We start from the raw sequence: 135087 nt of genomic DNA on the forward strand, positions 1-135087 counted from the left end.
GAATTCTGGGAGTTGAAGCCCACCCCCCTTAAAGCATGCTGGCTGGAGAATTCTGGGAGTTGAAGCCCACCCCCCTTAAAGCATGCTGGCTGGGGAATTCTGGGAGTTGAAGCCCAGCCCTCCTTAAAGCATGCTGGCTGGGGAATTCTGGGAGTTGAAGCCCACCTCCCTTAAAGCATGCTGGCCGGGGGATTCTGGGAGTTGAAGCCCACCCCCCTTAAAGCATGCTGGCTGGAGAATTCTGGGAGTTGAAGCCCACTTCCCTTAAAGCATGCTGGCTGGGGAATTGAGGGTAGAACAAGAAGCAATGGGTGGAAACTAATCAAGGAGAGAAGCAACTTAGAACTAAGGAGAAATTTCCTGACAGTTAGAACAATTAATAGTGGAACGACATCCCTGCAGAAGTTGTGAATGCTCCAACACTGGAAGTTGTTAAGAAAATGTTGGATAACCATTTGTCTGAAATGGTGTAGAGTTTCCTGCCTGGGCAGGGGGTTGGACTAGAAGACCTCCAAGGTCCCTTCCAACTCTGATATTATTATTATTATTATTATTATTATTATTATTATTATTATTATTATTATTATTATTATTATTCTGGGACTTGAAGCCCACCCCCCTCAAAGCATGCTGGCTGGGGAATTCTTGGACTTGAAGCCCACCCCCCTTATTAAAGCGGCCAAGGTTGAGAAACACAGCATCACAGCATGACTTCCAGACTAGAAAAGACGCCTGTCTCTTTAAGCGAGCTCGATTGCTCTGGGATCTATTAGTTAACCCCCTAAGCCAGGAAATCCTTAACAGGACTACATTTCCCAGATGCCTCGGGGGCATGGCCATGGGTGGGTTGGGGTGGGAGGAAACTATTGCTCTGGAGCCTCCTAGCAAAAAGACCCATTTGGCGTGGGCTGCCTCGTTTTTTGCACCATGCCTCGTGCAGGAAAAGGCACCACGGGAGCCCTGTTTAAGTTTGCAAAATTAAATATGTATCTTTAATTTTGCAAAATTAAAGATATATATATATATATCTTTAATTTTGCAATCCCTATTGCAACATAGGGATTGCTCAAGCAGGGTTACCGCCTCCCTCTCCCAATCATCAGGCAACCCATCCATGTGGCCGGTTGCACATGACTGGGCTGGCAAGGCATGCTCAAGCATGGGCACAGCCTGGCACAGTGGGCACGCTGCCCTCGCCAGGTTGCGCCTCTGACTTTCACCCGGATTTGCGCCGCGTGCATCAGATTGCTGGTCCCCAAAGCCAGGTACTTGTGGATTCAAGGTTGGCCGGTGGAGACGCGTGTTTTTTTGCCGGCTTGCATGGGGTGTGTAGGAGCGTGGCAGGCTCTCCAACGTTGCTGGGGAGAAGGTTGGCTTTTGATGCTTGTGTAATGATTTTTATTTATTTATTTATTTGTTACAACAGTATATAGAATAGAATTTTATTGGCCAAGTGTGATTGGACACATAAGGAATTTGTCTTGGTGCATCTGCTCTCAGTGTACATAAAAGAAAAGATACGTTCATCAAGGTACAACATTTACAACACAATTGAATAGAATAGAATAGAATAGAATAGAATAGAATTTTTTATTGGCCAAGTGTGATTGGACACACAAGGAATTTGTCTTGGTGCATAAGCTCTCAGTGTACATAAAAGAAAAGATACGTTCATCAAGGTACAACATTTACAACACAATTGATGATCAATATATCAATATAAATCATAAGGATTGCCAGCAACAAGTTATATAAGCGTAAGTATATCCTTTCCGTAAATATCCTTCCTGTAAAAGACTACTTCAGCTTCAATCGCAATATTACAAGAGCAAAAAATAGATTCAAGCTTAATTTCAACCGCTTCAAACTTGATTGCAGAAAATATGACTTCTGTAACAGAGTTGTTAATGCTTGGAACTCATTACCTGACTCCATAGTCTCTACTCAAAATCCCAAAATCTTCAACCAAAAACCCTCTACTATTGACCTCACCCCATTCCTAAGAGGACTATAAGGGGCGTGCATAAGAGCACAAAAGTGCCTACTGTTCCTGTCCTATTGTTTCCTTTCATTATATCAAATTAACTTAGCTGTTGCATACTTTTACTTATATATATATATATTTCTTTTATGATGTGTTGTTTTTTTTATATCGATGTTTGTGTATACTGTTGTGACAAAATGAAATTAAAGTATAAAATAACTATACGAATTTGGATACAATCAAAGGAACGGTAGGCACGTATATTTTCTTTGGATTTTGCTGCATTTTTCTCCAAGAACTCGAAAGAGGCTTCAGTAGCAGCCAAAATTGTGGGAACTGTTTGGGAAAAGTGTATTTTTTGGAGGTTTGATGGCTAATAAACACCGCTTTTGTTTTTTTGTTTTTGGAGTTTTAAAATAATCCTATTCCACTTCTGGAATGGCCTGGGAATAGCCCAAACCTTCACCCAATGGAAGATCTATGGAATTGACTAAAGCAGCGGTCACCAACTGGTGGTCCACAAGAAAATTTGGTGGTCCACAGAAAGATTATTTGCATTTTTTATATTGCACTAAATACTATTTATCTTTTAAAAAAATTCATATTAGTGGTCCGCGGGATTTAAAATTATGAATTTGTTGGTCCCTGAGGTCTGAAAGGTTGGTGACTCCTGGACTAAAGAATCTACTTAGTCAGAAGCGACCCAGCAATAAAACCCAGTTCGTAGAAGCAATCAATCAATCTTGGTTTCACATTAGAACAGCTGCAGAACTTAAAAGACTTGGTTCACTCCATGGGAAGACATTGTAAGGCTGTAATTCATGCTAAAGGTGACCCAACTAAGCATTAACTGACATGGTGATCATTTTTGTATATCTTGTTTTTTCTACATGTTTCATTTTTCTTCTTTATGCTGTAACTGCTATTCTAATAGCAAATCATTCATAAAAGTGATTGCATTACATTCTTGATTAAATTATCTTTCCATTGATATGTAATTTTATGGTAAAAGGTAAAGGTTCCCCTCGCACATATGTGCTAGTCGTTCCCGACTCTAGGGGGCGGTGCTCATCTCCGTTTCAAAGTCGAAGAGCCAGCGCTGTCCGAAGACGTCTCTGTGGTCATGTGGCTGGCATGACTCAATGCCAAAGGTGCACGGAACGCTGTTACTTTCTTATTTTACGGTACTACTCCAAAAAAAAAAAAAAAAGTGATGTTATTAGCCATCAAGCCTCAAAAATACACTTTTCCCAAAAGGTTCCCACAATTTTGGCCACTACTGTAGGAGGTGAGCTGAGGTTCCTGCCATCATTCTGCTAAACAACCAATCTCCACAATACTGTTACAACTATTTAGTAAGGCTGTATTACTATTCTTCTTCTCATCTTTCCTATTACCTATCTCCTTCTCTACTTATGACTATAACTTTGTTTTTGTTTTTTTGTTTTTTTTTAATTGCATTTATATCCCGCCCTTCTCCGAAGACTCAGGGCGACTTACACAGTGTTAAGCAATAGTCTTCATCCATTTTGTATATTATATACAAAGTCAACTTTATTGCCCCCAACAATCTGGGTCCTCATTTTACCTACCTTATAAAGGATGGAAGGCTGAGTCAACCTTGGGCCTGGTGGGACTTGAACTTGCAGTAATTGCAAGCAGCTGTGTTAATAACAGACAGACTTAGTCTGCTGAGCCACCAGAGGCCCTTTGTTGCTTTGTAGCTGTATGATTTATATTGGTTTATTTAGTTTCCTAGTACGATTTATGACTATCAGTGTTGTATCTTATGACTATGATGAATGTATTTTTATGATGACTATGATCATGATTGATCACTTACAACTTTTATGTACTGTGAGAACTTATGCACCGAAGACAAATTCCTTGTGCATCCAATCACACTTGGCCAATAAAGTATTCTATTATCTATTCCTAGACAATTATTCTTGGTAGAACTATGGCTTAATTTTGGAAATTGTCAAATCGTAAAGTGGTGAAAAGGACTTTGGAGGTCTTCTAGTCCAACCCTTGCCCAAGGCACTAGTCCTCAGTACTTTTTTATTTTATTTAAAAAAAATACTGCTTCCTAGGAGTATGGTAAGCTGATTGAAGTCCTGCATGCTTTTCTCGATGCAAGTTAAACTGTGTTTTCTTTTCTGCAGCTCCCTCTTTGAGAGTCACAGTCAGCTTGTGTAAAATGGTTTATCCGTTTCAATAATAATAATAATAATAATAATAATAATAATAATAATAATAATAATAATAATAATAATAATAATAATAATATAATTTTTATACCGCCCTTCTCCCGAAGGACTCAGGGCGGTTAACAACCAGATAAAATAACAATAACATACAATACAATAAAACCAAAATTAAAAAACTTATTCAATTTAGGCAATAATTTAAAATACAATACATAAAATAAAACCCAATTTAAAATCCCATTTAAAATCCTATTAAATCCCATTTTTATGCCGGTCCTGCGCGAAAAAATAAATACGTCTTCAATAGAATTTTTTAACAATTTTATTGAGTGATAGAATATTATAAGCTACAAAATACAAAAGTAAATAGAAAAGCAGTAGGGAGGAAGAGGGGGAAGAGAAGTGAGGAAGGATAAGAAAAAAAAATGAAAGAAAAAGAAGCATTGACTTCCGACTCTCTCTGTTCCAATAAAATATGGCCTTAATATCAAATCACGACTTTTTGCTTTTTCTATAATAATATGGTGGCGCAGTGGTTAGAGTGCAGTACTGCAGGCTGCTTCTGCTGACTGCTGGCTGCCTGCAATTTGGCAGTTCGAATCTCAGCAGTTCTCAAGGTTGACTCAGCCTTCCGTCCTTCCGAGGCGGGTAAAAATGAGGAGCCAGATTGTTGGGGGGCAAGAGGCTGACTCTAAATCGCTTAGAGAGGGCTGGAAAGCCCTGTGAAGCGGTATATAAGTCTATAACTGGTTCGGTTCTGCAACCCAACAAGAAAAACACAGACTTCAGAGGATAATTAGAACTGCAGAAAAAATAATTGCTACCAACCTGCCTTCCATTGAGGACCTGTATACTGCACGAATCAAGAAGAGGGCCGTGAAAATATTTACAGACTCCTCGCATCCAGGACATAAACTGTTTCAACTCCTACCCTCAAAACGACGCTATAGAGCACTGCACACCAGAACAACTAGACACAAGAACAGTTTTTTCCCGAAGGCCATCACTCTGCTAAACAAATAATTCCATCAACACTGTCAGACTATTTACTGAATCTGCACTACTATTAATCTTCTCATAGTTCCCATCACCAATCTCTTTCCATTTATGACTGTATGACTATAACTTGTTGCTGGCAATCCTTATGATTTATATTGATATATTGACCATCAATTGTGTTGTAAATGTTTTACCTTGATGAACTTATCTTTTCTTTTATGTACCCTGAGAGCATATGCACCAAGACAAATTCCTTGTGTGTCCAATCACACTTGGCCAATAAAAAATTCTATTCTATTCTATTCTATTCTATTCTATTCTATTCTATTCTATTCTATTCTATTCTATTCTATTCTAAGTGCTAGTGCTAAGTGGGAAGGGAGGGAGGGAGGAAGGAAGGAAGGAAGGAAGAGCTGTGGTGGTGCAGTGGTGAGACGGTAGTATTTCAGGTTAATTCTGCCAACTGCCAGGAGTTCAATCCCAACAGCCTTCCATCCTTCTGAGGTCAGTAAAATGAGGACCCAGATTGTTGGGGGCAAGAGGCTGACTCTGAAAACAGCTTAGAGAAGGCTGTAAAAGTACTATGAAGGGGGGTATATAAGTCTTAAGTGCTCTTGCTATATACTTCTGTGTAATAAAATAAGAGTAATAATAGAAAACATGGAATAATTGAATAATGAAAGATTTCAGCTTTATATAAATATGTATCACTATTAGAAATATATAAGTTGGATTGAAAGTAATAATTATGACTAATGCTATTTGTCTTATTTGCATTAGAATATAATAAAACGAGTAATCGTAAGAGAAAACATGTAATAATTGAATGAGGATAGATTGCAGCTTTATATAAATATGTATCACTATTGGAAATATAAGTTGGATTGAAAGTAATAATTATGACTAATGCTATTTGTCTTATTTGCATTAGAATATAATAAAACGAGTAATCATAAGAGAAAACATGGAATATTTGAAAGGATAGATTGCAGCTTTATATAAATATGTATCACTATTAGAAATATAAGTTGGATTGAAAGTAATAATTATGACTAATACTATTTGTCTTATTTTTTATTTATTTATTTTATTTATTTTTCACATTTATATACCGCTCTATCTCCCTAGGGACTCAGGGCGGTTCACAGGCACATAAAAATACATATAAATACGAACTAAAATAACAAATAAAAAACTTATTCCACATAGCCGAATTGTTAAAAACAATATAAATAATAAAACCCATTTAAAACCAGTAAATTTAAAATCTAATCCAGTCCTGCGCAGATGAATAAGTGTGTTTTAAGCTCGCGACGGAAGGTTCGGAGGTCCGGAAGTTGACGAAGTCCTGGAGGGAGTTCGTTCCAGAGGGTGGGAGCCCCCACAGAGAAGGCCCTTCCCCTGGGTGTCGCCAGACGGCACTGCCTAGCTGACGGCACCCTGAGGAGTCCCTCTCTGTGAGAGCGCACGGGTCGGTGACAGGTATTCGGTAGCAGTAGGCGGTCCCGTAAATAGCCCGGCCCTATGCCATGGAGCGCTTTAAAGATTGTTACCAAAATCTTTTTTTTATATAAAAAGTTTTTATTGGTCAAAAAAGATTTATGCAAATACATATCAGGTATGGTAATTTTTCATTTTTCTTATACATGATAAGAATTTTACTCAAAATTTTAAACACATACAACAGCCATATGGCAAGCAGGTGATACGAAGTAGCTAAGTTTCAATCTTACATCCGCCCCATGGTCTATAACCTCCCCTTCTTCAATTCCTGGGTCATCTAAATCCAGGAGGGCTTTGTGTTCCTCCACGTAGGCCGCAGCCTCCGCAATTGTACTAATTTTTTTCGTAATGCCCTCCCGGAAAATCATCAATCCCTCTGGCATCAGCCATCTGAAGCCCACTCCCTTCTGGTACAATTTGCTTGATAAAAAGTAATATTTCTTTCTCATTTCACGTACCTGTCTGGGAATCTGCCTCAGAATGGCTATCTCCCTGCCCCTATAAGTCAGTGCCCCACTCCTATGTTTTCTAAGAATTTAATTTAAGCGCTTTAAAGGTGGTCACCAAAATCTTGAAGCGCACCCGGAAGGCCACAGGTAGCCAGTGCAGTCTGCGCAGGATAGGTGTCACAGAGCCAGGGCTCCCTCTATCACCAGCGCGCCGCATTCTGGACTAACTGAAGCCTCGGATGCCCCTCAAGGGAGCCCCATGTGAAACATTGCAGTAATCCAGGCGAGACTCACGAGGCGTGGTGACCGTGCATAAGGCATCCCGGTCTAGAAAGGCGCAACTGGCGCACCAAGCGAACCTGGTGGAAAGCTCTCCTGGAGGCGGCCGTCAAATGATCTTCAAAAGACAGCCGTTCATCCAGGAGGGCGCCCAGGTTCGCACCCTCTCCATCGGGCCAATGACTCGCCCCAACAGTCAGCCGTGGACTCAGCTGACTGTACCGGGATGCCGGCATCCACAGCCACTCTGTCTTGGAGGATTGAGCTTGAGCCTGTTTCTCCCCATCCAGACCCGTCGGCTTCCAAACACGGGACAGCACTTGATAGCTTCATTGGGGTGGCCCGGTGTGGAAAATACAGCTGGGTGTCATCAGCGTACAGCTGGTACCTCACACGAAGCCACTGATGATCTCACCCAGCGGCTTCATATAGATGTTGAACAGAAGGCGAGAGAATCGACCCTGCGGCACCACAAGTGAGGCGCCTTGGGGTGACCTCTGCCCCCTGTCAACACCGTCTGCGACGGTCGGAGAGATAGGAGGAGAACCACCGATGAGCGGTGCCTCCACTCCCAATCCCTCCAACCGGCGCAGCAGGATACCATGGTCGATGGTATCAAAAGCCGCTGAGAGGTCTAATAGGACCAGGGCAGAGGAACAACCCCTATCCCTGGCCCTCCAGAGATCATCCACCAACGCGACCAAAGCCGTCTCAGTGCTGTAACCGGGCCGGAAACCGGACTGGAGCAGGTCTAGATAGACAGTTTCATCCAGGTGCAGAAACTGATATGCCACCATACTCTCTACAACCTTCGCCGCGAGCGGGTTGGAGACGACGATAATTACCTAAAACAGCGGGTCAGGAAGGCTTCTTGAGGAGGGCCTCACCACCGCCTCTTTCAAGGCGGCGGAAGACTCCCTCCAACAAGGAAGCACTCGTAATCGCCTGGAGCCAGCCTCGTGTCACCTCCTGGTGGCCAGCACCAACCAGGAGGGCACGGGTCCAATAAACACGTGGTGGCATTCAACCTACCCAACAACCTGTCCATGTCCTCGGAGCCACAGGGTCAAACTCATCCCAGACAATATCACCAAGACCACCCTCAGGCGCCCCATCTGAATCGCCGCAATTTTGGTCCAGACCGTCCGAGCTGAGCGATTTTATCGTATAGATAACCGTTAAACTCCTCAGCACGTCCCTGCAGCGGGTCATCCCGCTCCCCTGGTGAAGGAGGCGGGTCACCCAGGCAGGGCGGCTGGGCGGTTATCTGCCGGCGCAATGAGGGAGGAGGCGTAGCAATGCCTCGCTTCCCTCAGTGCCACTAGGTAGGTCTAGTATAGGACCTAACTAGTGTCCGATCAGCCTCTGAGCGGCTAGACCTCCAGGAGCTCTCTAGGCGTCTTCTCCGGCGTTTCATCCCCTCAGCTCCTCGGAGAACCAAGGGCGGTTGGGATCTGCGCGGGTCAGAGGCCGCAGAGGCATGACACGGTCTAAAGCCCCAGCCGCAGCCCGTTCCCAGGCTGCGGCTAGTTCCTCTGCCGTGCCGTGAGCCAGACCCTCAGGAAGTGGCCCAAGCTCCGTCCGGAACCTCTCCGGGTCCATCAGGCGCCTGGGGCGGAACCAACGTAGTGGTTCCGTCTCCCTGCGGTGTTGAGTAGCGGTCAGAAAGTCCAGGCGAAGGAGAGAGTGATCTGACCATGACAAAGGTTCTGTGACTACATCTCTCAAGTCCAGATCCTTCAACCACTGACCAGAGATAAAAATAAGGTCCAGTGTGCCTCCCCCGATGTGAGTGGGGCCATCCACTACTTGAGTCAGGTCCAAGGCCGTCATGGAAGCCATGAACTCCCGAGCCACTGTTGATGACGAGCCGGTAGATGGCAAGTTAAAGTCCCCCATGACTAAAAGTCTGGGGGTCTCCACTGCCACCCCGGCAAGCACCTCCAGGAGCTCGGGCAGGGCGGCTGTCACGCAGCAAGGAGCCAGGTACGTGACCAGCAAGCCCATCTGACACCTATGACCCCATCTCACAAAGAGGGATTCACACCCGGCAATCTGAGGTACAGTGGTCTCCCTCGGCTCTAGACTCTCTTTAATAACAACCGCCACCCCCCCACCCCTACCCTATTCTAATTTGTATTAGAATATAATAAAACGAGTAATCATAAGAGAAAACATGGAATATTTGAAAGGATAGATTGCAGCTTTATATAAATATGTATCACTATTAGAAATATAAGTTGGATTGAAAGTAATAATTACCACTAATGCTATTAATCTTACTTGTATTAGAAGATAATAAATTAAGTAATAAGAGAAAACATGGAATAATTGAATAATGAAAGATTGCAGCTTTATATAAATATGTATTACTATTAGAAATATATAAGTTGGATTGAAAGTAATAATTACGAATAATGCTATTTGTCTTATTTTAGAATATAATAAAACGAGTGCGATCATAAGAGAAAACATGGAATAATTGAATGAGGATAGATCGCAACTTTATATAAATATGTATTATTATTAGAAATATATAAGTTGGATTGAAAGTAATAACTACGACTAATGCTGTTAATCTTATTTGCATTAGAATGTGTGAAACCCAGGTGCCACATAAAACCATACACCCTAGAGATTCTTCTCGGAGGACATTAACACTTTCTGAATTTCTTCTCGACAGGTGGGAAGAGGAGAAACGAGACGATGGGGTCAAATGGCATAAGTTACACCACAAAGGACCCTACTTTGCTCCACCCTACGAGCCTCTGCCAAACTCCGTCAAGTTCTACTACAATGGTAGGTGGTCTTCTCTGGATTTGCATCCAAGGTGGAGTCGCAAAGGTACTTTTTCAGGAAGCGCCTTTGGGACAATCATGACCTGGATGACTGAGAATCTCTACAGCAGAGGTCTTCAAACTTGGCAGCTTTAAGACTTGTGGACGTCAACTCCCAGTATTCTCCAGCCAGCTATGCTGGGAGTTGACGTCCACAAGTCTTAAAGCTGCCAAGTTTGAAGACCTCTGCTCTACAGAGATCCAAGGTGGAGGAGAAGCTTGGTGTGGTGGCATCTCTTGAGCTTCTAGGTGGGTGGAGAGAAGAGCTGGCCCTTACTGGGATGGAAGGATAGCCATGACCCCCACCTGATCACTGCATGGTCACCCCCTCCTGTTGCAGGCAGGCCTATGAAACTCAGCCGGGCCACCGAGGAAGTGGCGACGTTTTTCGCCAAGATGCTGGATCACGATTTTGCACGCAAGAAGATTTTCCGGGACAACTTTTTCTGTGACTGGTTGCAGGTATCCACCGGGAGTGGGGTGAGGGCTATTTGGGAGATTATTATAGGGGAAGTGCCCCTCCCTCCCTTCCAAAAGCAGAATGATGGAAAGGTGGAAGTGACCGGTAGGAAGATGAGATTGCTTAGGACAGAGTGTCCAAACTTGGCAACTTTAAGATTTGTGGACTTCAATGCCCAGAATTCAACTTTAAAGACTTGTGGACTTCAACTCCCAGAATTCCCCAGGCAGCCAACTGGGGAATTCTGGGAATTGGAAGTCCACAAGTCTTAAATTTGCGAAGTTTGGACACCCCTGGGATAGGAAATCCCTCTTGGTAATTCTGTCTTTTATATCTGCTTCTTCAAGTGATTATACTGGCTAGGGGATTCTGGGCATTGAAGCCCACACTTCTCAAAGTAGTGATGCTGGCTAGGCCAATTCTGGGAATGAAAGTCCATACTTCTTAAAGTAAGGCATGCTGTCTGTGGAATTCTGGGAATTGAAGTCCACATTGCTTAAAGTAGCTATGTTGCAGAGGGAATTCTGGGAATTGAAGTCCACATTGCTTAAAGTAGCTATGTTGCAGAGGGAATTCTGGGAATTGAAGTCTCCACACTTGAAGTTGCCCTGCCTGCTGGAGGATTCTGGGAATTGAAATCCATACTTCTTAAAATAAGCCATGCTATCTGGGGACTTCTGGGAGTTGAAGTCCACATTGCTTAAAGAAGCCATGTTCCACGGGGAATTCTGGGAATTGAAGTCTGTACTTTTTTTTTTAATTTGCATTTATATCCCGCCCTTCTCCGAAGACTCAGGGCGGCTTACACTATGTTAGCAATAGTCTTCATTCTATTTGTATATTTATATACAAAGTCAACTTATTGCCCCCAACAATCTGGGTCCTCATTTTACCGACCTTATAAAGGATGGAAGGCTGAGTCAACCTTGGGCCTGGTGGGACTTGAACCTGCAGTAATTGCAAGCAGCTGCTGTTAATAACAGACTGTCTTACCAGTCTGAGCCACAGAGCCCTACTTAAACTTGACCTGCCTGCTGGAGGATTCTGGGAGATGCAGTACATACTTCTTATGTTGCCAAGATTGAGAAATTATGGTTTAGAACAGAGGTCACCAACCTTGGCAACTTTAAGCCTGGAGGACTTCAACTCCCAGAATTCCCCAGCCAGCTTTGCTGGCTGCGGAATTCTGGGAGTTGGAAGTCCTCCAGGCTTAAAGTTGCCAAGGTTGGCGACCCCTGGTTTAGAAGGTACCTTATTGAGGACAACTTGTTTTCTAAGTCATGTACAACTTTAGCACTTTAGATGGCCTCCTCCTTCTCCTGCGTAGGTCATGACTCCTCAGGAAAGGAAGAAAATCAAAGACCTGAAGAGGTGCGATTTCAGCGACATCCATAACTATTTTCTGGAAAAGCAAGAAGCCCAGAAGGCTTTGTCCAAGGAAGCGAAACAGGTACAGACACGATTGACGTTGGTACAACCTGAGGTAACGGTAACCGGGTTGGAAGGGACCTTGGAGGTCATCTAGTCCAACCGCCCCCCCTGCTCACGCAAGGAGACCGGTACTAGGGATTCGAACCGCTTCTTCACTCCTTGTTGGAACTCTGAAGGAAGTCTAGTTTTGATTCTGCTCTCTATTTTATGTGCAAGTAGATGTTTATATGCAACAGTCAAAGAGTAAACAACAGCCTAATCAAGGAATCACGAAAGAAACCGCAGTGTGACAGGGCAAGCCACAAGTATAGGAACAGAGGAACAAGTATAGGAACAGAGAATTAAACTCACTCCCTTCTAACACTGATGATGTTACCTAGTTGGGTAATGAAATATCTGCAAGGGAGCACAAAGAGCCCCACATTCCTCCTCCTCCTCCTCCTCCATAGACCACATTCCCTGTAACACTGATGATGTTTCCTAGTTGGATTATAACAGATTAACAGAGTTGGAAGGGACCTTGTAGGTCATCTAGTCCAACCCCAATCATGAAACGCCTACAAGAAAACAACCAAGCTCTGAGAGCCAACAAGGACCCCATAATTCTCCTCTTCCTCATTGTCCTCCGCCGCCACCACCAGGAAGGGCATCCGGCCAGTCAACACTTAGCTCCATTCAGTTGCCCAGACTCGACCCCGCAAGGGATTATGGGGTTGTTAAAAGAGGATGATGAGTGATTCACTTAACAGTTGAGGCAAGCAAGGTTCTAAAATGGAGCAAACTCATTTAACCAACGTTTCACTTGGTTGTAAGTCGAGGACTGTCTGTAATGGCTTGTTTTTGTCCATCCTTTTGATAGAGGCTGAAAGAGGAGGCAGAAAGGATCCAAGAGGAATATGGTTACTGCGTAATTGACGGGCATCGGGAGAAGATCGGGAACTTCAAGACCGAGCCTCCGGGTTTATTCCGGGGCCGTGGGGATCACCCCAAAATGGGGATGCTGAAGAAGAGGATAATGCCAGAAGACGTCATCATCAATTGTAGCAAGTGAGTCTGGGATCGGGTCCATGGCAGCGTTTCTGAGCCTTGGCAAATTTTAGGATGGGTGGACTTCAACTCCCAGAATTCCCCAGGAAGCGTGCTTTAAGATTGACAGCGGACTTCATGTTCTCCCCTCCTCTCCCCTCCTTATTTAAAAATTCTGTTCTGGTTCTGTTTTGTTAATTGAAAGAGGGCCAGTTTGCTGCAGTAGTGAAAACACCAGACTAGGAGACGGTGAGTTCTAGTCCTGCCTTAGGCCTGGAAGCTGGCTGGGTGACTTGGCCAATCTCTAGAAGACTATGAGTCCTAGTCCTGTCTTAAATTTGAAAGCTGGCTGGGTGACTTTGAATCAATCACCAGGAAACAGTGAGTTCTAGTCCAAACTTTAGGCATGGAAGCTGGCTGGGTGACTTTGAGTCAATCACCAGGAGACAGTGAGTTCTAGTCCAAACTTTAGGCATGGAAGCTGGCTGGGTGACTTTGAGTCAATCACCAGGAGACAGTGAGTTCTAGTCCAAATTTTAGGTATGGAAGCCGGCTGGGTGACTTTGGACCAATCATTAGGGGACAGTAAATTTTAGTTCTGCCTTAGGTATGAACTCAGTCCAATTACTAGAAGATGGTGAGTTCTAGTACTGCTTTAGGTATGAAAGCCAACTGGGTAACTTTGGTCAAATCACCAGGAGACGGTGAGTTCTAGTCCTGCCTTAAGCATGAAAGCCAGCTGGGTGACCTTGGGCCAATTGATAGGAGATGGTGAGTTCTAGTCCAACTTTAGGCATGGAATCTGGCAGACTTTGGCCAGTCATCAGAAGATGATGAATTCTAGTCCTGCCTAAATCATGGAAGCCAGCTGGGTGACTTTAGGCCAATCACTAGGAGACAGTAAGTTTTAGTTCTGCCTTAGGTACGAACTTGGTCCAATCACCAGGAGACAGTGAATTCTAGTACTGCTTTAGGCATGAAAGCCAACTGGGTGACTTTGGACCAATCATTAGGAGACAGTAAGTTTTAGTTCTGCCTTAGGTACGAACTTGGTCCAATCACCAGGAGACAGTGAATTCTAGTACTGCTTTAGGCATGAAAGCCAACTGGGTGACCTTGGGCCAATCGATAGGAGATGGTGAGTTCTAGTCCAACCTTAGGCATGGAATCTGGCTGACTGGCCAGTCACCAGGAGATGATGAGTTCTAGTCCTGCCTAAATCATGGAAGCCAACTGAGTGACTTGAGGCCGATCACCAGGAAACGGTGAGTTCTAGTCCTGCCTTAGGCACGAAAGCCAGCTGGGTGACCCAATTCCTAGCGTGGAGCGTGGAGAGATTTTTTATGGAAGAGGGTCTCTACCATGCTTGAACAGTTCTCTTGCTCTCCTGCTTACTGTTTATTTATTTAATAATAATAATAATAATAATATTTTAATTTGTATACCGCCCTTCTCCCGAAGGACTCAGGGCGGTGAACAGGCAGATAAAATACAAATACACACAATAATTAAAAACATCCCTTAAAAAACTAATTTAAATGCCCAAATGTTAAAATAACATACTCCCCCATAAAATCACAAAACTTTAAAAACCCATCAAATAAAGATAAAAATCAGGCTAGTCCAGCCATACGAAATAAATAAGTTTTAAGTTCGCGGCGAAAGGTCCTAAGATCAGGTAATTGTCGAAGTCCGAGGGGAAGTTCGTTTATTTATTTTTATTTATTTATTAAATTTTTATACCGCCCTTCTCCTGAAGGACTCAGGGCGGTGTACAGCCAAAGATAAAAAGTTGATATACATAAAATTTAAAACCAAGATTTAAAACTAAGCAAATTACAAAAAGGCCAATATTAAAATTTTAAAAATTTAAAAAACCCTAAGACAATAAAAACCCAATTTAAAATTAATAACACTATTAAGCCAATCCCGCTTGAATAAATAGGTGTGTTTTCCGCTCACGGTGAAAGGTCTGAAGATCAGGTACTTGACGTAAGCCAGGGGGAAGTTCATTCCAGAGCGTCGGGGCTCCGACAGAGAAGGCCCTGCTCCTGGGGGCCGCCAGCCGACATTGTTTGGCGGACGGCACCCTGAGAAGACCCTCTCCGTGGGAACGTACGGGTCGGTGGGAGGCATAAGGTAACAGCAGGCGGTCTCGTAAGTACCCGGGTCCCAAGCCATGGAGCGCTTTAAAGGTGGTGTTTAAATTTTTAACCCCCCCCCCGTGTTCCCCGCCCCCCTTTTTCCTTCTCCTTGCCAGAGATTCAAAGGCCCCCCGGCCTCCGCGTGGTCACAGGTGGAAGGAAGTCAGGTGTGACAACACGGTTACCTGGTTAGCATCCTGGACAGAGAACATTCAGGGCTCCATCAAATATATCATGTTGAACCCGAGTTCCAAGTTGAAGGTGAGACCCGTCTTTTTTTTTTACATTTATATCCCGCCCTTCTCCGAAGACTCAGGGCGGCTTACAGTGTGTAAGGCAATAGTCTCATTCTATTTGTATATTTATATACAAAGTCAACTTATTGCCCCCCCAACAATCTGGGTCCTCATTTTACCTACCTTATAAAGGATGGAAGGCTGAGTCAACCTTGGGCCTGGTGGGACTAGAACCTGCCGTAATTGCAGGCTTTGTGTTCTTAATAACAGGCTGTTACCAGCCTGCGCTATTCACCGGCCCCTTAGCTACCTTTGGAGTTGGTTACTCAATGCCAGTTGCCTATTAGGTACACGTAGACCTCGACTTACAACAGTTCACTTAGTGGCCCTTTGAAGTTACGAAAGTACTGAAAAAAAAGTGACTTATGACCGTTTTTCACACTTAACGACCGCTGCACCCGTCCCCATGGTCACGTGATCAAAATTCGGACCCCTTGGCAATTGACTCATATTTATGACGGTCAGGGACCTTCCGACGGGAAACCGGATTCGCTGAACAGCCGTGTTCTTAACTTCTGCTGTGATTCGCTTAACAACGGTGGTGGCAGGAAAGGTTGTAAAATGGGGCAGGGCTCACTTCGCAACCGTCTTGCTTAACGACAGAAATTTGCGGGGGCTTCTCCATTGACTTGGCTTGTTAGACGGTCGCAAAAGGGGATCTCGTGACCTCCCCAGGACGCTGCAAACGTCATAAATTTGAGTCGGTTGCCTAAGTGTCCCAATTTTGATCACTTGATCGTGGAAATGCTGCAACGGTGGTTAAGTATGAAATCGGTCATAATTCACTTTGTTTTCCAGTGCCGTGGTCACTGAATGGTCTCTCAATGAATGGTTGTAAGTTAAGGACAGACATGAAAAGGGGAGGGGCTTTAGTCATGCAAGTGAGGGCATCATCTCTCTCTCTCTCCCTCTCTCTGTCTCTCTTTCTGTCTTTCTTTCTCTCCCTGTCTTTTTCTCTTTCTCTCTATGCCCCCCTCTGTCTCTCTTGCTCTTCCTCTCCGTCTCTCCCCCTTTCTATCACTGTTTCTTCCTCTCCTTCTCCCCTCTCTCTCTCTGCCCCTCTCTTTCTCTCTCTCTTTCTGTCTCTCTCTCTCTCTCCCTCTCTCTCTCTTTCTCTCCTTCTTCTTTCTCTTTCTGTCTTCCTCTTTCTCTTCTCTTCTCTTTTCTCTCTCTCTCCTTCTCCCTTTCTTTCTCTCCCCCTTTCTATCTGTTTCTCCCTCCCTCCCTCCCTCTCTCTTTCTCTCTCTCTTTCTGTCTCTCTCCCTTTCTATCGCTGTTTTTCCCGCTCCCTCTCCTCCTCCCTCTCTCTCTGCCCCTCTCTTTCTCTCTCTCCCTCTTCTTTCTCTTTCTGTCTTCCTCTTTCTCTTCTCTTTTCTCTCTCTCTCCCTCTCCCTCTCTTTCTCTCCCTTTCTGTCTGTTTCTGTCTCCTCCCTCTTTCTCTCTCTTTCTGTCTCTCTCCCTCTTTCTCTCCTTTTTTCTCTTTCTGTCTCTCTCCCTCTTTCTCTCTCTCTTTTTTCTTTCTCCCTCCCTCTTTCTCTTCCCCTTTCTGTCTGTTTCTGTCTCCCTCTTCCCTCCCTCTCTCTCTCTCTCACACACGCACACAAGCCTTTTCAAAACCGCTAGCTTCACAACCGTCCTCTTTTTCTTGCAGGGAGAAAAAGACTGGCAAAAATACGAAGTGGCTCGTCGCTTGAAGAAGGTGGTTCACCGGATCCGACATCGGTACCGGGCAGACTGGAAATCCAAGGAGCTGAAGAAGCGGCAGATATCCGTGGCACTCTATTTCATCGATCAGGTAAGGATAAGGGCATTTCAGCACCGAGTTTATCGCTGCCGAAACGTTTGGCCTCCTTCCTTGCATCTCTTCCCAAAGATCACGTGGGGCGGACTTGAAACCCACCAAAGAGAATATTTGTCACTCAGGTTTGAACGGCAGGGACCTTGGTCCTCTCCGAGTTCAGTTGTTTTCTTGTAGACGTTTCATGACCCAGCTAGGGTACCTCTTCAGTGCTAGAAAGGAGAGTGGTTTGTGGGAAGGAGGAGGAGGAGGATTGTGGGGGTCATTAGAGCTAGGATGTTGGGTAATGAAATATCTGCAAGAAAACATCCAAGTGCGGATACTACCAAGGACCTCCTCCTCCTCCCCCTTTCTCCTCCTTCTTTCTCTTCCTCCTTCTTCCCCTTCTTCCTCATTCCACCAACCACATTCCTTTCTAGCATTCTTTTCATTTTTTTTTAGAGCAAATTTTTTTATTTTCCATAACAATTCCCACAATTTGACCAGTGTACAATACAATCACTTATCCAACAATCGATCCTATACTCAAATTATACTCCATCAGGGCTGCTCGACCGCCACTCCCTCCCTTAATCCTTTCTACCCTTCTCATCCTTCTTCGACTTTCCCCACCATCCTTCTCCTCGCTTTCCTACTTCCCTCCTCTTTCCCACTTCTCACTACCATCCTTTCTAACCCTCTATCTTCTCCTTCTTCTCCTCCTATCCTTTCTTCTCCTCCTTCTTTCCTACCTACCTACCTGCCTACCTACTTTCTTCCTTCTTTACTCCTCTTTCCTTACCCTTTCCTTCGGGAGTGGTTGCGAGCAGTCCCGACTTTACACCATTCAACTTGTTTAATTCTACCATTATTCCTGTACAATGGCAACCAATCAATTTATAATCTTCCCTTCCCCCCCATTTCCCCGAGACTTCCCAGAACAGAATACAGGGTATTGTAACTAACAAACATAATCTAAAATATAACATAAAACATATTCCATTTCACACCATCACACTATCAATTCCCTTCTTTCTTAAACTAATACATAGCAATTCCTAACTTCACTCAAAAACTAATTGATATTTTTTAATCTGATACTTATTTTGAATATAATCAATCCACTTTCTCCATTCCAAAATATATTTTTCTTGTGTACAGTCTTTCAAGTAGGCAGAAATTTTTGCCATTTCTGCTAAATTTGATACTTTACTAATCCATTCTCCAATTGTAGGTAAGTCTTCTTTCTTCCAATATTGTGCAATCAATAGTCTTGCAGCAGTTATTAAATTCAAAATCAGTTTTGTCTCTATAACAGTGCAATCTGGAATTATTCCTAATAAAAAAAACTGTGGAACAAACTTGATCTTCTTTTTCAAAATGTTCTGCATAATCCACCATATTTTAATCCAAAAGGCTTTAACTTTTTTACCATATATGATAGTAGGTAGCATCACAATCACATCTCCAACATTTTGCTTTCACATTTGGATACATACATGAAAGTTTTTTAGGATCTAAATGCCATCTATAAAACATTTTATAAAAATTTTCTCTTAAATTTTGTGCTTGCGTAAATTTAACATTCCTCACCCAAATTTTTTCCCATGTTTCTAACATTATAGGTTGTTGAAAATTTTGTGCCCATTTTACCATACAATCTTTAACCAACTCCATTTCTGAATCAATTTCAACCAATACATTATATAATCTCTTTATATGCTGTTGACCTTGATCTTTTATTTGTTTTACAATAAAATAAATTCATTTCTAGCATTGATGATGTTACCTAGTTTATCTTTTCAAAAGATAAAACATGGTCTACCCAAATATGAGAGGGCACATACTGCTTCCCTTTCACCTTTCAGCCCCAGTCCAGGAGCCCTCACAGGCAGTCGCTTTCACAACAAACTATTTTGTGTTAAATTTACTGACAAAGAAATAAAGGGAGTCTAGTATAGATCTATTTCAAGCTATTTAGCTCTCATCAGCTAGCTGTACCCTTCTGGGATTCGAACCTGGGCTTGCTTGCATATTAGGCAGATGTATTAACCTCTAAGCCACAGGTTCTCCTCACTTTGTCAGCTGTACCAGGGGAAAGATTAAGTGGGGCTTTTTTCCCCCTATCAAAGCAACCTGGTCTACCCAAATGTGGGACAGAGCATACTGCTTCCCTTTCGCCTTTCAGCCCCAGTCCAGGAGCCCTCACGGGCAGTCGCTTTCACGACAAACTATTTTGTGTTAAATTTACTGACAAAAAAATAAAAGGAGACTAGTATAGATCTGTTTCAGGCTATTTAGTTCTCATCAGCTAGCCATACCCTCCTGGGGTTTGAATCCCAGAAGGGTACGGCTAGCTGGTGAGAGCTAAATAGCTTGAAATGACCCTCTGGCTGCTCTCGTGGTGTGGAGACAATAACTTGGTCCTTAACACCAATAAGACCAAGGAGCTCATAGTGGACTACAGCAGGAACAGATCAGACATCCAGCCCTTGCTTATCAATGGAGACCAAGTGGACCAAGTGGCCAGTTTTTTAAGTTTCTGGGTGGTTGTCATAAAAGAGGACCTGACCTGGGGCATTCATATTGCAGCTCTGGTCAAAAGGGCCCAGCAGAGATTATACTATCTCAGACTTCTCGGGAAACAACAGTTGAATGCAAAACTGCTGGTGACCTTCTACCGCTGGACCATAGAGAGTATTTTAACTTACTGCACCTGTGTCTGGTTTGCCAATTGCACAGTGGCAGATGGGACAGCACTCCAGAGGGTCAACGTCATTGCCCAGAGGATCATTGGTTGCCCTCTCCCCTTTTTGGAAGAGCTTGATAGCTTCCGCTGCCTTACGAAAGTTCAAAACATTCTTAAAGATCCATCTTATCCTGGATCTCACCTTTTTTTTTGAACTTTTACCACCTGGCAGACGGTACAGGACAATAAAAACAAGGACAAATAGGCTGAAAAACAGCTTCTATCCCAGGGCAACAACCATATTGAATTCTACTGTATTTGTTGTTGTTAGTTGCGAAGTCATGTCCGACCCATCGCGACCCCATGGACAACATTCCTCAAGGCCTTCCTGTCCTCTACCATCCTCTGGAGTCCATTTAAACTCACGCCCACTGCTTCAGTGACTCCATCCAGCCACCTCGTTCTCTGTCGTCCCTTTCTTCTTTTGCCCCCCATCATTCCCAGCATTCGGCTCTTCTCCAGGGAGTCCTTCTTTCTCATTAGGTGGCCAAAGTATTTGAGTTTCATCTTCTGTATAGTGTAATATTAATGCAATATCAGAGGTTTTTAATTCAATCGCATAACATGTGAAGGATGTGTGTTTTTGTTTTTATTTTTTTTAATGTATAAATATACTGTCAGGCCTGGAAACCATACTAGACTTTAGGGTTCCAAACTCTGCCACATTTTTCCCCTGAGGGGAAGAAGGGGGGTTGAGGGGTATGGTAACATTCTTCAAGTGGTCAAGGTTGGATGGGGTTCACATCTGCAGGAGGAGTGGCGAGAAGATATTCGAATGAACTGGGAGAACGTGGGACCATGTGACCAGCAAAGGGGTCAGGGGGGTGGGACTCTTGGGGTTTGTATAACTGGGAAAAGAATCCGGAAGTTCAGTTTTGGAATTTCACTCATCGTGTGCCAGTTTCCTCATGCTAGTAAAGAACTCTGAAAGACAATGGCTTCTGGGTTTTTTTTATGCAGAAGAGGTTTTTCTGGAACCTTGACATATACACTGGAGATGGCATTTAATTTCGTTGTGCGAGGTGCAATGACAATAAAGTAAAGATCACCCTTCTTTGTCTCCTTCCAGCTGGCCCTGAGGGCAGGGAACGAGAAGGAGGAAGCGGAGACGGCCGACACAGTGGGCTGTTGCTCTTTGCGAGTAGAACACATCGCTCTGCACGCACGGCAGGGAGGCAAGGAGAACGTGGTGGAGTTTGACTTCCTGGGCAAGGACTGCATCCGTTACTACAACAAGGTGTCCGTGGAGAAGCAGGTGAGTCAGGAGGTGGCTTGATTCAGCTGGGCACTTCCAAAGAGCATAGCCCTGAGAGCTTAGGCTGACCTTTGCCAGTCTGGGATCCGGTTGTCGTGTCCCACTCCTCCGCTGACGGCCGGGTCAGGGAAATCCGAATCAGGTGTGCCTCTGCAGCTCTGCCAAAGTCCTAGCAAAGTTCTCAAGGCAGGCAGGAGACCAGAAAGTGACTTCAGCAAGATATGTTAGACTTTGCCTGACTCAGAGAATGCCAGAAAGCAGATCCTTTATATAGGCCATGGGGTGTGGCTCCATGACTCAGCACTTATCCAGGCCTGCCCCTCCCTCCCTTCTGTTGCCGCCGCCTATCAATTCTCCTGAAGTGAGGTCACTCCAGTCTGCAGCTGTTGGTAATTGACCTTCCTCAGGCTCACATGCTGTGGGGGAGGGGGAGGGGTCTAGTTGCTCCGTTTGCCTGGGCATGGAGCCAGAGCTGGGGGCTGGAGGCACTTCTTCCTCCTCAGCCTGTCTGGGCATGGAGCCAGGCCTGGGGCCGGGAGGTGCTTCCTCCTCCTCAGCCTGTCTGGGCATGGAGCCAGGGCTGGGGGCTGGAGGCACTTCTTCCTCCTCGGCCTGTCTGGGCATGGAGCCAGGGCTGGGGCCGGGAGGCATGCTAGGACATTCCTCAGTGTTCGGAAGCAGATAAGATGGGCCCGGCTGCGGGGAAAGCGGACGAGGCACAACACCGGTAGTGTGGAAATTGTAGTTCGGAAGCACCTGGAAGAACCCCGTTCTCTGGGAAAATTGCCAGCAGGATCAGTGGAAGGACTTGCCTTCAGAAGTTTTGGGTGCTCCATCATTGGAGGCTTTTTTAAAAAGGGATAGGACAGCCACTTATCTGGAACGGTGTAGGGCGGGTGTCAGCAACCTGTGGCTCCAGAGTTGCATGTGGCTCTTTGGGCCCTCTTCTGTGGCTCCCTGTCAGGTGATCCTACCACTGGCTGGCCTCGCCCTCCCCTCCCAGTCACTCCTCACCTGACCTGAGAAGGTAAGGCTGATGACGGGGGATTTATTTATTTATAATTTAATTTCTATACCGCCCTTCTCCCGAAGGACTCAGGGTGGTTTACAGCCACATTTAAAACACACAATACCACCAACAAGTTTAAAACAGAATTTAAAAACAAATATCTAAAAAGCCGAATAAACTAAAATGGTCAAAGACCGACATAAAACCCAATTAAAATTACGATTAAAATTACACTTAGGCTAGTCCCGCACGATGAAATAATAAAGTCTTAAGTTCCCGTTTGAAGATCCAGAGGTCAGGTAGTTGGCGTAACCCCGGAGGCAGCTCATTCCAAAGGTCCGGAGCCGCCACAGAGAAGGCTCTTCCCCCTGGGGGCCACCAACCGACATTGTTTGGTCGACGGCACCCTGAGCAGGCCCACCCTGTGGGAGCGCACGGGTCGTTGGGAGGCTATCGGTGGCAGAAGGCGGTCTCGTAAATAGCCCGGTCCTAAGCCATGGATGGAGAATCAACCACGGTAGAGACAGAGAGATGCAGAGAGAGAAGGAGGGAGGGAGGGGGAAGAGAGAGATGTCAAAAAGGTTTTGTGGTTCCCAGTGTTTTTTAACAACCGGTTCTCTGCCTTAATGACCGGCTGGGTAGGCGTGGCTAGGGGAGGTTGAGTGACATCGAGTTGGCCACGTCCACCCAGGTTTCGTGGCTCCCGGTGTTTTCTGTGGAAAATGGGTCCAAATGGCTCTTTGAGTGTTTGAGGTTGCGGACCCCTGGTGTAAGGGTCTCCTGCTTGAGCAGGGAGTTTGACTAGAAGACCTCCAAGGCTCCTTCCAGCTCTGTTATTCTGTTTTCACTTAGAAAACAGAAGGTCAGTTCTGGGCTCCTTGGTAGAAGTTCTGAATTATCTGTCTTGGAGAAGGACAGGGATGTCAAAATCTTTTCTCCATGTGTCTCCTCAGTAAGCATGGAGAAGAAGACGGTGACAAGGTTTGGGCAGAATTAAGTAGAAGACAATCTTGATGTTGGCTCTGCTGCCTGTCCCAGTTTCGATTACGGAAACTAGGATGGTTCCTTGCTGTACAGTCAACCAGGGTCTCCCTCTGTTGTGTCTCGTCCGATCTCACCACAGCCGGGGCCTTCTTATCTGCTTCCGAACACGGAGGAATGTCCTAGTATGCCTCCCGGCCCCAGCCCTGGCTCCATGCCCGGACAGGCTGAAGAGGAGGAAGTATCTCCAGCCCCCAGCTCTGGCTCCATGCCCAGGCAAACGGAGCAACTAGACCCCTCCCCCTCCTCCACAGCATGTGAGCCTGAGGGAGGTCAATTGCCAACAGCTGCAGACTGGAGTGACCCTCGCGTCAGAAGACTTGATAGGCGGAGGCAACAGAAGGAAGGGAGGGGCAGGCCTGGATAAGTGCTGAGTCATGGAGCCACACCCCATGGCCTATATAAAGGACCTGCTTTCTGGCATTCTCTGAGTCAGGCAAAGTCTAAACATATCTTGCTGAAATCACTTTCTGGTCTCCTGCCTGCCCTGAGGACTTTGCTAGGACTTTGGCAGAGCTGCAGAGGCAACTGATCTGAGGTTCCTGACACCAGTTCATAGAATTGAACACATAATTTCAAAAGAAACTTTCCCACCACCCAAATTCTTGTACTTTGCAATGGCAACACAACAGAGGTATTCGGAATCTGTTGCATACCAGGACTGACCTGGATAGTTCGTTCAAAACATTGCAAAAACCTTCTTCTCTTGTAAAGCCTTCAAAGCCCAGAGTAGATTAGAGAAAGATGTAGTTGCCTGAAGACATTTGATGCCATCACCTGGACTACTGTATTGCATTGTATTATGACATTCTATTTATTTGGAATTGTACATAACTTAGAGCAGTGATGGCGAAACTTTTCGGCACCGACAGTCCAAACTGGAATGTAAGTGCATGTGCGCCAGAGCGCTGGAGACCTGAAAACCAGGTGGCCAGCGCATGCATGTAACAAATAACAGGTGGCTGGTGTGAGCATACGCACAGGCCAGCCGATCTGCGGGTTTCCGGCGCTCTGTGCATGCGAAGACCAGCTGGCCGGCGCGCATGCGCACGCCGTAAACCAAAAGAGAAGCTGGCAACGGTGTGCGTTCCCACAGGGCTCTGTGTACCACAGATTTGCCAGCTCGAGAATCCAAATAAAACTCCCCTTTCATTCTGTTTCCGAAAAATCTTACCGTTTATTGAGTATACGCCATGGTAATGTCGAAGCAAAACTAACTCTGAGGTTCCCAGACACCAGTTCATAGAATTGAACAATAATTTCCCCAGCCCAACCCCACAACCTCTCACGTCATCCATGGAAACAAGTTGTTATGGGAACTGTCTGCTTCAACTCGACGCCTGGTAAGATGTCCTTGAAAAGGTTTCAGGCTCTCACGGTCTTCGGCGGAATTGTGGGGGTTTCATTTCTCCAATATAACCTGTTCTAAAGCAAAACTTTCCCCCCCTTACTCTAATGGCAAGTTGAAAAGAGGAGGCATGTAGCTGCCAAAGTTTCATACCTGACATGTTGACCCCCGCCCCCCCCCGAAAGAGGAATGGATCTGGAAATATGCATATAGAAATGGATTAGGATTTTAATTACCTGCCCTGTTTCCCCGAAAATAAGACCCAACCAGAAAATAAGTCCTAGCATGATTTTTCAGGATGCTCGTAATATAAGCCCTACCCCCAAAATAAGCCCCGGTTAAGATTATCAACCTGATGGGTGCATTTAGTATCGTATTTCTCCCAAAAGAAGACCTAACCAGAAAATAAGCCCTAATGTGTCTTTTGGAGCAAAAATTTAATATAAGACTTATATTATTTATTTTATTATTTCTTATTTTCGGAGAAACACGGTAATCTTCCCCCCCCCATCACCTGTGTTGTTCAGTGTATCCAGAATGGAATTTCTTTATCATCTTAGCTTCTCTAACATTGTTCGTAGCTACCCATTGTGCCTCCGCAAGGGGGTATCCTTTCCACCTTACTCGATATTGCAGCTTTCCTCTACAATATCTAGAATCCAAAGTTGAAGATCTCTTCTCCAGAGGACACATGCCTGTTTTTTATGGGGCCTCCATCAAGATGGAACTGATCCGCAATTTTCTGAATTCACTGTTGCAACATCTGCCCTTGGTTTGACTTCCAGCCAGGTGGCCTCCAACAGCTGATGATCTTGGATCTCCTTCCCTCTTACCCCAAGTCTCTCTCTCAGATCTTGGCAGGCCCTGATGCTTTGTCCACAGTGGTGTTTAAATGCTGTGAATTCTTTGAGGGCCTTACTGTGAGATCTGTCTTTGCTCCAGGTGTTCAAGAACTTGCAGCTGTTCATGGAGGAGAAAGAACCTGGAGACAACCTCTTCGATAAGCTTTCTGTAAGTGCACGTTGACTTGTCAAGAGTTTTTTTCCAGCACATCCGACCAGCACACTAAACGAACTTTCAGCAGGATTCAAATTTTACATATAAGAAACTTCTTTATATACAATGTTCAGCATGCAAAATCGGGAAGACAGAAGCAATATTCATTAGAAGGAAGTCATTACAGAGTAGAGAGATACAGAGGCAAATATATTGTACAGAGGCTCCCATTACAGAGGCCAAAACCAATTCTTATATACAGTTCAGCAAGCCTAAGCCACGCTCAGACTCCAAACTGTCTCTTACGGCCCCATGCAAAGCAATACTATGTTTCAGTTTCCAAACAGTCCCCATTGGCTGACCTGTTGCCTATTCCAGTCTATGAATATTCACACTTTGACATAATTGAATTTTGTACTGCGGACTGTCTTCCTTATTTTCCTACTGAGAGTACATTTGTATTCTCCCACTTCATTAGGTTTGGGGGAGGGAGGGGAAGGGGATGGAGGCCCATCACTGAATCCAGGATATGATGATGTGAAATTATTTGATGACTCAGTTTGCTTAAGCAAGTGAGGATCTAACTCGGAGTCACAAAGGTGTGTTTTTTTCCCCAAGAAGCAACTGGACTTCCTTGTTTTTTTCTTTGAAGACGTTTCGCTGTTGATCCAAGAAGCTTCTTCAGCTCTGACTGGATGGTGGAGACTGGAGAATAATGGGGATGTAGCGTATATAGTTTGCCGTTCTGCCGTGGAAGAAGATAAAGATTAAACATAATTATGTAGAATAGGTGTTGTTTTTTTTTAATATCTTCCGTTTGCATTTCAATTCAAAGTCTCATGATCTCCTAGTCCAAGGGTCCGTGAAAATGCAAGTAGAAAAAAATAGGAACCACCTTTGGTGGGAAGGTAACAGCTTTCCGTGCGCCTTTGGCGTTGAGTCATGCCGGCCACATGACCACGGAGATGTCTTTGGACAGTGCTGGCTCTTCGGCTTTGAAACGGAGATGAGCACCGCCCCCTAGAGTCGGGAACGACTAGCACATATTTATTTATTTATTTATTTTTTCGATTTTTATACCGCCCTTCTCCCGAAGGACTCAGGGCGGTATACAGCCAAGTAAAAATACAGTATATACAGATTAAAAGAAATTAAAAGAAAACATATTATATTGTGGCCGAAAATTTAAAACAGTTTAAAATCTTAAAATATAAATAACCCCAATAAAAATTTTAATCCAGTCCCGCTTGAATGAATAGGTGCGTTTTCAGCTCACGGCGAAAAGTCCGAAGATCAGGTACTTGACGTAAACCAGGGGGAAGTTCATTCCAAAGCGTAGGAGCTCCAACAGAGAAGGCCCTTCCCCTGGGGGCCGCCAACCGATATTGCTTGGCGGACGGCACCCTGAGAAGACCCTCTCTGTGTGAGCGTACGGGTCGGTGGGTTGTGCGAGGGTAACCTTTACCTTTTTTAAGACTTCTGGACTTAACTCCTAGAATTCCCCAGCCAGCCATCCCAAGTCTTAATGTTGCCAAGTTTGGAGACCCCCTGTCCTAGTCCATATGGCAGAAGTAGCTTTCATTACCACCACAAAATTCTTTAATAAGCTTTCTCTTGGATTAAAAATGATGGGAAGAGGATTAATGCCAATCCTACAGTTACCTTTTAGGGAGAAAGGAATTATTTTTGAGTTGCACGAAAAATAGGGGTATTCCTGAGTTAAATTCCTACCTGTGCCTTCCTGAAATTGAAACCTCTTACCTGGGCCACTATTTTTTCCTGCTCCTCTTCTCTAACTTTACTCCCCACTTGCCTTTCCAGACAACAACGCTGAACAAACATCTCCAGGATCTGATGGATGGGTTGACAGCAAAGGTCTTCCGGACTTACAATGCGTCCATCACGCTGCAGGAACAGCTCGAAGCACTGACCAATGGTAAATCAAATGGACGCACCACCGTTTAAGCTGTTCGGCTTTGGGGCCTCTGTTAACGCTAGCAGAATTTTTCAGCGCCTTTGGAGAACTTTTTTTTTTTATATAAATAATTTTTATTTCCATTTTCCAACATCATATTTATGTACAAACTATTATCCATCATTAATCCTTAATTTTTATTTATTGCTGATTCAGGCCTGCCCGACTGCCACTTCCTTTCTTCACAACCTCCCTCTACCCTCTACTACTTTCCCAACCTTCATCTCCTTCACTTTACTACTTCCTCTCCTCCTTCTCCACTCCTCCCTTCTTCCACCCTATTTAACCTTCTTATTCCCCTCCTCCTTCTCTACTCTTTCCTACCTACTTTCTTCCCTCCTTCTACTCCTCTCTCCTTTTCTTTCTGAAATGGCAGTCGAGCATCCCCAATATCATTTTAAATTTTAATTTCATATCTTCAAAAATTACTGTACATTAATAATCAATCCATGTATCATTTCCCCCCCTTTCCCCCCTCCCCCCCCAGACTTCCCAGAGCAAATACCGGGTATTATGACCAACAATCACAAGCTAAAGTATACAAAATATACATAACCTCCCACCTTTAAAAATTTAAAACTTTAGATCCCCTCACAATAAAAATAAAGAGATAGGAAAGAATAATAAAAAGAAAAAAAGAAAAGAAACAATACCAACTTCACATATTACTACTTCTTACAGTCCATTTTTAAAATTAATCCACCTTCTCAAATTCAATTTCCCCCCCCCACTTGTATATTCCTTCAAATTTCATAAATCCATCCATCCATTTCTCAAATTACAGTCCATCTTCTCGAACTCAAATTTTCATCACTTATATATTTCTTCAATTGCCATAACATTTAATGTCTGTTCTTCTTACAGTCCATTTTAAAAATTCTTACAGTCAATTTTAAAAATGCCTTTGGAGAACTTTTGATGGGACAAATTTTGGGGATGGGGCAGATAAATGGATTCACATTCCAAGTGGTAACGAGATGGCTCAGTGGTTTAATGATGCTGGAGATTACTGCGTGGCGGGGTGAACTCCCGTCACTCAACTTCAGCTTCTCTCCACCTAGCACATGGATGGCTAACTTTTTTGCCATTGTGTGCCGGGGTGTGTGTGTGTGTGTGTGTGGTGCGCATACGCGTGCCCGCATCCATAATTCTATGCGCCCCTGACTCCCCCACTCCTGGCACGGGATGACGTTTTTTGCTGTCTCCAGCCTCCAGAGACTCCTAGAAGGGCTCTGGAGGCTGGAGACAGCAAAAAAGTCACTTCCTGTCCAACCAGAAGTTGGCAAAAGGGCAGTTTCTGGCCTCTGGAGGGCCTGGTGAGGGGGGGGAAGGCTGTTTTCGCCCTCCCAAGACTCATAGAGAGGCTCTGGAGCCAGGTGAGAGAGAAAAATGGGCCTTCCCCACCACCCTCCAGGCCCTCCGGAGGCAGGAAACAGCGTGTTTCCCTACTTCTGGTGGGCTCGAAAAATCAGCTGACTGATATGGCATGTGTGCAGTAGGTTCCCCATCATGGACCTAGCAGTCCGAGAGCATGTTCTATGCGAGTAGAGAAATAGGTGCCACTTGGGTGGGAAGATGAGTTGGTGCTCTGTGCAGGCAGGCAGATTTCTGCCAGCTTTGAACCTTCCCGGTTGCGACATCCATTTTTGAGGTGGCTCCGGTGGAGGGAGGTGGCCTGGGTTAATGTTATGGGAAGAGCCACTTGTCTTTCTGGTGCGAAGCCAGGTTGCCCACCAGCGGTGCACTAAGGGAAGTAGACTTGTAGAAATTGCAGCTACATCCTAGTCAGTTCATTGGCACTTGGTCTTCTGATGCTAAGAGGAAGGGAATTGGCTTGTCCTTTCAATTGGGTAAGTAAGTGTGAGGGGGGGAGAGCTTTAAAAAATAGTTAATTGGGTTTTTTTTAAGGAGTTTTATTTTTTTTTTAGATATAGCAATTTAAAGTTAAGGAAGTTTTAAATTTAGCTGCTTTTATCTAAAAATTTAAATAAAATATAATAAAATAAAATATTTGTGCAGCTTTCTGGGATTTGGTGTGTTTCTGTAGTGTTTCACTCTAACTACACAAACACACGAAATGTCACAAAGCTGTATGTGGCATATTGTGTGTGTGTGTGTGTGAGTCAGTTGTGTTGTGTGGTGCGTGTGTAAAGTGTGAAAGTTGGTTTTTGAGCTTTTTGTGGCTGTGTGAGGTTCTTGCTTGTTGCAGGGGCCATTTTGGGTGAAGTGCAGCTGCTTTTACATTATGTGTGCGTCAGTTGTGTTGTGTTATGTTGTGTTGTGTGTGTGTAAAGTGTGAAAGTTGGTTTTTGAGCTTTTTCTTTTTACATTTATATCCCGCCCTTCTCCGAAGACTCAGGGCGGATTACACTATGTTAAGCAATAGTCTTCATCCATTTGTATATTATATACAAAGTCAACTTATTGCCCCCAACAATCTGGGTCCTCATTTTACCTACCTTATAAAGGATGGAAGGCTGAGTCAACCTTGGGCCTGGTGGGGCTTGAACCTGCAGTAATTGCAGGCAGCTGCTGTTAATAACAGACTGTATTAGCAGTCTGAGCCACAGAGGCCCCTCTGAGCCACAGAGGCATTGACCACTCTGTTGCTGAAGTCATATTTTCTGCAATCAAGTTTGGAGTGGTTTACCTTGAGTTTTTATCTATTATTTGCTCGTGTATTGTTATGGGTTTTTTTTTGGTTTTTTTTACATTTATATCCCGCCCTTCTCCGAAGACTCAGGGCGGCTTACAGTGTGTAAGGCAATAGTCTCATTCTATTTGTATATTTACAAAGTCAACTTATTGCCCCCCCCCCAACAATCTGGGTCCTCATTTTACCTACCTTATAAAGGATGGAAGGCTGAGTCAACCTTGGGCCTGGTGGGACTTGAACCTGCAGTAATTGCAGGCAGCTGTGTTTTAATAACAGACTGTTATTATTATTTTTGTGGCTGTGTGAGGTTCCTGCTTGCTGCAGGGGCCGTTTTGAGTGAAGTGCAGCTGCTTTTACATTGTGTGTGAGTCAGTTGTGTGTAAAGTGTGAAAGTTGGTTTTTGGTACCTCTTATTGTTTTGTGTACTTAGTTTATTATTTTTATTATTTATTGTTATTGGCCACGGTCACCTGACTACCAAGCCACACCCACCAATTAAGCTACGCCCACAGAACCAGTAGGGAAAATTTTTAGATTTCACCCCTGGTCTAGGGCTTCCTGCTTAAGCTAGTTGTGGCACTATAAGATCTCCAAGGTCCCTTCAACTCTGTTATTCTGATGATCTTGAGCCCTTGAGCTAATTTCCCACATATTGTACCCACAGAGAAGGACAGTCTGGCTGCTAAGCTCCTCTCCTACAACCGAGCCAACCGAGCAGTGGCCGTTTTGTGCAACCATCAGCGGGCGACTCCAAAGACCTACGAGAAGTCCATGAAGAACCTCCAGGCAAAGGTGAGGCAGTAATAAAAGAGGGGATGGAGAGACACATGCATTTTGCTGGAGACTTCTAGGTGGTTATGTCGTGTCCCACTCCTCCTCTGACGGCCGGGTCGGGGAAGTCCGTATCAAGCGTGCCTCTGCAGCTCTGCCAAAGTCCTATCAGAGTCCTCAGGACAAGCAGGAATCCAAAGTGTGACTTCAGCAATCCAGATTAGACTTTGCCTGACTCAGAGAATGCCAGAAAGCAGATCCTTTATATAGGCCATGGGGTGTGGCTCCATGATTCAGCACTTATCCAGGCCTGCCCCTCCCTTCCTTTTGCTGACGTCGCCTCTCCATTCTCCGGAAGCGTGGATCTCTCCAGCCTCCAGCTGTTGGTAATACCAGCTCATGACTGGCTTCATATTCCTCAGGCTCAAATGCTGTGGGGGAGGGGTTTAGTTGCTCCGTTTGCCTGGGCATGGTGCCAGGACTAGGGGCTGAAGGCATGTCAGGCCCTTCATCTTGCTCGGCCTGTCCGGGCATGGTGCCAGGACTGGGGGCTGGAGGCATGCCAGGACATTCGTCTTGCTTGGCTGTACACCGCTCTGAGTCCTTCGGGAGAAGGGCGGTATAAAAATCTAATAAAATAAATAAAAAATAAAAAAATTGCTCAGACTGTCAGGGCATGGTGCCAGGACTGGGGGCTGGAGGCATGCCAGGACATTCTCCTGTACTATCAGTGTCTGGCAGGAGATGAGAAGGACCCGGCTGCGGAGTGGGGGGCGAGCGAGGCACAACAGGTTAATTTGTGGCCGGTGTTAAGAAAGAAAAGATTTCTTGCGGTTTTCTTTGCTACTTTATAATCGCCGGCAACCTGTGGTGTTGGGATTGTCGTCCTCTCCTCTTCCTCCTTCTCCTCCTCCCTGCAAACTTCTAGCAGAGGATGTTGGAGCTGATCAAGTGTCGGACAGCAGGAATGAGGAGAAGACAAGCTAGACAGCAGGAAGGAAGGAAGGGGCCACCTTGATTTCCTGCATAGAATTTTCTTGAATCTGAAGGTTAGAAGGATTTTTTTAAATTATTATTATTTATTAGATTCCTATACCGCCCTTCTCCCGAAGGACTCAGGGCAGTGTACAGCCAGAATAAAAACACAAACAATATACTGTTAAGAACAAAATTAAAAAACTTATTATACAGTTGGCCGAAACTTTAAAACCTTTAAAAATCTAAAAACCCGATTAAAATTCATATAAAATTTAGAAATATAAAATTTAGAATTTAAAATATAACAAAACTTAGGCCAGCCCCGCGTGAATAAATAAATACGTTTTCAATTCGCGGCGAAAGGTCCGAAGGTCAGGTATTTGGCGTAAACCAGGGGGAAGTTCGTTCCAGAGGGTAGGAGCCCCCACAGAGAAGGATCTTCCCCTGGGGGCCGCCAGCCGACATAGTTTGGCGGACGGCACCCTGAGAAGTCCCTCTCTGTGTGAGCGTACGGGTCGGTGGGAGGCATGTGGTAACAGTAGGCGGTCCCGTAAGTACCCAGGTCCCAAGCCATGGAGCGCTTTAAAGGTGGTAACCAAAACCTTAAAGTGCACCCGAAAGACCACAGGCAGCCAGTGCAGTCTGCGCAGGAGTGGTGTTACATGGGAGCTCCACTCTATCACACTCTATCACCCGTGCAGCTGCATTCTGGACTAACTGAAGCCTCTGGATGCTCTTCATGGAGATCTTCTAATCCAGACATCTGCCTGGGCAGGAATCTTCACACCATCTTACACAATCTTTGCTCGAAAAATACAGACGGTCAAATTCTGGTCCCAGTTGTGGTCATAGGTCAAGGACTACCTGTGCCAGGAATGGAGACCTCACTTCTCCATCAGGCAGACCACTCCAATGATTTATAGCTATCGAGGCCAGGAAATTCCTTACTTTGAGTTCAAAACTCCCTCTGAGATATTGCAACTCACCGGTTCTTCTCCTGCCCTTGGGCATTAGGAGATGAGTGGGGTCCTTGGTGCTTCCTGAGCTTGTTTGGTTTTCCTGCAGACGTTTCCAAACTAAGTAACATTATCAATGCTAGAGTGGGTTTGCAGGGAGGAGGAGGGGGAGAGGAGGAGGAGGAGGACTGTGAGGTCCTCGGTGCTCTCTGAGCTTGGTTGTTTTCTTGCAGATGTTTCATTATCAAACTAGGTAACATTGTCAGTGCTAGAGTAGGTTTGCAGGGAAAGGGACGAGGAGGGGAGGAGGAGGAGGAGGAGGAGGACTGTGAGGTCCTCGGTGCTCTCTGAGCTTGGTTGTTCTCTTGCAGACGTTTCATTACCAAACTAGGTAACATCATCAGTGCTAGAAGGGAGGGAGGTTTGTGGAGTGGAGGACGATGACAACAAGGACGACAACTTGGTGTCCTTGATACTCTCTTGAGTTTGGTTCTTTGCTTGCGGATGCTTCATTTACCCAACTAGGGAACATCATCAGTGCTACGAACATCCTCATTAACCCTGATGATGTTCCCTAGCTGGGTCATGAAACGTCTGCAAGAAAAACCAGAGAGCACCAAGGACGCCGCCATTCAACCCTGAGCTACCGAGAGTTGGATTGTCTCTTCTGTTGATTATTAGGAGAATAAATCCTCACACTCTTCCCTGGAGTAGCCTTTCAAGTTTTAGGAAGACTGTTCACAAGTCTCTGCGTAGATTTTGCTTTTGGTGTAAAAGGTACCTGGTTCAGTGGTGAAATTCTGCTGGTTCTGTTTGGCTTCGGCGCACTGATAGCGGCAGCAGCGCAAGGCTCTGCCCACCCACCCAGACGTTGTTACTTCCTGGTTTTAACCAGGAAGTGACCTGTTTTTTTAACTTCTGTGCATGCGCAGAAGGCTTTGCGCATGTACAGAGGGTCAAAAATAGGACCTGACGATGGTGCGTGCACGCACTTCCGAAACGGTAGGGAAGGTAAGTAGATTTCACCCCTGACCTGGTTTCTTGAAGTTTCATAGCCTCTCATCATCTGTGTTGCACTTCTCTGCACTCTTTCCATTTTCCGATGAAGCTGTTGTGACCCAGGCCCAAGTAGGTAGTAGGAAACCCAGTCTGGGAAAACAAACAAACAAACTTTATTCGAACAGCTGAGAATTACTTCATTCCCAGCGTAGTCCAAACTCAATTAAAGCAAATTCCTCCCAACACAAATTCCTCAGTCCTATCACCAGCCTTGGTCCAATTCGGCAAACTGCCAAAGGCCTTTCTTGGCAAACGTTCAGAAGACACCGATACAAAATAAATGCAAGAAGACAAAGCTATATCAACGTTGTTTTCCGGCAAAGATCCCAAACGCCGTTGCTGGTCTTTTAAGCCTTATGGGAGGGGCCAATCATCCCTTGGCCTTACTCCTGAGTTGTCCTCTCTGCTTGAGCTGCTCTTGCCTTCTGGCAGCTCTTCCCATGCGTGCATTACGAACAGGCTCCTCCTGTTCCTCTGCCTCACTACTATCAGTCTCTGGAGGCTCTGGAGTCTGCACATCACTCCCCGATGGCCCTGGCCCCACCTCAGCCTCATCGCTGTCCGACTCCATTGCCACCACAACAGAAGCCTTCATCTTTGGAGACTTCTCTTTGCTTGCACAGGAGTGGAGGGCTCCGTCTTGACTTACTCATCTTGTGTTTCCAGATAGACGCCAGAAAGGACCAGCTGGCTGATGCAAAAGTGGGGCTGAGAAAAGCCAGGGCGGAACACAAATGCAAGAAGGAGGCCAAATCAAGAGCGTGAGTGAAAATCTTGGTTCTTTTTAGCCCGGGGTCTTTAATCTCAGCGAAGGCCGTCTCTCTTTATTCTCATTGAAAGTCAGGTAAGATATACGTCCATGTCAGCTGGTTCGGTCTAATGGTCAAAGCACCAGGCTAGAAACCAGGAGACGGTGAGTTCTAGTCCTGCCTTAGGCATGAAAGACGACTGGGTGACTTTGGACCAATCATCAGAAGACAGTGAATTCTAGTTTCACCTTAGGCATAAAAGCCAACTTGGTGACTTTGTGCCGATCACCAGGAGGCAGTGAGTTCTAGTCCTGCCTTAGGCATGAAAGCAGCTGGGTGACTTTGGACCAATCATCAGAAGACAGTGAATTCTAGTTTCACCTTAGGCATAAAAGCCAACTTGGTGACTTTGTGCTGATCACCAGGAGGCAGTGAGTTCTAGTCCCTCCTTAGGCACAAAAGCTGGCTGTGTGATTTTTTTGGCCAGTCACCAGGAGACTGTGAGTTCTAGTCCTGCCTTAGGCATAAAAGCTGGCTTGGTGACTTTGTGTCAATCACCAGGAGGCAGTGAGTTCTAGTCCTGCCTTAGGCAAGAAAGCCAGCTGGGTGACTTTGGACCAATCACCAGGAGATGGTGAGTTCTAGTCCTGTCTTAGGTATGAAAGCAGCTGGATGACTTTGGACCAATCATCAGGAGGCAGTGAATTCTAGTTTCACCTTAGGCATAAAAGCCAACTTGGTGACTTTGTGCTGATCACTAGGAGGCAGTGAGTTCTAGTCCTGCCTTAGGCATGAAAGTAGCTGGGTGACTTTGGACCAATCACCAGGAGGCAGTGAGTTCTAGTCCCTCCTTAGGCACAAAAGCTGGCTGTGTGATTTTTTTGGCCAGTCACCAGGAGACTGTGAGTTCTAGTCCTGCTTTAGGCATAAAAGCTGGCTTGGTGACTTTGTGCTAGTCACCAGGAGGCAGTAAGTTCTAGTCCTGCCTTAGGCATGAAAGCCAGCTGGGTGACTTGCCAATTACCAGGAGACGGTGAGCTCTTGTTCCACCCAAGACGTAAAATCTGGCTGCATAACTTTGAGCCAGTCACTCTCTCTTAGCTCATATAGTCCAACTCGGGCAATAAGTCAATTCTGATCACAACCATAAGTGGATCAATACTGATTGATCCGACAAAAAGCAAACACTGCAATTGTGGGAGGAAAGGGTAGAGGAAAAAATAGATGTATATATATGCATGTATTTGCGGGAATGCTGACTTGGAGCCTCAAAGTATTAAAACAGTGGGAGTCAACCTGGTTCCTCCCGCCCACTAGTGGGCATTCCAGTTTTCATGGTGGGCGGTAGGGGTTTTGTCCGATACTGAAGCACTTTCCTTTTTTTTTAATTTAATTGACTTTTTAAAAAATTTTCATAGCATTATTTAAAAACATTTTCATTAGGTTTTCATGAAATTCCCCGCGACAATTTAAATTTCTGAAAATATGCTGTTTGTATCACCCGCGCATAAGTTTAGTTCACGTTACGTAAGTGAAACTAAATGGCGCTATCGTGCGACCGCAAACAAAAGAGCCTCGTCCCAGAATAGCTCGCGCATCTCCCCCCCACACACACCACCCAGCTGTAACAGACAAGCAGAGCGTGTAGCCGGCGCTCCCCCCCAACCCCCGATCCACGAGAGAGGCGTGCGCAGACGACGATACATGGCGCATTACTGTGGAACCGGTGGGCGGTTAGAAAATTCTACTACTAACAGAGATACAAAAGTGGGCGGTAGGTATAAAAAGGCCGACTACCCCTGTATTAAAATATAATTATAAAATAATTCCCCATGTTGGCTGTGGAATTCCGGAGCTTGAAGCCCATCCACTTTGAAGTGGTCAAGGCTGAGAAACACTTTCATAGGCGACGTCTCTGTTTTTGAAACAGTGCCGTAGAAAAGAAAAAGAAACTGGTGAAGAAGATCGAAGAACAGCTGGCGAAGCTGAAATTCCAGGCCACCGACAAAGAGGAAAACAAGCAGATCGCTCTGGGCACCTCGAAGTTGAATTACCTGGACCCCCGCATCACTGTGGCCTGGTGGGTGAAGGGCAGCTAGATGGGGGTTTTCGAGCAAAGCTGGCTGAGGGACTCTGGGAGTTGAAGTCCACAAGTCTTAAAGGGACCAAGGTTGGAGACCCCTGTTTAGAGGGAGGGTGAAGGACAGGAAGTTGTAGGAGAAGGATCTGAGGGCAGAGTCAAGATAGGATTTAGGCTGGAATCCCTGCGTAGTCACAAAGTCCAACCTCCCTTGAATTCCATTGTACCAGGCTAGGTAACCTCATCAAAGCAGTAGATATAGTTTCAGTCTCCTGCAGTGATGACGTTGGCTGGTCTACTAACGAAACACCTCAACAAAAACAATGAAGTTTGAAGAACATCAAAAATAGGAATAGACTTATATAGCTCTTCACAGTGCTTTTACATCCCTCTCTAAGCGGTTTACAGAGTCACCCCAACAATCTGGGTTCTCATTTTACCGACCTTGGAAGGATGAGTCAACCTTGAGCCGGTTAGAATTGAATTCTTGGCAATGAGCAGAGTTAGCCTGTAATACTACATTCTCACCACTACGCCTTCCTTCCTTCCTTCCTCCCTCCCTCCCTCCCTCGCACTAAGACTTAAATACCACTTCACAGGGCTTTATGGCCCTCTAAGTGGTTTACAGAGTCAGCCTCTTGCCCCCAACAATTTTGGCCCTCATGTTCCCTACCTCGGAAGAATGGAAGGCTGAGTCAACCTTGAGCCTGGTGGGATTTGAACTGGCAAATTGCCGGCAGTTAGCAGAAGGAGCCTGCAGTGCTGCACTCTAACCACTGCGCCACCAAGAAGTTCAACCATAAGCTTCATATACTCTCAACTTTGGGGGGGCTGCAGTTGATATTATCTAACACATTTTGATAAGACGCAGCTATCTGCTAGAGAGAGTTAGCTACCGTAATATTTCTTGGTTACTATATAATCCAGGTATGTCAAACTCAAGGCCCGGGGGCTGGATCTGGCCTACGAAGCGTTTAGATCTGGCCTGGAGGGCTGTCCTGGAAACGGCAAAGGACCAGCCCGCGATGCCTCTGCCAGTGAAAATGGAAGCCGTCGCAGCCAAAAACGGCGCATGCAAGGCCACAGGCAGCTCTCCTGAGCTTTGTTTTCACTGGCAGAGGATTGCAGGTGGTCGTTGCAGCCAAAAACGGAGCTTGGGAGCCCATTTTCACTGGCAGAGCACTCAGGCCACCACAGGCAACCCCCAACATGAGTGATACAGTGGTGAAATCCAATTTTTTTTTTACTACCGGTTCTGTGGGCATGGCTTGGTGTGCTTGGTGGATGTGGCAGAGGTAGGATACTGCAAAATCTCCTTTCGTACCCCACTTCAGGGGAAGGATACTGCAAAACCCCCATTCCCTCCCCACTCTTGGGGGAAGGATATTGCAAAATCTTTATTCCCACCCCACTCTGGGGCAAGCCAGAGGTGGTATTTGCCGGTTCTCCGAACTACTCAGAATTTTCGCTGCCGGTTCTCTGAACTGCTCAAAATTTCTGCTACCGGTTCTCCAGAACCTGTAAGAACCTGCTGGATTTCACGGCGTCTCCCTCCCGAGGTCAAACACAACCCTGATGCAGCCTTCAATGAAATCGAGTTTGACACCCCTGATATAACCTAAGAAATGGTGGGACAATTGCAAAAGATTTGTGGGATTTGGTCTATCTACGTAGGAGAATGAATGGCAGCATCCAGGGGTGGAGTCAAAAGAGGAATCGGCCTAGAATCCCCATGTAGCCACGAACAAAATCCAACCTCCCTTGGATTCAGTCAAACCTTATCTAAATCCTAGCCATCCTGACTGAACTGGAGTCTTGCTTAAAATAGAAATGCCCGTCTTGCACTTCTATTTTAAGATTTATTTAATTTAATTAATTAATTTATTTATTTACGATCCCGTTAATGATCCTTTAATTGCCTCCTCCAGTTCTGCTTTGATGCTGATGTGTGTCCTTCCTTCTCTTCCTGCATTCCTTGACTCTAGGTGCAAACGGTTTGACGTGCCCATCGAGAAGGTTTACAACAAAACTCAGCGCGAGAAGTTTGCGTGGGCCATTGCGATGGCGGATGAAGATTTTGTATTCTAAAGGGATCTAGGCTACTCCCGGCTTGTTGTGGGTCACTCGTTGGCATGTATTGTGTGCCTTTGCTAGCACGGAGGGCCGTTTTGCAGACATAAAATACATACCTAAAGGAGAATGGAGAGCCTGTGGTTTCTCTTTTTGCGTAAATTTGTTCTGTTTTATTTGTTGATGAGTAGTATTGGTTCTCCATCCTGGTCTGGAGAGGATGCTGGACTGCTCAGAAGAAGAATAGTTCTGGAACAGGATCGGGCAGCGTTCTCTTGGCCTTCTCTTCTAGGTTTCTCAGGGATGGTCGTAGTATGAGGAGATCCAACCGTCTTGAACTAAATCCATCAGTTTCTTTCTCCAAGACTTTTAGGAAAAGCTACTTCTGAATGGAAAGTTAGGTTGGATAATATTGTGTTGCAAAACTCAACTTCTTGAGTTCTTGTTCAATGCTGTTCTGCGGAGGCCAAGTTCTTGATGCCCTTGAGATATGGTGGACCACCAACGCAAAAGACAGGAGCTAAAGATCCTTGGAACAATTTGTTATATCTAGAGGATCTCTAGTTCAGGGAAAGATGTGTCACTATCATGTTCCCTTGACCCATTCAACGTTGTCTTCTAATACTTTGAGGAGATACATGGGACCAAGGAAAGAAAAGAGACTTTCATATGCCATTTGGTGCATTTTCTAACTTTTCTCCTTCTTGGGTGCTCCTCACCACCTTTATTCCTCACCCTTTAGTGAGGAATCTCAAACATTAGCTAGAACCAGTCGAGTGCCTTCCTTTGGGAGAGAAGACACAGAGGAAGATCCCTTCATCCTTGGCTGTGGGCATCGTGAAGAAGTGCCTTCAAAAATCTGGATCAGAAGAAATGGGTAACTCAAGACTGTTCCTACACACGGTTTTGGCACCCTCATTAATGAGAAGTTAAATTTGTCACCGAGTATTTGTCGTAGTAATTGTGCAAAGTTATCCCAGCCAAGAAAGAGCTGCAGATGTTACCGCGAAGAAAGTCTTGGCGGTAAACATCTACAATTCATAGCCAGTTTATGATGGTTTGGTTTGGTCAACGGTCTGGCAAATGCTAGACTTCAAAACCAATGAGGGACTCAACGTCTACACCAAGGGTTAGACAAACTTTTATCCCAGCATGGCTCAGGAATTCTGGGAGTTGAAGTCCACAGATTGTAAAGGGGCAATAGTTGCTCACCCGTAGTCTAGACCAGCGGTCTCCAACCTTGGCAACTTTAAGCCCGGCGGACTTCAACTCCCAGAATTCTCCAACCAGCCGGTTGGAGAATTCTGGGAGTTGAAGTCCGCCAGGCTTAAAGTTGCCAAGGTTGGAGACCCCTGGTCTAGACTGCCAACATATTGAGTGATTAATTCCAGAGTGTCTTTCTGGAGCCATTAGTAGGTGGAAGAACATCAATTCCTTGCAGAATTAATATTCTGGTTCATTTAATGAGTGCAAGTTGCTAATCTTCCCACAAAAAATGATGACGGTGGTAATTCTAGGCTTAAAATGTTTGTTTCAATGCCACAGACTAACCATTCATCGGTTTTACTTGTGGACACACACATATTTCAATTCTATTTCCTTAAACAATTAAACAATGCACTACCAGACACTAGTTTCATCCCAAAACCCCCAAAACTTTAACTTAAGACTGTCTACTGTTGACCTCACCCCATTCCTAAGAGGTCTGTAAGGGGCGTGCATAAGCGCACCAGCGTGCCTACCGTCCCTGTCCTAATGTTCCCTTTAATTATATTCATTTTATGTATTCAATTCATGCTTACCGTATATACTCGAGTATAAGCCGACCCGAATATAAGCCGAGGTACCTAATTTTACCACAAAAAACTGGGAAAAACTATTGACTCGAGTATAAGCCTAGGGTGGGAAATGAGGCAGCTACTGGTCAATGTAAAAAATAAAGATAGAGCCAAGTAAAATAACATGAATATTTATTTGAATATTTATTTTTATACTTGATACTTAAATCTTGTTTGTTTGGATAATGCTTGCAGCTGCCTTCCAAAAGTAGGAAGAGGCTTCTATTAATTAAATACAGTTAATATACTCACCTGCTGTATTATAAATAGATTTCACCTTTTGTCATAGTAAAATAGAGTTTGGTGGCAACTTCTTCAGTAGTTTTTGAAAGCTTTCAGATACAAACAAATGTCTCCCAATGCAATGTACTTTATGTCTTGTAAGGAATTTAGACTTTGTACCTACCTACCAGGCATAATTCCTACGAGATATAATAAAAATAGTCGGTTTGGTCTAAAGGGTACCATGCTAGAAAGCCAGAGACCATGAGTTCTGACCTTGGGCTAATCATACTCCTTCAGCTCCGCTTTCACCGTTCGGCTGGACTGGGACCGGCTTGGCTCGGGTCCGCGCGGCGGGGCGGGGGAGCCGCCAGCCTTCTCGGCTGAGGGAGGGAGGGTTTCCCCGACATGCCGAGCGCCGCTCCGCTTTCACCGTTCGGCTGGACTGGGACCGGCTTGGCTCGGGTCCGCAGTAACTCCCGCCAGGCTGTGCCGCGAGGAAACCATTTAAAAGCCCAGCTTCTGAAGCACGGAGGGAGAAGAAAGAAAGCCCTGGCGGTGCAGTGAGAGGGCGGGGCGGGGGAGCCGCCAGCCTTCTCGGCCGACGCTTTCACCGTTCGGCTGGACTGGGACCGGCTTGGCTCGGGTCCGCGCGGCGGGGCGGGGGAGCCGCCAGCCTTCTCGGCTGAGGGAGGGAGGGTTTCCCCGACATGCCGGGCGCCGCTCCGCTTTCACCGTTCGGCTGGACTGGGACCGGCTTGGCTCGGGTGCGCGCAACTGCTCAGCCTTGGGCAAATCCGCGGACGATCTCGCCGCCTCTTTGGCGTCTCCTGTGCGGGGTTCCAAGTACATCGAGACTCGAGTATAAGCCGAGGTACCTAATTTTACCACAAAAACTGGGAAAACTATTGACTCGAGTATATACGGTATATATATTATCTAATAAGTACTCGACAAATTAAATAAATAGTTAAATAAAAATAAATTCAGCCCTTGAGGTTGGTGCCATTGGTGATGAAAAGTATTCTTAGATCTAACCATTTCTAGAGTCGCCTTCAGTTCCTTCAAAACATTCAAAAACACTTATTGGATGTTTTTCTGAGAACAAGGTAATTGGCGTTCATTAAAGTAATATTTGTTTTGTAAGAAATGGGCTGATAATAAAAATGGAAAGAATTCGCTCCAGAATCAATTTGCTTACTTGGTAAAGCGTAAAGGGGAAAAAAAATCAATTTTTTCTAGTTCAGTGGCCATCTAAGCCATTATAGGAATGAATGCTGCTGATTTTTTTTTTTTATTTGCATTTATATCCCGCCCTTCTCCAAAGACTCAGGGCGGCTTACACTATGTCAAGCAATAGTCTTCATCCATTTGTATATTATATACAAAATTGGGGATGATGGGCACTTGTATCCAAGACAGAAGGGGAGTCATTTTGGGAATATCATATTTAAGAGTTTAAGCCAGGGGTCGGTCTGCAAACTTGGCTCTTTTAAGACTTGTGGACTTCAACTCCCAGAGGAACTCTGGGAGTTGAAGTCCACAAGTCTTAAAAGAGCCAAGTTTGCAGACCTCTGGCTTAAACTGACAGCCAGCTTTGTTTGGGATTTTGGCTGAATGCACCAGAGTCCAGTAAAGGAAGCGGCTAAGAGGTTTGCTTATTAAAATAAAACTTTGCACCGTTCAATATTTGAATATCTTATTTCTATCACTTTGTGAAACAAGCAGCGTGGAAATGTTTCAGACCACGGAATTTGCACTTTTACCCATAGACCTAATATGTCAGAATATTTTCATACGAAATTGCCACTGCAGTAATTTCATCATCATGTGTATTGATTTCTGTTCTTTATACAACGGGAATAACAAAAAAAGAGATTGATTTCTGTTCTAATATACATCATGCGTTCTAGGTTGAAAGAAAGATGTAACACAATACTGTTTTTTGCTCCTGTTTTCCCAGAAACTCTGTTCAGTTGGTTTTACTCGATCCCAATTCTAGGGCCTTTATTTTTTAAAAAAAAATTATTTTGGTTTTTAAAGAAGTGTACACTGTCCCTGGTCAGTTTTTAAAGACTGTGTCTTTCTTTTGGCTTGTTCAACAGAGGATCTATCTATAAATGTATTTTCTGAGATCAATCGCAGGACAAAGAGTTTTTCCTTGGATTACCCCATTTTTCTAATTTTTTTTTGCAACCAATTAAAATGGTGTTTGAAAAGATATGTGTGGTTTCTTAGTTTTTTTATTATTATTATTATTATTATTATTATTATTATTATTATTATTATTATTATTATTATTATTATTATTATTATTATTATTATTTAAATTTTTATACCGCCTTCTCCAAAGACTCAGGACGGCTTACACTATGTCAAGCAATAGTCTTCATCCATTTGTATATTATATACAAAATTGGGGATGATGGGCACTTGTATCCAAGACAGAAGGGGAGTCATTTTGGGAATATCATATTTAAGAGTTTAAGCCAGGGTGGTTCAAACTTGGCTCTTTTAAGACTTGTGGACTTCAACTCCCAGAGGAACTCTGGGAGTTAAAGTCCACAAGTCTTAAAAGAGCCAAGTTTGCAGACCTCTAGCTTAAACTGACAGCCAGCTTTGTTTGGGATTTTGGTTGAATGCACCAGAGTCCAGTAAAGGAAGCAGCTAAGAGGTTTGCTTATTAAAATAAAACTTTGCACCGTTTAATATTTGAATATCTTATTTCTATCACTTTGTGAAACAAGCAGTGTGGAAATGTTTCAGACCACGGAATTTGCACTTTTACCCATAGAACTAATATGTCAGAATATTTTCATACGAAATTGCCACCACAATAATTTCATCATCATGTGTATTGATTTCTGTTCTTTATACAACGGGAATAACAAAAAAAGAGATTGATTTCTGTTCTAATATACATCATGCGTTCTAGGTTGAAGAAAGATGTAACACAATACTGTTTTTTGCTCCTGTTTTCCCAGAAACTCTGTTCAGTTGGTTTTACTCGATCCCAATTCTAGGGCCTTTATTTTTTTAAAAAAAATTATTTTGGTTTTTAAAGAAGTGTACACTGTCCCTGGTCAGTTTTTAAAGACTGTGTCTTTCTTTTGGCTTGTTCAACAGAGGATCTATCTATAAATGTATTTTCTGAGATCAATCGCAAGACAAAGAGTTTTTCCTTGGATTACCCCATTTTTCTAATTTTTTTTTGCAACCAATTAAAATGGTGTTTGAAAAGATATGTGTGGTTTCTTAGTTTTTTTATTATTATTATTATTATTATTATTATTATTATTATTATTATTATTATTATTATTATTATTATTATTATTATTATTTAAATTTTTATACCGCCCTTCTCCCGAAGGACTCAGGGCAGTTTACAGCCATAATAAAACAACAGCAATATACACATAAAACCATAGTTTAAAAAACTTATTATACAAATGGCCGAATTAAAACATTTAGAATAAAACCCCAAATTTTAAAATGTTAAAACATTAAAACTAATTAAAATCCTATTAAAATCCTATGCCAGTCCTGCGCGAACAAACAAATAGGTCTTCAGCTCTCGGCGGAAAGTCCGAAGGTCTGGCAGTTGCCGAAGTCCAGGGGGAAGTTCGTTCCAAAGGGTGGGAGCCCCCACAGAGAAGGCCCTCCCCCTGGGGGCCACTAGCCGACACTGCTTGGCGGACGGCACCCTAAGGAATCCCTCTCTGTGCGAGCGTACAGGTCGGTGGGAGGCATTCGGTAACAGCAGGCGGTCCCGTAAGTACCCTGGCCCTAAGCCATGGAGCACTTTAAAGGTAGTCACCAACACCTTGAATTGCACCCGAAAGGCCACAGGTAGCCAGTGCAGACTGCGCAGGAGAGGTGTTACATGGGAGCAACGTGTGGCTCCCACTATCACCCGCGCAGCTGCATTCTGAACCAACTGGAGCCTCCGGGTGCTCTTCAAGGGGAGCCCGATGTAGAGAGCATTACAGTAGTCCAAGCGAGAGATAACCAGAGCATGAGTGACCGTGCATAAGGTAACCCGGTCGAGGAAGGGGCGCAACTGGCGAACCAGGCGAACCTGGTAAAAAGCCCTCCTGGCGACGGTCGTCAAATGTTTCTCCTTGATGTGATGCAGCCTCTCACCACAGGAGGGCGTGTGTCTTCGCAGCGTCTTGAGGTTGTTCGGTAGCATTCACGGAGAAAGGTGCACAGGTCAAAAGCAACCAGGTGTTAGTCACCTGGTTGTGTGAACTTGCCCAATATGACGGCAAGAATGCAAGAAAAGGGAAGGAAGGAAGGAAAAATGGTGAGAGAGAAGGAAAGGGAAGGAACAAGAGGAAGAAAGGAAGAGGGAGGGAGGAAGGAAGGATAAATGGTGAGGGTGAAAGGAAGAGGAGAAGGGACAATAGGAAGAGGGAGGGAGGGTGGAAGGAGGGAAGAAGCAGCAAAAGAAGGAAGGAAGGATGAGGGAGGTCTGGAATTTAAGGGAAAGAAAAGGAAGGGAGGAAAGGGAAGGAAAGAAGAAAAAGGAGGAAGGGAGGGAGGTCTGGCGTTTGAGAGGAAGGAAGGAAAATGGGAAGAAGGGTGGACTGAAGGGAGGAAGGAAAGAAGATGGGAAGGAAGGAAGAATATGGTGAGGGAGGAAAGAAAGAAGGATAAATATGAGGGAAGGGAAGGGACAACAAGAAGAAAGGGAGAGGGAGGGAGAATGGAAGCAAAAGAAAGAAGGAAGGGTGAGGGAGGTCTGGAATTTAAGAGAAAGAAAAGGGAAGGGAAGGGAAGGAAGGAGAGGGAAGGGGGGAAGTTGAGCTTAAGGAAGGGAGGAGGGAGAAGGAAAGGGAAGGAAAGAAGGATAAATGGTGAGAGGGAAGGAAAGGGAAGGAACAAGAAAGGAAGAGGGAGAGAGGAAGGAAGGAACAGGAAGGGTAAAAGGAAGAGAAGAGAAGGGAAGGAACAATAGGAAGAGGGAGGGAGGGAGGAAGAAAGGAAGGAAGGAGGGAAGTCTGGAATTTAAGGGGGGAAAACTGAAGGAAGGGAAGGAGGGAGGGAGGTCTGGAGTTTGAGCAGAAGGAAGGAAAATAGGAAGGGTGGAAGGAAGGGAGGAAGATGGGAGGGAATGATGAAGATGGTGAGGGAGGGAGGGAGGAAGATGGTGAGGGAGGCAAGGATAAATGTGAGGAAAGGAAAGGGAAGGAACGACAGGAAAAAGGGAGGGCGAAAGGAAGCAAAAGAGGGAAGAAAGGGTGAGGGAGGTCTGGAATTTAGGAGAAAGGAAGAGAAGAAAGGGAAGGAAGGAAAGGGAAGAGAGGGATGGAAGTTGCGCTTAAGAGGAAGGGCGGGAGAGAGGGGAAGGAAGGAAGGAAGAAGGAAGGAAAGTGAAAGTGAAAGGAGGAAGGAAGGAACAAAGGAAGGGAAAAGAAGAAAGAAAACTACACAAGCAACCAAGTAGGGGGTATATAATGTTAAGAAAAGTACCAACTCTTGATTTAGAACCATTCATTTCGTGACTGAAGTTACAACATTCCACACACTAAACAACCATCCCAGCAATTCCACAGTCGCACAATCAGCCTTCAGTTGCTTGGCAACCAGCGTGTATTTCTGGCAGAGTAATTTTGGTGATGGTAAGGTCATTCCCACGATTTCACATTCTGGAAGAGGCCTGCCCAAAATGCCAAGGAGTAGAAATTCCACTCCGACGGCAATGCTCTCCAGAATGAGTTCGGAACGGGCTGTCATTCTTAATTGTATGGTTGATTTAATCTTCTCAGATTAATCGTTACTACTTCTTCCTCCCATGTCACTGTGCAATTACAAGGACGGGATGAATTGCATCCTTCCAGGGTGTGAGCTGCTCCTTATCCGGAGGGAATGTGGTTCTACCAACTCAATCCAATTTGAACCTTTTCCGGCCCTCTGTAGATTCTCCACCTTCACCCTGACCCCATTGGACATCTCTCCCATGAGATTCTTCTCAAAAAACCAACTGTTGACCTCACCCCATTCCTAAGAATTATCTGTAAGGGGCGTGGATAAGGGACCGCCTACTGCGTGGATAAGGGACCGCCTACTGCCACCTATAGCCTCCCATCGGCCTGTGCTCTCCCCTAGGGAGGGCCTCCTCAGAGTGCCGTCAGCCAAGCAATGTAGACTGGCGGCCCCCAGGCGGAGGGCCTTCTCTGTGGGGGCTCCTGCCCTTTGGAACGAGTTGCCTCCTGGGTTGCGCCAACTCCTGACCTCCGGTCTTTTAAACGCGAGCTCGAGACTTTTTTATTTCACCGTGCGGGGCTAGCCTGATGAAAAATTTTAAGTTGGGGGTTTTATGGTGGTTTTGTATTAGTTTTATCTTTATTGGGCCATTTTATAATCAGTTTTTTAATTATGTTTTTAACTCTTGTTTTGTGTATGTTTTTATTGGCTGTAAACTGTCCTGAGTCCTTTGGGAGAAGGGCGGTATAAAAGTTTAATAAATAAATAAATAAATAAATAAACAAACAAACAAACAAACAAACAAATAAATAAATAAATAAATAAATAAATAAATAAATAAGAGCACCAGCGTGCCTACCATCCCTGTCCTAATGTTCCCTTTAATTGTATTCATTTTATGTATTCAATTCATGCTTATACTTATATATATTATCTAATACGTACCCAACAAATAAAATAAATAAGTAAAAATAAATAAAATAAACAGTCCTGGGCCGCATCAACAAAGGGATAGAATCAAGATCTGTCTTACATATTGGGAAAAAGAATCAGAACACAAAATGCAAGCTGAGTGGACATGACCTTGTAGATGACCCTCACTCTGTCAAGGACCTTGGAGTACTCATATCAAATGATCTAAGTGCCAAAGCCCACTGTAACAACATCGCCAAAAAGGCATTAAGTTGTAAACCTAATCTTGTGTAGCTTCGGTAATATTAGACTATTAACCAGAGCAGCGGTCACCAACCGGTGGTTCGCGGTGGCCAACTGCTGGTCCTTGAGAAAATTTTGGTGGTCCGTGGAGAAATCTTAGTATTTTTGCCCGTGCACCCTGGTGGAGGGGCTGCAGCGCAAGCAGGCCGAAACAGCGATTGCGATGGCTGGAAGCTGTGGGAGCGAAGCATTACTTGCACTTGTGCAGCATCAGCATTCCGCCTTGATATATTTGCCTAGCCGGTAGTGCAAAGCAGCCCTCGTCTCCTGCCGCTTGAGACTCGGAGCGGTAAAGGGTGTCTGGTCTGGGGAGCAGCCGGATTTTGCTCTCTATTGCGGATGTCAGATCGGCCCCCTGCAAGCTCTCATCTCTTGAGGAGCGCTCGTTGAAGTGGCGTGGGAAACTTTGGCTGGGCAGCAAAGCTGGCTGAGGAACTCTGGGAGTTGAAGTCCACAAGTCTTAAAGGGACCAAGGTTGGAGACCCCTGGTATATAAGACACAGCAACATTTCCACCCTCTTTTACGGGGGAAAATATGTCTTATACTCCAAAAAGTCCTGCATCATGAATAGCATCACGTTGACAGGAACGTGAGCGCCTCTGATCCAGGTGTCTTGCAAATCCAGTGATCTTCAGGTGATCTTCAGCTAGCCAATGACTTTCCCTAGGTAGAGAAGTGACAAGGTAAAGAGGAGGAGCTTTTGATGGTGGAGAAAGTGTTAGCGAGATGTTTTACCACACCTATTTTCTGGAGGCAACCAATCGATCTTCTCATTTGTACCTCCCAAAGGGGACGGCAAGACGAGATGACTCGCCCACAGATTCACAATGTTCACAAATGTTCCAGTTCTTTTGGATAAGTCCACCGCTTCATCAGGTTCTCCAAAGTTCACTCGAGGGTGTCAAGGAAGAAGGAGAACCTCCGACCATGAAGACCTACCTTGTCATTCTTGGTCTGCTGTTTCTGCTTAAAAATGAAGGTAAGCCTGCAATACTAACTAGACCAACACAACTGATTGCCAAAGTTAGCTTCAGGCACTGATAAAGTTACCCAACTCTATTTTTGATCTGTTCATTGACCTGAAGTATTATGTGTTGGGAGAGGTAGAACATTTCAAGAGTTCCAGTTCTATCAGTTGTTCAGTTACGAAGTCATATCCAACTCTTTGCGACTGCATGAAGCATAGCACACCAGGACCTGGTGTTCTCCATTGTTTCTCAGAGTTTGCTCAAAATTCACATTCCTTGTGTTGATGACACTATCTAACCATCTCCTCCTCTGCCATCTCCCTACTCCTTTGGCCTTCCATCTTTCCCGACATCAGGGTCTTCTCCAAGGAGTCCTCTCTTCCCATTTGGTGGCCAAAGCTTCAGTTTCTGTCCTTCCAAGGAACAGCCAGGGTTGGTTGGTTTCTTTTAGGATCGATTGATGGGGCCTCCTTGCAGTCCAAGTTGAAGACTCTCAAGAATCTTCTCAAACGCTAAAACCATATAATTGGAGGAAGCCGTTTATAGGAAAGCAAAGTTCACCCTCAAAGAATCTAAAATTCTCAAAAACTTTGACAGAGATAAAAAGCTTTATTGAGTATTATGATTAAAAGTATGAGAGCTAATGCAAAGTAAAAGAAGGTAAAAATAATACAGAAAAAAACAACAATATTTGCAAAGAAAGAAAGTGGTTTTATATAAAACAATATTTTCCCTGTTTGTCAGAAAAATGACTTTTATGTTTTTAGAGGCTATATTACCACTGTGAGCTTAGCCTGAATCTGCTGCTTGGCTCACCAGTTGACTGCAAAAAGCTTGATTCTTATAGTCTACTTTTAAGGAGTAGCTGTCTGGAGTACATATGGGCAATCCCATGATATCTCCTTTCTATGTGATTTCAGCGGTCAGGATCCACTCTCTGGCTGCTGATCTCTGCTGTAATGCCATTCTTGCACCTACAGGAACATGTAGCTCACCATGTCCTCACCAGAAGTCACAAACTGTAAAGTAAAAGAGGTAAAGATTTGTCCTGTCCAACTCTAGACATGGTGCTTATCTCTGTTTCTTGACCAAAGAAGACAGTTGTCCAAATCAATTTCTGTGGTCGTGTGGCCAGCATGACCGAAAGGCACAGAACGCTGTTACTTTCCCACCAAAGTGGTACCTATTTATCTACTCGCAGTTGCATGCTTTCAAACTGCTAGGTGGGCAGGAGCTGAGGCAAGTAACGGGAGCTCACCCCGTTTCACAGCACTCGGGTCTCAAACACAGCCTATCGTTTTCCAACTGGCAAGCTCGGCATCCTTAACTGCTGATCCTCCTTTAAAATACAATAACAATATAAATTGTTGATTTTGATCCTAGACCAGCAAGCAAAAGCTGAAAAGGTTCAAGGTAAGGATATTATACTCAGTTGGGGATTCAGAGGCCAAACCATATCTAGGAATGTTGGGGAAGGATATTTTCCAGACGTCGCTTTCCAGAGCTGAAATGCTCTTTCCTTGTTCCCTTCCTTCCTTCTGCAGTTTCCCCGCTGATCTGCTTCATGTGTGAGAACCAGCCCACCAACCTGCAGTGTCTCCATTTCGGAGAATGCAGTAAGGAAGAAGTGTTCTGTGTGACCGCCGTGGCCTCATATGAATTTGGTACGCTTCAGGCAGCTGGTTGCTGACCAGTTGGGGTGAAAATAATCTGGGCACCAGTTGTTTGGCATCAGTAGGGTTGCCCTACCCCAAAGACAGGGCAGCTGCAGAGAGAGAGAGCGGGGGAGGGAGGGAGGGAGGGAGAGAAACAGAGAGAAAAACAGAGAGAGAGAGAGAGAGAGAGTGAGAGAAACAGAGAGAATGTTCTATGTTGAGCATCAGTAGAATAAACAAGATAACCAATAGAATAACAGAGTTGGAAGGGACCTTGGAGGTCTTCTAGTCCAACTCCCTATCTAGCAGGAGATCCTATACCATTTCAGACAAGTGGATATCTAATCTCTTCTTGAAAACCTCCAGGGATGGAGCACCAACAACTTCTGGTGGCAAGCTGTGCCATCGATTGATGGTTCTCACTGTTAGGAAGTTTCTCCTTAATTCCAGATTGTTTCTCTCCTTGATTAGTTTCCATCCGTTGCTTCTTGTCCCACCTTCAGGTGCTTTGGAGAATAAGCTGACCTCCTCTTCTCTATGACAGCCCCTCAAATATTGGAAGACTTCTGTCATGTCACCCCCTAGTCCTTCTTTTCATTCAACTAGATATACCCAATTCCTGGAACCGTTCTTCTTATGTTTTGGCCTCCAGTTCCTTAATCATCTCTCTTGCTCTTCTCTGCACTGGACCACACAATTCAACTTGAAGCTGCAAATATTCTCGTGTAAAAGGGATATTGCTGCTTTCCATCTCACATTTTCAAGAGGCCAAGGAATAAAACTTGGGGGGTGGGGGGGGTGGGAGAGCATGAAAGGAGTATGATGGCCTGGTTAATTTAGAGAGGGTGTGTACAGGGGTGGGCTGCTGGGGGTTCGCTGGGGTTCAGGAGAACCTCTAGCTAAGATTCTGCGCAGTTCGGAAAGCCCCCAAATCCCACTCCTGGCTGGCCCTGCCTCCACCCTGCCCCTCCCCTCCCACGCGGCCGTTTTGGATGCAGGTAAATGCAGGGTGTGTTGGAGGCTTGGGGAGGGCAAAAAACTAACGGAAGTTCAGGAAGGCCGGAAACGGGCCTGTTTCTAGCTTCCAGAGGGCCTCCGGAGCCTGGGGAGGCCGTTTTTGCCTTCTGTTGTGTCTGCGCCCCCCAAGCCAGGCCCCCTGCCAGAAAGTGACTCAGAAAGTGAGGGGGAAGGGCCATCAGGACTTACCTTGGGAGCACCGGCTTCCCTGGCTCAGCTCCAGGAGCCAGAGGCAGGCCAGGTGGAGGAGATAACGAGGCCTCCGTCCCCTGACTCTTCCCCCCCAGGCCACGCCTCCAGACCCAGCTGATGGCAATCAGGCCTGGCTGGACCCTAGGTTTCGTAGGCAGGAGAGGCGGGAGCAACAGAAGCAAGGGTGGGGCAGGCCTAGGAAGTGCTGAGTCATGGAGCCACACCCCACAGGATATAAAAGCAGCGAGGGCTGCTATACCCCTTCATGGCAAGCAAATCAACTGCTTAACTAAGAGCTGAAGTACTGTTTGTTGACTCATCGGCGTCAAGGGTGATAACAGAGACACTTGGCAGACGCTCGCTAGTTTGCTGCCAGAGCTGATAGTGCCGGGTAATTAAGTCATCGCTCGGACGGAGGCGAGGGGGGACAGAACACTCTCCCAGAGGCTCGAGGAAAGCCTCTGGAGCCCGGGAAGAGCAAAAATGCCCCCCCCGTGGTTCAGGAGGCTGAATAGGCCACGCCCACCATGGCCACGCCCACCATGGCCACGCCCACCATGGCCACGCCCACCATGGCCACGCCCACCCAACAACCGGACAGAGAACCCCTTGCTAAAATTTTTGAAGCCCATCCCTGGATGTGCATCTAAATCATCTGCAAGAATCATGTTTTTCTTAGGCCTGAGTGAGGGCTTCAGAAATCACAGATAATTCCTTGTGTAAGTTTAATTAAACAACCCACTGATGGGCAGAGACCTTAATGCTCCAGGCTAATGTTCTTATGGCTTTATCCAACCAGTTTGGATAATGCAGCCTTTGGCTCAAGGGGTGTGGCTCAGTTGTGACGTTGTGACGCATCTTTTCACAATGTTTACACAGCTGTTATCCAAAGTTCAACAGCGTTGGAAGGAACCATATTAATGTATAATATAATATAATATAACAACAGAGTTGGAAGGGACCTTGGAGGCCTTCTAGTCCAACCCCCCGCCCAGGCAGGAAACCCTACACCATCTCAGTCAGATGGTTATCCAACATTTTCTTAAAAATTTCCAGTGTTGGAGCATTCACAACTTCTGCAGGCAAGTCGTTCCACTGATTAATTGTTCTGACTGTTAGGAAATTTCTCCTTAGTTCTAAGTTGCTTCTTTCTTTGATCAGTTTCCACCCATTGCTTCTTGTTCTACCCTCAGGTGCTTTGGAGAATGGCTGGACTCCCTCTTCTTTGTGGCAGCCCCTGAGATATTGGAACACTGCTATCATGTCTCCCCTAGTCGTTCTCGTCTAGGAACTTTTGCAGAATATAGAATAACAGAGTTGGAAGGGACCCTGGAGGTCTTCTAGTCCAACCCCCTGCCCAGGCAGGAAACCCTACACCATCTCAGTCAGATGGTTATCCAACATTTTCTTAAAAATTTCCAGTGTTGGAGCATTCACAACTTCTGCAGGCAAGTCGTTCCACTGATTAATTGTTCTAACTGTCAGGAAATTTCTCCTTAGTTCTAAGTTGCATCTCTCCTTGATTAGTTTCCACCCATTGCTTCTTGTTCTACCCTCAGGTGCTTTGGAGAATAGCTTGACTCCCTCTTCTTCGTGGCAGCCCCTGAGATATTGGAATACTGCTATCATGTCTCCCTAGTCGTTCTCGTCTAGGAACTTTTGCAGAATATAGAATAACAGAGTTGGAGGGGACCTGGGAGGCCTCCTACCCCACCCCCCCGCCCAGGCAGGAAACCCTACACCATCTCAGTCAGATGGTTATCCAACATTTTCTTAAAAATTTCCAGTGTTGGAGCATTCACAACTTCTGCAGGCAAGTCGTTCCACTGATTAATTGTTCTGACTGTTAGGAAATTTCTCCTTAGTTCTAAGTTGCTTCTTTCTTTGATCAGTTTCCACCCATTGCTTCTTGTTCTACCCTCAGGTGCTTTGGAGAATGGCTGGACTCCCTCTTCTTTGTGGCAGCCCCTGAGATATTGGAACACTGCTATCATGTCTCCCCTAGTCGTTCTCGTCTAGGAACTTTTGCAGAATATAGAATAACAGAGTTGGAAGGGACCCTGGAGGTCTTCTAGTCCAACCCCCTGCCCAGGCAGGAAACCCTACACCATCTCAGTCAGATGGTTATCCAACATTTTCTTAAAAATTTCCAGTGTTGGAACATTCACAACTTCTGCAGGGAAGTCATTCCACTTATTAATTGTTCTAACTGTCAGGAAATTTCTCCTTAGTTCTAAGTTGCATCTCTCCTTGATTAGTTTCCACCCATTGCTTCTTGTTCTACCCTCAGGTGCTTTGGAGAATAGCTTGACTCCCTCTTCTTTGGGGCAACCCCTGAGATATTGGAAGATGCTATCATGTCTCCCCTGGTCCTTCTTTTCCTTAAACTAGACATACCCAGTTCCTGCAACCGTTCTTCATATGTTTTAGCCTCCAGTCCCCTAATCATCTTTGTTGCTCTTCTCTGCACTCTTTCTAGAGTCTCAACATCTTTTTTACATCGTGGCGACCAAAACTGGATGCAATATTCCAAGTGTGGCCTTACCAAGGCATTATAAAGTGGCACTAACACTTCACGTGATCTTGATTCCATCCCTCTGTTTATGCAGCCCAGAACTGTGTTGGCTTTTTTGGCAGCTGCTGCACACGGCTGGCTCATATCTATCTATCTAAGATATTGATCTTACGTCCGACCCAAGATAAAAATCCCAGGCCACGTTGGACAAATAGATGCTCAACCTCTACAGACTTATGACCAAAATTTCTGCTGCTAAGCAAGACAGTCGTGAAAAGTGAATTTTGCCCCATTCTACGATCTTTCTTGCCGCAGTTGTTAAGTGAATCACTGCAGTTCAGTTAGTAACATGGTTGTTAAGTGAATCTGGCTTCCCCATTGGCTTTTTCTTGTCGGGCGCAAAACGGACGCTGCAACCGCCATAAATATGAGTCCATTGCCAACCCTCTGAATTTTGATCATGTGACCACAGGTAGTGTTGCAATGGTCGTAAGTGTGAAAAGCAGTCATAAGTCACTTCTTTCAGTGGCCTTGTAACTTCAAACAGTCAATAAACGAACTGTTGTAAGTCTAAAACTACTAGCGTATAAAATTCTCCAGTGATAGGATAGCAATGGCTTCAGGAGATTTTCACTTATGAATAGCTTTCATGGGCAGGAAATTCCTCCTTATTTTGAGTTTAGATCTCTTTCTATAAGGATTCCCATACTGGTTCTTCTCCTACAGCCAGGGACTCTAGAGAATATATCTACACCCTGTTCCCTGGTGTATTCAAGTATTAAAAGACTTCTGTCTTCTCTTCTTTAAATTAAAAAAACCCCAGTTATTTCCCCTGTTCTTATAATATATAACAACAGAGTTGGAAGGGACCCTGGAGGCCTTCTAGTCCAACCCCCTGCCCAGGCAGGAAACCCTACACCATCTCAGTCAGATGGTTATCCAACATTTTCTTAAAAATTTCCAGTGTTGGAGCATTCACAACTTCTGAAGGCAAGTCGTTCCACTGATTAATAGTTCTAACTGTCAGGAAATTTCTCCTTAGTTCTAAGTTGCTTCTCTCCTTGGTTAGTTTCCACCCATTGCTTCTTGTCCTGCCTTCAGGTGCTTTGGAGAAGAGCCCGACTCCCTCTTCTTTGTGGCAACTCCTGAGATATTGGAATACTGCTATCATGTCTCCCCTAGTCCTTCTTTTCATTAAACTAGACATACCGAGTTCCTGCAACCGTTCTTCATATGTTTTAGCCTCCAGTCCCCTAATCATCTTTGTTGCTCTTCTCTGAACTCTTTCTAGAGTCTCAACATCTTTTTTACATCGTGGCGACCAAAACTGAATGCAGTATTCCAAGTGTGGCCTTACCAAGGCATTATAAAGTGGAATATTAGATTCACCTTTCTTATTGTTAAGTTCCAAGGACTGGACCAGTAATAGGTTTCAATTTAGTTTGCTACCGGTTCGCTTGTGTGCACTCGCGCTCGTGTGTAATACTTCTACGCATGTCTGGGCAGGTGGCTAAAGCCTCCTGCCGTCTGTCAGAAATGGCGTAGGGTCTCCTGCTTGGGTAGTGGGATTGGACTAGATGATCTCCAAGGTCTATCATGTCTCCCCTAGTCCTTCTTTTTATTAAACTAGACATACCCAGTTCCTGCAACCATTCTTCATAGGTTTTAGCCTCCAATCCCCTAATCCTCTTTGTTGCTCTTCTCTGCACTCTTTCTAGAGTCTCAACATCTTCATCTCAACATCTTCATAGAATAGTTGGGTTCTTCTAAACCCTTCACCAGCTAGTCCTCCCCTGACCCTCTCTTCTTTGTGGCAGCCCCTCAAATATGGGAAGATCCAATGAAAAGAAGGATTAGGGGTGACATGATAGCGGTCTTCCCATATTTGAGGGGCTGCCACAAAGAAGGAGGAGTCAACTTATTCTCCAAAGCAATTGAAGGAAGAACAAGAAGCAACGGATGGAAACTAATCAAGGAGAGGAGCAACTTGGAATTAAGGAGAAACTTCCTAACTGTCAGAACAGTTAACCAGTGGAACAACTTGTCTCCAGAAGTTGTGGCTGCCTCAACAATGGAGGTTTTTAAGAAGAGATTGGACAACTCTTTGTCCAAAATGGTACAGGGTTTCCTGCTTGAGCAGGGAGTTAGACTAGAAGACTTCCAAGATCCCTTCTAACTTCGTTATTGTCTTCAAATTGGGTGGAATTTCTGTCAACGAACTCAATCCTCAATCCTTGTAGTCCCGTTGATGCATTATTACTCAAAATATATCAACTTACCACACTTTCAGCTCCTTCCTTGTGTCCTTCAGGCATGATGACCTTCAAAAAGAGAATCACCAAGAGATGCTCAGCCTTTTGTCCAGATCTTCAGATGGAGTTGGGCTTTGCTTCATTTGGGACCTCTTGTTGCCAACAATCCTGGTGTAATATTTGGGGATCTCTAGGGGAGAGGAATGCCACTCAGTGATGGGAATGGCCAACCATTGACCTGACCAGATCTTCTGATGTCAGAACTTGAAGAAGAGTAAGAAGTTACAAGAGCAAATAATAGATTCAAACTTAATGTTAACCGCTTCAATCTTGATTGCAGAAAATATGACTTTTGTAACAGAGTTGTTAATGCCTGGAATAAACTACCTGACTCTGTGGTCTCTTCTCAAACTCCCAAAAGCTTTAACCAAAAACTGTCTACTATTGACCTCACCCCATTCCTAAGAGGACTATAAGGGGCGTGCATAAGAGCACAAAAGTACCTACCGTTCCTGTTCTATTGTTTCCTTTTATTATATATACGCTTATGTGTTGTATAGTTGTTTCATGCTTATGCTTGTATATACTGTTGTGACAAAATAAAATAAAGTAAAATAAAAAAAGTTACCAAAGAAGGACAGCAGCTTCTTGGCTTTCATCTCTTCGCAGGGGTTCCAGGAGAGGGATGCAGGGGGAAGAGATGGAGACAAATGTTAGCCACTTCTCCAGAACATCTCTAGAACGAATCCCATCTCCTCATTTGGCAACTTGTGTTTTTATAAATAGGCAAATGTTATGAGATTTACCGAGTAGCAAAATCCTTTGCCTGACAGATCTACTTTTCTATCTCTGGTACTTTGTGATATGCCCATTTCCAAAATGGTCTACCATAGCTTCTCCACACAAAGAAGCTCTGAAATTTAGAGTCTCAAGTCAAAAATCTCAGCTAGCTCAGCCACAGTTGTGTCAGACGCCATGAGACGAAACAAGCCAACTTGGTTTTCCTTCCGATAGTGACTTCGTTTCTTAGGTCTTGTTGTGACTTGTCCTCCCTCCTTTCCTCAGTCAGGCCCCTCCCGTCTCCACCCGGGCCTGTTATCAGACTCCAAGTCTGATAATGAAGATGAACGGCCTGTCATGCCTCCAGCCCCATGCCCGGAGAGGATTCCAGGAATGAACAAACAAACCCGATAAACTTCACTCATATGGCATGTGTTCCTTTGGCTCAGCAGTCAGAGGAAGCCAGCCATGGATCGGAATTGCTCGGGACTACTCCTTCTGACCCCTCCCTTTCTCAAACAGCAGAAGACAATTCAAAGTGGGAGGATCCTCGCTTCCGGAGATCTGAGAGGTGACACCAGCAGAAGGAAGGGAGGGGCAGGCCTGGATAAATGCTGAGTCATGGAGCCACACCCCACAGCCTATATAAAGGACCTGCTTTTGGCATTCCAACATTGAGTCAAGCAAAGTCTTATCTAGTTTGCTGATATCGGACTCTATCGCTGAAGTCACAACTTGGACTCCTGCCTGCCCTGATAAACCTCGAAGGAATTTGGCAAGCTGCAGAGGCTTCGTTGCCACGTTTGATATGGACTTCCTTGACCCGGTCGTCGGCGGTGGAGGGGGACACGACAGGTCTACTACAACCGGGTCTCAGTAAAGTCGAGGTCTCTCTGTACAAAGTCAGCGCTGAGAGCTTCTGCCTCTCAGCCCCTTTTAAACATCCCGCGCTGCTCATGCCCCGCCCCATGGCTGAACTGCTCCATTGATTGGACGCACAGCCGGTCTCTCCCTCCTCGTCTGAGAGTCCCAGCTGCCACGTCATCTGCTAAATCCCGGAACTAAAGCAGCTCTTCCTAACTCCCAGCCCTCATCTCCCTCTATCCTGGCCACCAGTATGTTGATTCCTTTCCCATGCTTGCCAAATGCAAGTCCTCGATATGTCATCCCTTTGGATTAGGGGCTGTTCTCATGATCCGTACCCCTGTAGCATCATGTGTCGAGCCGGAGTTGGGCTCGACAAAAAATCATCTACTGTGGTTTCTCCCACTCAAAGAAATTCTGAAATTTAGGACCTCACATCAAAGATGGTCTACCATTTTACTTTTTAAATTTTATTTATTTTGTCGAGTACATATTAGATAATATATATAAGCATGAATTGAATACATAAAATGAATACAATTAAAGGGAACATTAGGACAGGGACGGTAGGCACACTGGTGCTCTTATGCACGCCCCTTACAGACCTCTTAGGAATGGGGTGAGGTCAACAGTAGACAGTGTAAGGTTAAAGTTTTTGGAGTTTGGGGATGAGACCACAGAGTCTGGTAGTGCATTCCAGGCATTAACAACTCTGTTACTGAAGTCATATTTTCTGCAATCAAGTTTGGAGCGGTTCACTTTAAGTTTGCATCTATTGTGTGCTCGTGTATTGTTGTGGTTGAAGCTGAAGTAGTCATTGACAGGTAGGACATTGTAGCAGATGATTTTATGAGCTATGCTTAGGTCATACCGAAGGCGGCGTAGTTCTAAATTTTCTAAACCCAGAATTTCAAGTTTGGTGGCATAAGGTATTTTGTTGCGAGCAGAGGAGTGGAGGACTCTTCTCGTGAAATATCTCTGGACTCTCTCAATTATATTAATGTCCGATATGCAGTGCAAGTTCCAAACAGACGAGCTGTATTTGAGAATTGGTCTAGCAAATGTTTTGTATGCTCTGGTTAGTAGTGTGATATTACTGGAGAAGAAGCTACGCAAGATTAGGTTTACAACTCTTAATGCCTTTTTGGTGATGTTGTTACAGTGGGCTTTGGCACTTAGATCATTTGATATGAGTACTCCAAGGTCCATTGCTTCTCCCACTTGAAGTTATGAAATTTAGGGCATCAAAAATGATCTATGGTAGCTTCTCCTACTCATTGAAGCTCTGAAATTTAGGGTCTCCAGTAAAAAAGGATCTACCTCAGCCTTTCCCACTCAAAAAATCTGAAATTTGGGGTCTCACATCCAAAATTATACACAATTGCTTCTCCCACTCAAAGGAAGTCTGAAATGTAGGGTCTCAAGTCAAAAATGGTCTACCATAGCTACTGTCATTCAAAGGATGAAATTTAGAGACTTATGTCAAAAATGATCTCGGATAACTTCTCCCATTCAAAGAACCTCTCAATTTTTTTAGTGAAAAGTTGCATTTTGTACAGTTAATATGGTTATATTACTATATTCTCACTGGAAAGTCTTTGGATGAAATCTAGATATAGCCTTGACTTGCATATGGTTATCTATAGTTTATCAAGAAGAATGTTTAGGTTTTCAAAATGCACAGATCCAGGAATGAATGGTGTGGATGGAATTTGCATTACACCACGTTAGACTATAATTATATTTAATAGACTATATTAAAGGCCTGGTGACTAACACATAGGAAGAACTGTTGCAGATTTGGGTTTGACTACTCTAGAAAAAAGAAGGACTAGGGGAGACATGATAGCAGTGTTCCAATATTTGAGGGGCTGCCACAAAGAAGAGTGTGGTAAACTTATTTTCCAAAGCACGAAAAGGCAGGACAATGGATGGAATCTAATGAAGATGAGAACCAACCTGGAATTAAGGAGAAACTTCCTAACAGTGAGGACAATTAAGCAGTGGAACAGCTTGCCACCAGAAGTTGTGGGTGCTTCATCACCAAAGGACATTTTAAGAAGAGATTGGACAACCATCAATCTGAAATGGTATATGATTTGCTGCTTGAGAAAGGGGCTGGACTAGAAGACCTCCAAGGTCCCTTCCATCTATTCTGATTCTAAATGGCTGGCTGGTTTGCACCTAGGGCAATGTGTGAACAACACCATTGGGTCTGAATTAACTCCAGGTCCAAGCTGTGGAGTTATTTATTATTATTTATTTATTTATTAATCAAACTTTCATACCGCACCATCTCCCGCAGGACTCAGGGCGGTTCACAGCCATGTTAAAATACAACAATATAATAAATAACAATATAAAACCAAATTAAAACTAAATATTTTAATGGCCAAATCACTAAAACGGTAGAAACCGATTAAAAACCCATTTAAAATTTAACTAAAATATTTCTTAGGCTAGTCCAGCTCGCTGAAATAAAAAAAGTCTTCAGTTCACGTCTGAAGGCCCGGAGGTCGGGGAGTTGTCATAACCCCGAAGGAAGCTCGTTCCACAGGGCCGGTGCTGCCACAGAAAAGGCCCTCCCCCTGGGGGTCGCCAACCTGCATTGTTTGGTCGAGGGCACCCTGAGGAGGCCCGCTCTGTGGGAGCGCACAGGTCGTTGGGAGGCTATCGGTGGCAGAAGGTGGTCTCATAGATATCCCAGTCCTAAGCCATGGAGCGCTTTAAAGGTGGTGACCAAAACCTTGAATTGCACCCGGAAGGTCACCGGCAGCCAGTGTAGGCCGCGCAGGATGGGTGTTATGTGGGAGCAGCGCGGTGCTCCCTCTATCACCCGCGCGGCCGCATTCTGGACTAGCTGGAGCCTCCTGGTGCTCTTCAAGGGGAGCCCCATGTAGAGAGCATTGCAATAGTCCAGGCAAGAAGTGACGAGGGCATGAGTGACCGTGCGTAAGGCGTCCCGGTCAAGGAAGGGGCGCAACTGGCGGATCAGGTGAACCTGATAAAATGCTCCCCTGGCGACGGCTGTCAAATGTTCCTCTAAGGACAGCCGATCGTCCAGGAGAACGCCTAAGTTGCGCACTCCTCCCTTGGGGGTCAGTACTTCCACCCCAACAGTCAGCGATGGTGTAAGCTGACTGTACCCGGACGCCGGAACCCAAAGCCACTCTGTCTTGGAAGGGTTGAGTCGGAGCCTGTTCCTCCCCAGGTTTCTCAACCTTGACAACCGTAAGAGGTCTGGATGAGCCAACGATGTGCAGTGGCAGCCAAAAAAAGCCAATGTAATTCTAAATTGCAGAAGGATTAAAAGAAAAATAGAATCAAGATCAAAGGCGGTACTAATACCACTCTATAAAGCCTTAGTAAGGCCACGCCTAGAATACTGCATCCAGTTTTGGTCACCACACTATAAAAAAGATGTGGAGACTGTAGAAAAAATGCATAGAAGAGCAACCAGGATGATTAGGGAACTGGAGGATCAAACATATGAAGAATGGTTGCAGGAACTGGGCATGGTTAGTCTAGTGAAGAGAAGGACCAGGGGAGACATGATAGCATCTTCCAATATTTGAAGGGCTGCCACAGAGAGGAGGGGGTCAAGCTATTTTCCAAGGCACTTGAAGGCCAGACAAGGAATTATGGATGGAAACTGACCAACGAGAGATTCAACCTGGAAATAAGGAGGAATTTTCTGACAGTGAGAACAGCCAACCGATGGAACAGAAGTTGCCTTTAGAAGTTGTGGGAGCTTCATCCCTGGAAGCTTTCAAGAAGAGGCTGGACTGTCATTTGCCAGAAATGGTATAGGGTCTCCTGCTTGGGTGGGTGGGGGGTTTGGACTAGATGACCTCCAAAGTGTCTGTTAATCTGTAGAAATGTTCCTTTAAGAAGTTTAAATACTTCCTGAAGAACTTCCGCCTAAGACATCAATACAATTGAATGTGTCCAGAAATATTTTACAAGAAGAGTTCTCCACTCCTCTGAATACAACAAAATACCTTATGCCACCAGACTTGAAATCTTGGGTTTAGAAAACTTGGAACTCCGCCGCCTTCAACAGGACCTGAGTTTAACTCATAGAATCATCTATTGCAATGTCCTTCCTGTTGAAGACTACTTCAGCTTCAATCGCAACAATACAAGAGCAAACAATAGATTTAAACTTAATGTTAACCGCTTCAATCTTGATTGCAGAAAATATGACTTTTGTAACAGAGTTGTTAATGCTTGGAACACACTACCTGACTCTGTGGTCTCCTCTCCAACTCCTAAAAGTTTAACCAAAAACCCTCTACTATTGACCTCACCCCATTCCTAAGAGGACTATAAGGGGCGTGCATAAGAGCACAAACGTGCCTACCGTTCCTGTCCTATTGTTTTCTTTCATTATATCCAATTAATATAGTTATTGCACACTTATGCTTATATATATATGCTTATATATTATATAGTTACTTTCATGCTTATGCTTATATATACTGTTGTGGCAAAATAAATAAATAAATAAATAAATAAGTTGAGGTTTCAAATGCTGGCAACTGTCAGGTCACAAGCAACCACTAGGTGGGGTTTTGGAATAAGGAGCTTTGATCCTCTTGCACAATTGAATGCAAATTAGATGTGCAACCAAAATGATCGATGTGACAGGCTGGACCTGTTGGTACTTAGTAATTCACCTCTTTCTGAACACCTGATCATTTCTAGAATACGGCTCGCCTGTTTGGAGCCCTCACCACATCTCTGACATCAATACAATTGAACGTGTCCAGAAATATTTTACAAGAAGAGTTCTCCATTCCTCTGAAAACAACAAGATATCTTATCCCACCAGACTCGAAATCCTAGGCTTAGAAAACTTGGAACTCCGTCGCCTTCGACAAGACCTAAGCTTAACTCACAGAATCATCTATTGTAATGTCCTTCCTGTCAAAGACTACTTCAACTTTAATTGCAATAATACTAGAGCAACTAATAGATTTAAACTTAATGTCAACCGCTTTAATCTAGATTGCAGAAAATATGACTTCTGCAACAGAATCATCAGTGCTTGGAATACTTTACCTGACTCTGTGGTCTCTTCCCATAATCCTAAAAGCTTTAACCAAAAACTTTCTACTATTGACCTCACCCCATTCCTAAGAGGACCATAAGGGGCGTGCATAAGTGCACAAACGTGCCTACCGTTCCTGTCCTATTGTTTTTCTTTTCTTCTTTCTATATATATGCTTATACCTCCTTATATTTACCCATATATATTTATATACTATATAATCTTTTGTATGACATATTGTTGTGACAAAATATTTATTTTTATTTTATTTATTTACATTTATATCCTGCCCTTCTCCGAAGACTCAGGGCGGCTTACAATGTATAAGGCAATAGTCTCATTCTATTTGTATATTTACAAAGTCAACTTATTGCCCCCCGCAACAATCTGGGTCCTCATTTTACCTACCTTATAAAGGATGGAAGGCTGAGTCAACCTTGGGCCGGGCTTGAACCTGCAGTAATTGCAGGCTACTGTGTTCTAATAACAGGCTTTACCAGCCTGAGCTATTATGGCCCTAATTATTTATTTTATTTATAAAATAAATAAATAAATAAATAAATAAATAAATAAATAAATAAATAAATAAATAAAAAAAAACATTTTGGCCTTCTGAGCATACTCTGTGCTCCTTCTTAGCTCAACATATGCAACCTGGAGCCGTTTCCAGACCGTCCTTGACTTACAACTTGTTCCTTTAGCGACCGTTCAAAGTTACAAGATCAGAGAAAAGAGTGACCATTTTTATGACCGTTTTCCACACTTACGACTGTTGCAACATCCCCCGTGGTGATGTGACCCAAATTCAGACGCTTGGCTACCGACTCATGTTTATGACGGGTGCAGTGTCCCCTTTAGCGACCTTCTGACAAGCAAAGTCTAGGGGGAAGCCAGATTCACACTCAACAACGGTGTTACTACCTGAACAACTGGAATGATTCACTTAGCAACGGTGGCAAGAAAGGTCGTAAAATAGGGCAAAACTCACTTAACAAATGTCTGGAGAGCCATCTGTCAGAAATGGTGTAGGGTCTCCTGCTTGAGCAGGGGGTTGGACTAGATGACCTTCAAGGTCCTTTCCGGCTCTGTCGTTCTGTCTATGTCTCACTTAGCGACAGAAATTTGGGGCTCAATTGTGGTCGTAAATCGAGGAATACCTGTATTCAAGTATGGGCTAATCCTTGTCTTATGACCAGAACCGAGCCCAAAATTTTTGTTGCTAAGCGAGTCAGTGGTTAAAAGGAGCGGCGCCTTGTTTTACAACCTTCCTTGCCAACGTCGTTAAGTGAATCGCTGCAGTTGATAAGGTAGTAACTTGGTTGTTAAGTGAATCTGGCTTCCCCCTTGATTTTGCTCGTCAGAAGGTCGCAAAGGGGATCCCACGACCCCTTTGGGACACGGCCGCTGTCATAAATGCGAGTCAGTTGGTCACATGACCATGGGGATGCTGCAACAGTCGTAAGTGTGGAAAATGGTCATAAGTCACTTTTTCAGGGCTGTTGTATCTACAAATGGTCCCTGAATGAACGGTTGTAATTCAAGGACATCCTGTATTGTTCAAAAGGTTTCTTCTCTGCGTTGTTGACACCCCCCCTCTTTTAATTCATTGATGGAAATCAGATATAAAACACTCTTTCTAGGGTTGTATAATCCTGTTTTTTAATTGGACGTGGTGGCTCAGGGGCTAGGACGTTGAGCTTGTCGATTGAAAGGTTGGCAGTTCAGCCGTTCGAATCCCGAGTGCTGCCGTGTAACGGGGTGAGCTCCCGTTACTTGTCCCAGCTTCTGCCAACCTAGCAGTTCGAAAGCAGGTAAAAAATGCAAGTAGAAAAAATAGGGGCCACCTTTGGTGGGAAGGGAACAGCATTCCGTGCGCCTTTGGCATTGAGTCATGCCGGCCACATGACCATGGAGACGTCTTCGGACAGCGCTGGCTCTTCGGCTTTGAAACGGAGATGAGCACCGCCCCCTAGAGTCAGGAACAACTAGCACGTATGTGCGAGGGGAACCTTTTCCTTTATCTTTATACCTATTAATATAATATATAATAATATATAATATAATATAATAATATAACAACAGAGTTGGAAGGGACCTTGGAGGCCTTCTAGTCCAACCCCCTGCCCAGGCAGGAAACCCTACACCATCTCAGTCAGATGGTTATCCAACATTTTCTTAAAAAATTCCAGTGTTGGAGCATTCACAACTTCTGCAGGTAAGTCGTTCCACTTATTGATTGTTCTAACTGTCAGGAAATTTCTCCTTAGTTCTAAGTTGCTTCTCTCCTTGATCAGTTTCCACCCATTGCTTCTTGTTCTACCCTCAGGTGCTTTGGAGAATAGCTTGACTCCCTCTTCTTTGTGGCAGCCCCTGAGATATTGGAAGACTGCTATCATGTCTCCCCTAGTCCTTCTTTTTATTAAATTAGGCATACCGAGTTCCTGCAACCGTTCTTCATATGTTTTAGCCTCCAGTCCCCTCATCATCTTGGTTGCTCTTCTCTGCACTCTTTCTAGAGTCTCAGCATCTTTTTTACATCGTGGCGACCAAAACTGGATGCAGTATTCCAAGTGTGGCCTTACCAAGGCATTATAAAGTGGAATATTAGATTCACCTTTCTTATTGTTAAGTTCCAAGGACTGGACCAGTAATAGGTTTCAATTTAGTTTGCTACCGGTTCGCTTGTGTGCACTCGCGCTCGTGTGTAACACTTTTACGCATGTCCGGGCAGGTGGGTAGAGCCTCCTGCCGTCTGTCAGAAATGGCGTAGGGTCTCCTGCTTGGGTAGTGGGATTGGACTAGATGATCTCCAAGGTCCCTTCCAACTCTGTTATTCTGTTACTTAATGTTGACTCAGCCTTCCATCCATCCAAGGTCAGTAAATGCAGTCATGTGACTTTGTAAGCAACCTGGTGAAATGTGTTGTGCAAACTAGAAAGTGTGAAGTTAAATAAGGACGCTTTAAGACAACTGTGACTCATCTCCTCCTCCGCCAAAGTGTTCAGGATTATGGGTTTAGATGTTATAATGTCATTAGGATGATGGGGGTAGATGAAATAACCTCATTTGGTTCCAAAACTGCCAGTTAGGAGGTCAGCCCTATGATTTTATTTCTTTTCTTTTGTGGATTTACAGAACTGTGATAGAATTCAGGGGTAGGAAGGTCTTCTGGCCCAACTCCCCTGCCAAAAGCAGGAATTCTCAGACCACCACAAACAAATAACTTTCTGATCGTTGCTTGAGGATCTACAATGTTGAAGCTACCACAATCTCCAGAGGATAAGAACACAGTGATAGAAGCGAATATTTGAAACTCCGGGTTCAAATGAGGGGCGTTTGGTTGTTTTCTTGCAGAAGGTGCTCATCTCCGTTTCAAAGCCGAAGAGCCAGTGCTGTCCGAAGACGTCTCCGTGGTCATGTGGCCGGCATGACTCAACGCCAAAGGCACATGGAACGCTGTTACCTTCCCACCAAAGGTGGTCCCTATTTTTCTACTTGCATTTTTTAATGTGCTTTCGAACTGCTAGGTTGGCAGAAGGTGGGACAAGTCATGGGAGCTCACCCCGTTATGCGGCGCTAGGGATTCGAACCGCTGAACTGCAGACCTTTCAATCGACAAGCTCAGGGTCTTAGCCACTGAGCCAAAGAGGCTATTAGGGAATTTATTTATTTATTTATTAGATTTTTATACCGCCCTTCTCCCGAAGGACTCAGGGCGGTGTACAGCCAAAGATAAAAAGTTGATATACATACAATTTAAAACCAAGATTTAAAACTAAGCAAATTACAAAAAGGCCAATATTAAAATTTAAAAATTTAAAAAACCCTAAGACAATAAAAACCCAATTTAAAATTAATAAAACTATTATGTCAGTCCCGCTTGAATAAATAGGTGTGTTTTTAGCTCACGGCAAAAGGTCCGAAGATCAGGCACTTGGCGTAGGCCAGGGGGAAGTTCATTCCATAGCGTCGGGGCTCCAACAGAGAAGGCCCTGCCCCTGGGGGCCGCCAGCCGACATTGTTTGGCGGACGGCACCCTGAGAAGACCCTCTCTGTGGGAGCGTACGGGTCGGTGGGAGGCATAAGGTAACAGCAGGCGGTCTCGTAAGTACCCGGGTCCCAAGCCATGGAGCGCTTTAAAGGCGGTAACCAAAATCTTGAAGCGCACCCAAAAGACCACAGGAAGCCAGTGCAAACTGCGTAGTAGTGATGTTACATGGGAGCCACGAGTGGCTCCCATTACTACTCGCGCAGCCGCATTCTGGACTAACTGCAGTCTCGGGTGCACCTCAAGGGCAGCCCCATGTAGAGAGCATTGCAATAATCCAACTGAGACGTAACCAGAGCGTGAGTGACCGTGCATAAGGCATCCCGGTCAAGGAAGGGACGCAACTGGCAAACCAAGCGAACTTGGTAAAAGGAATGGTTACTACTCAGTAGCTAATAAAGAACCCTAACCCACCAACACTGATAGGACAAGCCATCAGAAAATAAGTTGAGAGCAAACCACAGTCCTAGCACTAATGATGTTTCCTAGTTGGGTGATGAAATGTTTGCAAGAAAACCATCGAGCTCAGAGAACACCAAGGACCCTATAGTCCTCCTCCTCCTCCTCCTCCTCCTCCTCCTCCTCCTCCTCCTCCTCCTCCTCCTCCTCCTCCTCTCCATAAACCCCTCTTTTTTCTAACATCCTGATGATGTTACCTAGTTGGGTAATAAAACGTTTGCAACAAAACCACTAACCGCAGACAGCACCAAGGACCTCCACCACCACCTCCTCCTCCTCCTCCTCCTCCTCCTCCCTCTCCTCCTCCTCCTCCTCCTCCTCCTCCTCCTCCTAATATCTTGATGATATTACCTCACCCCATCCCTAAGAGGTCCGTAAGGGGTGTGCATAAGAGCACCCGCGTGCCTACCGTCCCTGTCCTTTGTTCCTTTTTTTACTTACTCTTTACTTATGATTGATAAATAAATAAATATAAAATAAAATAAAATAAAATAAAATAAATAGTTGGGTAATGAAACCTCTGCAAAAAACCCCCACCAAGCTCAGAAAGCACAAAGGAACCTTCATAGGAACATAGGTTAATCCAATATACTTTAGGAACATTTTACCTACAACGCAACTATTAAGTGTTGCTTGCTTGTCAGCTCCCGCCTGGCTAAGTAGATTCGCAACAAATACTTCTGGAAAAACTTGAATGTTGACTTCCCATACCTGTTCCCAGATGCCTGAGTTCCCCAGCTCATTAACACTGTTTTCCGGTACTGCAGGAATGTGAGACTCAACCTGCCAACTTCACGAGAACTTGAACGTTGAAACTTCACCTTCACTTCATGGCAAAAAAAGGCAATTGTAAAGGAAAACAGCTAAACTCTGAACTTTCTATTACTTGGCACTTTTTTTTTCTTATTTAAAATATTGAAGATTCTTTGTTATGTTCTGCCATGGTTTGTTCGTAGTAATTATCGGCTTAAAATTTCTTTAGCCCCGTCAACCTAGGTGTTCTAAATCAGGTCAAAGCGTCACGTCATGCAGTACAGGTAGTCCTTGACTTACGACCATGACGGAGCTCACACTTGATGTCGCTGAGTGAGAAATTTGTTCTGGGAGGTTTGTGCCATTTCGTGATTTTTCTTGACAAAGTTGTTAAGTAAATCGCTGCGGTTGTTAAATGAAGAACATGGTCGTTCGGTGAATCTGCTTTCCCCGTTGATTTTGCTGGTCAGACGGTCGCAAAAGGGGATCACATGACCGCTGGACACTGTGACTATCATAAATAGGGATGAGCAGGGGGGTTGGACTAGAAGATCTCCAAGGTCCCTTCCAACTCTGTTATTCTGTTCTGTTCTGTTCTGTTCTGTTCTGTTCTGTTCTGTTCCGTTCCGTTCCGTTCTATTCTATTCTATTCTATTCTATTCTATTCTATTCTATTCTATTCTATTCTATTCTATTCCATTCCATTCCATTCCATTCCATTCCGCTCCGCTCCACTCTGTTCCGTTCCGTTCCATTCTATTTCATATTCTATTCTATTCTATTCTATTCTATTCTATTCTATTCTATTCCATTCTATTCCATTCCATTCCATTCCACTCCGCTCCTCTCCACTCCGTTCCGTTCCGTTCCGTTCCGTTCCGTTCCGTTCCGTTCCATTCCATTCTATTCTATTCTATTCTATTCTATTCTATTCTATTCTGTTCTGTTCTGTTCTGTTCTGTTCTGTTCTATTCTATTCTATTCCATTCCATTCCGCTCCGCTCCGCTCCGCTCCACTCTGTTCCGTTCCGTTCCATTCTATTTCATATTCTATTCTATTCTATTCTATTCTATTCTATTCTATTCTATTCTATTCTATTCTATTCCATTCCATTCCATTCCGCTCCGCTCCACTCTGTTCCGTTCCGTTCCATTCTATTTCATATTCTATTCTATTCTATTCTATTCTATTCTATTCTATTCTATTCTATTCTATTCTATTCCATTCCATTCCATTCCATTCCGCTCCGCTCCACTCTGTTCCGTTCCGTTCCATTCTATTCTATTCTATTCTATTCTATTCTATTCTATTCTATTCTATTCTATTCTATTCTATTCTATTCTATTCCATTCCATTCCGCTCCGCTCCACTCTGTTCCGTTCCGTTCCGTTCCGTTCCATTCCATTCTATTCTATTCTATTCTATTCTATTCTATTCTATTCTATTCTATTCTATTCTATTCTATTCTATTCTATTCCATTCCATTCCATTCCGCTCCGCTCCACTCTGTTCCGTTCCGTTCCATTCTATTTCATATTCTATTCTATTCTATTCTATTCTATTCTATTCCATTCTATTCCATTCCATTCCATTCCACTCCGCTCCGCTCCACTCTGTTCCGTTCCGTTCCGTTCTATTCTATTCTATTCTATTCTATTCTATTCTGTTCTGTTCTGTTCTGTTCTGTTCTGTTCTGTTCTGTTCTGTTCTGTTCTGTTCTGTTCTGTTCTATTCTATTCTATTCCATTCCATTCTGCTCCGCTCCGCTCCGCTCTGTTCCGTTCCGTTCCATTCTATTTCATATTCCAGTGATTCTATTCTATTCTATTCTATTCTATTCTATTCTGTTCCGTTCTGTTCTGTTCTGTTCCGTTCCATTCCATTCCATTCTATTCCATTCTGTTCTGTTCCATTCTATTCATATTCTATTCTCTATTCTATTCATATTCTATTCTATTCTATTCTATTCTATTCTATTCTATTCTATTCTATTCTATTCTATTCTATAATAATAATAATAATAATAATAATAATAATAATAATAATAATAATAATAATAATAATAATAATAATAATAATAATAATTTAATTTTATACCGCCCTTCTCCCGAAGGACTCAGGGTGGTTCACAGCCAGATAAAACCAACAATAAATAGATACAATACAGTTAAAACCAGTATTAAATTTGGCCCATAATTAAAATACATTAAAACCATAAAAACCCCGTTAAAATTAATAATAATCGTAATAATTATAATAGTCATAATAATTATTATGCCAGTCCTGCGCGGAAAAATAAATACGTCTTCAGCTCGCAGCGAAAGGTCCGGAGGTCAGGAGGTTGTCGGAGTCCAGGGGGAAGCTCATTCCAGAGGGTGGGAGCCCCCACAGAGAAGGCCCTCCCCCTGGGGGCCACCAGCCGACATTGTTTGGCTGACGGCACCCTGAGGAGGCCCTCCCTATGGGAGCGCACAGGTTGATGGGAGACTATAGGTGGCAGCAGGCGGTCCCGTAGATAACCCGGTACTAAGCCATGGAGCGCTTTAAAGGTGGTAACCAACACCTTGAAGTGCACCCGGAAGACCACAGGCAGCCAGTGCAGCTTGCGCAGGAGAGGTGTTATATGGGAGCCACGAGTGGCTCCCTCTATCACCTGCGCAGCCGCATTCTGGACCAACTGGAGCCTCCAGGTGCTCTTCAAGGGGAGCCCCATGTAGAGAGCATTGCAGTAGTCCAGGTGAGAAGTGACGAGGGCATGAGTGACTGTGCATAAGGCATCCCGGTCTAGAAAGGGGCGCAACTGGCGAATCAGGCGTACCTGATAAAAAGCCCTCCTGGAGACGGTCGTCAGGTGTTCTTCAAAAGACAACCGCCCATCCAGGTTCTATTCTATTCTATTCTATTCTATTCTATTCTATTCTATTCTATTCTATTCTATTCTATTCTATTCTATTCTATTCCATTCCACTCCACTCCGTTCCGTTCCATTCCATACCACTCCACTCCACTCCATTCCACTCCATTCTATTCCATTCTATTTCATATTCTATTCTATTCTATTCTATTCTATTCTATTCTATTCTATTCTATTCTATTCTATTCTATTCTATTCTATTCTATTCTATTCTCTTCTCTGAGGAATTTGAGGAGTTGAAGCCTACAAGTCTTACAGTTCCCAAGTTTGAAGACCCCACCTCTAGAGCTCTATTTCTCAACCATACCAACTTTGAGATATGTGACCTTGCTGGCTAGGGAATTCTGGGAGTCAAAGTCCACATATCTTAAAGTTGTACGGTCGAGAAACATTGCCTCTAGAGCATGGGCATCATACTTGCCGTGTGTCCCCTTGGTGTCATGTGATGTTTCACGACGTTTTCCCCATTCGCGGAGTTGCGGTGGGCGTGGCCTGTGGGTGGTGCATCCGACCAATGGGCTGCCAGTTTGATTCCCCCACCCCGCTCCAGAGGTAACATGAGTTTTTAAGATCAAGAGCCCTTGATAGATGAATTCTTGATGATTGAATCCAAGAGCATTGGTCCTGAGTGAAAACGTTTGACTACAATTCCCATCATGCCTAGCTAAGTGAGATCCTGCGGATGGACAAAGAAATGGTTGAATCATTGGTTCTGTTCAATATTCATCACCATGCTTGGTGATGTAGAGCATCGTGAAGCCATCTTTATACTTGCCATTTGGTCTTGCGTTTCTTGTTTTTCTCTGATCTCCGTTAGTTTTCTTCTGATTTCTGAGGCATTGTGGCTTTTTTCCTATCCAACACATTTCCTGTTCGGTGAATTAAAGCACTTTTTGATCACTGTTCAGACACATCCTGATGGCTTCTGTCAACTTGACTTGACCCAAAGGTGTGTTTTTTTCCCCTCAAAAGGCAATTGGACTTTTTTGGGTGTTTTCAGTTCTAACTCAGTTTCTTGTATGAGAAGCAAAATTGTTTTCAAAGAAAACACCAAGACAGTCCCTTCCCAAACTCTGGTCACTAGCCACAGTCTTCCCTATCTTCAAAAAAGGAGACCCCAGCCTAGATGAAAATTGCAGACCAATCTCTCTATGCTGCGTCACCTGCAAAGTAATGGAATCTATCATCAACCAATCCATGACATGCCACCTAGAAACAAACAACCTACTCTCTAATAAACAATTTGGTTTCAGAAAAAAATTATCATGTAACTTACAACTTCTGCACTGCAAAAATATATGGACTACAAATCTTGATCAGGGCAAAGCAATAGATGCAATCTACATAGACTTCTGCAAAGCTTTTGACTCAGTAGTACATGATAAACTTCTCTTAAAACTAAAATCCTACAGCATCTCTGGACCCCTCCACAATTGGATAACTGCTTTCCTGTCAAACAGACAAGTGGTCAAAATTGGCAATGCTCTATCAAATAATGCTCTATCAAAGTAAGGTTCTACATTTAGGCAAAAAAACCAAAATGCACCGGTACCGTATATGTGGCACCTTGCTCAATAGTAGTACCTGTGAGAGGGATCTTGGAGTCCTAGTGGACAACCATTTAGATATGAGCCAGCAGTGTGCAGCTGCTGCTAAAAAAGCCAACACAGTTCTGGGCTGCATAAACAGAGGGATAGAATCAAGATCACGTGAAGTGTTAGTGCCACTTTATAATGCCTTGGTAAGGCCACACTTGGAATATTGCATCCAGTTTTGGTCGCCACGATGTAAAAAAGATGTTGAGACTCTAGAAAGAGTGCAGAGAAGAGCAACCAAGATGATTAGGGGTCTGGAGGCTAAAACATATGAAGAACGGTTGCAGGAACTGGGTATGTCTAGTTTAATGAAAAGAAGGACTAGGGGAGACATGATAGCAGTGTTCCAATATCTCAGGGGTTGCCCCAAAGAAGAGGGAGTCGGGCTGTTCTCCAAAGCACCTGAGGGTAGAACAAGAAGCAATGGGTGGAAACTGATCAAGGAAAGAAGCAACTTAGAACTAAGGAGAAATTTCCTGACAGTTAGAACAATTAATCAGTGGAACGACTTGCCTTCAGAAGTTGTGAATGTTCCAACACTGGAAATTTTTAAGAAAATGTTGGATAACCATCTGACTGAGATGGTGTAGGGTTTCCTGCCTGGGCAGGGGGTTGGACTAGAAGGCCTCCAAGGTCCCTTCCAACTCTGTTGTTATATATTATATATTATAAATCCTGTCCCTGTTAAAAGTGGCATTCCTCAAGGCAGCGTTCTTTGACCAACACTCTTCATATTATACATTAATGATCTCTGTGACCATATTACAAGTAATTGTGTTCTCTTTGCTGATGATGTCAAACTATTTAACACCACCAACAATACAGCTACCCTTCAAATAGACCTTGACTTTGTATCTGAATGGTCTAAAACTTGGCAACTCGAAATCTCAACCAGCAAATGCTCAGTCTTACATATTGGGAAAAAGAACCCAAACACTAAGTACAAGCTTGATGGACATTACCTTACAGATGACCCCCACCCTGTTAAAGACCTTGGAGTTTTCATATCAAATGATCTAAGTGCCAAAGCCCATTGCAACTACATAGCAAAAAAGGCTCTAAGAGTTGTAAACCTAATTTTGCGTAGCTTCTTTTCCAAAAACACTACACTACTAACCAGAGCATACAAAACATTTGCTAGACCTATTCTTGAATACAGCTCACCTGTCTGGAACCCATACCACATCTCTGACATTAATACAATTGATCGTGTCCAGAAATATTTTACAAGAAGAGTTCTCCACTCCTCTGAAAACAACAAAATACCTTATACCACCAGACTTGAAATCCTAGGCTTAGAAAACTTAGAACTCCGCCGACTCCGACAAGACCTGTGTTTAACACATAGAATCATCTATTGCAATATCCTTCCTGTTAAAGACTACTTCAGCTTCAATCGCAATAATACAAGAGCAACCAATAGATTCAAACTTAATGTTAACCGCTTCAACCTTGATTGCAGAAAATATGACTTTTGTAACAGAGTTGTTAACGCTTGGAACACACTACCTGACTCTGTGGTCTCTTCTCAAACTCCCAAAAGCTTTAATCAAAAACTGTCTACTATTGACCTCACCCCATTCCTAAGAAGACTATAAGGGGCGTGCATAAGAGCACAAACGTGCCTACCGTTCCTGTCCTATTGTTTCCTTTATATCAAATTAATATAGTTATTGCATACTTTTGCTCATATATATGCTTATATGATGTTGTTTTATGTTGATGCTTGTGTATACTGTTGTGACAAAATTAAATAAATAAATAAATAATAATAATAATAATAATAATAATAATAATAATAATAATAAAAAAACAAAAAAACAGTCCAGTCGTCTTTGGAATGAAACACTTTTGGGACAACCATGACTTGGGTGATGGAGAATCTCCCTAGAGACTTCATGAAGTGTTAGTACCACTTTATAAAGCCTTAGTAAGACCACACCTAGAATACAGCATCCAGATTTGGCCACCACATTACACACACAAAAAAAAGATGTTGAGACTTTGGAAAAAATGCAAAGAATAGAATAGAATAGAATAGAATAGAATAGAATTTTTTTTATTGGCCAAGTGTGATTGGACACACAAGGAATTTGTCTTGGTGCATATGCTCTCTGTGTACATAAAAGAAAAGATACGTTCATCAAGAATCATAGGGTACAACACAGAATAGAATAGAATAGAATAGAATAGAATAGAATAGAATAGAATAGAATAGAATAGAATAGAATAGAATAGAATAGAATTCTTTATTGGCCAAGTGTGATTGGACACAGAAAGAATTTGTCTTGGTGCATATGCTCTCAGTGGAAGGGCCTTCTCTGTGGGGGCTCCCACTCTCTGGAACGAGCTTCCCCCGGGTTTACGTCAAATACCTGACCTTCGGACATTCCGTCGCGAACTGAAGACCCATCTTTTTATTCGCGCGGGGCTGGCTTAATTGGATTTTATAAGGGAATTTTATCAATTTTAAATGGGATTTTAATTGGCGATGATTTTTAATATCAGGCTAATTTTGAATAAGTTTTTTAAGGGTATTTATATTGTGTATATTTGTATTGTTGGTTTTATTTCGCCTGTACACCGCCCTGAGTCCTTCGGGAGAAGGGCGGTATAAAAATCAAATTAAATAAATAAATAAAATAAATAAATAAATAAGTGCACATAAAAGAAAAGATACGTTCATCAAGAATCATAGGGTACAACACAGAATAGAATAGAATAGAATAGAATAGAATAGAATAGAATTCTTTATTGGCCAAGTGTGATTGGACACACAAGAAATTTGTCTTGGTGCATATGCTCTTGGTGTACATAAAAGAAAAGATACGTTCATCAAGAATCATAGGGTACAACACAGAATAGAATAGAATAGAATAGAATAGAATAGAATAGAATAGAATAGAATAGAATTCTTTATTGGCCAAGTGTGATTGGACACACAAGGAATTTGTCTTGGTGCATATGCTCTCGGTGTACATAAAAGAAAAGATACGTTCATCAAGGTACAGTGAAGTGCAACAAAGATGATTAAAGGCCTGGAGACAAAAACATATGAAGAACGGCTGCAGGAACTGGGTTTGGTTAATCTACAGAAAACAAGGACTAGGGGTGACATGATAGCCTCTTCCAATATTTGAGGGACTGTCACAGAGAAGCAGGGGGGTCTACCTATGCTCCAAAGCACCTGAAGGCAGGACAAGAAACAATGGATGGAAACTAATCGAGAAGAGAAGCAACCCGGAATTCAGGAGAAAGTTCCTAACTGTGATCAAGTGAGGTACTAATACCACTCTATAAAGCCTTAGTAAGACCACGCCTAGAGTACTGCATTCAGTTTTGGTCACCACACTATAAAAAAGATGTTGAGACTCTAGAAAAAGTGCAGAGAAGAGCAACCAGGATGATTAGGGGACTGGAGACTAAAACATATGACGAACGGTTGCAGAAACTGGGCCTGGCTAGTCTAGTGAAGAGAAGGACCAGGGGAGACAGGATAGCATCTTCCAATATTTGAGGGGCTGTCACAGAGAGGAAGGGGTCAAGCTATTCTCCAAAGCACCTGAATGCCAGACAAGGAATAACAGATGGAAACTGACCAAGGAGACATTCAACCTAGTTATAAGGAGAAATTTTCTGACAGTGAGAACAATCAACCCATGGAACAGAAGTTGCCTTCAGAAGTTGTGGGAGCTTCATCCCTGGAAGCTTTCAAGAAGAGATTGGACTACCATTTCTCAGAAATGGTGTAGGTGGGGTCCCCTGATTGGGTGTGAGGGGGGGATTGGACTAGATGACCTGCAAGGTCCCTTTCAACTCTGTTAATCTGATAACAATTAACCAGAGGAACTGCTTGCCGCCAGAAGTTGTGAGTGCTCCCTCACTGGAGGTTTTTAAGAAGAGACTGGACAACCATCTGTCTGAAATGGTATATGATCTACTGCTTGAGCAGGGGGCTGGGCTAGAAGACCTCCAAGGTCCCTTCCATCTGTATTCTGATTGATTGACTTGACTTGAGTTTTGTTCTATGGCCACGTGACAGATACCGTAATGATGAGGTTTTTCCACAGACACACCCTTTTTAGACATCTCTCTTGGTTGTGTCCTCTACCTATTTTTAGTTTCCTTTTCGCACCCACTTAAATATATTTTCGCAACATAGAAACCTTGATAGAGCCAAACAACTAATGCTACGCATAGCTTCCCAGGGAGTTTCCACAGTTTCAGATTCTTTGTATGACACAATACTCAGGAAGATATGGGTTCTCCAAGTGCTAATCTTGCACAACCTTTTCCACAGTGAAGGGAGGGCCTGGCCTATCAATCTACTATCAAGCTACGAAGGGACTATTGCAGGTGGATTGATGGAGTAAGGTCAAGCAGAGCTAGTCCATCAGAAGTAGACTTAGAATAACTTTATTGCCACTTTGAATGCACACCAATCGGCATACATTAAAATGAAATTTCATTGCATACAGCAGGGATCCTCAAACTACGGCCCACGGCCCGGATATGGCCTGCCGACGCAATGTATCCTGCTCACGCAGTGGTGGAATTAAGCCCCGACCCTCACCTCCCAGCCACTCCTTGAATGGCTGGCTTTTCCTGCCACCCTCATCACCCCTCTTCCTGTTGTGTCTCGCCCGCTTTCACCGCAGCCGGGGCCTTCTTATCTGCTTCCGAACGCTGAGGAATGTCCTAGTATGCCTCCCGGCCCCAGCCCTGGCTCCATGCTCAGGCTGAGGAGGAAGAAGTACCTCCAGTCCCCAGCTCTGGCTCCATGCCCAGGCAAACGGAGCAACTAGACCCCTCCCCCTCCCCCACAGCATGTGAGCCTGAGGAAGGTCAATTGCCAACAGCTGCAGACTGGAGTGACCCTCGCTTCAGGAGAATTGATAGGCGGCGGCAACAGAAGGAAGGGAGGGGCAGGCCTGGATAAGTGCTGAGTCATGGAGCCACACCCCATGGCCTATATAAAGGATCTGCTTTCTGGCATTCTCTGAGTCAGGCAAAGTCTAACATATCTTGCTGAAGTCACTTTCTGGTCTCCTGCCTGCCTTGAGAACTTTGCTAGGACTTTGGCAGAGCTGCAGAGGCCTGATTCGGATTTCCCTGACCCGGTCATTAGTGGAGGAGTGGGACACGACACTTCCAGTCATCAGCCTTATATATATTGCAGAATCTAGCTGCACTTCTGTGTATTTCTGCTCATCACTGCTGGCGGGTAGGTGGGGGAGGGCAAGTTGGCAGAGGGGTGATACCGGCGGTGGATGGACTGAAGCACGTGGGGGGAGGGGAGCGGAGTGTGTGGGAGGTCACAGCATCGGAGCTCTTCCTGGCTGTTTCCCAAAGCCGGCCTGGTTTATGAGGGGACTATGTAGGAGATTGCAACATCGGAGCTCTTCCCGGGTTTTTCCTGAAGCCGGCCTGGCCTAGGAGGGGAGTTTGTGGGTGATTGCCGGCCAGATTAGCCCAGAAGTGGCACATGCCCCCGGTTTTCGGCTGGATGCAGGGCCCAAGGTGGAGTGTAGGACCGGAAGCCAGCAAGCGGACCGTTTCCGGCCTCCAGAGGGCCTCTGAGCGGGGGAAGGCTGTTTTTACCCTCCCCAGCCTCCTAGAAAGGCTCTGGAGCCTGGGGAGAGCTAAAAACAGGCCTTCCCCACCCTCCTGGAGGCCCATTGGAGGCCAGAAACAGCCTTTTTCCTGACTTCCGGTGGGCCCAGAAGGCCTGAAAATCAACTGGCTGGAGGGCGCATGTGCGCTGGAGCTGAGCTCGTGTGCCCACTGATATGGGTCCATGTGCCACCTGTGGCACGCGTGCCATATGTTCGCCATCACGGCCATATACCATTTTAGACAAATGGTTGTCCAATCACTTTTTAAAAACTTCCAGAATCGGAGCAGCCGCAACCTCTGGAGGCAAGTGGTGGGATTCAAATAATTTAAGAACCGGTTCTCTGCCTTAATGACCCGCTGGGTGAGTGTGTCCATAGTGAGCATGGCCGGGGTGTGTAACAGGCAGCACTCGGCCTCTTTCACACCCCTGGGAGCAAAAATGGGCTGCAGGGAGTGGACGCACTGGCCCCCCCATGCTCCATTTTGGGCCTAGTAGGTCTCCCTGCAGACTCCTGGGAACAAAAATGGGGCACTTGGGGACTCCTGGAAGGGGCGGGGCATGGAGGGGTGGGGCCAGCCAGCAATTTAACAACCGGTTCTCCCAAAACAGCCCGAACCGGCTGAATCCCACCACTGGACATGACTGAATGGATAATATCGAGTTTACCATATTCTCACCTCTTCTAAGAAAAACATCTGGAACTTACTTGGCACCCAAGAGGCATCTGTGAATATAAAACAAGACTGAGGCTTACAGCTTCCCGTTAGAAAAAGAAAGGAGTTCTTTTTAAGTGTAAAAAAAAATTCGAAGAGGTATTTGTAAGTGCAACAATGACCACGCAAACATGATGACCAGGGTCAGAGGTGGGTTTTGGGTAGCTATAGGTGTATCCTTAAAATCATCGGTCAAATTCTTCATGTATATGACAAGTCACAACTCCTTAACGAACAATTTTACACATGGTTTGCACTAGGGGTGAAATCTAAAAATGTTCCCTACCGGTTCTGTGGGCGTGGCTTAATTGGTGGGCGTGGCTTGGTGGTCAGGTGACTGAATGAGCATGGTCAATAATAATAAATAATAAAAACAATAAAGTATACAAAACTTGGGAGGCCCCGGTCTACCATCTTTAAAAATAGAGGCCCTGGTCTACCAATTTCTTTTTACTGAGAGTGCGGCAGTCATTTAAGGCCGTTTGCAGCTATATCACCACTGAGAGCTTCAGGGACAGAGAAGAGGAACAGCGAGGTGTAGGCAGTGGGTGGGGGGCAGGGATTTTTGCTACTGGTTCGCCGAACTACCTGCCCCCCTCGCTACCGGATCGCGCGATCCGGTCCGAACCGGGAGCATTTCACCCCTCGTTTGCACACTGTAAATGCATTAACGTTGTACATTAGAACAGGGGTCTCCAACCTTGGCCACTTTAAGTCTTGTGGACTTCAACTCCCAGAATTCCCCAGCCAGCATGGGAGTTGAAGTCCACAAGTCTTAAAGTGGCCAAAGTTGGAGACCTCTGCATTAGAACACCTTGATGTTCTGGGCCAAACAGTTTCAGTGAAAAGGATTAAAAAAATCTACTGGGAACAATGGACGAAGAAGTCAAAATTAGCTGGTTCTTACAAGGAGCTTTGCCAAAGTCTGAATTTCAGCTGAGGAAGTTGATTTGGGTCAAATCATAAACGCAGAAGTGTGGGATAAGCTGAAATCATCACTAGTTATCCACAAAGACGAGCTAATTGCTAAGTTAACTTCATTCCACTCTAGATAAAGCCAAACCAGAAAATTGCTCACAGGAAGGAGAAATAATAAAGCTGAAATCTGTGATTTAAAGCTGAAATCAAAGCCACCTCTGGAAGTTATGGGTGCTCCAATGCTCCATCATGGGAAGTTTTCAAGAAGAGACTGGACAACCATTTAGACCAGGATGGTATAAGGATCTCTTGCAACACCTGATTGACTTGGCCTTGTTGGAAGCAATATCCATCTGGTTCAGTTCCAAGCAGGGAGAAAGGCACTGGAGCCAAAATTAAAGTGATCAGATTTCAGCGATGGCAAAGCGGGACACCATTGACCGGGAGCGGGGAGGGGCTGCGCATGCGCGCTGAGTCTTGCCACCTGCCTGAAGGAGGAGGACCGGCTGCTGCTTCTTCGCTCTTCCAGGCAGGCTCGGCTCTCCTCTCGGCTCTTCCAGGCAGGCTCGGCTCTCCTCTCGGCTCTTCTCTTCCTCTCGGGTGAAGACAAGCGGCGTCTCTCCTCCCTCTCGCGCCCCCTTCTGTGCCACTCCCCCTTCTGCGCCTCCTCCTCTTGCGTTGCCGCCTCCCATTTCCAGAATGGGAGTGAAACAAAAAAAAAAATTGGGACTTTTTGGAATTGCCGCGGGACGCAGAACAAATTATTAAAAAGCGGGACTGTCCCACCAAAAGCGGGACGTCTGGTCACTATAGCCAAAATGGAGGCTGGAGGCTGATTGGAAAAAGGGTCCATTTATTGATGAAGCAGGTGAGTGAGGGGTATTTATACCTTCTCTTGGGCTTTGCACTTGAGCTTCCTGTTCCTGTGCAGGAACACACATTCTATTGGCTGTTGTAGGAGTCATAGCTGACTCTATAGGCTGTCTGAACTAAGTTTAGTTGAGGTTTCTGAGGGTCCTTAGGAAATTTTGCAATATTATGAGTTGTGCTGTTAGATGGTAGTGGGTTAATCCTATTATATCCTGAAGGGTCAAGTCTTAATCCCATCGCCCTGAAGCTGAAGGTCTTTTGTTTTGTAGATAGGCTGGCCCAGTCTCTCTTAATGGGCACAAAATATCTGCTGGGGGGCAGGGAGCTGGGGTTCTGAGTTTCTCCCTTAAGATTTTTTATTTCACTTTTAGGGGAACTATAATATTCTGCCTTTTTAATATCTCCTATAATATTCCACGCTTCTAAGGGAGGGTTGGGTGCTAACTTTCTTACAGCCTGGTCAATATGACCGTGTGAAGCAGTGGTGGGATTCAAATTTTTTTTACTACCGGTTCTGTGGGTGTGGCTTGGTGCGCATGGCATGGCTTGGTGGGCATGGCAGGGGAAGGATACTGTAAAATCTCCATTTCCTCCCGATCAGCTGGGACTCGGGAGGCAGAGAATAGATGGGGGCAGGGCCAGTCAGAGGTGGTATTTACCGGTTCTCCGAACTACTCAAAATTTCCGCTACCGGTTCTCCAGAACTGGTCAGAACCTGCTGAAACCCACCTCTGGTTTGAAGTTACAAGCAGTGACTTACGGCTGCTGTTCAAACCTACGATCCCTACTCAGTAGTCTTGGGGAAGGACGCTTCTATTGTTGGGTTTCTTCTGGTCATTTTCAGTTGCTTCTGACTCTTTGAAATGCAGTGAATACATTTCACCAGGACTGTCTGTCTGTAAATGAACTGAGAAATCGTTGTTTTTTGTTCTCATTTTTCTGAGTTCTTGTTATATTGCTTCTTGTAGCCATCCAGACTCATGGATGGCCTTTAATTTCTCCAAGCGTTAGGGTCTTCTCAAAGGACTATTGCCTTCCACCATGTGTCCAAAAGATCGAACGTGGACTAATAGAGTGGAAAGGGACCTTGAAGGTCCTCTAGCCCAACCTGCCCTGCTCAAGCAAGAAACCCTATACCTTCTCAGCCGTAATTTCTCATCTCCTGGCCAAGTATAACCTTTGGAATGGAGAGAAGAGATACCTGAGGTTGTTTCTCCACCCAATTCAGTGTTATTTCTCTCTGGGCAATTAGACACTTTCCTGGGCTGTACGCAGAGCAAGAATTTAACTGCCTGGGACATCTTGCTAGGAGATTAGGCGTTCTTTACTGGATTTGGGATTCCTCCCTTAATGATTTGCATTTCTCTGCCTTGCAGTTTGTAGTGATGGCAATTCAGGCAACCCACACCATAACAACAACAACAACAACAGCAAAAGGCCACACCTCCAAGGTATAAATAGAACCTTCCCTTAGCAGGAGCTTCTGGTGAAGCTCTGGAGGACTTTGCAACCATGAAAACTCTGCTCGTCGCCTTTCTGGTGGCTATCATTTGCACAGAGAAAGGTATGGTAATTTTAATGAATGTTATTCATTAAGTGTTGATAGCTTTTATTAATTAAAAAAAAATGATGGGGCAGTTCTTAAAGGCTATTGGTCTGTAGGAAGGTGTCCCAGTGGGTGACCTAAAAGGAGAACAACATAAGAGATGCCCAGAGTCATCTATTTCAGGTGAGTGACCACCTAATCAAATAACTAAATAAAAAAATAAATAAAAAAATAGTCAAATTAATAAAAGTTTCTTTCAGGTTTGCACCACCGTTCCATTCTGGAACAAATTGAGTAGCTCTTGTCCGACTCTTTATCCATCCCTATTGCACGTAACCTTGTGAGATAGACTTCACCTGAGACTGGAAGCTCCGGCGAGATCGTGAATTCTATCACACAACTATACTTTTCTGTGAGAAAGTGTACAATCTGTTGTCGATCTTGGCTACGGTGATGTAGGATTTATGGTAATTTACTCGTGTGAATTACCATAAAACCATCACATACTGTATGACTGTAACTTTGCTGCTGATAATCCTTATGATTTATATTGATATATTGACCATCAATTGTGTTGTAAATGTTGTACCTTGATGAAGGTATTTTTTTTTTAATGTACACTGAGAGCATCTGCACCAAGACAAATTCCTTGTGTGTCCAATCACACTTGGCCAATAAAAAAATTCTATTCTATTCTATTCTATTCTATTCTATTCTATTCTATTCTATTCTATTCTATTCTGTGTTGTACCCTATGATTCTTGATGAAGGTATGTTTTCTTTTATGTACACTGAGAGCATATGCACCAAGACAAATTCCTTGTGTGTCCAATCACACTTGGCCAATAAAGAATTCTATTCTATTCTATTCTATTCTATTCTATTCTATTCTATTCTATTCTATTCTATTCTATTCTATTCTGTGTTGTACCCTATGATTCTTGATGAAGGTATGTTTTCTTTTATGTACACTGAGAGCATATGCACCAAGACAAATTCCTTGTGTGTCCAATCACACTTGGCCAATAAAGAATTCTATTCTATTCTATTCTATTCTATTCTATTCTATTCTATTCTATTCTATTCTGTGTTGTACCCTATGATTCTTGATGAAGGTATGTTTTCTTTTATGTACACTGAGAGCATATGCACCAAGACAAATTCCTTGTGTGTCCAATCACACTTGGCCAATAAAAATTCTATTCTATTCTATTCTATTCTATTCTATTCTATTCTATTCTATTCTATTCTGTTCTGTTCTGTTCTGTTCTGTTCTGTTCTGTTCTGTTCTATTCTATTCTATTCTATTCTATTCTATTCTATTCTATTCTATTCTATTCTATTCTATTCTATTCTATTCTATTCTGTGTTGTACCCTATGGTTCTTGATGAAGGTATCTTTTCTTTTATGTCCACTGAGAGCATATGCACCAAGACAAATTCCTTGTCTGTCCAATCACACTTTGCCAATAAAAAATTCTATTCTATTCTATTCTATTCTATTCTATTCTATTCTATTCTATTCTATTCTATTCTATTCTATTCTATTCTATTCTATGTGTTTATTTAATACTCTTTTAAGCTGCCCAGCTCCAAATGTCTCGAGGCAGTTTACATTAAAAAAAAATTAGGGAACGCTTAAAATAAATATGACAAATCAGATATGCCTGTGTATTTACATTTATTAATGTACATTTACATTTATTAACATTTATTACATTTATTAATAGCCGGAAGGTAAATAAGATGCAATGTCAAAGGACAGAAATACAAAAAGAAAACAAAAACAAATGTTCAGGTAGTATCAGCAAAAGAATAATGACGACAGCAACCGATATTCTGTGATGATATTTACACATCAGACAACATCTGTCTATCCCAGGTCTTTGAGAAGGACTTGATAGGTGAATATCCAGTCTAAAGATCTGTCTGGTTCTGCAAATAAGAGTAATAGTAATAGTAATAATAATAATAATAATAATAATAATAATAATAATAATAACAACAACAACAACAACAACAACAACAACAGGTGACATAATAATAATCATCATAATCATAATCATAATAATATATTATACCTGGTGACAGCAGAATTGGTGAGAAACAACTTGAAAAAGTCACCAGATATCAAGATTTGAGAATCGAATTGCAGAGACTCTGGCATAAACCAGTGCAGGTGGTTCCAGTGGTACTCGGCACACTGGGAGCTGTGCCTAAATACCCAGGCAAGCACTTCAAAGCAATTGGCGCTGACAAGATCACCATTGGTCAGCTGCAGAAGGCCACCTTACTGGGATCTGCTCGCATAATTCGCCGATACATCACGCAGTCCTAAACGCTTGGGAAGGGTTCGACTAGTGATCCGTGATACGAAATCCAGCATAGTTATCTCGTTTGCTGCGTATACTGTCATTTTGTGTAAATAATAATAATACCAGTCAATGGTGTTTTAAAATGTTCAGTTAACTGAGTTTCATGTTTAATGAATAATGTAAATGATAATAATAATAATTTTCATGTCTGTTTGCATCATGGTAGATTATAGTAGAAAGCAATAATTATAGTATTATTATCTTTATTCATCAAACATGAAACTCAGTCAACTGAACATTCAAAAATGCATCACAAATAGCATTGACTGGTGCTAATGGTTGATATGGGTTGCTGCCAGCATCCTAGGTATCAACCAAGTACCTTCTTAAGATGTATGATGTTCCGAGTAGCGCAGTTTTTTGCAGTTCTGCTGGTGTTATTGCAGGAAGCTGCAATTTGTTGATGTATCTTATAAAATTCTTGGACATGGTACCAAGTACCCCGATGACAATGGGTATCACTGTTACATGTTTCTTCATTATTATTATTATTATTGTTGTTGTTATTATTATTATTATTATTATTATTATTATTATTATTATTATTGTTATTGTTATTGTTATTGTTATTATTATTATTATTATTATTATTATTATTATTATTATTATTATTATTATTATCATCATCTCTGAGTTTCATGTTTAATGAATAAAAGAGATAATAATAATAATACATACATTCTACCATCATCTACTATGATGCGAACAGACATGAATATTTCTGAGTTTTCATTCTTGAAATCCTTGAAAACTAAAATTGAAACACTGGAGGAAAAATGAAGTCAAACCCGTTTCTGTCTTCTCTCTTTCTTGCTTTCAAACATTTTTTGGTTAGACAGATATTTTAAATCAGTCTGGGGACTGTGCTAGCTCCAAACGGTTGGAATCGCAGCCAGCAAGACAGAAGCTACCTCTATCTGGGATGCATGGCTGGGTGAGATGCAGGAGGCCAAAGAAGAGGGTTTTGCACTTGAGCTTCCTGTTCCTGTGCAAGAACATGTATTCTATTGGCTGTTGCAGGGGTCATAGCTGACTCTATAGGCTGCCTGATCTAAGTCTGGTTGAAGTTTGGAGGGTGATGCAATGTCCTTAGGAGATTGCGCAGTGTGGTGAGCTCTGCTGCTAGATGGTAGTGGGTTAATCCTATTATCAGTGGTGGGATTCAAGTAATTTAACAACCGGTTGTCTGCCCTAATGATTTCTTCCAACAACCAGTTTGCCAAACTGCTCAGAAAGTTAACAACCGGTTCTCCCAAAGTGGTGCGAACTGGCTGAATCCCACCACTGCCTATTATGTCCTGGAGGGTCATGTCTTAATCCTATCCTCCTGGAGCTGAAGGTCTTTTGTTTTGTAGATAGGCTGGCCCAATCTTTCTCAATGGGCACAAGCTATCTGCTGGGGGGTGGGAGGGAGCTGAGGCTCTGAGTTTCTGTCTCCCTTACGATTTCTTTATTTTTCTTTTAGGGGAAATATAATATGGGGACGAACAGGCTCCGACTCAACCCATCCAAGACGGAGTGGCTGTGGATGCCGGCGTCCCGGCACAGTCAGCTTACTCCATCGCTGACTGTGGGGGGCGAATCGTTAGCCCCCAGGGAATCGGTGCGCAATTTAGGCGTTCTCCTGGATGCACGGCTGTCTTTAGAAGACCATTTGACAGCCGTCGCCAGGGGAGCTTTTCATCAGGTTCGCCTGATTCGCCAATTGCGCCCTTTCCTGGACCGGGACACGTTATGCACGGTCACTCATGCCCTCATCACTTCCCGTCTGGATTACTGCAATGCTCTCTACATGGGGCTCCCCTTGAGGAGCACCCGGAGGCTCCAACTGGTGCAGAATGCGGCCGCGCGGGGGATTGAGGGAGCTCCTCGTAGCTCCCATGTAACACCTCTCCTGCGTAGGCTGCATTGGTTGCCGGTGGTCTTCCGGGTGCGCTTCAAGGTCTTGGTTATCACCTTTAAAGCGCTCCATGGCATTGGACCGGGATATTTACAGGACTGCCTGCTGCCGACAGTTACCTTTCATTGTCCGATACGTCCAGTGCGCACCCACAGGGAGCGTCTTCTTAGGGTGCTGTCGGCTAGTCAATGTCGGCTGGCGGCCCCCAGGGGAAGGGCGTTCTCTGTGGGGGCCCCGGCTTTATGGATGAGCTGCCGGTGGGACTCTGTCTCCTCCCTGATCTCTGGACCTTTAAACGCGAGCTCAAGACTTTCTTTTTTCACCAAGCGGGGCTGGCCTGATTGATTTTAGTATGGGGGTTTTAGTGGGTTTTTATAGGGTTTTTACCAAGGTTTTAGTTTTGATAAATTTTAGCTAATATTTTAAGTTACAGCGATTGAATCAGTTTTTTAAATTTGATAGTGTATTTTAAATTTGTTGGGATTCTTGTCGTTTTATTGGCTGTACACCGCCCTGAGTCTTCGGAGAAGGGCAGTATAAAAATATGAATAAATAAATAAATAATATTCTGCCTTTTTTTAATATCCCCCAATATTTCATTCTTCTAGGAGAAGGGGGTGGTTTGCTAACTTTCTGCAGTATCTACACACACTCCCTTGGCTATCGATGAAAAGGGGTTTTTATCCAAATGATTGCCAAATTGAAATACCCTTGGAAGGTTTGGCACAGTCATTTGGGCCTGTCCCAAAAGAAAGATGATTTTCAATGTGCTTTATGGGTTTGGATGAACGACACAATTGCTGAGGAGGTCACCTCTCAACCCAAACAGGAAATCAAGAGATATGGGAGTGGATGACTTGGCCTACAAACACCAATTAGATCTTCTGCTCAATTATTTACGATCTGATAAGAAAGAACCTCTCCTAACCAGCCTCTTCTGTGAGGGAAGCTGATGCAGGTTGCATATTAAAGACATGACAACTAATATGACGGAACTACGCTGATCATACGGGCAAGAGGTCAACGCCTTGTAGCCAACTGCATTACGGTTTTTTAAAAAAATTTGCATTTATATCCCGCCCTTCTCCGAAGACTCAGGGCGGCTTACACTATGTTAAGCAATAGTCTTCATCCGTTTGTATATTATATACAAAGTCAACTTATTGCCCCCAACAATCCGGGTCCTCATTTTACCGACCTTATAAAGGATGGAAGGCTGAGTCAACCTTGGGCCTGGTGGGACTAGAACCTGCAGTAATTGCAGGCAGCTGCTGTTAATAACAGACTGTCTTAGCAGCCTGAGCCACAGAGGCTCAGAGGTTACAGGCGCCATTCGCTACTTTTCAAGAAGGTACATCCGCAAGGGAGTTTAAAAAACGAAATTCAAGAAGGTGGAACTTGATGGCATGTGCCACAGAGTGGAAGTCCATACATCTGAAGTTTGCTGTGTATGAAAAACACTGATAGGAGCTCATTTGCTTTCTAACAGCTTGCCTCCAGAAGTTTTGGTTGCTCCATCACTGGAGGCTTCTAATAAGGATGGTCACTTGTCTGAATGGCCACTGGACGGTCACTTGTTTGAAGTGGTATAGGCAGTGATGGGATTCAGCCACTCCGCACCACTTCGGGAGAACCGGTTGTTAACTTTCTGAACAGTTTGGCAAACTGGTCGTTGGAAGAAATCATTAGAGCAGAGAACCGGTTGTTAAATTACTTGAATCCCACCACTGGGTATAGGGTCTCCTACTTGAGCAGGGGGCTGGACTAGAAGACCTCCAAGGTCCTTTCCAACTCTGTTATTATGTTTGTTAATCAGTGGAATGGCTTGATTACAGAAGTTGTGGGTGCCTCCATCACTGGAGGCTTCTAAGAAGAGACTGGACAGTCACTTGTCTCAAATGGTATAGGGTCTCTTGCTTGAGCAGGGGGCTGGACTAGAAGACCTCCAAGGTCCCTTCCCACTATTCTGATTGGCTTAATCTGACTATCCCGGGTATCAATTTATACTTCTACTCTTGTTTTTTTTTAAATTTATTTTCCCTCTCTTCTTTTTTGCTTTGTTTTCATTGCTCTACATCTTAATTGATTTAATTGATTTTAAGAGCTGAGATGGCGCAGTGGTTAGAGTGCAGTACTGCAGGCTCCTTCTGCTGACTGCCGGCTGCCTCTAATTTGGCAGTTCAAATCTCAGCAGGCTCAAGGTTGACTCAGCCTTCCATCCTTCCAAGGTGGGTAAAATGAGGACTCAGATTGTTGGGGGGCAAGAGGCTGACTCTGTAAACTGCTTAGAGAGGGCTGTAAAAGCACTATGAAGGGGTATATAAGTCTTAAGTGCCATTGCTATTTGTGGCGATCTACAAGTATGACTGCATGATGCCTTTGAAGATATTTCTCACAAATTTCTAGTGTTTCTCAACCTTGGCAACTTTAAGATGGGTGATCTTCAACTCCTAGAATCCCCCAGGAAAGCTACACAAGGGATTTGTTCGGAAGAGTTTGCGATAAAAGGAAATCAGGCCATCAAAGGATACCATAGTGGCTGGATACTATCAAAGCTGATAACATCAATTCAAAGAACTGTGCAAGATTGGAAGATGTGGAGAGGCCTGGCCCAGTGAATGACAGTTTATTATTTATTTATTTATTTATTTATTTATTTATTTATTTATTTATTTATTTATTTATTTATTTATTTATTTATTTTCTATACCGCCCTTCTCCCGAAGGACTCAGGGCGGTTTACAGCCAGAATAAAACAACATAAACAAAAATTAAAACATTTTAAGATATTCTTTGAATTGGATTGGATTTTTATGCTTTAGCTGGTTTTAAATACTTTAGGATTAATTTGTTCTATTGATTTATATATTTTATTACTGTTAATTGTTAATTTTTTTTTTCTTTTTCTGAAGGATTTTGGTTATGTTAGGAAGAAGTCAGAGCTAGAGAGGGAAAATTGGTATAATAGTTTTGGGGAAAAAATTTCTTAGCATATGTTTGTTTTATTTTTAACTATACCTTGTGCTTCTTCCGGGAAGTCAGGGGGGAGGGGGGAGGGATCAGTGAAGGGAGGGGGGTTGGGGGCAAAGGGGCAAAAAAATTTTTTTGTAAAACTTTTTGAATAAAAAAAAATAAATTAAAACATTTTAAAAATCTGATTCTAATTTGGCCAAAACAAGTTAAAACTGTTATAAAACCCTAATAAAACCCCTACATTAAAATTGCGTTAGGCCAGTCCAGCACCATAGAACAAAAAGGTCTTACGCTCGCGTTTGAAGGTCCAGAGGTCAGGGAGTTGACGTATCCCCGGAGGCAGCTCATTCCAAAGGGCCGGAGCCCCCACAGAGAAGGAGGCTATTGGTGGCAGTAGGCGGTCCCGTAGATAACCTGGTCCTATGCCATGGAGCGCTTTAAAGGTGATAACTGTTATGTATTAACAGTGTGCCTTTAAATATTTGAGCGGGAACTCAGCACGTTGCTGATTGGACGAAGCCTCCAGCAGAACTGTATAAAAGGAGAGGTTTTTCCCCAGCCTGTTGCTGGGTTCACCATATATTAAAGAGCTGTTGTCACTACCCTGGTCTCCAGCCTCGTTACTTCCCGAACCTAACATTGGCGACGAGGATGGGATCTCGAGGCTAAGGAGAACCAGAACCGAGCTGAAGCACGCTAGTTCCGAACCCAGCAAACTCAGGGCAGAAACGCGGAAATGGCAAACACGCCACCCGCACCGTACAACCCGGGCAAGGAGAAATGGGGAACATATATGACCCGTTTAAAGCTTTCTAAAGCCAACGAACTACAGGATCCCTGATAACCGCAAACGGGCTTACTTCCTAAGCCATTGCGGGCCGAGGTAATGTCAGTTGGAAGCCCTGGCAGAGCCAACGCCGATACAATCGGTATCGTGGCCGACTCTGCAGACTTTGCTGAAGAACCATTTCGCACCGGCGCCGTCCAAATACGTGCAGCGGTTTGAATTCGGAGAACGAGACAGATGGGCGAGTCCGCCGGTGACTACATGGCCGCGTTGAAGAGGCGTCCAAGGACTGTGGATACCGAGACTTAGGCAAGTGCTACTCGAGCAACTCATCCGGTCAAGGACATCCGCCTACGGCGACGACTGCTAGCCAGGAGCAACCTGACACTAGCCACCGCTCTGGGCGAGGCCAGAGCACATGAAATGTCTACTAAAGCAGCAGAGACTCTGCAAAGCCTCTTCAATCCAAGGCGGCGCAAAGCCAACGCCAGTACACCAGGAGGAGATTCAGTCCGAATCCGAAGGTGAGGCGAGGATGAGGAAGAGGTCTGCCGGACCGAGAGCGCGACACTGAGGACCGTGGCGAGTGCGGAAGCTGCGGAGGGCAGCATCAGCGCCAACGCTGCAGGTTTAAAGATGCAACATGCCGGCGGTGTGGGAAGAAAGGACACTTAGCTCAGGTTTGCAGAGCGGCCCAACCTTCCCGCCGAAAATTCAAATCGGCCAATCAAAGCGGAACCGGAAAGGCGGCCCGATTGGTTCAAACAAGAAAGGCGCCAAGTCAAACCAAACGACTGTCATTATAGGCGCGCCTCAACCAAAGTGGAAAGAAGATTTTACAAAGCCCAAGATCGAGGGAGTACGGTGCAGGCTTGAAGTAGACACGGGATCAGCGATCACCATCATGTCCTGGGACACCCTGGCGAAGTCGCTGCCGTCCGTCGCGAAGCGCCATCTGCAAGCACAGCGGCTACGAGTGCACGACTACCAGGGAATCGATCCCTGTTCGAGGACCACCTCCGTCCGAGTCGAGCACGGCCCTCACAAAAGACCCTGCCCATCACGATCGTCGAAGGAACTCTGCCCAGTCTGTTGGGACTAGACTGGTTTCGTGCCCTGGGCATGGGAGTGACTGGCATCTACAGAAGTGACTGCAATTTGAAAGACATTCTCTTTAACGAGTTCAAGATGTCTTCAAGGACTGCCTGGGCAAGTACAAGGGGACCCTATTTCCTTCAACTTAGACCCCAGGTAGCCCCCATTAGGCTTAAGGCGAGGAGAGTCCTTTGCCTAAAACCAAAATTGATAAGGAGCTGGACAAGCTCATAAATCAGGGATTTTGGTGCCAGTCGATCACGCAAAGTGGGAGACGCCAATCGTCACCCCAATAAAACCGGACGGGTCAATTAGAATTTGCGCTGACTACAAGGCGACGCTTAACAAAGCCTTACAGAAAAGCGCTACCCGGGTTCCTGAGTGCAACATTTATTGCACTCCTTGGGGCAAGGGCAAGTCTTTGCAAAGTTAGACTTGGCCCAAGCCTACCAACAACTGCCAGTAGACCCGCACAGTCAAGCCCAAACGACAGACGCACAGGGGGCATTCAAGTGCACCGATTGCAATTTGGGGTTAGTGTGGCACCAGGGCTGTTCCAAAACCTGATGGAACGACTACTGCAAGGGCTCCCAGGGTAGTTCCCTACTGATGATGTCCTAATTTCAGGGAAAACATGGAGGAATTGGGGAGCGTTAAGAAAGGTCTTGAGCATTTTCCGACAGCCGGATTAAAAGTCAAGACAAATAAATGTCAGATAGGGGTCGAATCGGTCGATTTCTTGGGCTACCGGATAGACAAGAAAGGAATTCACCCTACTGAGAGCAAGGTTAAGGCAATTAGGAAGGCTCCAGCGCCCAAAAACAAAGCAGAGCTGCAGGCATTCCTGGATTGGTTAATTTTTACGCGGTCTTTTAAAGAACAAAGCAACTGCTATGGAACCGCTGCATAGGCTCTTAGGGAAAAAGACTGTTTGGTCTTGGGGAAAGTCAGAAAATAGGGCTTTTGAAGCAGTAAAGAACCTGCTCTCAAGTGATAGCCTGCTCATCCAATATCACGACTCACTACCCCTAGTGCTGGTTTGCGATCGTCACCTTATGGGGTGGGGCTGTACTCAGCCATAGACTTCCAAACGGCACAGAAGCCCCTATAGCGTCTACTCTAGAACGATGTCCTCCCCAGAGAGGAACTACAGCCAATTAGACAAAGAAGCATTAGCCATTGTATCAGGGGTCAAAAAATTCCATGAGTATGTCTTTGGGCGGAATTTTGAAATCGTGACTGACCACAGACCGTTACTGGGATTACTGGCTGGCGACCGCCAACGCCTGTGGCACTTTCGCCACGCTTGACTCGATGGACTATATTTTAGCCGCTTACTCATACAAGCTGCAGCATCGACCGGAAAGAAGTGGGGCATGCAGACGATTGAGCCGATGCCCACTGCCAGGGGCGATCAAGACCCCACTCCGGGACACCCATCCTCCTTATTGACTGTTGACTCTGGCCCAGTCACATCAAAGGAAGTGGCTCGGCATCATACCGACATTGTGTTAAGGACTGTACTCGGTTGGGTACAGAGGGTGGCCGCTGCCCGGGCTAACGGTTCAAAGAATTTGTTAAGAAACGTGATGAGCTCTCGGCTCAAGGGGTGCCTGTTATGGGGTGATCGTGTAATAATTCCTGTTAAGTTAAGGGCAAGGTATTGGACCTCCTCCACGAGGTCACCCAGGCATCGTAAGGATGAAGGGTTAGCTAGAAGCTATGTATGGTGGCCACTCATGGACGCAGAGATTGCTGAGAGGGTAGGGAAATGCCAAGCTTGCCAAGAGTCCAGACCGCTACCCCAACAGCCCCAGTCAGAGAATGGGAAAAGCCCCAAGGGCCTTGGTCAAGAATCCACATTGACTTTGCTGGCCCTTTCACGGCCAAACGTTCCTAGTGGTGGTGGACGCATTTTCCAAATGGTTAGAGATCATACTTATGAAGTCCACCACAGCAAGCAGTAATCGCAACCCTGCGCCACCTATTCGCAACTCACGGGTTGCCGGACACTCTGGTGTCCGACAATGGGCCCCAATTCACGGCAGCCCCGTTTGAAGAGTACCTCGCAGAGGAAGGCATCCGACATGCCCTCTCTGCCCCTTTCCACCCCGCGTCGAATGGCCTTGCAGGCGTTCCGTCCGAGCGCTAAGGAGGCATTGTCCAGGCTCAAGCCAGGTGACTGGCAAACAAAATAGACTTTTTCCTAGCCGTCCAGCACAGAACCCCAAGCACAGCCACTGGGAAAAGCCCAGCCGAATTGCTAATGGGACGAAAACTCCGTGCCCACTTGACTGCTTGAACCCCCATTACACACCCGAGGGTTACAAGGGGAGCTAGAAAAACAAGGAATTGAGCATAGGCGACCGGGTGTGGGCCCGAAACTATGGGGACGGCCCTAGTTGGCTCGCAGGACAAGTAACAAGAGTAACAGGGCCAAAATCGTATGTGGTAGAGCTACCAGACAACCGAATGTGGCGGCGCCACATAGATCAGTTAAGGAAACGAATAACTGACCAAACCGAACCAACAGAGACAGGTAATGACCAATACCACTTTGAATCCACAGCTGACAATGACCGGGGGGAGGCGCAAGACTTAGCTGAGGTCCCAGAGTTCCAGCGACGCCATCAGGTCCCCGAGGGAAACAGCAAGGAAAATCCCAAAATTAATCCAAAGCCGGATGGCCAAGAAAAAGAGTCGGCCAATAATCCAGAGCCCGATGGCACAGAGAAAGAGCTGGGAGGAAAACAGCCCTCCGACCAGCTCAAACACCACCCAGAACTGAACCGCGCAGGTCAGAAAGAACTAGGAGACGCCCAGGTTATTTGCGTGACTACGTCGAAAAATAACATGTAAATAAATATGTAAATAAGACCAAGTGTTTTCTGGGAGGGGAGGAGTGTTATGTATTAACAGTGTGCCTTTAAATATTTGAGCGGGAACTCAGCACGTTGCTGATTGGACGAAGCCTCCAGCAGAACTGTATAAAAGGAGAGGTTTTTCCCCAGCCTGTTGCTGGGTTCACCATATATTAAAGAGCTGTTGTCACTACCCTGGTCTCCAGCCTCGTTACTTCCCGAACCTAACAATAACCAACACCTTGAATTGCACCCGGAAGATCACCAGCAACCAGTGCAGCTTGCGCAGGAGAGGTGTTACATGGGAGCATCGTGTTGCTCCCTCTATTACCTGCGCAGCCGCATTCTGGACCAGCTGGAGCCTCTGGGTGCTCTTCAAGGGGAGCCCCATGTAGAGAGCATTGCAGTAGTCCAGGCGGGAAGTGACAAGGGCATGAGTGACCGTGCATAGGGAATCCCAGTCTAGGAAGGGACGCAACTGGCGTATCAGGTGAACCTGATAAAAAGCTGCCCTGGCAACGGACATCATATGTTCTTCTAAAGACAACCGTACATCCAGGAGAACGCCTAAGTTGCGGACCCTCTCCCTAGGGGCCAATGATTCGCCCCCAACAGTCAGTGATGGAATCAGCTGGCTGTGCCGGGATGCCGGCATCCACAGCCACTCGGTCTTGGAAGGGTTGAGTCGAAGCCTGTTCTTCCCCATCCAGTTTTTAACTGCTACACAGAGTTTGCTCTCATATTTATTTTTTGTTTCTTTTGTTCGATCGTGTCTGATTCTCAGAGACTGGCTGGGCAAGTTTGAGAAATTAGATTAATGACCCAATTTATGCCCTGGGAAAATCCTAAGGCTGATTTGAATTAGTGCCAATCTTTCTCGTTGTGTCTTTCACGCTTCCCAAACTCTGGTGATAGATGAAATGATGCAATGCAAATAGGTTTCACTCACAGGTCATTTGCCAGTTCCACCACCTACTAGCTTCTAATGAAACCACCCCAGGGAATTTTTCTTTCTTGTATTCATTTCTGGGTTAGTCCCCTTTGAATAGGTGCGGCAACTCCACCCAGCTATTTGGGCCTAATGAGTTATTTCAACTTAGGCAGGGCAGAAAAACAAACAAGCGGATTTTAGATGTCTCAATCTCCATTAGAATTTCATCAGGTCCTGCAGATCTAAGGGTAAATGGACAACCAGCAATTAGATGTGGACTTCAAGATCGTAACCAGAATAGCTTGGCTGGCTCTTGAGGCTTTGTGACTGAATGTAGTAGAAGATGTACAAGTAAAAAGGGCGACCCAAGCCTAGTTGGTAATTACAGACCAATCTCATTATGTTGTGTCACCTGCAAAGTCATGGAATCTATCATAAACCGAATCATTACCCTTTACTTAGAGACTAACAACCTCCTCTCTAACAAGCAATTTGGCTTTAGAAAAAAATTGTCCTGCAACCTGCAACTATTACACTGCAAAAATGTATGGACTTCAAAACTCAACCAGGGTAAATCAATAGATGCAATTTATATAGACTTCTGTAAAGCCTTCGATTCAGTGGTACATGGAAAGCTACTTCTAAAACTAAACTCTTATGTTGTTTCTGGATTCCTGCATAAGTGGATAGCTGCATTCCTATCAAACAGGCAACAAGTAGTCAAAATAGGGAACACCTTATCTAACCTCATAAACTGGTTATAAAGCTACTTTTCATTACCATCATAACTGCAGATGGTTGCTAAATGAGGCAGTTGCTAAATGAAGATTACCTGTGCAGTTTTTGACCAACAACTCGTGATTTTGTAAAAATCCAAAGAGCTTGCTTAAAAAAAAAAAAGGATTGCAATGTTCCAAATTTGGGATCCACCCGAAATGCTTTTCGAAGTGTCTAATTATTTTGTCTAATAACTTAATAATTGCTCTTCCTTGTAATTATAACAAAGTCTAAAAAAAAATCTGTCTGCTGATATATTTTGGTTCAACTTGTACAGGTAGTCCTTGACTTACAACAGTTCATTTAGTGACCATTTGAATTTACAATGGCTCTGAAAAAATGTGATTCATGGTCGTTTTCCACATTTACGACCATTGCTGCGTTCCCCAGGGTCATGTGATCAAAATTCAGACCTTTGCCAACTGCGCATATTTATGACAGTGTCCCAGGACGGGGTGTGTGTGTGTGTCACGTGACTTTGCCCAGCCAAAGTCAACGGGGAAGCCAGATTTACTCAACAACCGTGTTGCTAACTTAACAACTGCAGTGGCTCACTGAACAACTGTGCCACGAAAGGCGGTAAAATGGAGCAAAAGTCACTTGAACACTGCCTCGCTTAGCAACAGAAAGTTTCGGCTCAGCTGCGGTCGTAAGGTGGGGACTACCTGTATTTGGATTTAAAATGCCCAGCCATTCCTAGGTTGGACTACAAAGTCCAGGAATACTGGATTCCTAGCATGGAAAGTTTCTTAATGGACGAGAGATGTTTAGCCGGGCTACTCTTGTATAAAATATGTTTTTCCGTCTTTTTTCCAGTTTATTCCCTCTCCTGCTATTACTGTGAAAATGAGCCTTCCAACTGGAACTGTATGTCAATGAAGAAGTGCGCGGAAACAGACAAACACTGTAGTACCATTAAAACGGTTACCCGTGGCAGATCCGGTATGTATTATTGAAGCAGAATCTCTATGGAGGTTCTCCGTCCTCCAGGTCATGGTTGTCCCAAAGGTGCTTTTTCAAGAGGCAAACTGGATTTTCTGGTTTTTCTTTGAAGACCATCTCCGGTCTACAACACAATCCTTTCAGCAGTTCCAAGAAGGCTCCACACCCATTGGCACCACTCAGGTGGCCCTGACGACACAAATGAACCTCCAAGTGGCCTCAACGACTCTCTAAAAAAACGCAAATGACCAGCTGTCTGCAAGGAATATCAATCCTTCCATTCCCCACCATCCTGTCAGAGTGTTGTGACCCAGGCCCAAGTAGGTAGTAGGAATGTCAAGATTCCAGAAAAACCTCTTCTGCATAAAAAAAAACTCAGAAGCCATTGTCTTTCAGAGTTCTTTACTAGCATGAGGAAACTGGCACACGATGAGTGAAATTCCAAAACTGAACTTCCGGATTCTTTTCCCAGTTATACAAACCCCAAGACTCCCACCCCCCTGACCCCTTTGATGGTCACATGGTCCCATGTTCTCCCAGTTCATTCGAATATCTTCTCGCCACTCCTCCTGCAGATGTGAACACCATCCGACCTTGACCGCTTGAAGAATGTTACCATACCCCTCAACCCCCCTTCTTCCCCTCAGGGGAAAAATGTGGCAGCGCCTGGAACCCTAAAGTCTAGTATGGTTTCCAGGCCTGACAGGGAAACTCAGTCAGTGAAAAAACAAACAAACTTTATTCAAACAGCTGAGAATTACTTCATTCCCAGTGTAGTTCAACTAAATTAAAGCAAATTCCTCCCAACACAAATTCCTCAGTCCTATCGCAAACCTTGGTCCAATTAGGCAAACTGCCAAAGGCCTTTCTTGGCAAACGTTCAGAAGTCACAAAAATAAATGCAAGACGTAGACGAAGCAGAAAATGAAGCTACCAACGTTGTTTTCCAGCAAAGCCCAAATGCCGGTGCTGGTCTGCTTTAAGCCTTATGGGAGGGGCCAATCATTTCTTGGCCCTACTCCTGAGTTGTCCTCTCTGCTTGAGCTGCTCTTGCCTTCTGGCAGCTCTTCTCATGCGTGCATTAGGAACAGGCTCCTCCTGTTCCTCTGCCTCACTACTATCAGTTTCTGAAGGCTCTGGAGTCCGCACCTCACTCCCCGATGGCCCTGGCCCCACCTCAGCCTCATCGCTGTCTGACTCTGTTGCCAGCTCCGCAGGCTGCTGGCGGACCACAACGCAGAGCTGAAGAAGCTTCTTGGATGAGAAGCAAAACGTCTTCAAAGGAAAAACCAGAAAGTTCAGTTGCCTCTTGAAAAAAAAAAAAGCATCTTTAGGACATGGAAGCAGAAAAAATTACTGTATGGGCTACATTTGCAATGAACCAGAAAGCGGCTTATGGGGTTGATCTAATACTGAAACTATTTTCATCTTAAAAATATTGAACGTTGCTCTTAAATCCTGGGAACAGAGATGCCATGATGTCGATATTCAGAAGTTAGAACAATCAATAAGTGGAATGACTTGCCTGCAGAAGTTGTGAATGCTCCAACACTGGAAATTTTTAAGAAAATGTTGGATAGCCATTTGTCTGAAATGGTGTAGGGTTTCCTGCCTGGGCAGGGGGTTGGACTAGAAGACCTCCAAGGTCCCTTCCAACTCTGTTATTATGTTATGTTAAAAAGTTTGGACCCAGACTAGAATTGTAAGATGAACAGAAGAAAGTTTCTTTTGAACTTACTTCATTTCCAAGTTATTGATTCTCCAGAGGTTTGACTGGAAGGGAAGCTGGCAAGAAGACGGTGGGTTCAGATAGACTTGATCCCAATGTTATAGACCAGAGAGGTTCAACCACGGGTGAAATCTACTTACCTTCCTTACCAGTTGGGAAGTACACATGCTGCACTCATTCGCTTGCTTCACACATGTCTGTCACATGCACACAGAGACCTTCTGCGTACGCACAAAACCTTCTGCGCATGTGCAGAAGGTAAAAAACACATTACTTCCTGGTTAAAACCAGGAAGTAATGACACCTGGGCAGGTGGGCGGAGCTTTGCTCCACCATCGCTATCAAATCGCCGAACTACTAGCCATAATTTCTACCAGATCGCACGATCCAGTCCGAACTGGGAGCATTTCACCCCGGGGTTCAACCATGGTTAAGAAAGTTGGAGGAAGAAAGGATGTACCAGGGAAATGAAGGATGTTTAATGTTCTTCCCATAAGCTGTGAAGTGGGACACTTGGAAAGTAGACATTTGCCAAGGGAGTCGGGAACCCAGGAAACGTTTCTTAGCTTCAGCAATTTGAAACTGGGTGGACTTCAACCTCTGCTGGCTGGGGAATTCTGGGAGTTGAAGTCCACCCATCTTCAAGTGGTCCAATTAGAAGGTCCAGCCAGAAAGGGAAGCTGAATCTAGATAGGGCTGAAATCCCGCCCCCTTTTTTTTGGTGGCTTCTAATTTCTTGCATTTTATATAATTGCTTGATTTTATTTTGCTGCATAAGGTGAGCCCGATGACTACCGGATCAGCAAGCGATGTGCTCCAACTTGTGAAGAAAACTTCGTAACCACAGGATCATCATCCATCGCTACGAAGTGCTGCCAATTTTCCCTCTGTAACATCAGTGGGGCCGCCAGCGTGAAACTGAGCAATATGGTGCTGGTTTTGGGAATCCTGGGCAGTTTCTTCTACATCTTCCAGTCTAGATAAGGAATTGCTCGTAATTCTTACAATAAAGAGAGACTAGCAAATTTCATCCAGACTCCTGAAGCATCTCAGAGGCTCTCCTCCTGAACCTAGGATCAAAACTAGATAAGACCTTCGTATTAAGTATTATTATTATTTAGTGTGCACTTGTATCTAAGTCTAGCGTAAACCTTTTTTTGCCTCACCATAATAATCCTGGGAAGCTTTATAGTGAGAGCATTTATTAAAGATTGTCAAGCCCTCAGGCAGCTGGCGGAATTAGCATCCTCCTTCCTCTTGACACACAATAACATTATTTTGCAAAACTGGCTTAATTAAAAATTAGTTCGGTGCACCCAAAGGGCATCATTAACCACGTTTTCTTCTTGGTAATGTTTTCTTACCCCAAACTTTTTGAGATGAGTTAATGACGATTCTATCCACCTGGTATGGAAACGGCACAACTAGGGGAGTTTAGGGAAAAGCCACCCCTAGGTGAATTGGATGACAATTAACCCTGGTCAGCAGCAACAGGATTGCAAGCTTGGATGTGAGAGGATATGGTTGTGGCTGAGAGGTGGCTTTCAGCAGGTTCTGACAAGTTCTGGAGAACCGGTAGCGGAAATTTTGAGTAGTTCGGAGAATTGGTAGTAAAAATTTTGACCGCCCCCGAACCCATCTATTCTCTGCCTCCCGAGTCCCAGCTGGTGGGGAGGAAATGGGGATTTTGCAGTGACCTTTCCCTGGATTGGGGAGGGAATGGAGATTTTACAGTATCCTTGCCCTGCCACGCCCATCAAGCCATGCCACACCCACCAAGCCAGAACCTGTAGTAAAAAATTTTGAAACCTACCACTGTTGTGGCTATTTAGAAGGCCACCGTGTGCTGTGACCTTGTGGGAAGTTTTAATGAAATGATATTTGATGCCGACATGAAGCTCCTAATAAATAACTGGATTTCTTTTGAAGCTTGGTTCAAGGCTCATGATTTAATTAAGACATCCGTCGGAACCCTGACAGCAAGCCAACTCTGATACTTACATTCAGACGGGGTAAAGAAAGAGGAGAAACACACAACTGGGCCTCTGGTGGCTCAGGCTGCTAAGACAGTCTGTTATTAAACACAGCTGCTTGCAGTTACTGCAGGTTCAAGTCCCACCAGGCCCAAGGTTGACTCAGCCTTCCATCCTTTATAAGGTAGGTAAAATGAGGACCCAGATTGTTGGGGGCAATAAGTTGACTTTGTATATAATATACAAATGGATGAAGACTATTGCTTGACGTAGTGTAAGCCGCCCTGAGTCTTTGGAGAAGGGCGGGATATAAATGCAAATTAAAAAAAACCCACTGTGTCCTTCCTCAGTGAAACCTCAGACTCCTACACTGCTCTTCCCCTCCCTTTCTACATTCTGGGGCAAGCTGAGAGGAAGAGGAAGATGCCTTGAAATAGAGGGAGGGATTTGGGGCGAAGAACGTCAGGTCTCTTCTCCATCATTCCTACTTGAGAGAATCTGGATTTTGATTTCCACATTCGGCCTTGAAGGCTGCTCTCAAGCTTCCCTCAATCCTGGAGTATGTCTGTTAGAAGGAACAACAGAGACCACCTAGCTGGGCATTGGGGCTGAATGGGAATTTTTTTTAAAAAAATAATAATTTAATTTGATTTAGGAGCAGCCTGGCTCTGTTCAACTCTGAACACCACATAGCATAGAAAGAAAACAACAGATGCGCATTAGAAAAAAAGAAAGGGTAAGAATGACAGTTAGAAGTGGCCAATTTGGTCAACCACACATATGTCTTTCTTATATAAGGGGCTCCAGCCACCCTTGCCCAACGCTTGGGAGAAGGGTAGGACTTGAAGGTCTTCCAGATCACCATCAGAGTAGGGACCACCTGGATCTCCAGTGTCTTATGCCATGGATGCCAAGTCTATCCCCACTTTTTGATCAGCTCAATGAAACCACTGGGAAAGTTCATCTGCCAGGATGAGGTTGGGTGGGAGAAAGAAAAAGCAATCTTAGGAATGCAATAAAGCCCCCTCCCCAACAATGATGCTAAAATACACGTAGACACCCCAATTGCATTGATGTGCCAGAGGCAGTGGTGGGATTCAAATAATTTAACAACCGGTTCTCTGCACTAATGACCGGCTGAGTAGGCGTGGCTGGGTCGTCATGTGACTGGTTGAGCATGGCCAACCCAACATCACTCATGTCAAGGGGTGCCTCCTCTCACCTGACTGCTCGCCTCGCTTCCCTACCACTCTCTATCTGGGAGAGGAGGGGTGAGGTGGGGTTGAGGTTGTGAGGCATGCTATTCAGCCGGTTTGCCAAACTCCACAAAAAATTAGCTACCGGTTCTTATGAACTGGTGAAAACTGGCTGAATCCCACCACTGGCCAGAGGTGAGGGATCGAAACTGTAGGGCTAGTGTGTTGGACCACAATGACATAGTCCTTCCTTTCGCAGGAAGGAGAGAGGACATTCCATAACCAACATGTTTGCGTGGTGTGTGTGTGTGTGTGTGTGTGTATGCATGTATAGACAACAGGCAGTCCATCCCAGAGCAAAATACAAGACAGAGGAAGAGATTTAGGATATCCCCTCTCTGGAATCAATCAAGATATATCTGTTGAAATGAGAGAAGGAAGGGTTCATTCTGACAAGATTCTCTCTAGTGTGTGTAACACAACTGAACACAACTGAACCCTGTCTGAATTGCTCTTGGTTGTCTTAGTCTTAGCTTCACAACTGAAAACTGTTCCCATCATCTCACAAAATACATCTCTGGGTGGCAAAAGCCCTATAAAGCAATGATATTAAAAATGGGGATGGAGCCGCTATTCCTTCAGTGGGAATGATTTTGCTTAAGGCAGGCCTGTACTGGGTCCCACCAGATGTAGCTCCTTAGCAGACCGGACCCACCACATGTCTCCTCTGCTGCATCTGATGGGAGGAACAGATTTAATGGGGAAGAAGACTATCCCTCAAATAACGTAGCACAGGGGTCCCCAATTCCTGGGCTGCAGCCCACTATCAGGTCGTGGTACAGTCAGAATTGGACCACACAAGTGGTTGGCCAGACCGTGTGCATGTGTGCAGCTCAACCTGTGAGAGCAGTAGACTGGTGGGCTGAACTTCATAGAGATATGTTTTCTTTAATTTGAATTAGGCAAAAGTAGTGCAATCTTCTAGACATTCAGGAATCCAAATCCCCGGTGCCCAAGTTTTGCTCATGGAATGGTAGAGTTTGACTGATTGAGCTACTAAGCCTTGGCTAAAAAGTCTTGTTGTAGTTCAAATCCAATGGGAGATTAAGAGAGATGGGCACCTGTCTTCGCTTATGCAAGGCAAACATTGCAGACCGTGCAAAATTATCATACAGTCCGTATTGTCCCTATTAGCGTGCCTACTGGCATAAGCCGTGAACAGGGACGTGGCATTCTCTCATTTGGTACCTTGTTAAAAAAATGCTCACAGGTTGCAACACAACCACAGTTTTTAGAGGTTTTTAGATTAGAATTTTAGAATAACTTTACTGTCACTTTGAACGTACACTAATAGAATAGAATAGAATAGAATAGTTTTAAATTGATGTTTTAATGGGATTTTAAGGGAATTAATTTTATTTACTATTTTTACTCAGATATTTTTAATTCTTCAGCTTATTGAATTAGATTTTTAATTGTTTATTGTATTCTAAAGTTTTTGATATTTATGTTTTATTTCTGCTGTACATCGCCCTGAGTCTTCGGAGAAGGGCGGTATAAAAATACGAATAATAAATAAATAAAATAAATAAATAAATAGAATAGAATAGAATAGAATAGAATAGAATAGAATAGAATAGAATAGAATAGAATTTTATTGGCCAAGTGTGATTGGACACACAAGGAATTTGTCTTGGTGCATATATGCTCTCAGTGTACATAAAAGAAAAGATACCTTCATCAAGGTACAACACTTACAACACTTAATGGTAGTCATAGGGTACAAATTTAACACTTAATGATACAACACTTAATGATAGTCATAGGGAACAAATAAACAATCGGGAAACAATCAATATCAACAATCAGCATACATTAAAATGAAATTTCGTGGCATATAGCTCTTAAAGGGTCACCACCTCCAATATACACTACATAAGCATGACGAATGAATGAATGAATGAATGAATGAATGAATGAATGAATGAATGAATATATATGTATATATAACAAACTATTCTAAAAATACGAGTTCCAAGTGTAATGTATCTTTAAATATTTTGGCGGGAATCAAGCACGTTGCTGATTGGTTGAAGCCTCCGGCTAAACTGTATTTAAGGAGAGGTTTTTCCCAGCCCGAGTTGCTGGGTTCACCATATAGTAAAGAGCTGTTGTCACTATCCTGGTCTCCTGCCTCGTTATTGCCCGAATCTAACACTGGCGACGAAGGTGGGATCTCGAGGCTAAGAGCGCCAGGAAAAGAGCTGAACTCACCAGGAAGACGCGAACCCAGCAAAACAAGGGTGGAAAGCAGCGATGTCCGGCTACACACCGCCAGCGCCATTCGACCCAGCTAAGGAGAAATGGGGGTCATACATGGCTCGCTTCGAGTGTTTCCTCGAAGCAAACGAACTTCAAGGGGTTTCCGACAACAGGAAACGAGCCTATTTTCTGAGCCACTGCGGTCCAGAAGTTTTCGACACCGCAGAATCCCTGGCTGAGCCAACGCCGGTACAGTCGGTACCGTGGCAAACTCTACAAACTCTGCTGAAAGCGCATTTCGCACCGATGCCATCCAAGTATGTGCAACGGTTTGAATTCGGGGCGCAGACAGCAAGAAGGCGAGTCCATTAGTGCATACATGGCCGCCCTAAGAAAAGCCTCAAAACATTGCAGTATCGAGACTTGGATGAGGCATTGCTGGAGCAACTCATCCGGGGTCAGGGACATCCGTTTGGAGGCGGCTGCTGGCTAAAAGCAACCTAACGCTGGCAAATGCCTGGGCGAAGCCAGGGCTCACGAGATGTCCACCCAAGCGGCAGAGACCTTACAAAAGCAGGTCACACCAACGGCTGGCGCGAAATCAACCCGGTCCACAGTGAAGAGGTCCAGGCCGAATCGGAGGGGAGGACGAGGAAGGAGTCTTCCACACGGGAGGCCGGAGAAAGACGACCGGGGCGACTGCGCGAGTTGCGGAGGGCAACACCAACGACAACAATGCCGATTTAAAGATGCAACATGTCGGCGATGCGAAAGGAAGGGGCACCTAGCACAGGTCTGTCGAGCTCCCCAACCTTCCCGCCAAAAATTCAAACCAGCCAATCAGAGCGCGGGAACGTCGAAGCGGCCTGCGAGTGGTCAGTTTAAAAAAGGCGCGAACTTAAACCAAACTGTCGTGAGAGTGGGTCACGCATCAACTCGCCTAGAAAAGAAAATCTTCACAAAAGCAAAGATTGAGGGGGTGCCGTGCCGACTGGAGGTGGACACCGGCTCATCGATCACGATCATGTCCTGGGACAACCTCGTGAGAGCCTTACCCGCCATCGCAAAGCGCAAGCTGCAACCACAAAGACTAAAAGTACAGGACTACCAGGGGAATCGCATCCCTGTTCGAGGGGTAACGTCCGTCCACGTCGAATATGGACACTACAAGAAAACTCTGCCCATCACCATCGTCGATGGGACCCTGCCAAGCTTGTTGGGACTGGACTGGTTCCGAGCATTGGGCATGGGAGTGACCGGAGTCTTCAGAAACGAAGTCGACCTCAAAGACACACTCACGAAGGAGTTTGGGGACGTTTTCAAAGACTGCCTGGGCAAGTACAAGGGGACCCCTATATCCTTTAATTTAGACCCCCAAGTTGCCCCTCTCCGCCTAAAGGCTAGGAGGGTCCCGTTCGCCCTAAAGCCCAGGATTGACCGGGAACTGGACAAGCTAGTGAACCAGGGAATTCTAGTGCCAGTTGACCATGCTAAGTGGGAGACCCCCATAGTCACCCCAGTCAAACCGGACGGATCGGTCCGGATTTGCGCTGATTACAAGGCAACACTTAACAAAGCGTTGCAAAAGAGTGCTTACCCCGTTCCGGTGGTACAGCACTTACTGCATTCAATGGGGCAAGGGCAAGTTTTTGCCAAGCTAGACCTGGCCCAAGCCTACCAACAGCTGCCCGTAGACAGCAACACAGCTGAAGCGCAAACAATTGTGACTCACAGAGGGGCTTTTAAGTGTACCCGGTTACAGTTTGGGGTTAGTGTGGCTCCAGGGTTATTTCAGAACCTGATGGAGCGGCTATTGCAGGGGCTACCAGGGGTGGTACCATACTTTGACGATGTACTGGTATCCGCTGAAAACCTAGAGGAATTAGGGGCGAGGCTGCGAAAAGTTTTGGGCATTTTCCGGTCTGCCGGTCTCACGGTTAAACTAAACAAGTGCCAGATCGGGGTTGAGTCTGTGGAATTCCTGGGCTACCGGATAGACAGGGAAGGGATTCACCCCACTGAAAGCAAGGTACGGGCCATCAGGAAGGCCCCGGTGCCCAAGAACAAAACGGAGTTACAGGCATTCTTGGGTCTGGTCAACTTCTACGCAGTATTCTTAAGGAATAAGGCAACAGTAGCAGAGCCGCTGCATAAATTATTAGCTAAGACGGCTGCATGGTCTTGGGGAAAGGCGGAAGCTAGGGCATTCGAAGGGGTAAAAAATCTCCTAACGAGTGATAGCCTCCTTATCCAGTATAATGGCACACTACCTCTAGTGTTAAGCTGCGATGCATCTCCCTACGGGGTGGGGGCTGTGCTCAGCCACAGGTTACCTAATGGCACAGAAGCCCCCATTGCATACTACTCCCGAACCATGTCATCAACTGAAAGGAATTATAGCCAGCTTGATAAGGAAGCCTTGGCTATAGTCGCAGGGGTAAAGAAATTCCATGAGTATGTATTTGGTCGTGATTTTGAAATCATCACGGACCATAGACCCTTGCTAGGTATGCTGGCAGGCGACCGCCCAACGCCCGTGGCACTTTCGCCAAGACTGACCTGATGGACTATCTTCCTGGCAGCGTATTCTTACAAACTGCTACACCGGCCAGGAAAGGATTTAGGGCACGCAGACGCACTGAGCAGATGCCCGTTACCAGAGACTATTGAAGACCCCACTCCAGGAATACCAGTTCTGCTAATTGACTCTTTGGACTCTGGCCCAGTCACATCCAAAGAGGTGGCTCGGGCTTCGTATAAGGACATTATAATACGAACCGTACTTGGTTGGGTACAAAGAGGGTGGCCCGCTGCGCCGGGCGAGCGTTTTAAAGAGTTTGTAAAGAAACGAGGGGAACTTTCGGCTCAAGGGGGGTGCCTGTTATGGGGGGATCGAGTGGTGATCCCAGAGAGATTGCGGAAAAGGGTGTTGGATCTCCTTCACGAAGGTCACCCAGGGATCGTGAGGATGAAGGGTCTAGCGAGAAGCTATGTGTGGTGGCCCTTAATGGACTCGGAAATTGCTGAGAGGGTAGGGAAATGCCAGGCCTGCCAGGAGTCCAGACCGCTACCTCCAACGGCCCCGATTCGGGAATGGGAGAAACCCCAAGGGCCCTGGTCTAGAATCCACATCGATTTTGCCGGCCCCTTCCACGGCCAAACCTTCCTGGTGGTAGTCGATGCCTACTCCAAATGGCTGGAAATCATTCTCATGAGATCCATGACAGCCGAGGCAGTGATCTCAGTCCTACGGCACCTATTTGTAACCCATGGGTTGCCTGACACGTTAGTATCCGATAACGGCCCGCAATTCACGGCAACACAGTTTGAGGGGTACTTGGCAGAGGAGGGCATCCGACATGTCCTCTCGGCGCCTTTCCACCCTGCGACGAATGGCCTTGCAGAACGTTCCGTCCGGAGCGCAAAAGAGGCATTATCCAGAATCAAGCCAGGCGACTGGCAAACAAAAATCGATACTTTCCTGGCCTTCCAACACAGAACCCCCTGTGTCACAACTGGCAGAAGCCCAGCAGAGTTATTAATGGGTCGGAAGCTCAGGTGCCCACTAGACCGTTTAAACCCGAACTACACACCAGACGGTTACAAGGGGGCACTCGGTAAGACAAGAGGGATGGAAATAGGCGACCGAGTGTGGGCACACAACTATAGCGAAAGCCCGACCTGGTTAGCAGGAAAAATCCTAGAAATTACAGGTCCCAAATCATACTTAGTGGAGATAAAGGATGGCCGGGTATGGAAACGCCACATAGACCAAATAAGAAAACGCATAACCGAACAATCCGAATTAGACGAAACAGGCCCTGACTATACAATGTTTGAATCCACAGCTGACTCAAACCCGGGGCAAACGCGGGACTTATCTGACTTCCAGGAGGTCCAGCGACGCCAACAGGTTCCGTCAGAAAACAGCAGGGACGACTCTGCAAATAATCCAGGGCCGGATGGCCCAGAGGAGGAGCTGAGAGGAATAGACAGTCCCTCCGGTCAGCTCGACTCACTCCCAGAGAATGAATTGCGCAGGTCCGAAAGAGTCAGGAGACGCCCAGTCTACTTGCGTGATTACGTTGAAAAATAATATGTAAATATCATGTAAATAATGGTAAAGTGTTTTCTGGGAGGGAAGGAGTGTAATGTATCTTTAAATATTTTGGCGGGAATCAAGCACGTTGCTGATTGGTTGAAGCCTCCGGCTAAACTGTATTTAAGGAGAGGTTTTTCCCAGCCCGAGTTGCTGGGTTCACCATATAGTAAAGAGCTGTTGTCACTATCCTGGTCTCCTGCCTCGTTATTGCCCGAATCTAACACCAAGTATATTTGTAAAACAAAAAACAGACATTTTGCGAGCTCCGGAACTAAAATAATTAAAATTTTATTCTACTAAGCTTTCGTCAGCCATCTGCTGACATTGTCAGAGTATTAAACTGCCATTACAGAGTTCTCTGCCATTAATCCATTTGGCCATTGGATGTGTAATAGGCCCTTCCAGCCGTCTCCCACTTGTAATTAGCTGTGTTGTTTTTGCTGTCATCATTCTGGTTGATGGAGGCTTAATTCCTTCTGTTTCCTCCCTCTTAGCCTGCTTATCTGCAAGGGATGATGTTAGCCTGTCAAATTGCTTTACAACATAGTTTGTGTTGCTGAATACTCCTAAAAGATACGCGTGTGAGCAGCAAAGCTTTCATCTTGCAATCGTTTGTGCAGCCTGCAAAGTGTAGCACAGGATGGGAGAGGGCCCTCATTACCCCTTTGAGATGTTGTCCTTGCAGGATTAGATTTCCAGGATTCAGCGAAAAGAACAGGGAGACTGGGGGTGGGGGCAGAAGGGTAGGGCGGAGGGGATGGTCTCTTTTCCCCCATCACCAAAGGGGAAACTAGGTCAAACCAAATGAACCAACTGGTCCTTGTCTTCAAGGCAAACACTACTGTTCTGTGTGCAAAACCTGGGCCCCTGGACAATTGGACAAACACTATTGTTCCGAGTGTAAATTTGATCATCAGGGCAAATGATACCACTTCCTGAAGTTATAGAAGGTGGCATAACCTGTGCAAAGTACAAACTTAAAACAAAAGTTCTCTCTGCAAAGTACAGTGCCTTCTTATTTGTTGTTTGTACTTCAGTTAACCGAATGGACAAATGCCCCAGGTGTTCTAATCCCTCAGGTTTTGACTCTGCAGCCTGCAAAGTATAGTTCAGGATGGGAGGAGACCACCTTTGAGATGTTGTCTTTTGACAAACACGGCCTCCTTTGAGCTGATCTGAGCATGAGAGGTTCTCCCCCAAATCAGTCTGTGGATATAATATAATATAATATAACAACAGAGTTGGAAGGGACCTTGGAGGCCTTCTAGTCCAACCCCCTGCCCAGGCAGGAAACCCTACACCATCTCAGTCAGATGGTTTTCCAACATTTTCTTAAAAATTTCCAGTGTTGGAGCATTCACAATTTCTGCAGGCAAGTTGTTCCACTTATTGATTGTTCTAATTGTCAGGAAATTTCTCCTTAGTTCTAAATTGCTTCTCTCCTTGATTAGTTTCCACCCATTGCTTCTTGTTCTACCCTCAGGTGCTTTGGAGAATAGTTTGAGTCCCTCTTCTTTGTGGCAGCCCCTGAGATATTGGAAGACTACTATCATGTCTCCCCTAGTCCTTCTTTTCATTAAACTAGACATGCCCAGTTCCTGCAACCGTTCTTCACATGTTTTAGCCTCCAGTCCCCTAATCATCAGTGTAATGTATCTTTAAAAGTTTTGGCGGTAAAATAGCACGTTGCTGATTGGTTGAAGCCTCCGGCTAAACTGTATATAAAGAGAGGTTTTTCCCCAGCACTGGCTGCTGGGTTCACCATATAGTAAAGAGCTGTTGTCACTATCCTGGTCTCCTGCCTCGTTATTGCCCGAATCTAACACTGGCGACGAGGATGGGATCTCGAGGCTAGGAGCACCAGGAAGAAAGCTGAATTCACCAGGAAGACGCGAACCCAGCAAACAAGGGGCGGAAAGCAGCGATGTCCAGCTACACACCGCCAGCGCCATTCGACCCAGCTAAGGAAAAATGGGGGTCATACATGGCTCGTTTCGAGTGTTTCCTCGAGGCGAACGAACTTCAAGGAGTTTCAGACAACAGGAAACGAGCGTATTTCCTGAGCCACTGCTGTCCAGAAGTTTTCGACACCGCAGAATCCCTGGCGGAGCCAACGCCGGTACAGTCAGTACCGTGGCAAACTCTGCAGACTTTATTGAAAGCCCATTATGCACCAACGCCGTCCAAGTATGTGCAACGGTTGGTCGGGGCGCAGACAGCAAGAGGCGAGTCCATCAGCGCATACATGGCGCCCTGAGGAAAGCCTCAAAACATTGCAGTACCGAGACTTGGATGAGGCATTGCTGGAGCAACTCATCCGGGTCAGGGACATCCGTTTGCGGGCGGCTGCTGTCTAAAAGCAACCTAACGCTGGCAAACGCCTGGACGAAGCCAGGGCTCACGAGATGTCTACCCAAGCGGCGGAAACCCTACAAAGCCGCCGCACCAACGGCTGGTGCGAAATCAACCCCGGTCCACAATGAGGAGATCCAGGCTGAGTCGGACGGTGAGGAAGAGGAAGGAGTCTTCCACACGGGAGGCCGGAGAAAGAAGACCGGGGTGACTGAGCAAGTTGGAGGGCAACACCAACGACAACAATGCAAATTTAAGGATGCGTGTGTCGGCGAAAGGAAGGGCACATAGCACAGGCCTGTCGAGCACCCCAACCTTCCGCCAAAAATTCAAACCGGCCAATCAGAGCGCGGGAGCAGCGGCGCCCAGTGGTCAGTTTAAAAAGGCGCAGTTGAATCAGACTGTCGTGAGTGGGTCACGCATCAACACGCCTAGAAAAAAATCTTTACAAAGGCAAAGATTGAGGGGTGCCGTGCCGATTGGAGGTGGACACCGGCTCATCGATCACGATCATGTCCTGGGACAATCTCGTGAGAGCCTTACCCGCCATCGCATAAGCGCAAGCTGCAACCACAGAAATTAAAGGTACAAGACTACCAAGGGAATCGCATCCCTGTTCGAGGGGTAACGTCCGTCCACGTCAGTATGGACAATACAAGAAAACTCTGCCCATCACCATCGTCGATGGGACCCTGCCAAGCTTGTTGGGACTGGACTGGTTCCGAGCATTGGGCATGGGGTGACTGGAATCTTCAGAAAGCGAAGTCGACCTCAAAGACGCACTCATGAAGGAGTTTGGGGCGTTTTCAAAGACTGCCTGGGCAAGTACAAGGGACCCCTATCTCATTTAACTTAGACCCACAAGTTGCCCTATCCGCCTAAAGGCTAGGAGGGTACCGTTCGCCCTAAAGCCCAGGATTGACCGGGAACTGGACAAACTAGTAAACCAGGGAATTCTAGTGCCAGTTGACCATGCTAAGTGGGAGACCCCTATAGTCACACCAGTCAAACCGGACGGATCGGTCCGGCTTTGCGCTGACTATAAGGCAACGCAACAAAGCATTGCAAAGAGTGCTTACCCGTCGGTGGTACAGCACTTACTACACTCAATGGGGCAGGGCAGGTTTTGCCAAGCTAGACTTGGCCCAAGCCTATCAACAGCTGCATGTAGATAGCAGCACAGCCGAAGCGCAGACAATTGTGACTCACAGAGGGGCTTTTAAGTGTACCCGGTTACAGTTTGGGGTTAGTGTGGCTCCAGGGTTATTTCAGAACCTAATGGAGCGACTATTGCAGGGACTACCAGGGGTGGTACCATACTTTGACGATGTACTGGTATCCGCTGAGAATCTAGAGGAATTAGGGGTAAGGCTGCGAAAAGTTTTGGGCATTTTCCGGTCTGCCGGTCTCACAGTTAAACTGAACAAATGCCAGATTGGGGTTGAATCTGTGGAATTCCTAGGCTACAGGATAGACAAGAAAGGGATTCACCCCACTGAAAGCAAGGTACGGGCCATCAGGAAGGCCCCGGTCCCAAAGAACAAAACGGAGTTGCAGGCATTCTTAGGTCTGGTCAATTTCTGTGGTATTTCTAAGAAATAAGGCAACAGTAGCGAGCCGCTTCATAAATTACTAGCAAAGATGGCTGCATGGTCTTGGGGAAAGGCGGAAGCTAGGGCATTCGAAGGGTAAAGAATCTCCTATCGGTGATAGCCTTACCCGCCATCGCAAAGCGCAAGCTGCAACCACAGAAATTAAAGGTACAAGACTACCAAGGGAATCGCATCCCTGTTCGAGGGGTAACGTCCGTCCACGTCAGTATGGACAATACAAGAAAACTCTGCCCATCACCATCGTCGATGGGACCCTGCCAAGCTTGTTGGGACTGGACTGGTTCCGAGCATTGGGCATGGGGTGACTGGAATCTTCAGAAAGCGAAGTCGACCTCAAAGGCGCACTCATGAAGGAGTTTGGGGCGTTTTCAAAGACTGCCTGGGCAAGTACAGGGACCCCTATCTCATTTAACTTAGACCCACAAGTTGCCCTATCCGCCTAAAGGCTAGGAGGGTCCCGTTAGCCCTAAAGCCCAGGATTGACCGGGAACTGGACAAACTAGTAAACCAGGGAATTCTAGTGCCAGTTGACCATGCTAAGTGGGAGACCCTATAGTCACACCAGTCAAACCGGACGGGTCGGTCCGGTTGCGCTGACTATAAGGCAACGCAACAAAGCATTGCAAAGAGTGCTTACCCGTCGGTGGTACAGCACTTACTACACTCAATGGGGCAGGGCAGGTTTTGCCAAGCTAGACTTGGCCCAAGCCTATCAACAGCTGCCCGTAGATAGCAGCACAGCCGAAGCGCAGACAATTGTGACTCACAGAGGGGCTTTTAAGTGTACCCGGTTACAGTTTGGGGTTAGTGTGGCTCCAGGGTTATTTCAGAACCTAATGGAGCGACTATTGCAGGGACTACCAGGGGTGGTACCATACTTTGACGATGTACTGGTATCCGCTGAGAATCTAGAGGAATTAGGGGTAAGGCTGCGACAAGTTTTGGGCATTTTCCGGTCTGCCGGTCTCACAGTTAAACTGAACAAATGCCAGATTGGGGTTGAATCTGTGGAATTCCTAGGCTACAGGATAGATAAGAAAGGGATTCACCCCACTGAAAGCAAGGTACGGGCCATCAGGAAGGCCCCGGTTCCAAAGAACAAAACGGAGTTGCAGGCATTCTTAGGTCTGGTCAATTTCTACGCGGTATTTCTAAGAAATAAGGCAACAGTAGCCGAGCCGCTTCATAAACTACTAGCAAAGATGGCTGCATGGTCTTGGGGAAAGGCGGAAGCTAGGGCATTCGAAGGGGTAAAGAATCTCCTATCGAGTGATAGCCTCCTCATCCAATACAATGGCACGCTGCCATTAGTGTTAAGCTGCGATGCATCTCCCTATGGGGTGGGGGCTGTGCTTAGCCACAGGTTGCCAAATGGCAAAGAGGCCCCTATTGCATACTACTCCCGAACCATGTCATCAGCTGAAAGGAATTATAGCCAGCTTGATAAGGAAGCCTTGGCTATAGTCTCCGGAGTAAAGAAATTCCATGAATATGTATTTGGTCGTGATTTCGAAATCATCACGGACCATAGACCTTTGCTAGGCCTGTTGGCAGGCGACCGCCCAACGCCCATGGCACTTTCGCCCAGACTGACCAGATGGACTATCTTTCTAGCGGCGTATTCTTACAAACTACTACACCGGCCAGGGAAGGAATTAGGGCATGCAGATGCCCTGAGCAGATGCCCGTTACCAGAGGCTATCTAAGACCCCACTCCGGGGACACCAGTTCTGCTAATTGACTCTTTGGACTCTGGCCCAGTCACATCCAAGGAGGTGGCTCGGGCTTCGTACAAGGACATTACAATAAGGACTGTAATTGGTTGGGTACAACGAGGTTGGCCCGCTGCGCCGGGCGAACGTTTCAAAGAATTTGAAAAAAAACGTGGGGAACTCTCAGCCCAAGGGGGGTGCCTGCTATGGGGGGATCGAGTGGTGATCCCGGAGAAATTGAGGGAAACGGTATTGGAACTCCTTCACGAAGGCCACCCAGGGATCGTCAGAATGAAGGGTTTATCGAGAAGCTATGTGTGGTGGCCATTAATGGACACGGAAATTGCTGAAAGGGTAGGGAAATGCCAGGCCTGCCAGGAATCCAGACCACTACCCCCAACGGCCCCGATTCGGGAGTGGGAGAGACCCCAGGGCCCTTGGTCTAGGATCCATATCGATTTTGCCGGTCCCTTTCACGGCCAAACCTTTCTGGTAGTAGTCGATGCCTACTCCAAATGGCTGGAAATCATCCTCATGAGATCCATGACAGCCGAGGCCGTGATTTCAGTCCTACGGCACCTATTCGTAACGCACGGGCTGCCCGACACGTTAGTCTCTGATAGTGGCCCGCAATTCACGGCAACCCAGTTTGAAGGATATTTGGCAGAAAAGGGCATCCGGCATGTCCTCTCGGCGCCTTTCCACCCTGCGACGAATGGCCTTGCAGAACGTTCCGTTCGGAGCGCAAAAGAAGCATTGTCCAGAATCAGGCCAGGCGACTGGCAAACAAAAATCGATACCTTCCTGGCCGTCCAACACAGAACCCCCTGTGTCACAACTGGCAGAAGCCCGGCAGAGCTATTAATGGGTCGGAAGCTCAGGTGCCCACTAGACCGTTTAAACCCAAACTACACACCAGACGGTTACAAAGGGGTACAGGGTAAAACAAGAGGGATGGCAGTAGGCGACCTAGTGTGGGCACACAACTACAGCGAGGGTCCGACCTGGGTAACAGGAAAAATCCTAGAGATAACAGGACCAAAATCATATCTAGTTGAGATAGAGGATGGCCGGGTATGGAAGCGCCACATAGACCAGATAAGGAAACGCATAACCGGTAAATCAGAAACAGGCCCTGACTACCCAATGAATGAATCCACAACTGACTCAAACCCGTGGCAAACGCGAGACTTATCTGAGTTCCAGAAGGTCCAGCGATACCACCCGGCCCATCCTGAAGACAGCGGGGACGACTACAAATAATCCAGGGCCGGATGGCCTAGAGGAGGAGCTGAGAGGAACAAACAGTCCCTCCGGTCAGCTCGACTCACTCCCAGAAAGTGAATTGCACAGGTCCGAAAGAGTCAGGAGACGCCCAGTCTACCTGCGTGATTACGTAGAAAAATAAGATGCTAATTTTATGCAAATAGTGGTAAAGTGTTTTCTGGGAGGGAAGGAGTGTAATGTATCTTTAAAAGTTTTGGCGGTAAAATAGCACGTTGCTGATTGGTTGAAGCCTCCGGCTAAACTGTATATAAAGAGGGGGTTTTCCCAGCACTGGCTGCTGGGTTCACCATATAGTAAAGAGCTGTTGTCACTATCCTGGTCTCCTGCCTCGTTATTGCCCGAATCTAACAATCTTTGTTGCTCTTCTCTGCACTCTTTCCAAAGTCTCAACATCTTTTTTACATCGTGGGGACCAAAACTGGATGCAGTATTGCAAGTGTGGTCTTATTAAGGCATTATAAGTGGCATTAACACTTCACATGATCTTGATTCTAGCCCCTTCTTTGAATTTCCATTGAATTTCCTTTTGTTAGATAGCAACTCTTTATATTTAGACTGGATTTGTGTATTTGTCCACCAGTCAGTTTCTCTGCCTAAATCTTGTTCTAACTCCTGTTTTGTTTTCAAATTTCCTTGTTCTTTTAATAAGTCCTTATATCTAATTATCTTATCTATGTCAGTTAAATGTGAGTGTTTCAGTATTTCTTTCTTTCTTTTTTTTAATTCAAAAAGTTTTACAAAAAATTTCCTCCCTTTCCCCAGCCCTACTCCGTCTCCTTCACAAACCCCCTCCCGCCTCCCCTCCCCTGACTTCCCGGAACAAACACAAGATATAGTTAAAATAAACAAACATATGCTAAAAAAAATTTCCCCCAAAACTATTATACCAATTTTCCCTCTCTAGCTCTGACTTCCTCCTTACATAACCAAAATCCTTCAAAAAAAAATTAACAATTAACAGTAATAAAATATATAAATCAATAAAACAAATTAATCCTAAAGTATTTAAAACCAGCTAGTGCATAAAAATCCAATCCAATTCAGAGAATATCTCCCTTATAGTTTCTATAACCATATAATTCCCCCCCCCAAATCTTTCTTAACGTAAGATCTTTTGAAAATATTCTATTTGCAATTCAGTACAACACATTTTATAATTTCAATACAAGAAATTACAGTATCTATTCAACTTTAATCCTAGTCTTTTATGATAGATGTGAAACATATAATCAACCCATTTCTTCCAGATCTTTCTCACATAAAGTCTTTCAGGAACGCTAATATTTTTATCTGTTAATATTTCAAAAAAAACTTCTTTCCAGGATAATACTTTTATCTCTTGCCGTTTTCTTTGATGCATTAGTCTCTGTCTTTCCTTCATTACTCCTTTTAAAAAGTCAATCACAATAATTTCCTAAAAGTTCCTTATGTCCAACAATCCACAAGTTACTGCCATATATTCCATCAGTCCGAAAGAGTCAGGAGACGCCCAGTCTACCTGCGTGATTACGTAGAAAAATAAGATGCTAATTTTATGCAAATAGTGGTAAAGTGTTTTCTGGGAGGGAAGGAGTGTAATGTATCTTTAAAAGTTTTGGCGGTAAAATAGCACGTTGCTGATTGGTTGAAGCCTCCGGCTAAACTGTATATAAAGAGAAGTTTTTCCCCAGCACTGGCTGCTGGGTTCACCATATAGTAAAGAGCTGTTGTCACTATCCTGGTCTCCTGCCTCGTTATTGCCCGAATCTAACAATCTTTGTTGCTCTTCTCTGCACTCTTTCCAAAGTCTCAACATCTTTTTTACATCGTGGGGACCAAAACTGGATGCAGTATTGCAAGTGTGGTCTTATTAAGGCATTATAAGTGGCATTAACACTTCACATGATCTTGATTCTAGCCCCTTCTTTGAATTTCCATTGAATTTCCTTTTGTTAGATAGCAACTCTTTATATTTAGACTGGATTTGTGTATTTGTCCACCAGTCAGTTTCTCTGCCTAAATCTTGTTCTAACTCCTGTTTTGTTTTCAAATTTCCTTGTTCTTTTAATAAGTCCTTATATCTAATTATCTTATCTATGTCAGTTAAATGTGAGTGTTTCAGTATTTCTTTCTTTCTTTTTTTTAATTCAAAAAGTTTTACAAAAAATTTCCTCCCCTTTCCCCCAGCCCTACTCCCGTCTCCCTTCACAAACCCCCCTCCCGCCTCCCCCCTCCCCCCTGACTTCCCGGAACAAACACAAGATATAGTTAAAATAAACAAACATATGCTAAAATTTCCCCCCCAAAAAACTATTATACCAATTTTCCCTCTCTAGCTCTGACTTCCTCCTTACATAACCAAAATCCTTCAAAAAAAAATTAACAATTAACAGTAATAAAATATATAAATCAATAAAACAAATTAATCCTAAAGTATTTAAAACCAGCTAGTGCATAAAAATCCAATCCAATTCAGAGAATATCTCCCTTATAGTTTCTATAACCATATAATTCCCCCCCCCAAATCTTTCTTAACGTAAGATCTTTTGAAAATATTCTATTTGCAATTCAGTACAACACATTTTATAATTTCAATACAAGAAATTACAGTATCTATTCAACTTTAATCCTAGTCTTTTATGATAGATGTGAAACATATAATCAACCCATTTCTTCCAGATCTTTCTCACATAAAGTCTTTCAGGAACGCTAATATTTTTATCTGTTAATATTTCAAAAAAAACTTCTTTCCAGGATAATACTTTTATCTCTTGCCGTTTTCTTTGATGCATTAGTCTCTGTCTTTCCTTCATTACTCCTTTTAAAAAGTCAATCACAATAATTTCCTAAAAGTTCCTTATGTCCAACAATCCACAAGTTACTGCCATATATTCCATCAGTCCGGAAAGAGAACTCTTGGAAAGCATTAATCCTGTAAATTTTTCCGGTTCGGGAGGCAGTGTTTCAGTGTTTCAGTGTTTCTATTGATGATATTCAAATTGGGATTTTTATATATTACTGTTTTTTTTTATTTTTAGCCAAATCTGTAGCAATGCATTCCTTAATATGTGTCTTCTAAAATCTCTCTCTGTTTTGTGGTTTTTGTCCTGCTTGCAGATCGTGGCCTTCTATTGCTAGGACCTCTTTTATTCTTTAATTCCATCCAGTCCTTTAATCCAGTTAAGATAGAAGCTTGATAGTATATTTCCCATTCTGGAAGAGCCAGTCCCCCTTTGCCTTTCGTATCTTGTAATAATTTAAGTCTAATTCTGGGCTTTCCCCCCCACCATATAAATTTAGTGATTATTTTATTTAAGGTTTCGAAAAATATTTTTCCTAATTTTATTGGGATGACCTGAAACAAAAATAGTATTTTCGGCAATACGTTCGTTTTGATCATTGCGATCCTCCGTAAAAATGAAATCTGTAAGTTTTTCCAATTTTCTAAATCTTTTTTTATTTGCTGTAGAATTTTATCATAGTTGTCCTCCCTGATTGAGGAGCTGTAAACCAAATCCCTAAATATTTTATTTTCTTGGTTGTTTGCATTTTTATTCTATCTTCCAATTCTTCTTCTTGTTTCTTTGTAAGGTTTTTAGTTATTAACTTTGATTTATTTTTGTTGATCTTAAGTCCCACTTCCTCACTGAATTCCTCTATTTTTGGGATCAGTTTGGGTCCAGTTTCTAGTGGTTCTTCCATTATAAATTTTTGTCATTCACATTTCATTTTGTCACTCCAGTTGCTTCCTTTCTTTAATAAGTCTATTTCACTATTTCTTTGATAAGTGTAACTCCTATCTCTTGGTGAGTTGTCCCAGGGAGAGTTGGCTGCAGAGAGTTGGCCATGATGAGTTGGCCATGGCGAGCTGTCGTAGACCCAGTTTGGTTTGTCCAAAAGCAGAGGATTATTTCCATGTCAGTTAATTGACCTACTGAATTAGATTTCACAGGTGAGCCATCAAATAATCCTTTACCAACCAGATCTCCTCTCCTATGTCCTTTGCTGGGGTCCCACCATATCTTTGTGAAAATGGTTGCCATTCTTTACCAGCTAGTCTTTATGTAAGTGAACCATAGTGGGCTTGAATCCTTCCCTCTTCTCTGATACTCCTCATGGTCTACCACTGTTTCAAAAGAAATCAATCAATCAATCAGAATAAAGTTGGAAAGGACCTTGAAGGACTTCTGGTCCAGCCCCCTGTTCAAGCAGGAGACCCTATACGATTTCAGATAGGTGGCTGTCTAGTTTTTTCTTAAAAATCTCCAGTGGTGTAGCACTCACAACTTCTGGTGGCAAGCTGTTCCACTAGTTAATTGTTGTCACTGTTAGGAAGTTTCTCTTAATTCCAGGTTGCTTCTCTCCTTGGTTAGTTTCCATCCATTTCATCTTTTCTTTTGTGCATGGAATTGAAGAATGCATGGACATTGTTGTCTGCGGTGGTAAGGAAACATCTCCAGGGACACACCAAACTCAAAGAAACAATTGAAGCAGGACGTTCTCTTCCGTACTATCTGCCCAACATTTTAGCCAAGAACTTCAGCTTCAAACCGGACAGAAACCTGAGACTTCACTGGAGGTCAGTTTTATCGCACCTTTGACGTTGAATGTTCCTGACCCACAACAACGGCAAAAACACAACAGGTTTATGATATAAAACTTATTTGACACAGCTTACGTTATGCTCATATTGACCCACTGTTTTTTCTAGTAAATTTTGGGGTGGTGTGGAAAAAAAGATCTCACAGCCTTCTCCATAATTCCAATATTCCCGACTCTCTTGATATTTCAGGCCAAATTACAGTTGGATCTCAGCTAACAGATTTGCAAAATCACAGGAGGAAATGCAGAAGCATATACTGTGTTTTGCCGAAAATATAGATTTTTTTTTATTGGCCAAGTGCGATTGGACACACAAGGAATTTGTCTTGGTGCAGATGCTCTCAGTGTACATAAAAGAAAAAATACCTTCATCAAGGTATTTATTTATTTATTTTATTTTTATTTTATTAGATTTTTATACCGCCCTTCTCCCGAAGGACTCAGGGCGGTGTACAGCCAAAAGATAAAAAACCCAATATATATACAATTAAAACAAAAAATTTAAAACAAAGCATATTATAAAGTGGCCGACATTTAAAATTTAAAACCCTAAAATAATAAAACCCCAATTAAAATTAATAAAACTGTTAAGCCAGTCCCGCTTGAATAAATAAGTGTGTTTTTAGCTCACGGCGAAAGGTCCGAAGGTCGGGCACTTGACGTAGGCCAGGGGGAAGTTCGTTCCAGAGCGTAGGAGCTCCAACAGAGAAGGCCCTGCCCCTGGGGGCCGCCAGCCGGCATTGTTTGGCGGACGGCACCCTGAGAAGGCCCTCTCTGTGTGAGCGTACCGGTCGGTGGGAGGCATAAGGTAACAGCAGGCGGTCCCGTAAGTACCCGGGTCATAAGCCATGGAGCGCTTTAAAGGTGGTAACCAGAATCTTAAAGCACACCTGAAAGACCACAGGAAGCCAGTGCAGATTGCGTAGCAGTGGTGTTACGTGGGAGCAACGAGTGGCTCCCGTTACTACTCGCGCAGCTGCATTCTGGACTAGCTGCAGCCTCCGGGTGCACTTCAAGGGCAGCCCCATGTAGAGAGCATTGCAATAATCCAGACGAGAAGTGACCAGAGCGTGAGTGACCGTGCATAAGGCATCCCGGTCAAGGAAGGGACGCAACTGGCGAACCAAGCGTACTTGGTAAAAGGCCCTCCTGGAGACGGCCGCCAGGTGTTCATCAAAAGACAGCCGTCCATCCAGGAGGACGCCCAAGTTGCATACCCCCTCCCTTGGGGTCAATAACTTGCCCCCAACAGTCAGCTGTGGTTGCAGCTGACTGTACCGTGGTGCTGGCATCCACAGCCACTCCGTCTTGGAGGGATTGAGCTTAAGTCTGTTTCTCCCCATCCAGATCCGTACGGCTTCCAGGCACCGGGACAGCACTTTGACAGCTTCGTTGGGATGGTCCGGGGTGGAAAAGTACAGCTGAGTATCGTCAGCGTACAGATGGTAACTCCCCCCGAAACCACTGATGACCTCAACCAGCGGCTTCATATAGATGTTGAACAGGAGAGGCGAGAGAATCGATCCCTGAGGCACCACAAGTAAGGTGCCTCACGGATGACCTCTGCCCCCCTGTCAACACCGTCTGCGACCGGTCAGAGAGATAGGAGGAGAACCACCGATAAACGGTGCCTCCCACTCCCAAACTCTCCAACCGGTGCAGCAGGATACCATGGTCGATGGTATCAAAAGCCGCTGAGAGATCTAATAGGACCAAGGCAGAGGAGCAACCCCTATCCCTGGCCCTCCAGAGGTCATCCACCAACGCGATCAAAGCCGTCTCCGTACTATAACCGGGTCGGAAGCCAGACTGGAACGGGTCTAGATAGACAGCTTCATCCAGGTACCGGGGAAGCTGCCATGCAACTACACTCTCTACAACCTTCGCCACAAAGCAAAGGTTGGAGACTGGACGGTAATTCCCGAAAATAGCTGGGTCCAGGGAAGGCTTCTTGAGGAGGGGTCTCACCACCACCTCTTTCAAGGCAGCGGGGAAAACCCCTTCCACCAAAGAAGAATTTATAATCCCCCGGAGCCAGCCTCGTGTCACTTCCTGAGTAGCCAATACTAGCCAGGAGGGACACGGGTCCAGTAAACATGTAGTTGCATGCAACCTCCCCAGCAACCTGTCCACGTCCTCGAGAGCCACAGAATCAAACTCATCCCAAATAACTTCAACAAGACGCGTCTCCATCATCTCGGCTGGATCATCGCAATTTTGGTCCAAACTATCCCGAAGCTGAACGATTTTATCGTATAGATAACCGTTAAACTCCTCAGCACGTCCCTGTAAAGGGTCATCCCGTCCCTCCTGATGAAGGAGGGAACGGGTCACCCGAAACAAGGCGGCCGGGCGGTTATCTGCCGATGCAATGAGGGTGGAAACGTAGGAACGTTTCGCCTCCCTCATTGCCACTAGGTAGGTCTTAGTAAAGGACGTCACTAGTGTCCGATCAGCCTCGGAATGGCTAGACCTCCAGGTGCTCTCTAGGCATCTTCTCTGGCATTTCATCTCCCTCAGCTCCTCGGAAAACCAGGGAGCCAATTGAGATCTATGTCGGGTCAGAGGCCGCAAAGGCACGACACGGTCCAAAGCCCCAGCCGTGGCCCGTTCCCAGGCCGCAACTAGTTCTTCAGTCGTGCCGTGGGCAAGATCCTCAGGGAATGGCCCAAGCTCTGTCCGGAACCTCTCCGGGTCCATCAGGTGCCTGGGACGGAACCAACGCATTGGCTCCGTCTCCCTGCGGTGGTGGGCGGTGGTCCGAAAGTCTAGGCGGAGGAGAAAATGATCTGACCATGACGCCGGTTCCATCACTAAATCTCCTAATTCCAGATTATTAACCCACTGTCCAGACATAAAAATCAAGTCTATTGCGCCTCCCCCAATGTGTGTAGGGCCATCAGTTACTTGAATCAGGTCCAAGGCCGTCATGGAGGCCTGGAACTCCTGAACCACCGTTGATGACAAGCCGGCCGATGGCAAGTTGAAATCCCCCAAGACCAAAAGTCTGGGAATCTCAACCGCCACCCCAGCAACCACCTCTAGTAGCTCAGATAGGGCTGTAGTCACACAGCAAGGAACCAGGTACGTGATCAACAGACCCATCTGATTCCGATGGCCCCACTTCACAAGGAGGGATTCATAACCAGCTATCTGAGGTACAGTGGACTCCCTCGGCTCCAGACTCTCTTTAGTCACAACCGCCACCCCCCCACCCCTACCTTGGGCGCTCGGCTGATGGAATGTGCGGAAACCTGGAGGGCACAGTTCAACCAGGGGTACACCCTCATCTGTGCCCAACCAGGTCTCTGTAATGCCCATAAAGTCCGCGGACTCCCTCTGAATAAGATCACAAATCAGGGGAGCCTTATTAATCACGGACCGGGCATTGCAAAGCATCAGCCGAAGACCCAAGCTCTGAGGGTCCTGACCATCTGGGGAACAAGTAAGGACTGAGGGGCCGGAGCACGTGATCGTTTTTAAACATCGAACACGCGCTCCCGAAACGGCCCCTTGCCTCCGCCATATCTGCCTCTCCCACTTACCATTCAGATGGAATGACACTCTCTGCTCTGAACACTCCCCTCCCCCCTGTCTTCGGACCAACTAAAGTAATGCCGTGAGCGCGTGCTGGGACTGGACATACCCCCCCCGACGGGTTTCCCCCAACACCCGCCCTAACCCTCCCTCCCCTTAAAAATTCCCTATTTAAAAATCCCCAAAGGCTCTTTCTCGACGCATGCCACCTCTGTGGGTCCCAAGACCTGTCATTGAGGCTGGCCCTAGGTAATGAAGCGGGCCAGTCCTGCAAGGCGGGGGCACCTCGCAGGCGCAAGAGTTCATGTGCAGAGTATCACATGAAGGAATAAGAGTCAGCGAAGGATGGTCATGTCCTCAGATAAGCAAAGCATATTAAATGATGGTCTGTCCAGTGGAAGCCCATTTGTCCGATGGTAAGTCAAATGGGGGCTAAAAATGATGGAAGGATGATATAACGGAGTAGACATATAACATTTATGGCAATCAGCCATAAGCAAGTCCTCGTAGTGGATCTTACAACAAGGAAAATAATGCCCATCCATTTATAATCTGGTCCAAACACTCCATTGGAGACAAGGTGAGTGGCATTTATCGTCCCCGCCATCGATGTCCACCGTTGATTCCCGGATAAGTCCCCCGGTCGATCTCAAACCAGTTTAAGGCGTCTTCCATAGTAGTCCCAAGGACTACACATGGCCAAAGAGTCTCAAAAGGCCATGTGAGTGCAGATGACATTGCACTAGATGGAAAGAGGCAAGCCATAATAGGCTAGGACTCCTCCGACGTCTGCCCGATCAACTGTTCTCCGCCTAAACGCTCCGAGGCAAACTGCTCCAGGCCAAAAGCCTGTCCACAGAAGCCACTCACTCGAGAGGGCCGGACCCTGCTCAAGGCCTGACCAGTCCAACAAGCCAGGCCGGTCCCGGGGCCAGGTCAGGCCAAATGTCCCCACGAGGGGCAAGCTGTAAAATGCTGTAGAGGCCTCAGGTCACAACGCGGTAGGGAGTGGTATCGAAGCATCAAGATGGAAATTAAAAAGGCAGGAAAAGTATCTGCAGAGCCGGGTAACAGCCCCTCACCCCTTCCTCATCCAAAAGGCATGGGGGAGGGCCAAAATGCCGTAGGAGACAACGATGGATCAGCGATGGAAAGAATAATAAGCGGGACGATAATAAAAACGCCGGTATCAAAGCTCACCGCACCGCGGCCTCGTCACCCGCCACGGCCTCGCTTTAGTCCAAACGCTGATGATAAGGGGCGGACGCCTCAGCAGTGGTCACGAACCTCAGCAGCCCCAAAACCTCCAAAAACCACTCCTGGGCTGCTGGGACGATGGTACGCAGTCAGATGGCAGAAGACGCCGAAGAACGCCGGAGGCCAAAGAATGCCGAAGGCAGAAGACAAAAGCAGACCAGGCGCCGATGAAAATGGCCGCCGCTCGCCGCATCGCCGCCTTCCCCCTGCCCTTTCTCAGCAGCCGCTAACCCGAGAAGGTCCAGAGACCTCTCCTGTGGCTGCTGCAGCGATAGTCCACCAGGCCAGGGGGTATAGGCAGCCCGGCAGGTCGTCAAGATAATGCCATCATCTGGAAACCGTCCATCGCTGACTCCCGTTTTAACCGCGAGCCTCCATTCTCGCGCATGCGCAGAACACAAATGATGGTCAATATGTCAATATAAATCATAAGGATTGCCAGCAACAAAGTTGTTGACCTACTCAGAAAATAAGTCCTAGCTTGATTTTACACATGCTCCCAATATAAGCCCTAATTAAGATCCCGCCCACTCCAGGGTGCACGGGTAAAAATTAAGCGAGGGTGGGGATGAGGGGATGGTGATGGTGGAACTGACCTACTACTTCCCTTCGGACAGTTGCAGCCATGCCTTGCAGACCTCGGCCCATTTCTTCTGCAGCTGGCTAGGGTTTCCTGAAGCTTCTCTAGCCAATAATCGGGCTCCGGACTGATCTGTTTGCACATGGAACGCTAGTGTTTGCCTTGAAGACAGGAACCGGTTGGTTCTTCACCTGGTCTGATCCAGTTTCCATTTTGGTGTCGGGAGGAAAAAAACCCCTCCCTTCCCCTTTCTCCTGAAACCTTCCCATTCTTCTCTCTTAATCCTTTAATATTCACTCCCCCAATGACGACATCTCAGAGGGGTATAAAGAAGTGTCTCCTTCCATCCCGGGCGACACTTTGAAGGCTCCAGAGAAGATTGCAAGATGAAAACTCTGCTGCTGGCCTTGGTGGTGGTGGCCTTCCTGTACCTGGACTTAGGTAAGGCTACCAAGCTTTGATCTTGAGTGGCAATCAAACCAAAGACCAGGGGCAGAGGGAAGGAGGGTATTCAAGGCTGCTATGCTCCATTCTGGTGGTGGGACTTTCTCACTGTTTTGCTCTGTATAAGGGGGGTCCAGGGGAGCCTTTAGGGGACAAGAGGCACTCTACATTTGGAGAAAAGTCCGTAGCTGAGATAGTGGCTGGCAAGAACTGGCATTCTGGGGTAGACTGCCTCTGAAAGTAGAGGTTCCTTTGTGTAGTGAATTCTGCCATGGAATAAAATGAAAAAAAGGTTCCCTTTTCATTGCCGTCCATCTGTCCTCCTCTAGCTCAATATTTGGATAGTACAGTTGTTGAAAGGTAAAGCCTTTCTCTTTTGTGAATAGAATAGAATAGAATAGAATAGAATAGAATAGAATAGAATAGAATAGAATTTTTTTTTTATTGGCCAAGTGTGGTTGGACACACAAGGAATTTGTCTTGGTGCATACGCTCTCAGTGTACATAAAAGAAAAGATACCTTCATCAAGAATCATAAGGTACAACACAGAACAGAACAGAACAGAACAGAACAGAACAGAACAGAATAGAATAGAAAATTTATTGGCCAAGTATGATTGGACACACAAGGAATTTGTCTTGGTGCATATGCTCTCAGTGGACATAAAAGGAATAGAATAGAATAGAATAGAATAGAATTTTTATTGGCCAAGTATGATTGGACATACAAGGAATTTGTCTTGGTGAATATGCTCTCAGTGGACATAAAAGAAAAGATACCTTCATCAAGAATCATAAGGTACAACACAGAACAGAACAGAACAGAACAGAATAGAATAGAATAGAAAATTTATTGGCCAAGTATGATTGGACACACAAGGAATTTGTCTTGGTGCATATGCTCTCAGTGGACATAAAAGGAATAGAATAGAATAGAATAGAATAGAATAGAATAGAATAGAATAGAATAGAATTTTTATTGGCCAAGTATGATTGGACACACAAGGAATTTGTCTTGGTGCATATGCTCTCAGTGGACATAAAAGAAAAGATACCTTCATCAAGGTACAACATTTACAACACAAATGATGGTCAGAGGGTACAATTTAACACTTAATGATAAGCATAGGGTACAAATAAGCAATCAATATCAATATAAATCATAAGGATTACGAGCAACAACGTTACAGTCATACCGTCATAAGTGGGAGGAGATGGGTGATGGGAATGCTGAGAAGGTTAACAGTAGTTCAGATTTAGTAAATAGTTTGACAGTGTTGAGGGAATTATTTGTTTAGCAGAGTGATGGTGTTCGGGAAGAAATTGTCCTTGTGTCTAGTTGTTCTGGTGTGCAGTGCTCTGTGGCGTCGTTTTAAGGGTAGGAGTTGAAACACTTTATGTCCTGGATGTGAGGGATCTGTAAATATTTTCACAGCCCTCTTTTTGATTCGTGCACTATACAGGTCCTCCATGGAACGCAGGTTGGTAGCAATTAAACAAAACAAACCTAAGTTTAACTCATAGAATCATCTATTGTAATGTCCTTCCTATTAAAGACTACTTCAGCTTTAATTGCAATAATACAAGAGCAACCAACAGATTTAAACTCAATGTTAACCGCTTTAATCTAGATTGCAGAAAATATGACTTCTGTAACAGAATTATCAGTGCTTGGAATACTTTACCTGACTCTGTGGTCTCTTCCCAAAATCCCAAAAGCTTTAACCAAAAACTTTCTAATATTGACCTCACCCCATTCCTAAGAGGACCATAAGGGGAGTGCATAAGAGCACAAAAGTGCCTACCGTTCCTGTCCTATTGTTTTTCTTTTTCTTTTCTTCTTCCTATATATATATATATATATATATATATATATATATATATATATATATATATATATATATATATATATATATATATATATATATATTTGTTTTCTGAGGTTTTCACGGGTGTTTGTATATAGGTCTTTGGTTGTTGGGTTTTCTCCGTGTAAAATTGGAAGTGTCTTGGCGACGTTTGAAGTCTCATTCGTCATCTTCAGGCTTCAGCTCGTGCTTCTGGGAGCAATGTGCTGCGATCACACATTGCTCCCAGAAGCACGGTTGAAGCCTGAAGATGACGAATGAGACTTCGTCAAACGTCGCCAAGACACTTCCAATTTTACGGGAGAAAACCCGAATAACCAAAGACCTACATATATATATATGTTTATATACTATATAATCTTTTTTATATGATGTTGTGACAAAATAAATAAATAAATAAATAAATAAATAAATAAATAAATAAATAAATAAATAAGTAAATAAATAAATAAATAAATAAATAAATAAATAAATAAATAAATAAATAAATAAATAAATAAATAAATAAATAAATAAATAAATAAATAAATAAATAAATTATTTTTCAAGTAATTGAAATTATTATTCAGGTGAAAAATGTTTCTTCTTTATGATCTCTATGAACTATAGATATATATATGATGTTGTGACAAAATAAATAAATAAAATAAATTATTTTTCAAGTAATTGAAATTATTATTCAGGTGAAAAATGTTTCTTCTTTTTACCCTGCCATCTCTCTCCCTCTGGCTTTGCCGTTGCTCGGCGTTTGAATAGTACAGCCAAAGGGGATCACTGATGCCTCCTTCGAGTCAAGCTTGTAGTTTCCTTGACTCCAACCTGAGGTTGGTTGTTGTTGTGGGGATTTCAAAGACTCCTCAGTGTAGCCTACAGCCCCGGGGGTCCCCCATCCTAGGATTAACCAGCCCCAACCCTGCTTAGCTTCCAAACAGAGACCAACCACTGAAATTGCTGTTTGCTTGTATCTTATGGCCTATTTCAGAAGAGGCGATTTTTTTTTTAAAACCCCAGCCTCATTAGTTTTATAATCACCCAAGGTTGTGAGGAAACCTTCTTGCTATTTTCCCCTCAGCCAGCAACCCTGTGAGGTAGGATGGGGGAAGAGAGAGGATGAATAGTGCAAAGTCACTCAGCTATCTTTCGTGGCCAAAGTGGGACTAGAATTCACCGTCTCCTGGTGATTGGCCCAAAGTCACCCAGTTGGCTTTGATGCCTGAGGTGGGACTAGAACTCAGAGTTTTCTATTTCTAGACCAGCGGTTCTCAACCTGTGGGTCGGGACCCCATTGGGGGTCGAATGACGATTTGCCAGGGGTTGCCTAAGACCATCGGAAATATGGGAACTATACTTGCGAGTCGAAGAATCGCACTCCAATCGTTGACTTCACAAGCTAGCTGAAGACTCTTCAAATCGCTAGCCGAATTCGGCTTCAGGCGCGATGAATTAAAAAAGAGAGAAATCTTTGCTCTGATGTCTCCCTCTCAAGCCAGCTGCAATCACTCCCAATCGCTAGCCTAATCTGGCTTCAGGTGCAATAAATTTAATAGGGGAGGAGTCTCCGCTTTAATGCCTCCGTCCTCAAGGCAATCGCAAGTAGTTCAGATCGCTAGCCAATACGGCTTCAGGTGCGATAAATTCAAAACGAAAATAATTTTACAGTTGGGGGTCTCCACATCGTGGGGAATTGTATTAAAGGAGTCGCAGCACTATAAAGGTTGAGAACCACTGTTCTAGACCATTTGATTTTTCTGGGGAAATTTTCCCAGCTGACTTTAGTATGAAAAAAAAATCTATCATCCCATAAATAATGTTACAAGATCCGAAAAATAAACCTCAGTCTACAAATTTCTGTGTTTTGTTTCTTTCATCCAGGGAACACCCTGATTTGTCACTCATGCATTGGAGAGTTTTGTACTAACCCCGTGGAGTGTCTATTCTGGGAGAATGCATGCATTCAAGTGAATAGCAGTTTGGAATTGGGTAAGCATGGTTATTATTCCTTCTCCAATTATTATTTTTTTTTGGGGGGGAATGCAAATTACAGCTCCCAAATGCAGCCGAGAGTTGCAGACCATTTAGGACCTATCTGGGTCCTGTCTGGGTTCCCCTGAGGTCACAGCCTGTTGCCGGACAGTCCAAGGAATGCAAGGAAAGTAGGCAGGGATGAAATCCAGCAGATTCTCACGGTTCTGGAGAACCGGTAGTGGAAATTTTGAGTAGTTCGGAGAACCGGCAAATACCACCTCTGGCTGGGAATGGAGATTTTGGAATATCCTTCCCCTGGAGTGTGGTGGGAATGGAGGTTTTGTAGTATCCTTCCCCTGGAGTGAGATGGGAATGGAGATTTTGCAGTATCCTTCCCATGCCACGCCCACCAAGCCACGCCCACCAAGCCACGCCCACAGAACTGGTAGTAAAAAAAAATTGGATTTCACCACTGAAAGGAAGGCTTGGACTTGGGAGCCCCATCCCTTCCAGGATCAGCTGAGGTTGGAGAGGGAATTTTCTTCAGAGAAAGGGGAGGGAAGAATGCTAGGGACATCGGCAGTCTCTTCTGTAATTGGCTGAGTTTAGAGCTCTCACGTTAAGTATCCAAGAGGGATGGCATTGCCCCCAAGTCAGTCAGAACCTGGGACTTCCCCAGAAATCTCTTGTTTATTCCTGTACTCAGTGGTGGGATTCAGCCAGTTCACACCACTTCGGGAGAACCGGTTGTTAACTTTCTGAGCAGTTTGATGAACTGGTTGTTGGAAGAAATCATTAGGGCAGAGAACCGGTTGTTAAATTATTTGAATCCCACCACTGCCTGTACTCCTGAGTAGTGAGTGGAGGAGGAAGGAGATCTGCTTTCCGACCTGGAGGGAAGGCATGGATGTGTTAAAAGTGGGTTCACTACTTTCTTCAGCAACAGCTGCAGATCTGTTCTTTGGTATTTTTAATAATCATTTGGTTTGTCTTTCCCCAGGATATAACATTTCCATAGGATATAACTTTTCCATAGGATATAACATTTTCCCAGGATATATCATTGTTAAGGACTGTTTTTCAACTTGTGATGGAGTTCCAGACGGTGATGTGTGCTGCACAATAAACGAGTGTAACATTTAGCCCTAAAAGTGGCTAATTTCTTTGAGTCTTGATGTCGTCCATCACGGGCCTTCCTTGAAGATTTATGCTTCTGGCCTTTACCACAAAGATAGTCCGAATAATCCCCCCTCCCCAACTCCTTTCTGTGACACCTCCCCATATTTCTCTTTTGTCTTGGTTTGCAATCTTCCTTCTGCTAGTTCTGTAGCGTGAGAATCAAATAAACTTCAGCATTCAATTCAAGTGTATTGATTTTTTGCGTTTCCCCCTCAGAACCAAACCTCCTTCTTCCAGAACCCACAGTTAGCGAGTATTCCTCCCTGATCCAGCAGGTGGAGATGCTGTGATGAGGAGGATTAGGCCCAATCCCTGTTGAATCATGGTGTTGTGTCTGCGCCCCCCGAGTTGGGCCCCCTGCCAGAAAGTGACTCGGAAAGTGAGAGGGAACGGCCATCAGGATTTACCTCGGGGGCACCGGAGCACCGGCTTCCCTGGCTCAGCTCCAGGAGCCAGAGGCAGGCCAGGTGGAGGACATAATGAGGCCTCCATCCCCTGACTCTTCCCCCCCAGGCCACACCTCCAGACCCGGCTGATGGCAATCAGGCCTGGCTGGACCCTAGGTTTCATAGGCAGGAGAGGCAGGAACAACAGAAGCAGGGGTGGGGCAGGCCTAGAAAGTGCTGAGTCACGGAGCCACACCCCACAGAGTATAAAAGAAGCAAGGGCTGCTATACCACTTCGTGGCAAGCAAATCAACTGCTTAGAGGGAGAGAATTAGAGCTGAAGTCCTGTTTGTTCCTGGTTTCCTGGCTGACTCATCGGCATGAAGAGAGATAACAGAGACACTTGGCAGACACTCGCTAGTTTGCTGCCGGAGCTGATAGTTGCCGGCTAATTAAGTCATCGCTTGTGTCTCCTGGACTGAGGAGGGGGACAGAACACATGGCTTATCTTGGCTGACTGGGTAATAACCCTACATTAAGGCAGGGAAGAAAGAGAAGAAAACCCCAACTATGTCCTTTGAATAGAATAAAATAGAATAGAATTTTATTGGCCAAGTGTGATTGGACACACAAGGAATTTGTCTTGGTGCATATGCTCTCAGTGTACATAAAAGAAAAGATACGTTCATCAAGATACAACATTTACAACACAATTGATGGTCAATATATCAATATAAATAATAAGGATTGCCAGCAACAAGTTATAGTCATACAGTCATAAGTGGAAAGAGATTGGTGATGGGAACTATGAGACAATTAATAGTAGTGCAGATTTAGTAAATAGTTTGACAGTGTTGAGGGAATTATTTGTTTAGCAGAGTGATGGCCTTCGGGAAAAAACTGTTCTTGTGTCTAGTTGTTCTGGTGTGTAGTGCTCTATAGCGTCGTTTTGAGGGTAGGAGTTGAAACAGTTTATGTCCAGGATGCGAGGGGTCTGTAAATATTTTCACGGCCCTCTTCTTGATTCGTGCAGTATACAGGTCCTCAATGGAAGGCAGGTTGGTAGCAATTATTTTTTCTGCAGTTCTAATTATCCTCTGAAGTCTGTGTTTTTCTTGTTGGGTTGCAGAACCGAAGCAGACAGTTATAGAGGTGCAAATGACAGACTCAATAATTCCTCTGTAGAACTGAATCAGCAGCTCCTTGGGCAGTTTGAACTTACATAGTTGGTGCAGAAAGAACATTCTTTGTTGTCCTTTTTTAATGATGTTTTTGATGTTTCTTCCGGAGAAGACGTCTAGAGAGCACCTGGAGGTCCAGCCGTTCCGAAGCTGATCAGACACTAGTTAGGTCCTATTCTAGGACCTACCTAGTGGCAATGAGGGAGGCGAGGCGCTCATATACCTCCACCCTCATTGCGTCGGCAGATAACCGCCCGGCCGCCCTGTTTCGGGTGACCCGCTCCCTCCTTCATCAGGAGGTGCGGGATGACCCGTTGCAGGGACGTGCTGAGGAGTTTAGTGGTTATCTATACGATAAAATCGCTCAGCTCCGGGATGGTCTGGACCGAAATTGGGATGATCCAGGCGAGGGAGAGGAGACACGTCTTGTTGAGTCCATTTGGGATGAATTTGACCCTGTGGCTCCCGAGGACATGGACAGGCTGTTGGGGAGGCTTCATGCCACTACATGTTTACTGGACCCGTGTCCTTCCTGGCTGGTACTGGCCACTCAGGAGGTGACACGAGGCTGGCTCCAGGAGATTATCAACGCTTCTTTGTTGGAAGGGGTTTTCCCTGCCGCCTTGAAAGAGGCGGTGGTGAGACCCCTCCTCAAGAAGCCCTCCCTGGACCCAGCTATTTTGGGAAATTATCGTCCAGTCTCCAACCTTCGCTTTGTTGCGAAGGTTGTAGAGAGTGCTGTGGCACGACAGCTACCCCAATACCTGGATGAAGCCGTCTATCTAGACCCGTTCCAGTCCGGCTTCCGACCCGGGTACAGCACGGAGACAGCTTTGGTCGCATTGGTGGATGATCTCTGGAGGGCCAGGGACGGGGTTATTCGTCTGCCCTGTCCCTATTAGACCTCTCAGCGGCTTTTGATACCATCGACCATGGTATCCTGCTGCGCCGGTTGGGGGGATTGGGAGTGGGAGGCACCGTATATCGGTGGTTCTCCTCCTATCTCTCTGACCGGTCGCAGACGGTGTTGACAGGGGGGCAGAGGTCGACCGTGAGGGACCTCACTTGTGGGGTGCCGCAGGGGTCGATTCTCTCGCCCCTTCTGTTCAACATCTATATGAAGCCGTTGGGTGAGATCATCAGTGGCTTTGGGGTGAGATACCAGCTGTACGCTGATGACACCCAGCTGTACTTCTCCACCCCAGGCCACCCCAATGAAGCTGTAGAAGTGCTGTCCCGGTGCGTGGAAGCCGTACGGGTCTGGATGGGGAGAAACAGGCTCAAGCTTAATCCCTCCAAGACGGAGTGGCTGTGGATGCCGGCACCCCGATTCAGTCAGCTGCAGCCGTGGCTGACTGTTGGAGGCGAGTTATTGGCCCCAAAGGATAGGGTGCGCAACTTAGGTGTCCTCCTGGATGAACGGCTGTTGTTTGAAGATCATTTGACGGCCGTCTCCAGGGGGGCCTTCCACCAGGTTCGCCTGGTTCGCAGTTGCGCCTTCCTTGATCGGGATGCCTTGTGCACGGTCACTCATGCTCGTTACCTCTCGCCTGGATTATTGTAATGCTCTCTACATGGGGCTCCTTGAAGTGCACTCGGAGGCTTCAGTTAGTCCAGAATGCAGCTGCGGGTGATAGAGGAGCTCCCCGTAGCTCCCATATAACACCGCTCCTGCGCAGACTGCACTGGCTGCCTGTGGCCTTTCGAGTGAGCTTTAAGGTGCTGGTTACGACCTTTAAAGCGCTCCATGGCTTAGGGCCTGGGTACTTACGGGACCGCCTGCTGTTACCACATGCCTCCCACCGACCCGTACACTCTCACAGAGAGGGACTTCTCAGGGTGCCGTCCGCCAAGCAATGTCGGCTGGCGGCCCCCAGGGGAAGGTCCTTCTCTGTGGGGGCTCCCACACTCTGGAACGAACTTCCCCCGGGTTTACGCCAAATACCTGACCTTCGGACATTCCGTCGCAAACTGAAGACGCATCTTTTTATTTGCGTGGGGCTGTCTTAAATTGAATTTTATCTTTTATCAATTTTTAAACGGGGTTTTTAGTATGGAAATTTTTTAATTTTAGGCTAATTTAAATAAGTTTTTTTAAAATGGTATTTTAATCTGTATATTGTATTATTTTATCTTGCCTGTACACCGCCCTGAGTCCTTCGGGAGAAGGGCGGTATAAAAATCAAATAAATAAATAAATAAATAAATGTTAGCTGTCCATTTTAGAACTTGCGATATGATAGAACCTAGAAATTTGAAGGTTTCTACTGTTGATACTGTGTTGTCTAGTATTGTGAGAGGTGGAAGTATGGAAGGGTTTCTCCTAAAATCTACCACCATTTGTCAGTGAAACCTCAAACTTCAAGACTGCTCCTTCCTTCCTTCCTTCCTTCCTTCCTTCCTTCCTTCCTTCCTTCCTTCCTTCCTTCCTTCCTTCCTT

At 45.0% G+C, this 135087-nt stretch overlaps 3 protein-coding genes and 1 long non-coding RNA gene across 15 annotated transcripts; all 4 read left to right on the forward strand.

Moving 5' to 3' along the window:
- Positions 1-1014: 1014 nt before the first annotated feature.
- On the forward strand, positions 1015-39217 carry TOP1MT (DNA topoisomerase I mitochondrial). Of its 6 annotated transcripts, none has more exons than XM_058174375.1 (14): positions 1024-1265; positions 10108-10223; positions 10602-10723; positions 12049-12171; positions 13012-13199; positions 15439-15583; positions 17270-17413; positions 21214-21399; positions 25740-25808; positions 27615-27729; positions 31089-31216; positions 34855-34949; positions 36868-37017; positions 39003-39217. In XM_058174375.1, the coding sequence occupies exons 1-14, from the start codon at positions 1150-1152 to the stop codon at positions 39103-39105; spliced, it is 1800 nt and encodes a 599-aa protein (XP_058030358.1). In that variant the 5' UTR covers positions 1024-1149; the 3' UTR covers positions 39106-39217. The 6 variants fall into 6 exon arrangements, with proteins under 6 accessions (XP_058030360.1, XP_058030359.1, XP_058030358.1 ...); XM_058174374.1 differs by lacking the exon at positions 1024-1265 and adding an exon at positions 1351-1369; XM_058174376.1 differs by lacking the exon at positions 10602-10723 and having other exon boundaries at positions 1016-1369.
- Positions 39218-48831: 9614 nt separating this feature from the next.
- On the forward strand, positions 48832-68797 carry LOC131193935 (lymphocyte antigen 6E-like). 6 transcript variants are annotated; one of them, XM_058174393.1, is made up of 4 exons: positions 48832-49051; positions 50585-50704; positions 66723-66844; positions 68643-68797. In XM_058174393.1, the coding sequence occupies exons 1-3, from the start codon at positions 48910-48912 to the stop codon at positions 66797-66799; spliced, it is 339 nt and encodes a 112-aa protein (XP_058030376.1). In that variant the 5' UTR covers positions 48832-48909; the 3' UTR covers positions 66800-66844; positions 68643-68797. The 6 variants fall into 6 exon arrangements, with proteins under 6 accessions (XP_058030376.1, XP_058030378.1, XP_058030377.1 ...); XM_058174395.1 differs by lacking the exons at positions 66723-66844; positions 68643-68797 and adding an exon at positions 51199-51471 and having other exon boundaries at positions 48836-49051; XM_058174394.1 differs by lacking the exons at positions 66723-66844; positions 68643-68797 and adding an exon at positions 56138-56703 and having other exon boundaries at positions 48838-49051.
- Positions 68798-80935: 12138 nt separating this feature from the next.
- On the forward strand, positions 80936-101100 carry LOC131193936 (lymphocyte antigen 6E-like). The gene is made up of 4 exons (XM_058174397.1): positions 80936-81254; positions 82633-82820; positions 97318-97443; positions 99951-101100. Exons 2-4 carry the CDS (start codon positions 82769-82771, stop codon positions 100154-100156), a joined length of 384 nt encoding a protein of 127 aa, XP_058030380.1. The 5' UTR covers positions 80936-81254; positions 82633-82768; the 3' UTR covers positions 100157-101100.
- A 16811-nt stretch (positions 101101-117911) lies between these two features.
- LOC131193943 (uncharacterized) lies at positions 117912-130931 on the forward strand. 2 transcript variants are annotated; one of them, XR_009154068.1, is made up of 3 exons: positions 117912-120227; positions 129809-129916; positions 130902-130931. It is a non-coding gene; the product is annotated as an uncharacterized LOC131193943 (long non-coding RNA). The 2 variants fall into 2 exon arrangements; XR_009154069.1 differs by lacking the exon at positions 117912-120227 and adding an exon at positions 128683-128760 and having other exon boundaries at positions 130902-130927.
- Positions 130932-135087: the final 4156 nt, after the last annotated feature.

The sequence above is a fragment of the Ahaetulla prasina genome, chromosome 3 (genome assembly GCF_028640845.1).
Source record: "Ahaetulla prasina isolate Xishuangbanna chromosome 3, ASM2864084v1, whole genome shotgun sequence".
NCBI lineage: Eukaryota > Metazoa > Chordata > Lepidosauria > Squamata > Colubridae > Ahaetulla > Ahaetulla prasina.

Coding starts and splice junctions, on each gene's coding strand:
- TOP1MT (XM_058174375.1), top strand. CDS start 1,150: ATGCTCAAGCATGGGCACAGCCTGGCACAGTGGGCACGCTGCCCTCGC. Junction 27,730..31,088: donor GCTCGAAGCACTGACCAATG/GTAAATCAAATG, acceptor TTGTACCCACAG/AGAAGGACAGTCTGGCTGCT. Junction 31,217..34,854: donor TGAAGAACCTCCAGGCAAAG/GTGAGGCAGTAA, acceptor TTGTGTTTCCAG/ATAGACGCCAGAAAGGACCA.
- LOC131193936 (XM_058174397.1), top strand. CDS start 82,769: ATGAAAACTCTGCTCGTCGCCTTTCTGGTGGCTATCATTTGCACAGAG. Junction 82,821..97,317: donor TATCATTTGCACAGAGAAAG/GTATGGTAATTT, acceptor TCTTTTTTCCAG/TTTATTCCCTCTCCTGCTAT. Junction 97,444..99,950: donor GGTTACCCGTGGCAGATCCG/GTATGTATTATT, acceptor TTGCTGCATAAG/GTGAGCCCGATGACTACCGG.
- LOC131193935 (XM_058174390.1), top strand. CDS start 48,910: ATGTTCCAGTTCTTTTGGATAAGTCCACCGCTTCATCAGGTTCTCCAA. Junction 49,052..50,584: donor GTTTCTGCTTAAAAATGAAG/GTAAGCCTGCAA, acceptor TTCCTTCTGCAG/TTTCCCCGCTGATCTGCTTC. Junction 50,705..56,709: donor CGTGGCCTCATATGAATTTG/GTACGCTTCAGG, acceptor CCACACTTTCAG/CTCCTTCCTTGTGTCCTTCA.